Here is a 144,179-nt window from a genome sequence, read left to right as displayed (position 1 = left end):
CAAGGCTTAGAGTGTAGGAGGCTAGAAATCACTTTCTCGAAACACTGGCTAGAGTTATTTGCCATGAAGAATTCACCAGGCAGTCTAGTTAACAGAAAGCAGAGAAGTCCTGATAAAGCTATGCTATGGAAAGCTCATCTTGTTGAAACTGGCTCTTTGGCTCTATGTTTTTAATATTGTTCTAAAATATAAATTTTGCTTTTCAGCCAGACTGTTCTTTCATGCAGTCTTGTGTGACCGCCACTGAGAAGGCAAACCAAACTTATTCTTCCAAGAAGGTCTGAGATGAACAGACTTCTGGTGTAACACACACATCAGTAGTGACCCTTCTTGCTAATGGAAGAACAGAGTTTGGGGGATTTTTAACCACCTATTCCACAATATGAGGCAGGATGTGATCCAACTTCCCATCAGAAAACACTTGGGGAGGTATTTTTAAATGACAGATTTCCAAGCCTTACCTCAAACCTGCTACATCCAAAACTCTAGGGGTGTGACTGGAAACTGTTCGGTTTTTGTTTGTTTGTTTAATCTCTTCAAATCGATTCTGATGCAGCTGGGCCATTATTTGGCAGACTGAGAACATCCAAACTATATAACCCGTCCCAATAATATATTGAAGAATTCTATGATTTAAAAAAAAACGTGCAAGAAGCATGAATACTTTAGTTTTCAGAGACTCAAAAGACAGTATTATTCCTGGGACTACCTCATGAGAACTTGCTTTTATGAGTGAGCATGAATGTTCATGCTGAAAAGCCATTTATCTCAATAAAGTCAAGGAAGTTTTTAGTTTTCACAAAAGAAATCTGGGAGTAAAAAACTACAATGTTGAGTTATTCTTTTCTATGTGTTCTTTGAGCTTTCTATTCAATATTTGTTGATAATCAACTATATGTTAAGCATTCAAATAATGAGATCAAGCCTCCACCCTCAAAGAGAATACGTAGGGCAGATTGAACAGGAAAAGGTAAGCAACACTACAAATAAGAAACTATAATACAGGACAGACATAATCAAATGTAATAAAGAAACACAACAAGAAAATGAAGATTAAAAAATAATGATGAATGCTCATGTAGGGCAATTTTGGTTTCTTCCTAGCAGAGGTGACATATTTTTAAGAAGAAATTATGAATAGGATGTCATTTGCTTTTAAAAAAATCATTCTTAATGGGTACCATTTTCCTTAGAAGAGCCATAAAAAGTAGCTCCTGGACCACTAGGAACTTTAGATAAGCCCCTCCCAGTGCTATGGCCAGCTTCTCCACTCTCCCTGGCCCACCAGCTCCTCATCTACCATCCTACCTGTGAACCTTTTCTAGAAAGAAGAAATGTGCCAAAATTCAGACTTTCTGGCCTTCTTATATACTTCTGATTTTGTGAGGACCTGAAATACTGCTTTGGATAGGAGGAACCACAATAGGCCAGTTTTAGTTACCTAATTTCATGTAATAGAATTTAATAATTATGTATTTATTAACATTTGAGTGTGTCAGGTCATTCTAAATCTATGAATAATTTAACAAAATGGGCCCTGCACATGTACTGTCAGTTGCAGGAATTGCACTAAGTTTGGAAATGTTCCTTCACTTTTTCCAGGGTCTGGACTACCTCTGATGATGTTTATGTTCTTTATCCTTTTGTGAATGGGTTCTTTCTTTTTTTCGTTTTAATACACAAGCCAGGATGTTACAGATTAGTCTCTTAGAGGACTTGTTCTTCTAGATTATGAAACACTTAACATTAAGTTTTATTTTGGATTGCCACTCCAACACAATCAGAGGAAAAGAACTACATGAGAATGTCAAACTCTAACTGGTAATGTTGTTTACCAGACGGTATGTTAAAAATTATGGAACCATTATAGACACACACTGGATTTGAACAATTGAGTAGATGTATGGAAGATGGTGAGAACTAGGTTCCTCACTGTTAGAGTAGAAGGTTGTATACAACCCAGGTGAAGAGAAGGCTAATACGATCCAGGTGGCATAGACGGCCAAGCGTGGTGGCTCCCGTCTGTAATCCCCACAATTTGTGAAGCCGAGGCATGTGGATCACTTGAGCCCAGGAGTTTGAGACCAGCCTGAGAAACATAGGGAAGATCCTGTCTCTATTAAAAAAAAAAAAAAATTAGCCAGGTGTGGTAGCACACATCTGTGGTCCCAGCTACTGAGGAGGCAGAGGTGGGAGAATTGCTTGAGGCTGCAGTGAGCTGTGATTGCACCATTAAATACATATACACACACATATGTGGAAAGGAAGGAAATATGTGTATTAATCCATGAATATACACTTATCTGCACACATACACACACACACACACACACACACGTGTGTGTGTCCAATGAGAGAGCCTAGAAATAAATGATGCCCCAGAAGCAGCAAACACACCTATCCCCCAGATGTTAGTTTTGAATACAATTTTCCAAGAAAAGGAACCAGGGGACTTTTTGGAGAAATGAATGATTTTACAGAAGAAATGAATCATTTAGACGAGCTAAATGAGCATATCAAACCACCTGCAAGTCCCTTATGACATTACGAAAGCAACCTCAATATAGTATAGTAGTTCTCAAATGTTAGCAGGCCTCAGAATCACTTAGAGGGCTTGTGAAAACCACTCTTCTCTCCCCATTTCTGACTAAGTAGGTTTGGAGATGGAATCTGAGAATTTACATTTCTAATGAGCTTCCAAGTGAAGATGACACTGCTTGTTCAGGGATCATACTTTAAGCATTACTGCCTTTCCAGAATCGTAACAAGATATTGTGAATTACTAAAATAAATACCATCTTCCACTTACATGTTTCTGTCCTGCTTCACATGGTCTAAGTTCTTTCAAAAAGCTAGCTAGAAAGCAGATTTAGAAAATAAATGGTGAGAGACAGTGTGAATAGGAAGGATTCAGTGAGGTAGTTTAATATTTCATACTCTCATTTATTTATTTTTTATCCATTCAATCACCTATTTATCCAACATGGGCTATGTTCCAATTGGGGGTTATAGATATATAGTGAAGGGTGCACCTAACTCAGCAAGAGGTGAATAGGAAAGACTTTAGAAAAGAAATTGATTTAAACTGAATTTTAGTTGGCAAGAAAGACAGCCAGACAGATTGGGGGGTGGGGAGGGGGTAGAGTGAACGGGCAAAGGGAGCAGTTTGTGCAAATTCACAAAGCAAGAGAGAACATTGGCATAGCTGAATAACTGCAAGGAATTAACTAGATTAACAAAATATGCCCAGGGCCGTACCAAAACTCAGATCTGAATGAGGATTTCCCTTGTCAACAAATTTGGCTTTTAGGTGGTCCCAATTAACCATCTCTCTTGTCTTCATCTATCTATCTAAATCCTGTTTTTCTTTATGGACTGAATTTAATCTTATCTAATCCAGAGTTCTTTAATAGTGGCTCAACCTAAAGTAATCTGCTGTTTTTGCTGCTGTGTCCAAGAACTAAACAGTTCCCATTTCCTGTCATGACAGGTTAGTTCATGATTGTTTGTGTTCATGTGTTATTTCCCATAATTCTTTGCACCTCCCGATCTCCCATAGTACTCCAGTCCAATGTCTTTAACTTTGGAATAGCCAAAGATATTTGTTAATTTACCCCAATTTATCACTCTTATATTAGAAAACTGATAGAATTTATGCCAATAATGTTGTTTCACATATAAATAAAGGACATCAAATCAATTATACAAGCACAATGACCATACACGCACGATTGTAGGTTTAAATATTGTGACAGTATGTCGTAAATTTTAAGACAGTGTTCATTCTTGCATTTCTGGTTATTATAGCTTTCACATTCCTAAGTATCAAAATACTGAAAACAGTAGACCGAATTCATTTTCATTGAATAGAATTGATTATCTATGTTAAAAAAAAAAAACCCTCAGTTTTAGGAATATGAAAAAGAACAGTCTTAAAATCTACTTGAAAATAAGGAAACTTAAACAACCAATTCTAAAACAGCAGGTATGAAGAATTCTAGGAAATTGAGAAAAAAAATTTAAAGTGGTGAAAATAAGAGAAGTACAAGATATGGTAGGAGGAAAAGACAGGGCCAAAAGAGACTAGCAATTGATTAATATTTAAATAAAATGTGATATATGCATACAATGTGATATATTATTCTGCAATGAAAACTAGCAAAATACTTATACATGCTATAACATAAATGAACCTTTAAAACATCATGCTGAATGAAAGAAGACCATGTATTCAAAGATTCCATTTATATGAAATGCCAGTAATAGGAAAATCTATAGAGACATAAAATAAAATAATGGATGCCTATGCCTAGGGATGAGATGAGGGAAATTGACCATGGTTGAGGCCTAAAGGAAATAGAGTTTCTGATGAGGGAAACTGGGCATGGTTGACACCTAAAGGAAATACAGCTTCTTCCGAGGCTGATAAGACTGTTCTAAAATTGATTGTAGCTGCACAGTTTTGTGAATATACTAAAACCCACTGATTTTTTACACTCTAATGGGTGAAATTCATGATATGTGAATTACATATAATTAAGCCTTTACAAATTAAAAATAAAGAAAATTAGCAAGACAGTTTTGAGCCTTATTTTAAAAGATTATTAATGTTGGATCAAAAACTTTACCCATTAGAGACTGAGCATAAAAAGGACCGTCATCTGCAGATGTAAGTTTTAGAAAGATAATGTTGGTGGCAGTGTGCTACATGAAGTAGAGATGGGTAACAGGACACGATGACTCTAATGAAGACCAATTGAATCAGGACTTGGATGGCTGGGGCAAAAATGTGGTCGTCGCATAATGGGCATTGGGAAGTAAAATTGACAAGACTTTTATTGAATATGGGGTGACAAAGAGAGATTGGTGGGGAGGGAAATTTGAAGAGCCAATTTCATGTGGTAAATGGTGGTTTCTAATAGACCAATATAGGTGATTTGAGGAGAGGAGTGAAAAAAGTAAAAAATTAATAGTCAACTTTTGATAAACTGAGTTTGCAACTTTATAAATATGTTCATGTCAAAATGTCCAAGTGGCTACTGAAACTGTTTCCACGGAGAAGAAAGGTAAAAACCATTAAACACTATGTGGAAAAACCAAGACATTGAAGATTTCCAGAGAGTTCTAATATTTGAGATTGTTACAGGTGAATAAAAGAATTATATTGACAGGCAGGGCACGGTGGCTCATGCCTATAATCCCAGCACTTTTGGAGGCCGAGGTGGGTGGATCGCTTGATGCCAAGAGTTCAAAACCATCCTGGGGAACATGGAAAACCCCATCTCTACAAAAAGATACAAAAATTAGCTAGGCGTGGCGGTATGTGCCTGTGGTCCCAGCTACTCTGGAGGCTGAGGCATGAGAATCACTTGAACCTGGGAGGAAGGGATTGCAGTGAGCTGAGATCACACCACTGCACTCCAGCCTGGGTGACAGAGCAAGACTCTGTCAAAAAAAAAAAAAAAATTTGACAATGAATTTACAATGAATATTTTTAAAAGGAGGAAAATAAAAGCCAAGGGAAGTGGAATTCAAGAGAGAAAGAAAGCTGATCGGCAGCATAGGCAAGAAAAATATTCTGTAAAGCTGCTGGTGAGTTCTTGGAGAGGAAATTCAACAGCGTTCTGTGGATGAGGACAAAACTGCAAGGAGAAATGGAAAAGGGGATGAAGTACAGGTATCGTTTACTGTTTGAGGAACATATGGTTTACACAGAAGCACACAAGGAACAAAGCCAAGGGAACATAGCACTGGAACACAAGAAAGACTACTTAGGGACATGTCAAAATCAGTTTTGATTTATTCCAGCTTTGGAACCCAGGTAAAACAGAACAAGGGCCTCTAAAATTTTTTCAATCATCTCTATCTTTCCTCACTTCACTGCCATGGATATTTTATCTATAAAGTTATCTAAATGACTCTTGTAAAAATTTGCATTATCAACTGTATTGAATTTTCAAAGAAAAAAGTTTTCATAATTAAAATGCATTCTCTTATTATACTAAATGGACTAAATTTAAGCATCAAAGCATTCAATTCATTCAAAAATTTTTACTCTGTGCCTACTATATGCTAAATGTAACACTAGTTGCTGGGACTACGATGAACAAAACCTGAAACCTGACGTGACTGTACATCATGAATTAACAGTCCGCTGCTGGTTATAGGCATTAATCAAATAATCACAAACATAGAATTAGTATGGTATGTATTACTTCTAATATTCCATATTATAATAAATAGTTTGTTTTTATTTATCCCATGTCCCATATTTTATACTTTTTAGTTCTTTACTGTTTTGGGGGAATGGTGGCTTACCTCATTGAATTCTCATACCAGTAAGGTATAACACTGTAATCTCAAATGATTTATCAAGAGAAACACAACCATAAAGTTTTAAAGCCAGGTCTAAAGATCGGTCATCTGTCTTGTAGAATTTCGATATCTACCTATTCACATGTCTTTGAATATTGAAAAAAATTTCTATGTGATTCATGTGAAGCCTTATAGAAAACAAGAAAAATGTGATATATACAGTAGGAAGGAATTTCCTATGTTTTCTTGGCACTGAAATTTTCCTGGAATGGTTTTTGGAAATACATTATTAAAATGCACATTGCTGGTGGAAAGCATTAAAATGATACATCCAGATCCTTAAGGTATAGGTTTTATTTGTAGAATTAAATAAAAAACCTAGAGAGGCAAACAAAACCCTGAAGCTTCCTTTTTTAAAAAAAATGTTTTGATAAGCATTTCTAACCTTTATCAGCATGAGAGCTACAGGTCATAGACATAGTGAGTTGAGGTGATGATAAAAATCAGGGTGATAAGAATAGGCAGTGAATTGCAGAGGTTAGATCAGACTTGAAGAACTCGTGAAGGTGTTGATACTCAGCTCAGCAGAGATGGCTTTAAGTTCCAGGGACAAAGCCCAGTTGCCAAGAGACAAGCTCACACAAGGAAACTTATTAACAAAGCCCAGGAATAATATCTGTATAGCTGGCATCAGACCAGGAAAAGAAATTGAATAATGTACATCAGTATCCAGTACTTCCATGATTTCAGCTGTGATGTCTTTGCAAATAACTTTCCATCTTTGTCTCCAGCCTTCACCTAGCTCTTGATTTCAAGATTCAAACTCCCATCCTCACTAGATGACTTTCTAATCTCAAACTCAACTGGACTCACCATTTTCTCTCTCAAGCCTGTTTCTATCTGAAGTTTCTCAAATTAATTACAACATCTCTCAAGCCATTCAAGCTTGAAGACTTAGAATCCTCTCTGGCTCCTCTTCCTCCCTTCCTGGCTACAGTTAGTGCCAGATCCTCTTGATTCTACCTCCATCTGACTACAAGACACACAACCTCCTTTCCATAAGCATGGTCATTGTCTTGGTTAGGGCCATACTACCTCTTACCCAAATTAATGTGATGAACTCTTAAATGGTTAGCCTCTCCCTTTAGCTTTTCCTCCTAATTCACTTTATCAACTATTTTAAATTTAATATTGATAAAGGATTACATTTATTCATACATCTGAGCAAAACTCTAAGTACCCCTGTTGCATATAAAATAAAGCCCAAACCAGCAGCTTAGCAACCAAGAACATCCATCCTTTGACCGCAATGATTTTTCCAAAATTATCTCCTAACCCCTCTCCAGTTCAAACAATGTTGCTTACTTGCTATTTGCTATGTTAAATCTTGCTTTCTTATGTTACCTTTTTATGGTGTTACTTCTGCTTATAATGTCCTCCATCCAATGAATTTCTCTGTATCAAAACTCTACTCATTTTTAAATTCTGTTCTTATAAAGTCTTCCAAAACATGGAGGTTAAGCCATATTATCCAAATTATTATACCTTCTTTTACGCAAATTCTCATAATGTTTTTTTCCCTTTTTTTAAAATTTTACTTTAAGTTCTAGGGTACATGTGCACAACATGCAGGTTTGTTACATATGTATACATGTGCCATGCTGGTGTGCTGCACCCTTTAACTCGTCATTTACATTAGGTATATCTCCTAATGCTATCCCTCCCCACTGCCCCCACCCCACGACAGGCCCCGGTGTGTGATGTTCCCTTTCCTGTGTCCAAGTGTTCTCATTGTTCAATTCCCACCTATGAGTGAGAACATGAGGTGTTTGGTTTTCTGTCCTTGTGATAGTTTGCTGAGAATGATGGTTTCCAGCTTCATCCATGTCCCTACAAAGGACATGAACTCATCATTTTTTATGGCTGCATAGTATTCCATGGTGTATATGTGCCACATTTTCTTAATCCAGTCTATCATTGATGGACATTTGGGTTGGTTCCAAGTCTTTGCTATTGTGAATAGTGCCACAATAAACATATGTGTGCATGTGTCTTTATAGCAGCATGAATTATAATCCTTTGGGTATATACCCAGTAATGGGATGGCTGGGTCAGATGGTATTTCTAGTTCTAGATCCTTGAGGAATCACCACACTGTCTTCAACAATGATTGAACTAGTTTACAGTCCCACCAACAGTGTAAAAGTGTTCCTATTTCTCCACATCCTCTCCATCACCTGTTGTTTCCTGACTTTTTAATGATTGCCATTCTAACCGGTGTGAGATGGTATCTCATTGTGGTTTTGATTTGCATTTCTCTGATGGCCAGTGGTGATGAGCATTTTTTCATGTGTCTGTTGGCTGCATAAATGTCTTCTTTTGAGAGGTGTCTGTTCATATCCTTTGCCCACTTTTTGATGGAATTGTTTGATTTTTTTTCTTGTAAATTTGTGTGAGTTCTTTGTAGATTCTAGATATTAGCCCTTTGTCAGATGGGTAGATTGTAAAAATTTTCTCCCATTCTGCAGGTTGCCTGTTCACTCTGATGGTGGTTTCTTTTGCAGTGCAGAAGCTGTTTAGTTTAACTAGATCCCATTTGTCAGTTTTGGCTTTTGTTGCCATTGCTTTTGGTGTTTTAGTCATGAAGTCCTTGCCCATGCCTATGTCCTGAATGGTATTGCCTAGGTTTTCTTCTAGGGTTTTTATGGTTTTAGGTCTAACACTTAAGTCTTTAATCCATCTTGAATTAATTTTTGTATAAGGTGTAAGGAAAGGATCCAGTTTCAGCTTTCTACATATGGCTAGCCAGTTTTCCCAGCACCATTTATTAAAAAGGAAATCCTTTCCCCATTTCTTGTTTTTGTCAGGTTTGTCAAAGATCAGATAGTTGTAGATGTGTGGGATTATTTCTGAGGGCTCTGTTCTGTTCCATTGGTCTATATCTCTGTTTTGGTAACAGTACCATGCTGTTTTGCTTACTGTAGCCTTGTAGTGTAGTTTGAAGTCAGGTAGTGTGATGGCTCCAGCTTTGTTCGTTTGGCTTAGGATTGTCTTGGCAATGCGGTCTCTTTTTTGGTTCCATATGAACTTTAAAGTAGTTTTTTCAAATTTTGTGCAGAAAGTCATTGGTAGCTTGATGGGGATGGCATTGAATCTATAAATTACCTTGGGCGGTATGGCCATTTTCACAATATTGATTCTTCCTATCCATGAGCATGGAGTGTTCTTCCATTTGTTTGTGCCCTCTTTTATTTCATTGAGCAGTGGTTTGTAGCTCTCCTTGAAGAGGTCCTTCACATCCCTTGTAAGTTGGATTCCTAGGTATTTTATTCCCTTTGAAGCAATTGTGAATGGGAGTTCACTCATGATTTGGCTCTCTGTTTGTCTGTTATGCTTATTTTTTTAATACAAATGATTTTAGTATGTGTCTGGAGTCCCACCTGAAATTTACTATTCACAAGGGTACAACTGGTTCTTATCAAACTTGGAAAGGTGCGAAGCACCTATTGAAGTGTGCCATGTGAGACAGGGCATTGGTATTCTGAACAACTGAACACTTCACAGATTCAAATACGAAAATTCTGTAGGAGCTACACAGCATGTTCCAGGTCACACAGCTGTGAGAAGGGAGCCTTAATTCCAAGTCTCCTGAATTGTCCCTCACAGCTTTGCCTTACACCAGCTGCCTCAAGTTGACCCACAGGTTTCAGCCCATCCCATGGGTCTCTTTTTACTTTTCAACCAATGAGAAAATGTGTTGTCTCCCAGACTGTGGTGAAAAACACAAATGCACGTTCTTTTTCTGTTTCACATAATGATGTTTTCTGCCCTCTAGGATCTCAATTCCACTGAAAACAACACTACTGCTGTTTTCCTTGGACATCAACATGAAGTTTAGCTGAACTCCTTCTAACCCCTTGGATCTGGGACCTTGGGCTGCAATTCACTTGTGCTTCCCAGTTGCCTCACAAGTACTTTCTGGTTTCAACCCTGTTGGAAATATTGAGACAAGAGTCTCTCTCAGAGGGTAGTGTTTGATCACTTTTACTTTTTTGAGTTAGAGGGAAGCAAAGCCTCTAAAAACAAATAAACAACAGTTAATCAAGTTTTTGATCCTCCTCAAAAGCTTGAACTCAGTTCCAGTTTGAGGCAAAAATTTAGGTCAGTTCTCATTTTATTTATTTGTTTCAAATTTTTCAAGGGAGCCCTTCACCTAGGACGCCCCAGGGCACAAACACAGTAACACACACATAAACACACACACACACAAGCACGCACACATACAATTACCATGCTATTTTCAAATTAATCCACATCTCCATAAAAGCACTGCAAAAAACTAAAAATAGCAACAATAATAACAAAGCAACTCCAAAACAAACATTTTATCAGCTTATCTTGCAGAGGGACTTGCCCCAGTTACTTCTGTAGTATGGCTTAAATGATGATGCTAAAATTTTCCCCTACCCTGAAATATCCATAAAATCATCCTACCCTCTTATGTGAAACCCTTACCACAGGAAATTAAGTTCTTTAAATAAAAACATTAATCTCAAAAAAAAATCCTTTAATGTCTTAGGAGAGGTATCACTAAGCCATTGACACCTCATTGTGAATTAGTTTATATGAGATTAGTGAGTGAGTCACTCTCAAGAACTGGAGGAACTCCCCACAAGTTTAGACACTTGCTCACTATCCCCCAAACCCTTCCTTCTACAACTTTGCCCAATCTACATTTATTAACTGTTGTTTACTTATCAAGAACCCAACCACTGCAACTATCTTGAATTTATTTAACAGTTAAGGCTTAGCTCAAAGTTTACTTCTTTCATAAGTAGCACCAGGATGAAGTGGCTACAAGGTGCCAAGTGTTTTACAGTGCATTGTTCGTTTACTTTTTTTGATGAGTATCCTATGAGAGAAAGAGATGATGGGAGGCTGTGCATTTGTGGGGCAGGGAATATATGGGAAATCTCTGTCCTTTTTGTCAATTTCATTGTGAATCCTAATGTTCTCCAAAAGCTAAGTCTATTTTGAAAAGTCATATATCACATAAATTCCTAGTCCCAGAGAGAACAGCTTATTGAGGTTCTAAAAGATGCAAAAGGTTTGGTCAAGTTATTTATTGCCCTACCTCCCAGAATCTCTCCCTTCTCCCTCTAAGGATGAGACTCCTTCTTATGACTGAATGTAAGAAGATCCACAAATGGTGAAGAAGGGAAATGATGAGATTTTCCTCAACCATCAAGAGAGTAAAGGGCTGTAGGATGATTGATAGGAACTGAAACAAATGGACAGTAATTTTTAAACATTAAAACATGTCAGCAATGTAAGTTGCTACTAGAATCAATAATGGTGGTTGCCATACCTGGGCAGGTCAAACATACTGTTTATTGCCTAAGAGAGGGAGAGAGTTAAAGAGAGATTGAGAGAGGAAGGATACAGAACCAAAAGTCTACACAGGAAATTAAGTGTGTGCTAAACATTAAATACATCTCATGCCGAACTATTGCTTAAAGCCACTTCAGCCATTAATGGGAACCTCGTTGCACAACTCCAAGCTGCCATTTATATAGACTCCTATGTAGATAGTCTGGTTGCTATCACATATAACTCATAGTTTCCTCTCCAGCCATACCATATCCAAACTTTGGAAACACAGCAATAGAAAACTACATGAAACATGAGATGTGGTCTTTCTTCTAACCTATATGAAAATAGATGGTTACCGAAAACAAAACAAAACAAAAAATCACGTTACTCCAAAATATTGACTTTCAAAAATATCCCTAATGCAAACCTGGAAATTGAAGAAGATGATCAGTAAGTGAGACAACCAAGAAATAATGATGATCAAACCAACTTTAAAGAAGCCTCAGCTAGGTGCAGTGGCTCAGGCCTATAATCCCAGCACTTTGGGAGGCTGAAGCAGGTAGATCACGAGGTCAGGAGTTCAAAACCAGCCTGGTCAATATGGTGAAACTCCATCTGTACTAAAAATACAAAAATTAGCCAGGCATGGTGGCACGCACCTGTAGTCCCAGCTACTCAGGAGGCTGAGGCAGAAGAATCCCTTGAACCCAGGAGGCGGAGGTTGCAGTGAGCCAAGATCATGCCACTGCACTCCAGCCTGGGCGACAGAGCAAGACTCTGTCTCAAAAAAAAAAAAAAAAAAAGAAGCCTCTTCCATCTATGGTGTTTGAGAGTCAATCCAAAGTTGGTTCGTCATGAAACTAATGAAGCTTAACCTTTAGGGCCCCTACTTGTGTAACCCCTTTCAAGGTTCCAAAGAGGGATCTAAAAATGAACTCAGAAGTTTATATGTACTTTTTAAAATTTTTCAAAAATAAGATATTTAATCAAAATTGATTTAGTATCACTTTCGTTTCAATTTTTTTTTACCCTTGTAGATAAGGAAGTTTTTCTCATTTATTTTTCTATTGTGTAATATTTAAGACATTCCAAAAATATGTAAAATGTATATTACGAAATACGCTAAATGAAGGGTTTTTTTTTTCACTTTTTTGTTTTAAGTAATGAAATCTACATGCTATAATTAATGCATGTAGGATCAAAGCATTTGACTTTTGGTCTTGTCTTTGCCCCGCTTTTTCCCCCTTTGGGAAACTTAATTAGTGTAAGTTTCAGTTGTTTTTTCTACAATAGCATCCTCAGCCCACTCTACTTCCTGGGAGATGTGAGGTGAAAAACAACAACAACAACAACAATGTAAGCTATCTTTGGCAGGGTAGAATATATATTTTTTTTATCCTATGCATTTTTTCTTCTTTAAACCTACTGGGAAAAGGTGTTTTTGTAAAATAGATATTCTACTCTAAGAAGCAGTCATATTAGCAAGAGAAAATTTATTGGCCTAGTAGATAATCCAATCTTCAGATTCTGAAAGGCTTGTTTCTATTTCCTTGGAGGATCATAAAGACACAATACTGGTCCTATAAAGTAGACTTAGGAAGAGTGATGCCCATGGCCATGACCTCACAATATTCCACCAGATGGAGCCAGAGATTGAGGAGATTACCGTAAAAACAGGCAAAAGAAAGACCACTACTCATCCAAGGATAATCCTATTTGGACTGAAACACAAGCTGGAGTTTAGTGGGAGTTCATGTTTACCAGTAGACTGTTTTACTTCTGGTTATGAATAATATTTGGACATTTTCCCATACATCACAAGGTAGAAATAAAGTCATGTACTACACAGATAATTGGGAAAGCATTTTCTAAACTACAAAGTATTCTACAAATATTGCTATTACTATTGTAATAGTCTGAGGGATAGTACTTAGTAGCACTGTTTCTGAAAAACAACAAACTTACAAAATAATTCTGTCATCATTTATTGGACATAAACCAAAAGAGATGAAGATTCAGAAAAGAATGATATAATTCTTATTTTTATAGAACTCACATTTCATGTGGCCTTATAAAACATGGCCATGTAACCCAAATAAATGAGGGCATGCCAAATGGCTCAGCCGCTTCTTAGGGTCTCATTTATAGAAACACAGAATGCTAGTCAAATGTAATTTAAATCTCCCTTATAGGATTGAGGATATACCTTTTATTGCTGACCAAAGGACTTATGAAAAAAACTCTAGCTTATCTTTTTCCACAATACTCTTAACCCTGAGAAGCTCTGGTGTTTCATTTTCTCAGCATTTCTCAACTCTCTTTGAATTTTCCCCTTGATACTCTTGATACTCATGAATAGCAGAGAGTGTGTGCTATTCATGCTGGGCCACTCTAGAATAGCCATAAATTTGAGTATTTATAAGCAATAACTTGAATCCACTCTTTAATGCATTTAGAAAGAAGCCCATAGCCTCATCTGAGATGTCTAGTTCTTTTCTCTCTAACTGCTTCCTCCACCCCAACCCCGAAATGATAACCACTAGAGAATTTCTAGTAAATACAATTATGATTTTATTAAACTGCTAAAAGGCTGGACTTGTATAATAAAGAACATTCATAAAATGAAACTGCTTTTACTACATTTTTGCCATTCTTCTTAGTGTCAGTACCATAAATGTTACCAATTAGTTCTTTATGAGATATTGATTGCAGATAGAAACTAGATAAGAATTCTGCCATGGAAGATGAAACTTTGAAAAGTTGTTGAACCAAAGGGCTACCAATGGATGATCCACACCTAGACGGAGACGCCCAGTAGATAACCTTTAGTAACTTTAAAGGCTTCTAAAGTGGCTTGGTAATGCTGTCTCCTCAACATTTAACAAAGAACAAAGTCACCATAAGATGTTTTATTAACTTCAAGTTTGGAGCAGGTAATTTCTAGGTTTCCCATCAAAGCTTCTTTTCTATGTCCAGTGAATGGAAAAATCCCTCAAATGGTTAAAGAATTGGCCTGGGATCTGGGTGTAGCTTAAATCATTTAGATTTGAAATGTGAGGATTATAAGGAGGCCAAATTCACCTATGGAGAAAACAAACATGACCTTTTTCTGACCTAAGTTTCTCTAACATGCCCCATGAATAAATGTGAAAGTCACTTCCTTTCTTGGATTGTGTTTTCCATGTTCCTTACTGATCCCTATGGAATATGGACCAAAGCACCTACAGCATCTCCACCACCAGTTTCTCAGCATCTCCTCTCTTTCTCAACAAGAAAGAATTTCAACATCCAAAACAGAATCCCTTTCAAACGGCGATTATCTTTACCTTCCTGTTATCTAGTAGTATGTTTATTGGTTATGAAATAGTGAGTAATAAAAAAGGGATTTTTAAAAATAGAATGAACCCAGATAGCGACAATCTATCCTGAACCGTCTGGCTTTCTCTTGAACAATATAAGTTACCTCAGCAAAATGACTGATACAGTGCTTTTCCTAGACAACTAAAATCATCAGTCTTGCTGTGCTGTGGCCATGGTGTTTTAGGTACCTGTATGGTTCAGGTTAATTTGTAATTGAAAAGCTTATCTGACGTATATACCAATCTTCTCTGTATTTCCTTTATCTCCAGTTCTACTACCTAAATTTCTGAAGTCTAAGATATAGACCAGAAGAAAAAGAAAAACTTAACTGTAGATAAAGATAGAGAAAAAACAAATAAATAAAATAAAGCAGCTAATAATCTCCTTTACGGGACATTAATTTATTTTTTTGTTTGTTTTTTATTTTTGTAGAAAATGAGCACACTTACACTTCTAGAAAGACTCTTTTTCCTTTCCTTTACCTATCTTCACTGTAGGAGAAATTTTTTATCCTCTTTTCAGAATAAAAAAGATATCTTTACCACTAAAAGTAAACTGCTTTTTTAAAAATCGTTTATCATGATTCTGTCATGAGAGTTTTGAACAGTTCAGTGCTTTAAAGGACTTCCCTAGTTTTGTAATAGATCAATGTGGCAAAAACTGAAATGCTTTAAAAAAGCAAAACTTGGATTGGAATAATTTAAAAGCACCATATTCTTTTATATCCTGTAGGAAATAATTTGGCATAAATTAAAACAGGCTGGAAACTGGCTTATGATCTACATTTATTTTGCCATCTTTTTCAAATATTTATATCTAATCTAAGTCTATTAGCTATACATGTATATAATCTCTGTATCTGTGGATTTACATACATCCACGTAGATATACATAAGTATACACATACATATATTTAATTTTAAAATCCTTATAAAAACAAGTTTTCTTTTTTCTAGAAATTTTCCTTGGGTTTGCTCATGACTTTCCAATCCAGAATTATGTAAATAAATTATATCATACAAGGCAATATGTTCAAGGAGTTACTACATTAAGTAAGCAAACGTCATATAAAACCCGCATAAACAGAGTCCCTCATTCAGGTTCCTTTGAAACATGTTTATTCTTGGGAACTCATTCACTCTTCAAACCTTCTTACCTTTAAACTGCTTCCAAGCTCAAAGAGCCCCGGAAAGAATTCATGTGCCTGAAGCTATACCACCCTGAGAGGATCTGCTCCTTAAATTTTACAATTGTCAGGTGGAGAGAGGGGAGTGAGGAGGAAGGGGAGGGCGTTTGGGCTGGACCCAGAGGAGCCCGGCAGCACACCTGCAACAGAGAGGAGTTACAGAGCAGTGCCAATGACTCAGGCCTGCATCAGGCCTTTAAACTCGGGATCTGAAGGCTGTTGCTCATTTTAAAAAATAACAAAACAAAACAAAAACTCTTGGCATAATGTCATTGAGAGAAGGGATGTTAGTCCTCCTGACTGGCTTGTCCTGATGCTTGGGACACTAGAATCTGCTTGCTTTGATTTCCCTTTCAGATTGAGTGAGGCAGGGATTCTCCTTCACTTCTGGTCTCAGGCTGGGGTTCCTCTGGGCCATTACACAGCAGCTGTGCTCCATTCCAAAAACAAGTGTCTTATCTATAATATTATTCCTCCCTTGCTGTTCACAGGTGGGAATGTGAGGCATGGTGAGTTCAGTGGGCCACATCCATGACCATCTCGTATCAGGTTATTTTCACTATAAAGGAAGACATATGTGGAAAGATAAGTCATGTAGAGGAACTTAGTGTTTAGGTTTTCCTGAAAAGATGGCCATCCTAATTTTAATGCATTTGCTGTATACCATGTGACATAATTCAGCTTACAGAGAAAAACCTACATTTTTTTTTCATTGACCAGAGACATGGGTTTCCATCAAAACCAATTTATGGTTCCAAGATATGGAATCAACCTAAGTTCCATCACTGGATAAATGGATAAAGAAAATGTAGTACATACATACAATAGAATACTATTCAGGCATATAAAAGAATCAGATCCTGTCATTTGCAACAATGTGGATGGAACTGGAGGGTATTAAGTGAAATAAGCCAGACACAGAAAGACAAATATTGCATGTTTTCACTCATACATGCAAGCTAAAAGAATAATCTCATGGAGGTAGATAATGGAATGATGGATACCAAGGCTGGGAAGGGTAATAGGAAGTGGGGATTGAATAAAGATGGTTTGGTAAATGGGTACAAAAACAGAATTAGATAGAAGAAATAATATCTAGTATTCAGTAGCACAATAGGGTGACTATAGTTAACTTATTGTATCTTTCAAAATAACTAGAAGTGTGGAATTGAAATGTTCTTAACACAAATAATATATACTCAAGGTAATGGGTATACCAATTACTCTGATTTGATCATTACACACTGTATGCTTTTATTAATATTTCACATGATCCCATAAAAAGATACTATTATATATCAATAATAATTAAAAATAAAAATAATAAAATATACAAGATAATAAAAAAACCTCCAGGGTTCTGGTGACAGCAAGCTTTACGTATTTCAGAAACATGGTTCCAGGAGTCTCCCACTCTCTTTTTATAGTATGATAAATGACCTCTTATCTTGTTGAGGGAAAAACAGCAAATCTTGAGGATTCTCTTCTCCCATGTTTTTATCCACCTACAATAAAGTGACCATATGCCTTACCCAAGATATCTTGGGAAACATGTCTCCAACAGACAGGGATTCAGATTATAGTGAGTATTAATCTTCAAAGATTTGATATACAAGAAATAGCAAATTTGTTTATTTTTTTAAATCAATTAAATAGTTTTTGAGTTTTCCTTTTGTCCAGTTAGTGGAAAATACGTCTTAGCCATTATAGAATAGGGCCATTCCTCTAGCCTAATTTTGCCCAATATTCCCAAAGTCTTATTTGCTATCTGAAATATGAAAGCTAGGACATGTCTCTATCAGTCCATTATAATCAATAATGAAGTCCACCTTCTTATAGTTTCCAAATAAAATAAAAGGCACCTGCTGCTGTGGTTTAAATGATGGTGCGTGCTCCAAAATTTGTATTTTTTGTATTGAAACTTAATCCACATTGCAACCACTTTGAGAGGTGTTGCCTTTGGCTAGTGATTAAGCCATGAGGGCTCCATCCTCATGAATGGGATTAGTACCCTTCTAAAGGTGCCTGAGGTATAGAAGGAAATACTCTCTTGCTCTTCTACCCCTTCAGCCATGTGAGGACACAGCATTCTTCTCCAGAGGATGCAGCAATAAAGCACCATCTGGAAGCCGAGAACAAGCCCTTAAGACACCAACACAACTGTTGCTTGATCTTGCACTTCCCGGACTCTAGAATTATGAGCAATAAATTCCTATTGTTTGTAAATTACCCAGTCTGTGATATTTTGTTATACTAGCACAGACTAAGATACCTGCTAATTGTGAATTTCATAAAAATAATGAATAATTTTTAGTATAAATAATGCTTTAAATATAAATGAACATTTAGTCACAAATAATGCATGGGACATACTTATGCTAAAAAGTAATTCAACATTTACCTGAAATTCAAATTTAATTGGTTGTCATGTATTTTTCTTTGCAAAATATTGCAACACTGTTCCTTGCTCAAGCCTGAAAATCTCTTGATAACTGGCATCTTCAAACTCTGAGTGCTGTTCTGCCCCAAACTCAGGGTTTTTCAAATTCTTGGAGAAACAGCCCATGCTTGGATTCTGCCCTCTTGAGTACAAGAGAAAGCAAAATTTTCTTTGGTCTTAGCTTCTTTACTAGTCACCTTATATCCAGAACACCTTCTGGGAGTGTCTCCTTCTCTCCTTCCCTGATTTCAAGGCTTCTGGAAAACAGAGCTTTGAAAGCCAGGTAGTCTAAAAATAATGTTCACTTTTAAACCTGTCATATAGAGCTTCCCTGAGGCAAATAAATGTTTGAGGATTAGAAGAGATGAAAGGAAAATAAAAAGGGATCAAACCACAAATTAAGCTTTATCTCAATAAAGCTTTCTGACAAATGGTAATTTATAAAGAAATATCCCATCCAATAAAGATGGTCATCTTTCCTTTTCACTTTTCCTTCTAGATTAATAATGTGCCATATTGAAATGTGTTGAAAATTACAATACTCTTGGATAAACTACTGTGGAATCATTGTGCTTTCCATATTTACAGGGTGAGTCTAAGTACTTGCAGGTTGGTTGAACTGGATGGGGGGATTGGTCTTGCTTTGTACAAAGTCAGTAAGTCTTTCCATCTGTGTAGATGAGTCTTCTTTCAGTTGACTTGGAAGGGGGTAAACCAAAGTCTATTTTATTTACATAATAAAACCAGAAGCATACAACAAAACAATCAGCGTCTATCTGTCTTAATTGTGAAGAACAATTGGATTGGGAATTGGAAAATATGAATTGGACAAGTTGGTGTACCTGTGATTGTGTGATCCAGTTATTTAAACCTAAATAAATTCACCAAGCTTATAGAAATATAATAGGGTAGTTTCATATAATGTGGTCAGGCTAATTAATAAGCACTCCAATTACCACTTTTACCAATCTGCAATTTTGAGACTTCAGAAGTCCCCCATATCCCTATCTTAAATAGTGTGATTCATTCATGGATACTCTGATTGCATTTCAATTCTTGAAGGAGAAAGCAGGAAGAAAATAGATGGTCTCACTAGTTGTCGTAGTTCCTGCCAAAATACTTTTGCTAAGAAATCTTTCTTCTTCACAAAAGGCCTGATACGCAGTTGTTTCTAAAGCAGGAACCTGCTCTACTTTCTTCAAATGAATGGGAAAAGGTACAAGATCACTTGGAAAGAGTGAGGGTTAGGGTGGGTTTCCTAGCACCTTGAAACTGCTAGTTAGAAAGCTCAGAATAAGCAAATGCTCGCTTTTTCCCCACCTCCCCATCTCCTACCTCTCTTTTTTTATTTTTTATTTTTGTAAAATAACTATTTATTCTTCATTCCATCAGAGAAACAGGATATCCTAGAACCAGTGGAAATACATACACGGCTCATATAGGTATTTTAAGACTCTGGAATCTAAGGAAACTATGTGTTTTTTAATTAGAACTGATTCAAATGCTTTGACAAGTCTTGAAAGAATAACATATGAGGCATTCCAGGTTTACCCTGCAGTCAAGCTCAGCATTTCCAGCCTTTGAAGTTGCTGATTTACACACATCTGCGATGGGCTCAGCTGGACCCGCCACTTACAGACAACTTTAGAGTTACAGGCCCCAGGTCCACTGCATTTAAAGAGTCTGAGAAAGCAGTACTGTTCTTCTCTGCCTGAGCATTAGAATCACTCGGGAAGCTTTCCAAAAATTCCAGTGCTTATGCTGCACCCCAGACCAATTGTATCAGAATCTCTGAGGGTGGCATCCAGACATTAGTGTTTTTTAAAGCTCCCAGATATGGAGTTAACAATTAGGATAAATGAACTTTAAAGCATTCATGAGTAAGATTCATAAAAGGCAGATCTCTAACGCTTTCTAGGGTGAGAACTACAGAATTTAATGGAGTGACTTACATTAGGGGAGATGACCCCCAACTTCAGAGACCTAAGAGCAAATAGAGTTCTCAAAGGAGGCTACCCCTTAAGCTTCAAAAGGAGAAACATGTTTTCTACTGTTTAACAGTCAAGATGGAGGGGGTAGAGGACAAAGAGTACCGGAAAATCCTAAATTTTCATCCCCATTTTACCACTATCTTCTATGACACCTTGGACTTCAGTTTCCTCACCTGTTTAATATGGGTTGAGTTTTAATCAGTGGCTCTCAATTGCTCATTAAAACTCCGGGGGTATTTTGTAAAGTACTTATGCTCAGGCTGAAACCCAGACTAATTAAATTTGAATATCTCGGGCAGTAATTCAAGATTTAGCTATTTTAACATATTCCTCACGTAGGGCTTCCAGGTAAAATGGAAGACGCCAATGTCTTCGAATTTCAGATAGACAAAAATATTTTTTATTACAAATATATCCCAAATATTTGCATTGGGCATACTTATATTTAAAAAATTATTTGTTGCTCATCTGAAATTTCAGATGAGCAACAGATAATGCTGAAATCGGGCAGCCCTCCCAATGTGATTAAAATATGCAGACAGAATTACTGGTGTCCTTGCTGCTCGTAGGGTGATCTCCAGATTAGCAGCATCAGTTTCACCTGGGAGAAAGGAAAATCCATGGGACCTAATCCACACCAACTGAATCAGAAACTTCAACAAAATCCTCAAGCATTTATGTGCACATAGAACTTTGAAAAGCACTGGCTTAGGTGACCTACCACAAAGTTTGCAGAATCTTCCAACCTTTCTAACCAAAAGCAGCAAATCCAGAGGTTGCTGTACAAATTAAAGAGATCTCCTAAGTTCATGGAAACTTCAGAAATGGTTTCGATTGCATTTACTGCAAGAAAATTGGTTGCTTCTATTTTTCACCCCAACTCTAACATAAAATCCCCTCACTCTTTTGTTGAACGACAAAGGATTTGAGCTTAAATTAGGTCTCTGTTCACACTACTTTGCCTGCCCTTGCCTGTTCTCTCCATAGAGGCAGGGCCTGGACTCTGACCCAAATCTTGCATTAGTCAGGAGAACATGAAGCTGGATTGACTTCATCAGCTTGCCACTAACCCAAAAATTGTGACTCAGACCTGACCTGTCTTTGCAAATATACTCTTTCCTGCAGGGGAAGGACTCCTCACCTTAGCTAATTCACTAGGCCTTCCCTTCATTAACATGAGGATGTCTTGCCATTCAATCAGATATCTAGATATTAATAGGTAGATTAGATAAAGAGACATATTATATATACACATTGTTTTTGTTGATATTAAAATACATGTTTAACTCTTCCAAATTAAAAAGTACAGCATTTCAGAAGGTCGATAAGAATTCTCAAGCCTAAACATTATTACACCCTAAACCATAACTTGTCAAACACCATCAGTCCATTAGCTACCTCCTTTCTGAACTCAAGGCAAATCCAGCTGTAGAAATACATACCAAACATATTGCAATGTTCACACTATACATCACATTTGTCTGAAAATGTGACTACAACATCGATTTTGATTTTCTCAAATATATACCTCTTTTTCTAATATTAAGGGTTTTGATAAAAGGCTAAATATACATCAACACCTCTCCCATATGAACACATATGTATTTAAGGGGCAGTTTAATGTTTATGTTTCTAATGGATTTGCACTGAACTCAAGAAAGCATTGTTTTGCAAGAGACGTTAGCTGTACAAAAGAGTATCTTCTTTTCCGCCTATGAATTTGTTAGCTTAAGGGTAGTTAAGACTCCAATCTAAAAATCATCTGTTTAATTTGCAAGTTAGTACCTTGTATGTTCAAAAGCATTCCAAAAGAATGAAGATGTTTTTTGGGACTCAGAATGTCCTTTAAAATCTCTTATTTTTCATTGGAAAAAAAGTGGAAATTGTTTCCATTGGAAAAAAAATAAATCAAAAGTGTAAAATGACTGAGGGTCTGAGTTAGACTCTGGATCCTCTGGCTCTGGTCACTTTCCTTAGGAAGTCTCCATCAAAGTTTTCAATGGGTAAATGCAATTTTTACCCCACCTATTATGCCAAATCAGAACAATATGCATGCCAGCCTTGCTATAGTAACTGACATTAGCATAGATATGCTAACGTGACTTCACAACTAAAGGACAGAGTCTGGTGCTATTTTACCACCAGCAATTTTCTCCTTAAGATTGGGACCAAGTTGATGACCTAACTTACATTATTTTTCCCTTCAATTTAGTATAGTTGACAGTGAACTCAGTTCTTCCCTCCACATCATGCCTTTGGCCGTGGAGTTCCTGACGGATGTTAGCTGGCTCCAACTTGTCCTCCTTGCTTGCTGAGGTGACAGGACCTCTTTGCACCAGAGGGACTAGAGCCATTTAAGCCAACACCCACACAGGGTGGGACTGATTCTCCCTAGACATAAATCTGCCAGGTTGTCATCAGCTAGATCATCCCCCTACAAGGGCAGAGAAGTAAAAGCAAGCTGAATCATAGATTACTTCACAGCTTATAGCTAATAAAATAACAAACTCAAAAGTTAATGCAATTATTTTCCTGTATTCAAGACCATATACTGAGACAATCAGTTAAAAAGTCCATATATGGCAGGGCATGGTGGCTCATGCCTGTAATCCCAGTACTTTGGGAGGCTGAGGTGGGTGGATCTCGAGGCCAAGAGATCGAGACCATCCTGGCCAAGATGGTGAAACTTCATCTCTACTAAAAATACAAAAATTACCTGGGCATGGTGAGGCGAGCCTGTAGTCCCAGCTACTGGGGAGGAGGCTGAGGCAGGAGAACCGCTTGAATCTGGGAGACGGAGGTTGCAGTGAGCCGAGATTGCACCACTGCACTCTAGCCTGGTGACAAAGCGAGACTCTGTCTCAAAAAAAATAAAATTAAATAAATAAATAAATAAATAAATAAAAGTATATATATATTATATATATATATAGACAGAGAGAGAAAGAAACTCAGGTATTCAAAAATTGTCTAAAGATACTCAAAGTTATTTGCCAAAAAGATGGGATTTAGATTAATGTGTGAATAACATTCTAAATAAAACATTTTTTAAAAAAGCAAATTGTACACTTTAGAAAACCAATAGTATACTTATTGAACTTATACATATTTGTTATACAGAACAGAGCCCTCAGAAATAATGCCACGTATCTACAACTATCTGATCTTTGACAAACCTGACAAAAACAAGAAATGGGGAAAGGATTTCCTATTTAATAAATGGTGCTGGGAAAACTGGCTAGTCATATGTAGAAAGCTGAAACTGGATCCCTTCCTTACACCTTATACAAAAATTAATTCAAGATGGATTAAAGACTTAAGTGTTAGACCTAAAACCATAAAAACCCTAGAAGAAAACCTAGGCAATACCATTCAGGACATAGGCATGGGCAAGGACTTCATGTCTAAAACACCAAAAGCAATGGCAACAAAAGCCGAAATTGACAAATGGGATCTAATTAAACTAAAGAGCTTCTGCACAGCAAGAGAAACTACCATCAGAGTGAACAGGTAACCTACAGAATGGAGAAAATTTTTGCAATCTACTCATCTGACAAAGGGCTAATATCCAGAATCTATGATGAACTTAAACAAATTTACAAGAAAAAAACAAACAATCCCATCAAAAAGTGGGCAAAGGATATGAACAGACACTTCTCAAAAGAAGACATTTATGCAGCCAAAAGACACATGAAAAAATTGTCATCATCACTGGCCATCAGAGAAATGCAAATCAAAACCACAATGAGATACCATGTCACACCAGTTAGAATGGCAATCATTAAAAAGTCAGGAAACAACAGGTGCTGGAGAGGATGTGGAGAAATAGGAACACTTTCACGCTGTTGGTGGGACTGTAAACTCGTTCAACCATTGTGGAAGTCAGTGTGGCGATTGCTCAGGGATCTAGAACTAGAAATACCATTTGACCCAGCCATCCCATTACTGGGTATATACCCAAAGGATTATAATTCATGCTGCTATAAAGACACATGCACACATATGTTTATTGCGGCACTATTCACAATAGCAAAGACTTGGAACCAACCCAAATGTCCAACAGTGATAGACTGGATTAAGAAAATGTGGCACATATACACCATGGAATACTATGCAGCCATAAAAATGATGAGTTCATGTCCTTTGTAGGGACATGGATGAAGCTGGAAACCATCATTCTCAGCAAACTATCGCAAGGACAAAAAACCAAACACCACATGTTCTCACTCATAGGTGGGAATTGAACAATGAGAACACATGGACACAGGAAGGGGAATATCATACACCGGGGCCTGTTGTGGTGTGGGGGAGGGGGAAGGGATAGCATTAGGAGATATACCTAATGTTAAATGAGGAGTTAATGGGTGCAGCACACCAACATGGCACAGGTATACATATGTAACTAACCTGCATGTTGTATACATGTACCCTAAAACCTAAAGTATAATTAAAAAAAAAGAAACATTCCTATTCATAAAATAAATATTAACCTAGAAAAAATAGATATTTGTTATAAAAATATGTTAGATAATATAAACTACCAAAGTTATTTTTGGTAGTTACTTAAAATGAAAACTGAGGCATTCTCAAGTAACACCCAAATTCTTCACCTTTCTTGTACTTTCATCTCCTTCCTTCCTTGTGTTTTCTCAGCGACCAATATGGCCAGTTCAGATAGAAGGATGACTTGACTGGAGGTCAGAAGATATTAATCACACTGTATAAGGAGTATTGTGGGGATAAGAAACAATGTTTCCTCCATAAAAAGACAAGTGGAGCTGAATTGAAAATAGGAAATGTATGGGTGTGGTGGCTCACACCTGTAGTCCCAGCTACTCAGGAGGCTAAGGTGGAAGGATTGCTTGAGCCCAGGAGTTAGAGACTGCAGTGAGCCAAGATCATGCCACTACATTCCAGCCTGGGCCACAGAGGAAGTTCTTGTCTTTAAAAAAAGAAAAAGGAAAGAAAAAAAGAAAGTAGGAAAAATAGCTATCATGCATATGTATCTTTGATGTTGTTGAAGATGCTTTGAATACAAAACCTAAAACTTTACTCATATAAAATATAATTATATTTAAGTTGTCCTGTACAATTTTGTCCAAGCTGTATATGCTTTATGCCAATGAACTCTAATGAGAAGTCATCCCTTGAAATATTAAGGCTGTTCCAGTTACCATTGCTGAGTAACAAATTATCCCAAAGCTTGGGGACTTAAGACATGCTCATGGTTTTGTAGATCATGAATTTGGGATTATCTTAAGTAGGCAACTTTAGCTCAGGGTCTCACATACGGTTGCAGTAGATGTTACCTGGGACTGCAGCCATCTGGAAGCTCCACTAGGTAGGATGTTTGAGAAGGCTCTCTTACCTGGCTGACAGTTGGTCATGACAATTGGCTGAGGTTCAGCTGGGGCTGTTAATAAGAGTGCCTACTATATGTGGCCTCTTTACCTGGTAGTCTTGGGGAGGTCAGGGTTCTTATGTGGTCTCCAAAAGCAAGTATCCTAGTTGCAACACCTTTTATGATCTAGAATTAAAAGTCACTCAGTGTTACCTCTGCTGTATTCTATTGGTTAGCAGTAAATCACAGATTCAAGGGGATAATTAGACATCCTCTCTTGATGGAGGAAAGGCAAGGCTCTGGAAGAATGTGTGGCACTGGAGATGTTATTGCAGCTGTCTTTGGAAATCTGCCATAGATATTCATGGAATTAATTAAAATATACTGGATTTAAATGGAGATAGATAGATTGATTGATTGATGTACATGATTTAAGGTATAGAGTCAGCCCTCCATATCCCTGGTTGTGCATTTGCAGATTCAATCAACAGCAGATCAAAAATATTCAGCAAGAAACATTAATAAAAATAAAACAACAATTAAAAATAGTACAAATAGAAAACAATACAGTATAACTAATCACATAGCATTTACATTGTACTTGTTATCAGAAGTAATCTAGAGACAATTTAAAATATATAGGAGGATATGGGTAAGTTATAGGCAAATGTTACCCCGTTTTATAAAAGGGACTTGAGCATTCATGGATTTTGGTATCTGAGTGGGTCTCAAATATGCATATGATTGTATGGGACTGTATTCACAATGGCAATTGACGATCTGCTGAAAGCAACTCCTCTGGGTTGAGCCTCCACTCAACAAATTACCCCATTCCAAAGACTTGGCATAAGGGAATAGGTGGGAGTTGTTCTCCTTATCGGATCAATCTTATTTAGTAGCATCCCAGCAAAGGCTTAGAGAAGGAAGAAAAAGAATGCAGAAGGAAGAAACGAAGGAGAGGGAAAAAGGAGAAGGGAACGGAACGTATGGCAAGAGAAGGGAGATAAAACATAGAAACCTCTTTCTGCCAGTTCCTGGCCTCCCTGGGATGGGTTACCAGAGCAAACTCAGGACACAACAACTTAATTGAACAGGAACTTGGGTCTCTTTTTGTCATGGCCCATAGGCATGCTATTTGCATGTATACTCTTTCTTCCCTCTGCATATAGATTTACCTGCTGAGACGCAACTCAAAATGAAGAGCTATAAACACAGAGAGGAATCAATGTATTTGTTTTTATCCACTGTCTCTAATGCCCTGATTTTGATATTTTTCCACTTTAGAAGTCATGAAGACTCAGTGTTATGCTGGCTTTTAAAAATACTTTTAGGAGTTAACTTATTTCTCAGAGTTTTGAACAACTTAAATAGTAGAGTTATATCTCCCTTGGAAGTTGGAAAGGATGTACTACTAACATTTTCCTGGCCTTTTTGGAGCATTATCTTTGCTAGATTTCCTATTCTCTAAATTATTTATTCAAACTTCTTAAACCATAAACCAATTAATTTCTATAAAGGTTTAACATTCTCCTAGGCACTTGTGATGAGATTAAAGATTATTAATGGCTTTTCAGAGCCAAGACTCATCTCTTTTTGGATTTTCTAATGCCCTTCATAGCAACATCTTAATATATTTATATTTGCCTGGCATATATTTTTTAATGGGAAGGAAACTGTAAAGTTTATTTTTAACTAACTGGTTGAATGCAAAAAATAGACTTTGCCCTTGGATAGTCCTTGTTTGTAGTGTGGGTATCAGGAGAATGAGGCAAGCCAAGCTGTGAGGAGTCTGTGGGTCATGGCTTTGGCAGCGTGGAACCTGGGACATAGAGTCCCCCTTGATACGGCTGTTCAGCAGACCAACTTTGTTGTAAATATTTAGATAAAAATGGGCTTTAGAGCAGCCACATCTGAAGACCCACAAGGCTGAATGTTACACAGGGTATGTATTCTGCTTTTGGCTTTAACAAATGTCTAAAAGGGAGAAATCCAATTGACTCTTGTTGTTTTAATGTTAATTAATTGCTGTGGTGCCTGTTCATCAAGTGTGAGTGTAGAAACCTGTTAGTTCACTTACCACTGGGGCTGGACTTAGCAGATGGGAAAAATATTATTTTGGCATGTTTTTAATGGCAGCACAATTTATTTTTAACTAGCTCTCTTTGGTGTGTATGAAAGGAGACTACCACCTGTGCTTTGTGGATGAGTGTCAATGATTCGGACAGATTAATTTATGGCTTAGTAGACAACCACAAAAGATTTCTGGGGTAGAACTCACCTTTTGGCCAGCTTGACATGAACTTCAATTTTACTTCATTTTCCCAGGCCTGGAAGATTGTATTTAAGTAATATTATACCAAGTAGAATATAATCTGTACTTTCTCTTAATCATGGAAAGTACAAATAAAGATATAGACTTGTTTCCATACGTCACTCTCTGTGTGTGTGTGTGCGTGTGTGTGTGTGTGTGTGTGTGTGTGTGTGCTGTATAAATCTGACTTACCTAAATTCTGACATTTGTAGCTGCCTTTTCAAATGCTGGAAGCACAGATACATCTTGAATGATGTAAAAGCACATTCGTATTTTTAGCAATAAATCTTTGACTGTAGAATATCATTAAATAAATTGAAAAGCAGACCAATATTAACATCGTGATTTATATGCTACTTGCTGCTAGAGACTTGACATAGAATACTAATTATGAAAATGGTATAGTGCTAGATTTCTTCCTGAATTATTACACACATTATACTTTGCAGGGAGCAGGTTTGACTTAAATGTAAATTACCAGGCCTTTTTTTTTTTTTGCTCTTTCAAAGGGCTATTTGTTGTATTACCCAGTGCTTTTCTGTCCCTCATAGTTGAAATAATTAAGATCATTTGCAGGGCCTGGTTTGCTCATTTTGCTTAGTTACATTGCTGCTATGGTCCATTATGTCTACAGGGGAGCACCATTATTTAATCTGAACATCTGGAATCCATCATGTGTAGTGAAGGACAAGATGTATCCTCATTTTTAAGCCAACTCCATGATAAAATTGATGGATGGGACCAATGTGTACAGGTGAAGAAGATTGATACTTAAGATCTGTATGTTGTGATAGGAAGATCATAAGAGGACTTTTATTCTGCTTCATTTTTTTTTACTTTATTTCATTATATTGTATTTTATTTTATTTATGGCACAGCAATCAGAATCTGATTGAAGATAAACTCATCCTATTTGGATCAGAGCATTAGAAGAAAGAAAGAACTGACACTTCTCAACCTTCTCTAGTTGAAGACTTCTCTTTGCTATAACTACTTGAAGAGTTCAGCAGAAAAATTTTACTGAAGAATCCCTGATCCTCCTTTAAGTAGCTGTAGAGAATATTCACTAAGTGTAATGGGACACGTCTCTCTCATGCCCACTTCTTTTCTCTTATCCCTGCAAGAAAATGAAGTTTTGTTGGAGTCAGAGGTTTATTTTAGTTTATTTTAATCAGAAACGTGTATGAAATCCAAAGCACATGATCTTCATTTTTAATAACGTAAACCATCCCCATGTTTATGTGCTTTCTCTGGTCCTCAACCTTTTTTTTTCTTTTTAATTTTAAGAACATCTGTCCCCACTGCAACTTCACTTTCATCAGGAAATCTAATTACAGAGATAGAAAAGAGTATAGTAGGTGAAGCAAAAGACAGCAGCTCCACCTCTTAATACTGAATACTTAGATGACTGCCAGATGAATAGCTGGATCCTTTTGTGGCTAACTAACTCACCTGGTGTAGAGAAAGACAGTTGATAGATCAAAAAAGTATACAGATAACAGAGAGCAAGTGATATGGATATGAAAGACATTAGGGAGCATACAAATGCAGTTTGGCCAGGATTTATTTCTAGTTATGGACTGATGAGGAGACATGGGGAAAAATTGTCAAATTAAAAAAAATCTTTTTGGCAAATTTAAACTTTGCCTCTATCCTTTTTCTCTTAATCTGCTACCCAGATATGCACTTCAAATAGGAATGTGGGCCTACTGGGGCATGAAATAGTTGAGAGCTATTCAACAATGAGGAGAATGAGAGAAATCTATTTAGAAGGACATTTTAGAATTTAAGCCAGTTGAACCTTAATAGTCACAGATAATTTAACATGACCCCTAAACCATTAGGGGGGTTTTTACTACAAGGACTTGGCTCTGTATTAACAATGTCATCCTTCTTAGAAATTGATAACTATAGAAGTTATCCTATGTGGAGTAAGATAAGAATGACTGCTCTTCATGTTTACAAGAGATTAGAGTGGATAAGAACCAGGTGAAACAGGAATCCCAAGGGATCTCCTTCCTTCTCAGAGTCATAGCCATTCCAGGGAATCTGCACATTTTCTGGCTTTCCCATTTCTATCAGATGGTTACTTAGGAACAAATGAAAATCAGCAAAAGTGCCATGATAATTATCACAAATTCGTATGAAATAATGAGGCAGTTGAATGCATTTTTTCTGTCTTATCTCTGTTTGTCAATGAGCTAAACAGTGTGTTCAGGTCCCTCTGAATACTTGGAGGAGCAAGATTCTTTAGCCTTGTCTCACTGATTCCCAAAGTTTATCTAAGTCTTTCCAGAGGAGGACCTCTATTGTCAACACTTGATAGCCAAACCCTTCCTTTGTTTTTTTCCTTCTATACACTACTTGTTAATCAACTTGCACAAAACCAATTTCTGGTTCAACTTTGTCCTGAGCTGCTAACTGGCTATGACTTTATTTTACAGGTGCAGTAACTTTGTTAGCTGTTATTTTGAGGAGCTCCAGCCATGGGCTCATTTGATAGATTTAATTGCCAACATCTTGAACAAACCCCTTGATTTTAAAATTTTAATTTAGCATGTTTAACATGAAAGAGGATTGCCGAATAAGTGTCCCATTTGATTTACTCTATAAGTAATACAGCTGTTTGTCTTTATTTGAAAAATAAAGGTAGACACTTAGAAATGAAAGATGAAAGCTTGGAATGTGACCTGTAAGTCCAGAAATCACAGACCAGAAAGCAAGAAAGGAACATGAACAGCACATGTCAAGTATCCAGGAATTTCTAAGTATAATGCAGAACTTGGGGCATGAGAAATAATCTCTCTCTCTCTGTGCGTGTGTGTGTGTGTGTTTTCTTTATCTGAGCATGTTTTTTTATATACTGCCTTTTCTGGTAACTTCATTAGGTCTGTATAATTATAGTTTGCTTCAACCTTAGTCTGCATCAGTATTCATTATTATCTATTTGGTGCATTGTAGCAGCATAAATATAACTAAATTACTAGGGTCAAACCATAATGGGAGCTGTTGTGATGGTAATTAGAGCAGAAATATAGTCCTTTTTTGGTAAAACTTGCAGAATTGTAGCATGAGGTGTGTTCTTATAGGGTACAATTAAAGCCAGGTTGTGGGTTCAAGGTGGTAAAATGATGGATAATGAAGGTACACCATTAATCACAGTTCCAAAAGATGCTCTGTATCAATTCTTTTCTCTCTGAAAGGTAGCTCAGAGGTTGATGCTAAGACAAAAACCAACAGAGGGCTTAGAGGTAAGATGCCAACTTCCGTGCCTTCACTAATTGTCACTAGAAAGCTGAAACTGTATCGAACTCTTTAAAAGGAAAAAAAGAAACTAGTAGAAAGCATCTCAGTGTGGTTATTGAAATCATTAAATTTGAACTTAGTGGAGCAATGCTTTAATTCTATGTGTCTTTGCCATGTTGGACTGAGTCTCTCACATAACATCTTTAGAATTTAGAATGTGCTATAACTTGGAGCGGAATCACCCTTATTGTCTTTACACACAGCCCATAATCCTGAAAAGCAGAAACAGAATTCCACTCTTAACCCCCTCAGTTTGCAGAATGTCTAAGTGTAGTGACTCTAGACTCAATGTGAGGTATGTGGAAATGCTTCAGAAGAGAACAAGGCCTCGGCTGGGCGCAGTGGCTCACGCCTGTAATCCCAGCACTTTGGGAGGCTGAGGCGGGCGGATCATGAGGTCAGGAGATCAAGACCAGCTTGGCCAACATGGTGAAACCCCATCTCTACTAAAAATACAAAAAAAATTACCTGGGCATGGTGGTGCATGTCTGTAGTCCCAGCTACTCGGGAGGCTGGGGCAGGAGAATTGCTTGAACCCAGGAAGCAGAGGCTACATACAGTGAGCTGAGATCGTGCCACTGCACTCCAGCCTGGGCAACAGAGCAGGACTCCGTCTCAAAAACAAAACCTAAAACAAACAAAAAAAGAGAACAAGGCCTCAAAATTAACAAATATCTGCTGATTAACTTTTTTCACTAGCAGCAAAAAAATTGGAATAATTCTCAACCAGTGAAATATCTCATTAAAAACCCAATTAAAAAGTCTGTGTACCCAAAATGTAAGAAAGGCTTGCTCTTTAAGCACACAATTGAAGCCTTTGATGTCTACCTAGGATTGCTCATTTGATCTCATTTGATGTACTCCTGGAAACTTAGTAAGTATGTAGGCATGCGGCATGTTCAAGGTCGTAGGCAACCTTTTCCAAACTAAGTTCTTTGCCCTTCATGGCTTTGTGGAATTTAAAAAATCAATTATATTTTATACTCTGAAATAAAAGTTTCCAATTTGGAAAGATGTTTAAAGTCAACGGTTGTTTCTCCAATAACTAACACAGAGCTTGGCATACAGTAGGCACCTTATAAATTTCTCTTTGAGAGAATGAATAAATGCCTGGGTAAAGCTAATTGATACAAAAGGGCTCAATAAACTTGTGAATATTAAATGAAAAAATGGAAAAACAATTGGCCTCTAATAACCACACAGAAAACTGAGTACATGTTTTCTGCTCTTTCTGATTTTCCAAAACACACAGTTAAGAAGTTTCTCATGTAGCCTGACACATAAAGGTTTAGATGGTGAGTTATTTATTGGATATACTATTCATTATATAATCATTTGTGTATCTTTTGACATTAATTGTTCAACTTTGTATGATTTCATAATCAGTTATAGATTATTTGAGCCCTCCTTTTTTAAGGCTACTTTCAAATTGTATAGTTAATTTTATAGTTTTTTATAAAGCTACTCAAGTGATTCATTATTATAGATAACTTTGATTATACGTTCAAATTTTAAAAACTGATTAATAAGCCAACATTATGGCAGATTGAATAATTTCTTAGCAAATATATGCTTTTTTTTCCTTATGCCCATGCTTGACTTTCAGCTCAGCTGTTGGTCCATGGATGTTCGTAGATGTGACTTAAACAGATGCTTGAATTGTGCTATACATTTAGGCTTGCTCTCCCGCTCTGTCTTCTGCCATGAGAAGCCACTGACCGGGATAAGGAAGATGAGAAATAGTCATGGCAGATCTATACCCAGCCTATAGCTCTGAGCAAAACTCTGAGTCAAACTCGGCCTGCAATTTGCAGACTCCCTGCTGGCCTGAAAAAATTCGTGTTCATTGTGGAAAGCCAATTTTCATTGTGGAAAGCCAATGAAAAGAAAATTCGTGTTCATTGTGGAAAGCCACTAAGTTTGTCTGTTTTGTTATGTAGCATTGTTGAGAAAATAGTAGACTGATACAACTGTTTATGAATTAACACCATTTTGCTTTTAGGCACATCTTCTTTATGTAGGTACCGTAACATAGGTTCCCTTGATCTTTGCCATAATCTCATAAATCAGACACTATCATATCCCCATTTTATACATTTGAAATCTGAGGCCTCAAGAGGTGAAGAGAATTCCTAGACAAGACTTGACACCAACTTGTACATCTCCAAATCCCATGTTACACGCTGCTTCATCCATTTAAATGTAGCTTAGTTAGCCTGCCTCTCTGGTACCTAGTAAGTCCTCAATAAACACTAATTTGCTTACCTTTCCTTCTTCTTTCTTAAATTGTATGTATCAAGTTAAATGGAAATGTTTGATTAAAATAAGCTAACCAAGGCCTTGTGTAGAATAGAAGGAGGTATTGTGCATGTTTTCTCCTGATAAGATGCTTCTAATATAGGAATGGATGCAAAAATAAACTAGTATAACAATAAGAAGCTACCTGTCACATATTTAACAAATAGATTGAGATAGTAATTAAAGCATTGTCTCAATACAGACATAATTGAAAAGCTGAGTACTTCAGTTAATAGTCACTTTAGAAGGTGAGAAAAAAAGAGATCTATGCAGTAATAAACAAAGTAGACTTAATTCATTAGTACTATTCAATCTCTCCTTAAACTGAAGATTAAGAGCTGATTGTAAGTATTTTATAGTCAGCATACTTATACTGTAATAGTACTACAGAAACAGTCTCTCCAAATGCATATTTAAAGTTGTGTAGCTCCTCCTTACATGCATATTTGAAGTCAAATTATGATTTTTGGAAAAGAAGATCTATCCCTAAAAGACATTTCTCATTCACTATGACTGTCTGGAATACCCTCCCCTTCCTTGTATGCTTGGTACAGTAAATTCCTTTATATTTAACTTAAGGACCACCTCTTTTCCTATGCCTTTTCTGATCTTCCCATATAGATGGTCTTTCTCTCTCCTACACTTCAGTAACAAAAATGGCAAAATTTTAATAGATTTTGACATTGTTTTATTTATGTCATCTTCCTATCTTCTTCCTCTACTCAGCTCTTTGAAGGCAGGTGTTTTGACCTTCCTTGTTAGCAAATTTAGTGTTTGACATACAGTAGGCACTGCCAAAACATAGAATAAATAAATAGACACAGTTAAGTCTTAAGAACTCAGTCTTTAGGAAGAGAGAAAAACAGAAATGTAATCATTTATAAAGAGAATTGAGAGAACTAATTCTTGTTGCCAAGAGGCCAGGACTCAATTAGGCTATTGAATTATGATCAGTGGGGAAGAGAACTGAAAACAGAAAAAGAAAGAGAGGTTCAATGTGTTCAATGGAAAGACAAGAAAGGATAATAGAGATAGAATATTTTCTTTTAAGTAGTTGAAATATTTCTTTTCTTTCCTTGAATCCTTGAGGCACTCTGTCAGCTGGCATTAAATATTTATCAGAGAATTTTTTATGCACATAAATAGGCTACATGTATGACTAATGTAATGGTGGCCTTACATAATCAAGTTAATAAAATTAAATGTATTCACTTAAAAAATCAATTCAGAACATTTTCTTCATTCCATCAACTTCAATGCTTATGTTCTTCCCCATTGTCCCATTGCCTTCTGCTGTGAGGGAGAGGGCGAAAATGAAATGATTATTGCAAGCCTAGGCTCTCACAAGATAAATATAATTCGGACATTACTTCAGCTTACTACTGGAAATGAACCCTGGACAAAATTCCCTTTTATCTCCCTCTCATCCACCAGACATACTAAACATAAAACTTTAGAGTAATGATAACACATTCTGAACTAAATTTAAGTGTTTTGAGTCTCAAAATAACCGACTTTGGGTCTTACACAAGCTACTGATTCCAAGTATGTAACTGACATATGAAATGAGAGTTACACAGTGACACCAGTTGTTTCCAAAGGCTTAGTACACTTGCTGCAGTCTTGCGATGCAGTTTAGAATGAGGTGAGAGGAACTGAACATTGAGCTCTTTCTCTTAGTAGCTGTGTCCCAACATCTTCCTGCTAAAATAAATGGGGCTAATAAAAGCCATCTTAAATGGAGCTAATAAAACTTATCTATACAATTGAGGTACTAAATGAGAAAATGTAGATACTGGAGGCAATGAAAGCCTTCGATAAATATTAATGTCATCTATCTATCTATCTATCTATCATCTATATCTTCCATCTACCTATCAATCATCTATGTATCTATCTGAGATTTTGGAGTGGTAACCAACATTAATTCCCTTGACTGAGTAAATTCACTTGACTGAGGCTTTCAATGTGCCTTCTGTGAAGAAATTACAGTAAAGCAGTATAGAATCTTAAGTTGGATATTCCGGGTTTGAACATGGGTTTTGTGACCTTACCCAAATGTATTTAATTTTGCTGGCCTTAACTTTTTTTAAGATGAAAGTAATAATAGTTTTTACCTCTTTAAATTATTATGAGGATTACATGATCTAATACCTGTTGCAGCACTTAGAATAATAATTGACAAATAGCGAAGAGTAATAAATATTAGTTATTATTTCCACAGTTCTATAAAGAGTAACTCAGTTTTGACTTTCATTTTATCTCTTTTTTTCAGATGAAAAGGGAAAAAAGAAACTGCGTATAAATAGTACTAGAGTAAGTTAAAAAGAACTATCTTATAATGTGCTTAAAATTATGGAAAGTTTCTGAATTCTAGCCTGAAATTTAAGAACAGTTCTAAGTAATTCCTTAAATTTGTTAAGTCTTTTCAATCTTTGGGTTTTCAGATAAGACAACCAAAGGACTGACTGCAGTAAATAGAGCTTTTGAAGGCATTATCATTCTATTAACAATAAAGCTGAGAGGATAGATTTGTTTTATGATTTTCACATGATATTACTTGTCGGTGACCTGAGCTGAATTTGAACTGGCATTCTTGAAAAGAAAGATTCCCTTTACAAATCCTTTAACCTCTAATGCAGTCATTTTAATTCACAACAGGCTAGAACCTTGCATAATTGTTCTCAGCTCAATACAATCTTTAACAGCTTTTGATTTACATATTGGGCAGCTGTTTTGAATAAGAAGTTGTCCATCATGGATCCTTTTGTCATCTGTCCAAGGAATGTATTTATAAATGGTTCCAATTAGAGTAATGAAGGTTTCATGTGAAAACAATGATCAATAGCCAACCTTAAAAACAATATAAGTCAAAGACAGATGTAAACTGTGACCAGGCATAACAAAGTCAAGTTATCTATGGGGAATGTATACCATCGCTCCTGGAAAACAAATAGAAATTTTCAAGTCTTTGACTATTGGACAGATGTTGATTCCATGACACAGAAGCATTTAGATTCTGTGTTAAATAAATCATTGACCCACATATGACTGAGACTATGCAGATTAATGAGAACAACCGTGGCCAGGGAAAAGGCAGCTCAGTGAAGCCAGCTAGATCAGATCCTCACTGTGATTATGGACTGCACCCCATCAGCCTTCAGGAACAGATGTCTGTTGCTATAAGAAGGAGCCACGTTGATAGTGAAGTTTCTGTACAAACACGTTTCAGACTATGTCAGACACATCTGGTCAAGGGCTTTGTAATAGCTTTATTTATTTCTTGCCTGAACTGGAACGTCAGAAGCATGCACTCCACATTAAGCCAAGAGTTCCCTTTGTTCCACACGGCTGCCACAGCTGGAACCTTTTGTTGGATGACACAGCCAGATCTTCTGTAGAGACCATTATATTCTTTGGCGTATTTCAGTGAGTTTGCATCTTTTAATCCACCTCAGCAAGCAGTGGGGAGTTCATAAGGGCCATGCACAGAGCCTTCTCTTAAAACTGTACAGGAACACCAGCTGGGATTGCAAAATTGATAGCATCAAGGTGGCCTGCTACCAAGTTGGCCTTAGTGAGATGTGCTCTCTGCCATAGCCCTGTTTGCTTAGATCATTTAGGAAAAAAACATCAAAACAGAAGTAACTTCTCATTCTTGTGTGTTGAGGTTGCTCATAGGTTACTCTCTCCAGCCAAAAAGAAAAAAAGCCAAAGAAATTTTGTCATAGACTATAAGATCTGTGTATGATGAACAGTTTCATGAGGGTTACTATAGAAACATCTAGCCTACAAAAGTAGAAGGGACCAGTTAAAATGAAGTTCTGCCTAGATTTCTAATATAACTAAAGCTGTTTTTTTCCCTCTCCCCCTCTCTTCTGTCTCTCTCTTTTTTTCTCTCTTTAACCACATCAATTGACAGCCCAATTTCCACATATAAAATAGGAGTCATAAGTTAAAAGAAGGTGGGGGCTGAAAAACAAAAGTAGATATTCAGAAATGTGCACCTAGAAAAGTCTTTCAGACACATTGAGTTGATTTTGTTTGGCCTGATTATCAGAAGTTCAGTGCCGTTTTTAGTTTTCGGGAACACAGTCTCAAACATGAGAGTAGCTCTACTCCAGCCCCGGGGCACCCGCCCTCACTTTGCCTTTGCCACATCCTTCCTACCAACTGGCCCCCAACTCAGAATAAAAGCTGGTCTAGCCTTTCCAATTGGCAAGCCAATGACATTCACCTGCATTTCTCTTGCTAGTGATCCTCTTAACTAATGCTTAAGCTCCAATTTCTTGCCATAGTGCTTATCACAGATTGTACTCCTAAGACTGACCTCCAGATTTATCTCCTGAAGCATCCCCATCAAGAGTGTCTGATGGGGGCCAGACGCAGTGGCTCATGCCTGTAATCCCAGCACTTTGAGAGGCCAAGGCAGGCAGATCACGAGGTCAGGAGATCTAGACCACCATCCTGGCCAACATGATGAAACTCCATCTCTACTAAAAATACAAAAATTAGCTGGGCATCATGGTGCATGCCTGTAATTCCAGCTACTCGGGAGGCTGAGGCAGGAGAATCGCTTGAACCAGGAGGTTGGAGGTTGCAGTGACCTGAGATCACGCCACTGCACTCCAGCCTGGCAACACAATGAGACTTCATCTCAACAACAACAACAAAAAAAATAGTGTCTGATGGGAAGAAATTCTCCTCCAGGGTCTACTCCATCCCGAAGACATTTCTGAAATGATTGAGAAAGCCCTCAAGCATAACTTGTCATTGATGTTGCTAGGGCATTCTATTAGGAAGCAGATGCAGAAAGAGCTGTATGTAGTTAGGGGCATGCACATGTGTCTTTGCTCAATATAGGGGGTTGTATACAGTTGTTCTCCCCACACAGCATACAGGAAGTTTAAAATTAAGCTATACTTTACTTACATGGATAAAAGTCTTGATTTTTAGTTTTAACTAAGTATTTGCTGTTTTCTGTTCAAAAAGAATGCTGGGGGTTCATGTCAGTGACAGAGTGAAAAGCTAGAGCAGTAGCATCAAGATATAAACCAAGGCTCATTGTCTCTCTTTTCATATATATTACTTTTTAATAAATCTATGTTTTTCTAATTACAGAAGTAGTATAAGCTCTTTAAAAATTTAGCAAAATAATAGATGAGCACAGAACAGAGAAAGTTAAAGAAATGAATTTTATGCAAGTAAACATTATTATTTTCTTATATTTTCTTCCCATCTTTATATATATATAATTTTTAGCAAAAATAGTAACACACTACATATGCTATTTGTAACATGCTCTTATACTTACAAGTAAAGCAAAAAAATATATAATATGTCAGTTTAGTATACGTAAATCATATGTAAATGAAATGCCATAATAAAAATACATCACACATAATTTAAATATAATATGTACATGAATAAGTTAAGTTATAATATGTACATGAATAAGTTAATATGTACATGAATATATAAGAACACATCTAAGTAACACTTTTTTTACAAAAAATTTTTTATAGCTACACAACATTACACTATGTGTATCATAAATATTTTTACAATTTTTCTGTTTAACTTTTAAGCCATTTCCAAATTTTTACTATTAAGAAATAGAAAGTACAATTTAGACTAAATGTTTTAAAAATATTCATGATTAGTTATTTGAGATTAAATACTAGAAGTTGAAATTTTGACAACTTTTAGGACAATTATAGAACTTTTAATGATTGTTGTCCAAATTCAGCAAGGCTTCTAATAGAATATACCTACAGGATATCAAGGAGGTACAAGAAAAGATACAAATTTTTTAGAGGCAATACTAAAGTATACTGTCTAGGGATGCACTGTTTGAGTGCTAAAACCATAAAGAAATGCAAGGAAGTGGTTAATATAAAAGTTAGCAGAGCAGGCCAGGCGCAGTGGCTCACGCCTATAATCCCAACATTTTGGGAGGCCGAGGTGGACGGATCACTTGAGGTCAGGAGTTCGAGACCAGCCTGGCCAACATGCTGAAACCCCGATTCTACTAAAAATACAAAAAATTAGCTGGGCTTGGTAGCACATGCCTGTAGTCCCACCTACTTTGGAGGCTGAGGCAGGAGAATAACTTGAACCTGGGAGGCAGAGGTTGCAGTGAGCCAAGATTGTGCCACTGCACTCCAGCCTGGGAGACAGAGTGAGACCATCTCTAAAAAATCAAAAGTTAGCAGAGAAATGAGTATTTGAGGATGGGACACATGGAGAAGACTTCTGAGGTGAAGGGCAATGTTCTATCTTTTTACCGAGGTGAGGAATGCAAGGCTATTCACCTTCTAACAATTTGTTAATTTATTTGTTTGGGTGGCTTTTTTACATTTTATTTTATAATGCAAAATCTAAAAGTAAAAATCTAGATTTGATTCCAATTCAGCTACTGGGTATAATTAATTACAAGAGTAAATTCTGACAATCCTGTGAACCTCAGTTTTTTTTTCAAGTGTCAAATTAGACTATGCATCTTTGCATGTCTGCATCTAAATTGATTATGTTATGATATTCTATTATTTTAAGGCAAGTCACTCAGGGACAGGGGATCCCACAAGACTGTGAATACCAGGAGGTATCATTCATTAATTGGCACCATTAATTGGATCATTGGGGGCCATGTTAAAGGCTGCCTATCACAGAAATATCACAGGTTTTGGAGTCAAGTATTCGTGATTTTTATATCCTGTTCCACTATTTCCTAGCTATTTTACCTTAAGCAGACAAAATAATCTTGTTGTGTCTCAGTTTTCTCATTTATAAAATTGGGATAATATTTACCTCTTTGGAACGAATCCTACCAAATATATCTCATTTCTCTTTTTTAACAGAAGTAGCAGTCTATGTCTAGAGCTAGTGTATTTTTATTTCAACAAAGTATTCGGTGATAAATTCCTTGACATCCTTGAGGTCAAGATGAAAAATGGAAGATTTGGGATTGTCCAAGGGAACAGGGCCCTCAAGAAAGAAGGCTTCTGATGCTATTGCAAAACAATATATTCCTGTCTGTTTCAAATTCAACAAATTTATAACCTTCTTGAATAAAAGCATTAAGTAATGAAAGTATTAAGTTTATGCCTGACACAAAACTAGAAGAATAGCTAATCCTTTGGAGGACACATTCAAGATTCAAAATCATATTAACAGATATGAATGATGTGCTCAGCTAAGTAAGACATTAACTAATAAAGACAAAGTTACAGTACTCTGTTTAAGGTCAATGATACATTTACAAAAATACAGAATTGAGAAGGCCTTCTGTCATGGCTCAGATTTGTAAGATAGTTTAGCATTTCCACAATTTATCTTTACCTTTATTAGCTTGGAATTGACAATGCTAGGATCTCAGGTTAGTACTTTTTGTATCCAAAATCCATGTTCTGCCTATATCTACTATAGCTATTCCCTCTGTCTGCCTTCTATGCTATTCAAACATGTCACCTCATATCTCTAAATATGCTTTCAGTTACAAAAGCCACCAACCAAATAAGGCCATTTAAACTTAAATTAATTAAAATTAAATTAAAAATTTAGTCCTTCAGACATGCTAGGCAGATCTCAAATAATCAACAGCAAAATGTGGCTAGTGGCTACTATATTATTGGATGGTACAGAAACAGAACATCATCATTGTAGACAGTTCTAGACAGCAGTGATATAGAGCAGGGCTTTTCAATGGGCCAGTTCTACCCTACAGGGGGCATTTTTTGGAATCTAGTGGGGTACTGTCAGTTTTCACAATAATTTCATAAGAAAATAATACATAATAAAAATTGTTCTACTTTCTCATAATTTTTTATTATCTTGTAAAATATTTAAACAGACAAAAGTCCTATTTGGAGTTATCTGAGTCTAGAACTGAACTGTTAAATATACAATGCAAATAGTTTTAATATATACTATCTTTTATTGGAATGTTCCTATCATGTGAATTCAGGTACTCTGTGACTTGGCTTAGTCTGTTCAGTGTTTAGAAAAATCACATCATGAACAGAAACACCACTTATGGTGTTTGAGTAGCAAATAAAAGTCTACTTGTATCTCTCATTGAACACAGCCAAGAACTCTGAGGAGCATACATGGAATTGAGAACTTTGAAGGATAATTAGTAGCAGGCAGATTAGAAAAGAATACTAGAATTTAAAATGCCACCAAACTAGAGATGAATTTATCATTTTTCCCTTCTAATCTTCCTACTGCTTAGCCATACAAGAGCAAAGTAAACTCAAAGAAAGGAGGAAATAATAAAGAAAATAACAAAATTAGTAAAATTGAAAACTAACAAACAATCCAAAAACAGAAAAAAAAAATCAAACCAAAGAGTTGTCTGTTTGAAAAAAAAAATAAGATGGCTAAATTTCTAAGAAAAATGACAGAAACAGAGGGGGAAGATATAAATTACCAATACCAAGAATAAAAGAGAAAATACATTACAAATACCCACAGGCTTTAAAAAGATGAAGAACTACTGCAAACAACTCTGTATACGTACATTTGAAACTCAGATGAAATGGACCAATTCCTCAAAATCACTAATGTTCAAAACTCATTCAAACTGAAATAGATAGCCTATTAAGCCCTAAACTGTTAAGGAATTGTAATCTATTGTTTAAAATCCCCACAAGTAAGTCTCCAGGTCCAATAGTGTCACTGGCAAATCCTACAAACATTTTGGAAAAAATGACACCAATTCTATTCCAGGAAACAGAAGAGGAAAAACACTTCTCAGTATTAGCCAGCATTACTGCAACACCAAAAGCAGACAAAGACAATTTAAGAAAAGAAACCTACATACCAATATCTCTTATGAAGATAGAAAAAAAAAACCCAACAAAATATTAGAAAATCCAAACCCATCAACATATAAGTGAACAATGATAGTAAAGGAATAATGAACCACAGCCAAATGGTATTTGTTCCAGAAATGCAATGAGGTCCAATATTCAAAACTCTATCAGTGGGCTGGGCACAGTGGCTCATGCCTGTAATCCCAGCACTTTGGGAGGTCAAGGCAGGTGGATCACCTGAGGTCAGGAGTCCAAGAGCAGTCTGGACAACATGGTGAAACCCATCTCTACTAAAAATACAAAAATTAGCTGGGTGTGGTGGCAGGTGCCTGTAATCTCAGCTACTTAGGAGGCTGAGGCAGGAGAATTGCTTGAATCCGGGAGGCAGAGGATGCAGTGAGCAGAGATTGCACCATTGAACTCCAGCCTGGGTGACAGAGTGAGACTCCATCTAAAAAAAAAAAAACAAAAAACACACAATTCTCACGATGTAGCCAACCACATTAACAATAAAAACAAGAATGATCTCTTTAACCCTTATGCCACTGCATAAGGGTTTTCTTCACTATGCTATCTATACCTGATTTATTCTTTAAAAAACACAATTCAGAAATCATTCCCTCTTCACTGTGTCTGCTTCCACCCTGACACTAAGTAGGACAGGTTCTCTAACTCTTTCTAATAACTAAAACCATTGGTTAAAAATCCAGATAAATCTCCACTACAGGATGTTTTCTATGAAATTGCAATTATCCTTTTAATTGTCTATTTTCTGCCTTAGGCAAAAGATTTTTATTTTTTTTCTTTAGGACACTCATTTCTAAATTGGAGTTCAGTGGTGTGATCATAGCTCACTACAGCCTCTACCTCCCAGGAGCAAGGGATCCTCTTGCCTCAGCCTCCTAAGTAGCTGGGATCACAAGCACATGCCACCACACCTGGCTAATTTTATTTTTTGTAGAAACAGAGCCTTGCTTTATTGCCCAGACTGGTCTTGACTTGAAGAAAGAAGAAAGTAAGCCAAGCATGGCAGCACATGCCTATAATCCCAGCATTTTGGGAGGCTGAGGCAGGAAAATTGCTTGAGGCCAGGAATTCAAGACCAGCCTGGGCAACAAAGCGAGGCCCTGTTGCTAAAAAAATAAAGTAATAGCTTGGTGTAGTGGCATGTACCTTATGGTCCCAGCTACTTGGGAGCCTGAGGCAAGAGGATTGCTTGAGCCTGGGAGATTGAGGCTGTGATCATGATCACACCACTGCACTCCAGCATGGGTGACAAAGCAAGACCCTGCCTCACACACACACAAAAAAAGTATGGCAAAGGTACTTTACTCCAGAAAAATGAGAAAAGGGGTGCTCACAAAATTAAGTAATTGTTCTACAGAAAGCGATTCCTCCAGTAAAAATAACATCAGCCTTCATTTTTCTTTAGGATTTGGGTTATAGGATTGGTAATTCAGCGTGAAGTTCACGGATGCCTGTAAGTAAACTGGAATCTGAATATACAAAGTTAAGTCAATGTTTCACTCTTAATTAATGAAAGGTGATCCCTAATTTGGGGGAATATTATATCAGTCAAGATGAGGAGTGCCTTCTTTTGCATAAAGACAGCAGAGAAAGATCCAAGAGCCAGAGTGGATCTCAAGTTTTATAAACACCCTGGTAATGAGACTGCTAGTTTGTTCATTTGATCCTAGGTTATGTGAAGAGCATGTCTGGCAAGAATGAATGCAATCTTTCAACTTTTTGCCACAGTGAACAGGTTCTTATTAGTACACTCAGCTTCATTTTTCTTCTTATATCTAAAACATATTCAGGGGGAAACTGATATATTAGGTAAGCCTACATAAACGATCAAAGTTTTGCAGACAGAAATGTCTGGGGATAGACTGGTTAAAAAATTGATGCAGCTGATCAAAAAAGGAAGTGGTTTTTAAATTCAATGTGGGATTATAGCTCCAGCTTAGCAGAGAAAAGAAAGTGCTTAAAGGAAATAAATAATGATACTTTCATGTTAGGGAAAAATGGACAATGACCACTCAAACACTAAACAGTCTGAAGCAGACAGAGGATATGAATTTTCTCTTAATGGATATTTAATTAGGAGTGAACAAAATGGTTCTGAGGATTTCCTCTAGGTCTAGATTTCTAATGGGAGATGGAAATTTAAAATACTTTGATCTCTACATCTGAACATTTTCACTGTTCTTTATTACTGCTTATTTCTTAATTAAATACCTATGTACTACCACTTTGGGTCGGCCTTTCAAATCCTCCCAGCCCTTTTCCCTTTCCTTCCCTTAGTAGATTGAGTGCTTTAAGAGTTCCAATCTCCCCTCACTTTCTGTAGCCTCCTTACTACCACTTGCCTATGTGTCATGTGACTGTTCCATTATTTTCCCTGAAGTGCTGGAGTCTATTTTTTCCACATCTTAATACTGAGTCTAGCCATGAGATGTTTTGGTCAAAAAGGATGTTAGCAAATGTGACGCTTGCAGAGGATCACAAATCAGCATATGAGCTTCTGGTTCCTCTCTTGCTCTTACATCAGTGTTATGAGAATATGCCTGAGCTAGTCTCCTGGAGAATGAGAGCTATGGAACAGGCTGGGACACCCACTTCACTCCGGCTGAGTACATACTAGATCAGTCAACAGCTAGCCAACACCCAGACATATAAGCCAGCAAGTCAAGATCAGCAGAGCCACCTAACCAACCTGCAGGCGGTTAGGCCTTTTAGAAGGAATCTCATATAATTTAGCATTGTTTTCTCCCTTTCTCCATGATGAGACATCTTCTTTATTGGAGAGCTTGTTTGGTATCAGTGTAAACAATTTACCTGGTCAGCCAAATGGCAGCTTCACTCTTTCCTCTATTGGCACCTGCTGTGATACCGTTTCTCACACCTGGCCTTTGGCCATACGCTTCTATTCATGGTGCTTTTTGCCAAGGTGTCTTCAACTTTGAGAAATCTTGCATATCTTCATATTATGTCTGTATCCACAAAACTCAGATTATTTAGGTCTTCTGGCATGCATGTTATGACATGGGGAGCATTGACATCCTTTTCCACACTTCTCTGAAATATCAGGAGACCAGAGAGTGAGAGAAGGAAGAGTCTACCTGTACCTGTCTTGCTTGTTTTTGCTCTATAGATTATGCTGACATGGAGAACATTTCTATGAATCACTGTCATCTAGACACTAAAACCTAGTCTTGACCTGGGAGCAAGAAACAGGTCTCTTCTGCCCCTGTAAAGCCCTCATTCCTGTCCAGACTTTCTGTTCTTCAGGCCATACCCCAAGATTCAGTCAGAAAGCAGTCTCCCTAATTCCTTCTTAAGAACTCACCCATGCTGAAGGTCTCTCCCTCCTCTCTGAAATTCCCTCTCACCCCCATCAAATGAAACTTTATTTTCCATTCAGGGAATCCACAGGTCGTTTATCAATTGTCTTATGCAATATTGCTTAAGTCATAGTCTCTATGCTAAGTTGCCTTTAGGTCTTGTTTTTGAAGTTGTAAAATATCTGGCTTGTGCTAATCAATAGCCTAGATTTTTCAGACTATTGTCCCTGACATGAGTTTCAGGAGGTTGTTTCAGCATTCAAAACAAGAATTTGACATTTTCTTCTCTTTGTTTCATCTCTTTTATGTATGGTATGTTTCTGGTGAAACATTCAGGTGGAGCATAAGGGGAAGATTATATATCAGGAAAATAGGGTTTATTATTTTTTATTAATATCTAGCAGTTTTATCCTGACACTGTTAACAAAATATGAAGTACATATATATTAAGTAGCTTGATTTAGCCATTCCACAATACATGCATATTTCAAAACAACACATTGCATATAATAAATATATATAATACTTGTCAATTAAAAATATTCTTTAAACTAAAAGATAATGGCTTAGATGAGATGGCCCAGAAGAGTTTACACAGTGAGAATAAATAAAGATTAAAGGCAAAATCCTGGAGAGCATTAACATTAAAGGGACAGAAAAAGAAAAAAGAGGAATCTGTGAGGGAAGTAACAAGAAAGAGACAAAGAATGAAAAAAGAAAACCAGAAGAGGCTGGGTGCAGTGGCTCATGCCTGTAATCCCAGCACCTTGGAAGGCTGAGGGGGGTGGATCACTTGGGTCACAAGTTCGAGACCAGCCTGGCCAATATGGTGAAACCTCATCTCTACTAAAAATACAAAAATTAGCCAGATGTAGTGGCAGCCACCTGTAATTCCAGCTACTGGGGTGGCTGAGGCAGGAGAATTGCTTAAACCCAGAGGCAGAGGTTGCAGTGAGCCAAGATGGCGCCAATGAGATTGTGCCTGGGTGACAGAGCAAGATCCCATCTCAAAAAAAGAAAAGAAAAAAGAAGAAAGGCAGGAAGGAAGAGAGAGACAGAAAGAAAGAAAGAAAGAAAGAAAGAAAGAAAGAAAGAAAGAAAGAAAGAAAGAGAGAGAGAGAGAGAGAGAAAGAAAGAAAGAAAGAAAGAAAGAAAGAAAGAAAGAAAGAAAGAAAGAAAGAAAGAAGGAAGAAAGAAAGATGGAAAGAAAGAAAACCAGAATAGTCTGGTGACATAGGAATCAGGAAAAGAAGAGAAGTTTAAGAATGAAGGAATGGATCTATTATGTTAAATTGGAATACAAGGTTGTGTAATAATAAAGAATTCTGTCTGAAACCAAGAATTTCTGAGTTGACATACTGACAGTCTTAAAACATCCCTCAACTTCTTGAAATCTTGCTTATCTCATCTACAAGATATGCATAAAATAGTATTAAATATTTTTGGTCGAGTTGTGAAACAATGAGATACTGCCCAATGACAAATTACAAAATAAGCTATGATTTAAAGATCACGCTATACTACCTTCATGAAATCAATTGGTAATATTTTCTGTATGCTAAGGAATAGTTTTAAAAACTGGAAGAAGAGCCAGCTGACTTAAGGTCTTTGGGGAAAAACAAACTTTAACAACTTTTATTTCACTTATTTGCATTTTCAGTATTTCAGCTGCATCTTTACTCAAATGTTTTGCTTCCTAGTTGGGTAATAAGTATTGTGCTTACACGTCGGAGAGGATGCAAGAACGAGTAAATTCAATTTTAAACAATAACTAGTAGGAATTTATAAACAAAAAATACTAAAACCATAAGAAATATTAGCTCCATTAAGGGAACCACCTCATACAAATCTGGCTCTTAAAGTCTAAAAACACAGCAGTTAAAACCCTATATTTCACAAAAAGTTCATCAATTTCTCCCTCTTCCCTAGCTAGTCTGAAAATGGGTTTGATTTCTAGGAAGAGAATGTTTAAGCAATGCTACAAAAGTTCTGAGTTATTTTAATTTTTGTTGAAGCAAATCTAGGTAGAAATCCTGAATTTAGAGATACTATTCATAGGTTGACAAACACCCTAGCCAAGGCAACATACTGAATTAGTTACAAGGTAGGTGAAATAAATTTGATGACAAGAAAATTTAAACGTGCTGGAAACATTGACAATTCATGAACTATAGCTACTGATAACTCCACTTAGGATACCCTAACCAGATGTAATCGAAGAGCTGAGATAACCATCAATATCCAGCCTTTAAACTCAGGTTTAAAAGGAGAACGAACAGCATCCAGATGAGTTCCTGCCATACTACTTCTGTGAAAATCAAAGATCCAAATAGAGGTTTTCATGTTAAATACAATGCACTCATCAGAGATCTGGCAGGAAGGAGACTACTGCAGTCTCTCCTACATCTGGGCATGCATGAGACATAGCTGTTAATTAAAGCAGTTTTTGTCCTTCAGTCATTCTATGTTTTTCTTGACTTATGCCAGAACCTTGGCTGGATGGGATATTTTTCAAGTGTGGTGACTCAATCCTTTATTCTTGTGGAATCTGAATCTTAGATTACCATGGTTTTCCATTGACTAGCGCTATTTGCAAAGGAAGTACTAACATACTACCAGAAAACTCTCTGGGTTTCAAGCATACTCCTTCTTGCCCACAATATGTAATGTCAACCTGAATTCTACCTTGTAATGGACTTCAACCACTCTACTCAGAAGAGTAATTCGCTTTTCTGCCTGTTGGTTCAGTGACACAAGAAGTCCAAGGTGGTGGTGGGGAGAGGAGACTGTTAATTCATTAGAACCCATGACCATATGCCTGGAGGAAGCATTGTCTTCGTGGCCACTGGGACTTCCAAACATCTGAGTCCAAAGTTGATAAGAGACAGGAAGCAAAAGTTATTTATGTGCATTTTATATATAATATTGAAAGGAGTCACTTCTACCTCAAAGACTTGATTTTTAACTATAAAAAGGAGAGATCCTGTGGTGACCAACACTTTTTGAGGGCTACCCCTGCATAGTGTTGAAAGATAGCTGTCCACTTCTGGCTGGTGCCAGCATGCCATGCCCATTCATCCACAAACCAAGCCTGAGCTTTTTTCTCATCTGCTAATGGTCATATGAGCTTCCCTTGACTTAATATATGTGGAAAGAGGGAGGGGCAACATAGCAAGAGGAGAGGTAAAATGGAGCTATCTACTTCATGCCATTCTAGTTATACTTTCCAAGCCTACTCAGTCACGATCTCACAAATATGATTCTTCTTTTATAATGAAGTGCAGCTGTGCACATCTAATTTTACAGTTCAGTGAATCAAATAATTCTCAGTTCATGACAGGTAATTCAGGCTGCATAATCACTTGATGTTCCATAATCAGGGATTCAGTCTGTCGGCGCCCAATAACAAGCTAGAAGTTTCTTTTCAACTGAAGAATATTTGTTACCTGAAGATGAGATGGCCTTACTCTAAAGCCCCAAAAATGTATAGTGTGATTCTCCTGTTGGTGCTTGCCAGGGGGGTCATGAACCATCTCTTCTGGCCACAGACATCTAAGTTCTAGTGGGTCCTATGGATCATAAGGCCCAAGTAGCTGAGTAGCTTAGATGAGAGCCAGAACTTGATCAGTAGTGGATTTTTTTTCTTCAACTTTTAAGTTCTGGGGTACATGTGCAGGATGTGCAGATTTGGGCTTGTTGCATAGGTAAACATGTGCCATGGTAGTTTGCTGCACAGATCAACCCATCACCTAGGTATTAAACCCAGCCTCCATTAGCTATTCTTCCTGATGCTCTCCCTCCCCCTGTACCCCCTACAGCAGATTTTATTCTTTAAACCTCCTGAAGGAGTATTTTGCAGGCCTCTCAAGGGTAGAGTGAGAGAGTAGAAGGTTAAGGGACCAAACATCACAGTTTTCAAGGGACTATCCTGGAGTTGCCACTGAAAATCTCATGTCCCAGGAAACCCCTCAGTCTTTCTTAGGCATATAATCTTGTTGGCTGCCCTAGGAAAAGAGCAAGTTGCACATAACAAATCTTCATCAACACTCCCATCTACCTGAGGTCTTAGATTTCTTTAGGATGCCAAGGATGTTATAGCATTTCAACCTCATTTTGTTCGAACTACAGGTGGCTGACTTATCAGAATGTGAGTTATATTTATAAGTTTTCAAGTCAATAAATTTAATTTCAAATTCTAGGTGAAAGTACTCATGTCAATACTTTATCTTACTCAAGGCTTTCTTTCTTTTTTTTCCTAGCCTAATACCCTTAGATTTCATTGTCATAGATATATATACCCAGATCCTGGCCAGTACAGATTGGTGAAATTCTGTAACTCCTTTGGCACCTAGACTGCTCTATCTGCAGATCAGGACTGGTGTTTCATGCGTCTGAGCTATGTTGGCATCTAAATCTCATGGTGGCACTGAAGGTGATAAAGCATGATGGAAGTGTGTATTGAAAACAACTGATATACTCTTATGAGAAATTGCCCCATATGTCCAAGTCTTGCACTCAACATAAGTCTTTTATGCAGAGGATGAGTGGATTTCTCAGAAGAGAAAAAAGGGTTTCCTTAGCCAACAGGACAGAGTGAGTGGAAATTAAGGAAATCATATATTTGGCCCAAATAAATCAACTTCTCGTATACCAGTGAACCAGTCTTTCTTCTCCAGAGGCCTAATTTTAGTGTAAGAAATTTGGTAGCTTTAACATGTGAAAGATAAGATAAGGGTTGCAGAGTAGCAAGAAGGGTTGCAGAGTAGCAAGACCTAATCTCAGGATAAGTCTTCAGACATATTTGCTCCACAATTGCAGGAGATGATGAATTCTTTTATAGCTGCCATCAAGGCTTTCTGATTGTTCACCAACATTCTCAGTTGTACATTCATGTATTTCAATTTCCTCTTCTCTTTGTGCCGTCTAGGACCATAAAAAGAAGCCAGGTGACCTATAATCTCCATCATCACTATAGTTGTCATAGTAAGTGCTTCAGTCACTTGAGGTCTCAACACTTTGCCTCCACCTGCACTTTATTTCACCTGACCACCAGCAACCATCTGAGAAATTGTGATGCTACTAACCAAGATGTGAACAAACAGAATGCACAAATGATAAATTGGTCAAATATATGTAACCAATGGAGAGCATGGATTCAGTTAGATATGATTTATGGGCAAAAGCAATGAGAAGTTTACTGGCAGAATGTAATGTAAATGCAATAATCCTTAAAGGAAACTTTTATAATGTAAGCTCAAGAGCCTCAACGTTAGAACTTAGGTTTTCAGGTCTTTTCTGAGTATGCACACAGTCCTGTGCATACACATAGACTTCTGTATGTGGTTGTCCTTCAGGATTCCCAGGAACATATCAGAGCTTTTCAAAATTATGAATTGAGGCAAAAATCCAGCAGCCAATTTGAAAAATTATTTATAGATATTATCTTATTTTTAAGTTATGAAATCAAGACTATTTACAGTTTTAGATTATTTACAGTCATACAATCAAATGCATGAAAAATAAATAAAGAATAAAAGCATTCTAAGTTTTGACTGTGGCAGAGGAAGAAGGAGATGTAGGAAGGGAAGAAAGCCAATGTAGCAACGTGAGAAGACAGAGAAAATAGTGAAGGATACCATTTTAAATAAAAGAATATTAAAATAAACACTGCTAGCATGTTCCTAAATTTACCATTGATATAAGTGACTGAAACTAAGTCAACGATCACATTTCACTGTATCTTAAATATGACACTCTTAAAAAAAAGTAAGTATAAATGTAGAAAGTAAAGTGCAAAAATATAGATAAATGCAAAAAAATTATTTTAAAAAGAAAAACAACAACAACAACAACAAATAACACTGCAGTTCCAACGTTAGTACTGGATGATTGGAACTCAATCCAAACCTGTTTAATAAGACCAAAAGGCTCAAATTATAATGGAAAGGATATAAACACCTATACAGTGGAAATATCCTTCATGATATTTTTAATGCATTAAATAACATTGTATTCAAATACACTAAACTAAAATCTAGAAATGAAGGGAGAAATTGACAGAAACAAAAATTATAGATGGAAACTTGATTTGTCTGCTAATGGGAAATAAGTAGAGAAAACAAGTAAATCATAGATAAGATCTGAATATGGATAAAGTCGATTCATTAAAGACACATAAAAGTTTATACCCTGAACTATCAAACTAGCAATGCACATAAAGAAAAGATAAAAAAGAAGTTATATATTTATGAAAGGGGGACTAAATTTGGTATTACTCTCCAGTCATAAGATTATTTGCCTAGGAAACATAGAAAAATAAATGAAAAACTATTTTTAAATATAAAAAAATCATTAGCATTTTTAGAATAATTTACAGATTAATGTTAAAAGAACAGCCAGGAAAATATTCACAGAAAAAACATACCATTTACAATAGAAAGAAGAATAATAAGAAAGGTGACATAACTAGAAATGATTACTAGATATCTATTAAAGCTATCAAAATAAAACTTTAAAATTTAAAATTCTTCTAGTCTATATTCTTTGTTATGTGTGTCCATTGAAGTCTCTGCTCAGTTATCTTAATGGTCGTTTAATGATTGGACAGAGATTTCCTTAACTACCTGAAACTAATGTCTTCCACAGTCTTTGTTGAGGGGTTTTGTGTGTGTGTTGGGTATACTTTCTACATTCAAGAAGTTACAACTCTACCTTAGCCTTCACTTCCTGTTTACACAGAGCCTCAAGGTTAGAACTTAGGTTTTCAGGTCTTTTCTGAGCATGCACAGAGTCCTGTGCATACACATAGACTTCTGTATGTGGTTGTCCTTCAGGATTCCCAGGAATGTATCAGAGCTTTTCAAAGCTCCCTGTGAGTGTACTATTTCCCTACTTCCCCTTTTAAGGTTTCTTTGCCTATTGTTTTCTCAGTCTACCATCCATTGCCTCAGGCAGCTGTGGTGTTATACAGTTGTCTCTGATTGTTTCAACAAACAATCCTGGGGAAAAGGCTATTCACATTAGGCAAGTTCCAAGTCACAGTCAAATAAAGATATCCTTGCAAGTAGTGTATTCCAGTGAGTCACTAGACAGGTCAAATAACAATAATCCTCGAGGAATGCAATTTTAAAGGAATTCCAAATCCATTCTGTCCCGACCAGTGGCTTCCAGGATGCAATGTTAGTTTTTATGATGATTAGGATGTGGGAATAGTGCTACAGTACTGCAAAACTGCTTATTTGTACCAATATTCAGCCATTGTTCTTGAATAAATATCCCTGGAGTTTCTGCAAGCATTGATTGATTTCTATAGTTTTGAAAATTTTAATTCTAATAATTTTTACTAGTGCTCTCATTGCTTTTATGGAGGAGAGAATTTTAGAGGTCCTTACTCTACCATTTTTTGATGCCACCTCAGATCACATATTGTGGACCAAGAGTCTGAATTCATGGATTTATCAAAATGTTCCTAAGTGGACACCTCAGGAATTCAACATATGATATTGAAGTTTTCCAAGGGTTGATCAAATATCTTGAGCTAATCAATTAGAAACATCACATAGATGATTATATGAAGTTTCCTGAGTATTGTATATAATCTTTCAATGAGAACAAATAGCCCTGAAGTTTGAGAAAATAGCTCAGTTGGTCATTTATATTGCCATGTGACAGATCAACACAAATCTTAGCGAAAAGACAACAAATATTATATTATTTCTCATGAACTTTGTGGGTAAGAAATTTGGAAAGGACTTTTGTTTTGAATCATGGTTATGGTCAGATGGTAGTTATGGCTGGAACATTCAAATTTGGGGGACTAAAGTACCTGGCAGTTGCCTGGGCATCTCACTTTCTTTGTATTAGTCTCGTGCCCTTACCATGTGCTCTTTGTATGTGAGATAGTTTGGGCTTCCTCACAACATGGCACCCTCATGGCTATAGAATGATTTCTGTAGCCTCTGAAAGCTTCAAGAATGAGTATTCCAGCAAATAAGACAAGTGACATTATCTTTTATTATCTAGCCTCAAAAATCATACAGTATTATATATATTACATTTTATTGATTACAAATGGTTCATAAGTCCACTCAGTTTCATGCGGAAAGAAATAGGTTCTACTCCAGGATGGAACAAAGGCAAGGTTCTAGAAGAGCATGCATGGATGGAGATAATGTTGTAGCCAATTGTGGAAAATACAACCTGGCACTCAATTATAAATTTCATCTGCAATCACTGGGAACTTTGAGAATTGATAAATATAATTTAGTACTCAGTAAATGACTCATGAGTGTCTTTAACACTTTGTAAAAATCAATAGTTGATGATATCCATAAACTTCTTTATAGATAATTGATGTCTTGAGTAATTGACCTTCAGTTTCCCTTTAGACTGAATGTAATTGGTTTCAGTTTTCATTATAAGTTAATTATTTGCCACTGAGATGAGGTAGAATTTGCCAAACCAGTTTCACTTTTTGACTCATCACTAAGTATGTTTTATCCCATTGCTATGTTGACTTCTATTAATATAAGCCCACAAGTTGAAACATTGCTTCCAACTCAATTGCTTAGTTTAAAAGGCAGAAATTATTTTGGTAAGACATGACAAGGATGATGAAATGCTTTGTGTATCATTCTTCTTTATAAGACACCATGATTCTGACAACTTTCATTCCTCATTTAGTATTGAAACATTGCCATCTTTATTAAACTTGTTGTCAGGTATATCTACTGAGGACCAATTTGCTATGTATGTCTCATCTACAAATTGTCCGTGGAGTGAGGCATTTGTAGCTGAGATGGGGATTTGATATTCAGGTTGAATCAAACCTCATTACCATGACTATTAGCATTTCTAACAAGGCAGTATAAAGTCTCTGGAAATAGTGGCAATTTTGCAAATGTTTGGCTCTTAAGTGTTTAATGTCATTATTTTTACGTTTTATTCTAAAATGTGATAACACTACAAAAGAGAATAAATGTAAATGTAGAGTATACTGCATAATCACAAAGCAAATACACATTTAGCCACTACCAAAGATGAGAAATTAAATCTTGCCAGAAATTCTGAACTCTTGCTCCATATTTATTCCTCCTCCGTGACATACCCTTTTCCTCATCCCTTTAAATAACCACTATACTAGTTTTTATGATAATTGCTTTCATGGATTATTAAATATATTTTAGCAATTTGGTATACAACTATAAAAAGTATTAATTTTGCCTATTTTTAACTTTAACTGGAGGAGCAATGAATCTAATACTTTGCAACTTGATTTTCTTCTCTCACAGTTATAAAGTGCACTCAAGTTGTTTATTGATTCTGATTTTCAAGTACTTAAAATAGTTTGTAGCATGCAATAGGTGTGTAAAGATGCTAATTTTCACATTTCCTTATTTTCAGTGTTTTCAAATCCTTAAACAAATCCCAGTCTGTTTATATTTGGACCCAAGAGGACTTCACTTTGCATTAACAACCCCAAAATTTACATTTGGATTCATTTGATTTTTATTATAAGCCAAATCAGCTTATTCCCATATTCACTTTTACAAAATTTTTTATAGAGACTGAGCTGCCTTTTCAAACTTTTATTTGCGTAGATATAAAGCCAAATAGAAAAACTTTCTTAGATGAAAATCTGGAATTAAAACAAATTCCAGAAAAATCACATGGGCAATATTTAATGTGTGCTGGCACTATTGTAAGCATTTTATATGTGCTGACTTATTTAGCACTCATCACAGCCCTATTATTACTTACTTCAGTGTTATAGATGAGTTTAAAGAACCAAAGCTAGGTTTGACAACTTGCCCAACATCAAACTGCTAGAGGCAAAGTTGCGATTTAAACCCTGATGCTCTGTCCCAACATCCTATGCTCTTAACCAGTACATTAAACCTCTTAGATATGCGCTCACCTTCAGTGGAAGCTTTTACTGAATACAGATGGGTCTAAGGTCCTTTTGTTCCTAATCAATTATTTCCATGGCTTTATGTAGGTCAGTTAGGGCAGCAAGGAAGGCTTTTCCATGAGATAGAAGGTATCAATAAGCTGGCTGGAAAAACAAGGATCACATTGCTAACCCACATCAGGAGAGCTGGTGTGCCTTGGCTCTCCCATGGCTTGTTTAGAGCCAGCAGAATCATCTCCATGAAACTAACACATGAACCTTCAAAATGAACCAAATTTCACAAAGCTAAGAGGGAAACTCCATACAATTTTGTTAGCAAGACTCCTTAAGCACATTCACTATTTGTTTCTTGTCCCCTTGCTGTTTCTGGGTTCAGAATCCTTCTAGAGCCCGTAAGTTCTTGCTGTCATTCGCGCTTATTTTCATCCAATCAGAGGCTGACATAGAGTTTCCAACCTTAGCCGGACACTATTCTTGATCAACTTGTGCTAAAATCTAGTGTCCTTGGGCTAACCCAAGGACAACCCCGAGGCCCTTAGCTTTATTGTCTCTAAAATGAGACATATGGGCCAGGCGGGGTGGCTCATGCCTGTAATTCCAGCACTTTGGGAGGCCGAGCCAGATGGATCGCTTGAGCTCAGGAGTTTGAGCCCAGCCTGGGTAACATGGAGAAGCCCTGTCTCTACCAAAAATACAAAAAATTAACCTGGCATGGTGGCATTTGCCTGTGGTCCCAGCTGCTTGGGAGGCTGAGGTGGAAGGATAACTTGAGACCATGAGGCAGTGGAGGGTGCAGTGAGCCAAGATTGCATCACTGCACTCCAGCGTGGGTGACAGAGGGATACGGCATCTTAAAAATCAATAGATAAATACATAAATAAGATGAGATATTTGAACAAAATGACCCACAAGGTTTTGGCAGTTTCACAACGCCGTGCTTCCTTTCCCAGCACTTGCAGTGTGGTCTCCTGGGTGTCGTTATAATGTATCACCTCAGTTAGATAATATCAGAAGAGCTTTATTGTCAGATTTCACACAGAAAAGACCAGATATGGTTTGTGTTACTTCATGTTGGATGAAGCCATAATAATTGAATATTAGAGAAGGAACCTATTAGAGATGGATTGTGTCTAATTCACTTATTTGGATAACTATTCTATTGGCGTTTGTTAGCAAAAAAAAGCCACAGGCTGGCCTAACTAGCTATAATTTTATAACCCTTGTTTTAAAAGATTAAGTGGTTGTTTTGGGCTTAGTATAGGCAGGCTGCTCTAATAACATAAAACGAATTTTGTTTATCATCTGAATCCTTGGTTATTGATTGGAGAATATTTATTCTCTTAGATTTGTTATTCACAGAATTTTGCCAAATATTACCAAGGAGGTGACATTCAGGAATATAATTTCCTAATATGTAGCATCACCATGCTTCATCTTAATTTCATATTTTATAAAAGAATAAAACAAGTGATCCAGTACATTTTGGAAAATTAAAGATGTAAAAAAGTAAAACAATTGAATTTAATTAATTCAACTTAATTCAATTAACTCAATTTAATTTATTCAACTTGTTAGGCAACCAAGGGTTTTTTTTAACATTAATTTTACTAAATAAAATGTCAGACCTAAATAACATAATTTAATTGGTTGTTTTCTGAAAAATGAGTTTATTTTTTTCTCCAAAATAGACTATTTCCATATACTCTTCAACAATATTATGGGTTGTTTTCAAGCTGTTCATGTCCACTATTTGACTTATACAAGGAAAACAAGACTTGCTGATGGGAGAATAAAATTAAAATATGTATAAAACTTCTCAATGTAAAGGATATAATACAAACAGATTATGAGCATTTTATATGGGAAGAATAGAAAAAAAATGAAACAAATTGATCTGTTTAATAAATGAAGTGTGGACTTAGAGGGAATTAAATTAAAATGTTTTTCAACTCCTTTAAACCTGCAAGTCTAACAATTAATATACTATTTTACAACATTAAAATTTTTAAAGATTTAAAAAATGCTAGTTTATTTTCAAAAATATTTTGCTGCATTCTGACTGCCATAGAAATCAATGAAGAGTTAGTATTTGTTGATTTCAAATATAAATTCATTTTCTCAATTTCGTTTTCTTCTAAATCCAGAACCCTGGAGTGTAGTCAGACCCCTTTCTTCAGTTCTATCTGCCTCAAGAGTCTCTCATAGACGTGGCCACTTTATGAGTTAAAGGGCATTTTTTTCCACTCAGTATTATTTGATGCAAAAATGCAGAAAGATCAATTAGAGGTTCTTCTTTGAGAACTCAGGAGACAGCAAACAGGGCATCCTTTTCATGAACTGCTAACAGTAGACAGGCTTTTAGAAAAAGTAATTTTAAATTAATGGGAGCAAGTCTTTGATGCAGTTAAAACTTCAAAGACATGCCAAGTTTTTATTTGTAATAATAATAATAATAAAAAAAAAAGGAGTTACAGTAAGAGGAGGTTGCACATTAAAGCTTACAAAATCTCCCTAAAGGGCTTGGTGTGACAGGAGTGTGGGCAGGGGTTTCCACTTCTTTCTCTCTCTCTCACTCCCCCTCTTTAACTCCCTTTCTCTTTCTCTTGTTTTCCCTCCCTTATTCCCACCTTGCTTCCTCCCTTCCTTCCTTCCTTCTGTCTTATCATCACTTCTCCCTTTTATACTTCTTGTGGTTACATCCAACTTAGTTAATAACCACTAACAAACCAACAGTGCCAACTCTCCAATCTCACAAGTTTAAAAAACCAAAACTGGCTCTCACTTGGGAAAGATAAAATTACCCTGATAATTTGTAAAAAATCTTTTTAAGGGCCAGACGTGGTGGCTCATGCCAGTAATCCCAGTATTTTGGGAGACAAAAGTGGAAAGATAAGTTGAGGCCAGGATTTCAGGACCTGCCTAGGCAACATAGTGATGCCTCAGGTCTACCAAAAATAAAAAAATGAATTAACTGAGCATGGTGGCACACATCTGTAGTTCCAGCTACTCTGGAGGCTGAGATGGGAGGATTGCATGAGCCTGGGAGGTTGAGGCTGCAGTGAGCTCTGACTGAGACACTACACTCCAGCCTGAGTGACAGAGTGAGACTGTCTCAAAAATATATGTATATATTTAGTTTAAATGAAGAAGGAGTCATTCATTGATTTGGACAATTCCTTTTACTTGGCAAGACTGGGATGCCACATAATATATCTGAACTAATTAAGAACAATAAGTCACTTTCAAACAGAAGAAAGGAAGAGGGAAAAAATGCCAGTGAGGTACAAGAAGCTTTAGCTAATGAGGGGTGCTCCACTTCATTTCTGTTGATGCCTCATGCTAGGAACTGTGAACAGCTGTTGTATAGATTTAGGAGTAATCAGAGTAGGCCAAGCACAGTCATATGGCAAACAGTAGGCCTAGTATTCCTCTAAGCAGTTTTTTTTTAAATCTTTGACTCTACTCATGGAAGCTAATACCTAAGCAATGTGCAACAGAGCTGAAAGAAACAATTCTAGGATAATCAGTTCCTACAGAAATAAAATATTCTACATTGTTAATTAAAGTCAATGTAACTGTGTAAATTATATATATGTGTGTTTGCCCACGAGATCAGCAGCTCAGCTCACCTCCTAAAGAACAGATAATTACTTGCCAGCTGCATTACCGATTCCCCAATGCCCAAGCATGCCACCAGGGACCTGAGGATTGTTCTGCCCCATCTGCTACCCTGTCAGTGAAAGTGCACCACCAGGAAGCCTCACAACAGGCCCAAAACACTTGTTTCTAGCACCAAAGCACATCTTCTGGAGGCCTGGGGATTGCCCCACCATATCTACCTCAGCTGACATCTATGTACTCCTCCAACAAGCCTGAGGACAAGCCTACCCACCTGCCACCACCACCACTGTGGGTACCCACCATAAGTGCCACCTGGGGTACTGGGGCTGGCCTGCCTAGCCCATTACAGCCACTGCTAACATCAGTGCCTGTTGCCTGGGCACCCACCACCATTACTGCCTTTGCCCACATAATGCACCTTGCCCAGGGGTGCAAGGACACACCCAGCAGCCTGGCCCACCACTCTTGGTGAGCCACCTGGAGGTTCCAAAATTGAACCCGCTAATACCCGCATCTGTATATGCTGCCCAGGAGCTTGCAGACAGGCACTCTCAGCCTTCCACTGCCACCACTGGGCCTAGAGGACTGGCCCACCTGTTATCTTTGTCCCCAGCAAAGCCTTGCCACAGCCTTTACTAATAACCACTCCCTAAGTCACTGAGGAAAATACAGACACTACTGTTGCTGTTTACAGCTGAAGAAATCACACAGAGATACACTACTGCATGTATCCAGAATCAAAGCTAAAGTGCCCCACTGAACAAATACCTTGGATATAATCTCAAGAAAAAGTCTTCCCTTACAAAAATGAATCCAAAAACTTGAAAGAAGTGACAGTTGCACAATATGTGCAGATATCAATGTGAGGACACAAGAAACATGAAACAGAAATATGACATCGCTAAAGGAAAACATTAATTCTCCAGCAACAAATGTCAATTAAAATTATGAAATGCCTGAAAAAGAATTTAAAATAATGACAATAAAGAAGCATAGTGAGATACAAGAAGACACAGATGAGCAATACAAAGAAATTAGAAAAACAACTGATGGTATAAGTGAGGAATTCACCATAGACAGATATATCATACAAAACAAACAAACAACAGAAATTCCAGAACTGAAGAATTCAATCAATGAAATAAAAAATACAACCAAGAGCCTTAATGATAGACTATCTCAAGCAGAAGGGAAGAAAATAGAACTGGAAGACAGAGCCTTTTAAAATAACAGGCAGACAAACAAAGAAAAAAAGACTAAAAAGAAATGAAGAAAATATCCATGACCTATGAGACACCATAAAGCAACCAAATATTTGAATCAGAAAAAAACCATATGATCATCTCAATAGACACAGAAAAAGCATTTGATAAAATTCAATATTCCTTCATAATAAAAACTCTCAACAAACTAAGCATAAAAGGAACATACCTCAATATAATAAAGGCCACATATGATAGGCCCAGAGTTAAGATTATACTGAGTGAGGAAAAGCTAGAAGCCTTTTCTCTAAGAGCTGGAACAAGACAACTTTGCCCACTTTTGCTACTTATATCCTACATAGAAGATCCAGCCAAAGTAATTAGGAAAAGAAAGAAAGACAAAAGACATCCAAATTGCAAAACGGAAAGTCAAATTGTTCCTATTTGCAGATGATATTAAATTATGTTTAGAAAAACCTAAAGACTCCATTAAAAAAGTCTTAGATCTGATAAATAAATTCAGTAAAGTTGCAGAATACAAAATCAATATACAAAAATAAGTTGTATTTCTGTACCTCAATAATGAGCCACTGGAGAACTAAATCAAGAAGGTAATTCCATTTACAATAGTTACCCCAAAATATAAAATACCTAGAAATAAATTTAATCAAGAAGGTGAATGATCTCAACAAGGGAATCTACAAAACACTGATGAAAGAAATTAAAGAGGAAACAAAGAAATGGAAAGACTTCCTTTGCTCATGGATTGGAAAAATTAATATGCTTAAAATGAGCATATTATCCAAAGCAATACATAGATTAACTGCAATTCTTAGCAAAATACCAATGACATTTTTCACAGAAATAAAAAAAAATTCTGAAATTGTATGGAACAATACAGGAAAAAAAAAAAGATCCTAAGCATCCGAAGGAATCCTGAGCCAAAAGAGCAAAGTTGGAGGAACAGTTTAAAATATATTGCAAGGCTATATTAACAGCATGATATTGGTAGAAAACAGATACATAGACTAAGGGAACAAGTAAAGAACTCAAGAATATATCTACGTATTTATAGCCTAGTGATTTAAAACCAAAGCACCAAGAACATACATTGGAGAAAGGATACCCTCTTCAATAAATGCTGTTGGGAAACCTGGATATCCATCTGCAGAGGAATGAAACTAAAGCCCTAACTCCTGACATATACAAAAAAAAAAAAAAAAAAAAAACTTCAAAAATGGATTCAAGACTTAAATGTAAGACCTGAAATTATGCAATTACTAGAAGAAAACACAGGGGAAGGCCTCCCAACCATCAGTATAAGCAAGTATTTTATGGCAAAAATCTCAAAAATCACAGACAACAAAACTGAAAATAGACAAATGGAATAATATCAAACTAAAAACCTGCACAATAAAGGAAACAAAAAGTGAAGAGACAAAATATTTAATGGAAGAAAACACTTGCAAACTATTCATCCAACAAGGGACTAATAACCAGAAGATACAAAGAACTCAACCCACTCAACAGCTAACTGAATAAATAGCAAATAGTCTTATTAAAAAGTGTGCAAATGCTTTGAATAGACTTTTCAACAAAGAAGATATACAAATAGGCAACAGGAATATGAAAAATGATCAACATAACTAAACATCAGTGAAATGCAAATCAAAACCACATTGAGATGTTACCTTACCCACTTAGAAAAGCCTTTATCAAAAAGACAAAAAAAGGGACAACTGTTAGAAAGGATGCAGAGAACAGGGAACTATTATACACTGTTGGTGGGAATGTAAATTATTATAGCCACTATGGAAAACAGTGTGAAGATTTCTCAAAAAAACTAAAAACTGAACTATCATATGATCCATCAATTTCATTACTATGTATCCAAAGGAAATAAGTCAGTATATCAAAGGGATACCTGCACCCTCATGTTTATTGCAGCACCACTCACAATAGCAAAGTTATGGAATCAACCTAAGTGTCCATCAATGGATGAACGGATAAAGAAAATATTGTATAGATATACAATGAAATACTATTCAGCCATAAAAAGAATTAAATTCTGTCATGTGCAGCAACATGGATGGAATTGGACATTAAGTGAAATAAGCCAGGCATAGAAAGACAATTTATTTATTTATTTATTTATTTTTGTTGAGACAGAGTCTCACTCTCTCACCCAGGCTGGAGTTAAGTGGCCCCATCTCAGCTCACTACAACCTCTGCTTCCTAGGCTCAAGTGATTCTCATGCCTCAGTCCCCATGAATAGGTGGGACTACAGGCAAGGGCCATCTCGCCCAGCCAATTTTTTTTGTATTTTTAGTAGAGACAAGGTCTCACCATGTTGCCCAGGCTGGTCTCGAACTTCTGAGCTCAGGCTATCCACTCATCTCGGCCTCCCAAAGTGCTGGAATTACAGGTGTGACCCACCGCACTTGGCCAGAAAGACAAATTTATCACATCTCACTCATATTTAGGTGCTAAAAAAGTTAATCTTATGTAGGTAGAGAGTAGAATGATAGTAACCAGGAGCTGAAAAGGGTGTGTGGGTGGGGGGGATGAAAAGAGGTTGGGTAATGGGTACAAACGTATAGTTAGAAGGAATAAGTTTTAATGTGCAATAGCAGAGTAGGGTTACTCTAGTTAGCAACAATCTACTGTGTATTACAAAATAGTTAGAATAAAAGATATGAAATATTTTCAACATATAGAAATAAAAAAACTCTTGTAATAAATATTCTAAATACCCTGACTTGATTGTTACACATTCTACACATGTAATAAAATATCACATGTACCCTGTATTAGTTTGTTCTCACACTGTTGATAAAGACATACCTGAGAGTGGGCAATTTACAAAAGAAAAAAGTTTAATGGACTTACAGTTCCACATGGCTGGGGAGGCCTCACAATCACGGTGGAAGGTGAAAGGCATGTCTTACATGGATGGCAGCAGGCCAAAAGAGAGAGAGAGCTTGTGCGGGGGAACTCCTCTTTATAAAATCTTGTGAGACTTATTCACTATTGCGAGAACAGCATGAGAAAGATCCGCCCCTATGATTCAATTACCTCCCATTGAGTCCTTCCCATGACATATGGGAATTGTAGGAGTTACAATTCAAGATGAGATTTAAGTGAGGACGCAGCCAAACCATATCATATCCCATATATACCAATGTTATGTATCAATAAAAATATATATATTAAATTTGCTAACTGAATCAAAGACTTGATCCCATTAACTTTCAACTCTCTCATAACAGCCTACCATCAGCATCCCATTGCCATGAACTATTATTCATAATATTATTATTTATTAATATCAATCATAACATTATTACATAATTTATTTTTGAAATTTAAATCTAGAGTTTCTGCTGAGGTCCACTGTTATCATTTGAGACACTTTTTTAAAATTTGAAATGTATGATGGAGACCAATTCCCCTTGTTTGCTTCAGAATAATTTTTGCAACAAGGCATTCTAAATTCAAGAACTGCCATAATTTCTGTAGTTCTACATAGTGCATTATAGTTTCTTTAACTTAGTTTGTCATTAAAAGTATCCAAAATTCTGCTATAAAAGTTACAAGTGGAATTTTCAGCAATGTAGTTTCATAGCTTTGCTGACAATTCTTTGATTAAAATTAGAATATAAGCTCCATGAGAGCTGGAATTTTGTCTGCTGTATTTGCTGCTCCATCACCAGCACTAAAAGAATGCCAGACACACAGTAAGACATCAATGAATATTTTTTCCAATAGAAATATCATAAACTAAATGATATTCTTCACCTGGGCATAAATAAACTACTAGATATCACAAAATATTGATAAACTGGAACTTTGCTTTTATTTATATGTCTACAAGTATTTGTCGATGGTCCCAATTGAGGGTGCATTTGTGAACAAAACAGGTTCACTCTTCGCCCTCATGGAATTTACAGTCTTTCAAGGGCGACAGAACTGAATCCAAATACTTCATAAAGGAAAGCATAATTGCAAACTTCAATAGCAATTCTGTAATATGGATGGACAGAAGGAAGGAAGGGAGGGAGGGAGGGAAGAAAGAAGGAAGGAAGGAGGGAAGGGAGAGGGAGGGAATGAGGGGGAAGGGAAGGAGAGGGGAGGGGAGAGGAAAAGAGTAGAGGGGAGGGGAGAGGAAAAGAGTAGAGGGGAGGGGAGGGGAGGGGAAGAGAGGAGGGGAGAGGAGGGGAAGAGAGGAGAGGAGAGGAGGGGAGAGGAGAGGAGAGGAAAGAAGAGAGGAGAGGAGAGGAGAGGAGACGAGGAGGGAAGAAGAGAAAACCTAATTTCAAATATGGATTCAGAAAATGCCACACTCAAGGAATTGAAGCTGACATTGAGATCTGAAGAGAAAGTCAGTGTTAACTAGGTAAAGAGAGGAAGAAAAAAATTTTACACAGAGGGAACAGCCTGAGCCAAATCCAAGGTCAGTAGCTAACAAAGCTATTTCAAGAAACATAAGAAAGCTTGTAAGTGTGGAATCTATAGTGCAGGATAAAGGTCAACTCCTAAATGCTGGATGATAATGTGTGTTGTTATTTGGGCTGGAAACAAGTCATCTGATTTAATTCTGCTGGAATTCTGGCAATGGTAAATTAGCTCATTTTTCACCACAGCAGCAGCAAGCTATTCCAGTGGCCACAACTGGGTGTTTGATGCATAGGAGGTCCCACCAAAGACCTTGACAGTAATTCATTAATAAAAAGCTCTGCCCGGTGGAAGAAGTGTTAATTGTCTAAGATAGTGGGTTCTCAAATATAGACTTCATCATAATTACCTGAAAGATGTGTTAAAGAATATTGCCCACTTGCTGGAATTTCTGCCTCAAGATGTTTGTATTTCTGACAAGTTCTCAAGTGATGTGGATGCTGCTGGTTTACAGACCACTCTGAAAACTGCCAGTATAGAAAAACCAAACTAGATCCCTGTGTGTTTTGGACAAGAGAAACAGGTCATTGGGAATCAACAGGATAATGTAGCTAACAATTTAGAAGAACACAGATCCTATGAAAGCAAAACCTAGGCAGCAGGGGTCTTTTACTCCAGTCTCTATATCTAGCAATATGAGAAATTTGTTTTTTCCCTTGCAATATGTCAGCATTATGTATTTTTCTACATTCCTTATTCATTGTTTTTTTGTTAAATGGTTATCACCAAGATGAGACTCTGATGTGCAGTGACTGATATTTTAAGGAGTCACCTTTCCTTTAGGTTCTGAGTCTTTCATTAGAGCATGATCTCTTCTAAGTTATGGCAAATATGAAAGGACAGACTATAATAATGTTCACCAAAAAAGTAAACAAATAAAAACAAATAGCAAAATATTATTTTAAAGGTAAGGTAAGATAACCAATAGATATTACTAGGCATTTTGTTAAGTACTTAATACACATGATCTCATTTAATCAGCCCAACTGCGTGATTAAGTAGGTATTCTTGTTATTTCACAGTTGAGAACATGGATGCTCAACTTGGCAAGTGCTTACCTAATCAAGAAGTGTCTGAATCATAACTTTTCTCTAAAAAAGTAGTTACTCACCTTCTATTCATTCCATATATGAAATCACATGTGCGTACTTAGTGCAATGTAGTGGTTTAAAGCTGAAGCTTTGAAGTCAGACTCTATGTTCAACCCTAGCCTCACCACGAACTATGTATACCTCATAGGGTACATGTAGTTTAAACAAGCATATATTTTCCAAGCACCTTGAACAGTTCCCAGGACTCAAGAACTTTTACCCAAATGAATGCTTAAGTAAATAAAGTAAACATAAAAAAGGTTTCGCATGACACACAGTTTGTCCTTATTAAACATAATAGAAAAAGAGCACCAATATCTCATATGCTTTCATATATTTAAATATATGGCCTTAATTGTATTAATTATATGCCAGTCTAAGTTAAAGAACATCATTTTTGTGCTTTCAAAATGTAATTATAGCAGGTGACATCTGGCGTGACAGCATGAGGAATTCTGTAGCCCTACTCGTCAGGGAGACAGATTAAAATTACAAAAACCAGTAACGACCACCATTTAAAGTTTCTAGAAATAGTCCTGAAGGCATACAGGAATCAAATAAACATTTAGTCCAGAAAATCTACTAAAAATTGACAAGAGCAGTGAGAGTCTATGGTATTTGAACCAAGACTCACTCCTTCCCTACCTCCTGCTAGTTCAACAAGATAGAAATTGCACTCTAGCCTTGGCCAGCCAAAGAAACAGAGCTTCCTCCCTCCATCCTCTAGATGCTAGTCAGAGGACTATCTTCCTGAGAAAGGCAGGATGTTAGCATTTCTCATCCTTCCCCCAGATACCTGTTGATACTACTACAGCAGCTGAGAGGTGAGAGTTTCCATCTTTTGCCCAGCCCCTACATAGGATGTGCCTCTACTTTAGGCAAATGCCACCAAGAAGACTTGGACCCCTATCAGCCTTGTTCTCTGGTGGTTTTGTTTGTTTGTTTGTTTGCTTTTGCTATGGAGTCCGGCTCTGTTGCTCAGGCTGGAGTACAATGGCGCGATCTCGGCTCTCTGCAACCCCCGCCTCCCGGATTCAAGCGATTCTCCTGCCTCAGCCTCCCAAGTAGCTGAGATTAACAGGCACGCACCACTACGCCCAGCTAATGTTTTGTATCTTTAGGAGAGACGGAGTTTCACCATGTTGGCCCAGCTGTTCTCAAACTCCTGACCTCGTGATCTGCCCGCCCCGGACTCCCAAAGTGCTGCTCTCTAGCTTTTAAGGCAAAGATTTCCTGCTGGGAAATACAAGTCAAGAAGACCTGAGGCTACTTCCGCCCCCCCAACCAAGGATTCAACTCACAAAGTGGGATTGTAATGTAGAGAGACTGAGCCATTGTTCCTTTCCCAGCTCTAGAAATTTGGCTCTAGAAATATCCCAGCTCTAGAAATATTTTACCCTTAGAATGAGAAATACGCCATAAAACAGAAAGCTCTAAATCTCTTCCCAAAGAAACTGCAATGGAGTGTGGAAAAGTTCCAGGCTAAGAAAGCTCTTAAACGCAAGAAAGTTTGTGGTAAATAGCAACTGGGAAGAGATTGGTAGATTTAATGGAGGTATAGGCTAAAGTATAGACTGGCTAGTTTCCCAGAGAGATCTAGAGAAAGAGACAGTTGAAATGAACCTTTTGGGGGTCAGAAAACACCTGAAAAACTAACCTCAGGAATTATTCTTTCAAAAGAACTTAAATAAGATTGGCTAAGTCCCTGGAGCAATTTATGTTCCCAAAGCTTTGTTAAAACTAGAGAGCAATCACCTGTAAGTTAGTGGAGCTAAACATCCTGGGTTAATCTAGAAAAAAGACAGTCAAAGAGCCCAACCAATCCACTGTCACCCCAGGGTGACTATGGGCATGCCCAATACTGCCCCTCCTGAGGATTAACATTGGAGGCTTCACACAGTTGGCAAGCTGGAGAAGGATGAAATCGATTTCACTAAAATAATCTAGCCAGTTACTAAACAAATAAACAAATAGCAATAACAAGCCCTGGAGTGGAGAATTAGCCCTGTGAGTTGCATAATATATTATCTAAAATTTCCAATTTTCATTAAAAATTATGAGATGTGCAAAGAAATAAGAAATTATGACCCATATACTGGAAAGAAAAGCAGGCAACAGAAACTGCCTATAAGAGCAAATAGATTGTAACAGATTTCACAATGAACTCAAAATATTCATTTATAAATACTTTCAAATACCTAAAATAAGCCATAATTATAGAAATAAAGATATAATGAAAATGTTGCATCAAATAAAAAATAACATGAAATAGATGGAAATTATTTTAAAAGAACCAAATCAAAATCTGGCATTGAAAAAATATAATCAATAAAATTAAGAAAATTAATAGAGGAAATCAGTAACAGATTTAAAGTGGCTGAAGAAAGAATGAGCAAACCTGAGACTAGATTAGTGAAGATTATGTTATTCAAAGGACAAAGAAAAAACAGAAAAACGAACAGAATATCAGAGAAGTGTGAGACACCATTATGTGCATCAACATGCATATTATGGGAGTACCAAGGGGAGAGGAGAGAAGAAAGAGCAGAAAAATATTTAATAATGGCTGAAAAGTTCCAAAATGTATTGAAATATCAATCAACACATCTGGGAAGCTCAGTGAGCTTCAGGTTGGATGTACATCAAGAGATCCTTAAAGAAATGCATCATAGGAGAAATGCTGAAAGCCAAAGACAAAAATGAAATATTAAAAGTAATAAGAGGGAAACGGCTGGTCACTTACAAGGGAACTCAAAATAACATTAACAATTTACTTCTCATTAGAAACAATGGAGACCAGAAAACAGTGGAATAATTGTAATCAAATGGTTCAGAGGGGAAAAACATGTCAACAAAGAATCCTACATCTAGCAACGCTATTTTTTAAATGGAAGTGAAATAGAGACAGTCCCATTTAAAACAACCAAGCAAACAACAAAAACAACAGCAACAAAAACACAAAACCAGACCCAACCAAACCAAACGTAAGAGAATTTGTTGCTAGCAGACCCAACTTAAAAAAAGTGCTAATAAAGCATAATGTTAAACTAATAAAGCATAATGTTAAAGATGACTCTCAAGGCCCTTGTGTAAATCAAAATAAAGCTTGTGAAAGCATTTTAGAAGTTGAGTAATTCATGATATTAACATAAGCTGCAATTATGTTTTATCATACAATTTGTTTTGTTTTGTTTTGTTTTGTTTTGAGGTGGGCTCTCGCTATGTTGCCCCAGGCTGGTCTTGAACTCCTGGGCTCAAGCAATTCTCCTGCCTCAGCCTCCCTCATAGCTGGGACTACAGGTGTTTTATCATACAATGTTTCATTTAATGCATTAACCAACAAAAATATTTTTCCAAAGTCTAAGCTTCTTAATAGTAATCTTTAGTGACCTAAACAGGGTCATGTGTTTATGGCAGAACTGGATTGTAACTCCTCACTCTGAGCCCAGTGCTCATTCCACTTCACTTGACCAAGTTTCAGTAATGTCTGCACAAGATATATATACAAGGAAAATAAAGAGACAGGAAACATGGATTATTTATTTAATGATCTTTCCTAAATGATGCAAAGAGAGTGAGGATTTAATATAAAGGGTAAATGTCACCATCTTTTTACCCCTAAAGAGTCAGTTTTCTAAAGCTCAGGATTCTAGATGAGTATGGAATGGAAAAGATAGATAGAATGTACAATACTGGTCCCAGTACAATGGAAAATATTCACAGCAACTTATATACAGAAACATTGATTGATTCAATCAGCAAATATCAATTTGATTGGCTTTGTTGTGATTGATGGTTAGGAATATAGCCGTGACTATTTACACATATGGCCCTTGCAAAATGAGGCAGGGAGATAGACTATTAACAAATGTACATCATATCAGAGTTTCATAAATGCTATGTAAAAACAAATAAGTCAGAAATGAGAAAGGGGAGTTTAGGGACAATTTGTTTTATTGTGACATCTGACATCTGAGCAAATACTTGAAAGAGGTTAGTGGGTGAGCCATTCAGGTATCTGGAGAGTTTTCCAGCAGAAGGAAGACACAATACAAGGCCCTGAAGCTGAAGTGTGGCTGGCATGTTCAAACAAAAGCAAAGAGACATATCCAGGGCCCAGATGTTGAAGAATTTGCAACCATTGTGAGGAATTGGGCTTTTATTCCAGAAACCCAATGAGAGATGGGAAAACATTGGAGAATTTTGTGCAAGCCAGTGACATTATGTGATATAACATAATGTGATATAAACATAAACAGTGTCACTCTGATCGATGTGTTGAGAAAAGACTTGAGCTACCAAAGGCAAATGCTTGGGACACCAATTTGTGATGCTGATTATGCATCGGAATGTTTATATTCCAGCGTAGAGGACCAAGCTTGAGATATGAACAGCAATCAATTGTTAAGAGACTGAGTGAAAGAATATGGAACAAGGGCTTAAAGAGTAAGATGTTTACTTCTGAGAGGTGATTACCATGTTCTTATTGTAACTCTATGATGTGTTTCCAATAGATGAATAAAAAAGCACAACAATGAATATTAAAATGAAATTATTCAATTGCTGGTACATCTATTATACTGCTTTTTAGCTTCTGAAAAACACTGATAAAACTATCTAATCAAGTATCAGTAAATAATTTGGAATGAAATGTACAAATTGATTAGGTGACAAGAATCATCATGTAAAGTTGAATAGATCAGCCTTATTCTACTTCTTTTTGGGTTTCTCAAGCTGGATGTAATATGAAATTGTTGCCACCATCTTATCTGCAACTATTCATAAATCATTTTGATGACAATAATCTGTAAGTTTGAGCCCAGATATAAGCCATGAATCATTCAGCTGAAGGAGAATTATAGTTGGAATACTACCTCTATAGGCTAAAAATTAAAGAGCAGGGGAGAAATAAATGAAATATAGAACCATGTACCTAGACATACTTTTAATCACTCCCAGTTCTCCTCAACCTCATCCCCAAAGACAGGAAAATATATGAAAAAAGCTATTCTCTGTAAAATTCAGAATTCTGTTTAACCCTCAAGCAGGAGTTCCTCCCCTAGCCAGCACAGTTGGGAATGCACTGAGTCTCCTACGTGAAGCCTGACCATCTCTGAGTCTCACCCAAGGCCTACGGCAAGTACTGCCTTTGTGCCACTACTCATTATTCAGGGCCCAAAGGCTCTTTAGTCAGCAGGTGATGAATCCTGCTAGAACTGGGTTTTTCCCTTCAAAGTAGTGGGTTCTTTCCTGACTCAGGGTGTGTCTAGAAATGTCATCAGCAGCTAGGGCCTGAAATGGGGGCTCAGGAATCTGCCTGATGCCTGATCCTTTTGTGGCTGAACTAGTATCCAAGTTGCAAGACAAAGCCCTCTTTAATCTCCCCTCTCCTCTCCTCTCCTCAGGCAGAAGGAAGGAGTTTCTCCCAGAACTGAGCTGTACCACCTGAGGTTGGGGGAGGGGTGGCACAAGCACTCTTTTGGTCACACTGGGTGGAATTTCACTGGATCACCTGCCCCCCAAGTCCACTGATTCCAAGCCCAGTAAAGCACCAGCACTTGCCCAGGAATTGTAGATCTTGTGGCCTAGCCTGCGTTTCAATTTTGTTTAGGACCCCAGAGCACTTTAGCCTGCAGGGGGTGGGCTTACCAGAATTTAGATTCTGATTACTGGGATAGATGATTACCCTCTGGGTAGAGCTTGTCTAAATGTTTCCTTCATGGGCGCTGGCTGAGTTCTGCCTAGTGTTGCTTTCTACTGTGACAGGGCAGCACTGAGTTCTAATGCAAAGCCCACAATCCCTTTGTGCTCCCTTCCCCAAGCACATAGATGCTCTCCCCATGCCATGTGGCCTCTGCGAGGGGATGGGGTGGGGTGATGTCAGCAATTCAAGACTGTGTTTCCTACCCGCTGTAGTGCTTCTTTCAGTAATATGAAGTTAACATCAGGTACTGTGATCACTCACCTAATTTTTGGTTCTCATGAAGGTCCTTTTTCTTGTGTGGTTAGTTGTTCAATTTGGTGTTCCTTTGGGGAGGATAATCAGTGGAGTCTTCTGTTTGGTCATCTTGCTCCACTTTCTCTCCAAAAGTATTCTAAAATTAAATAGTGGTGATCATTGCACGTATATATGAATATGCTAAAAAGTTACTGAATTATGCACTTTAAAGAGTAAAATTTGTGGTATGTGATTATTTATTTAATTTTAGATTCAGAGTCATGCTCTGTCACCCAGGCTGAAATGCAGTGTTGTGATTTTTGGCTCACTGCAGCCTTGAACTCCTGGACTCAAGAAATCCTCTCATCTTAGCCTCCGAAGTAACTCAGATCTCCATGCCCAGCTAATTATTTTATTGTTATTATTTTTATTTATTTATTATTTTTTTTAAGAGATACGGTCTTGCTATGTTTGAGGTCAGTCTCAAACTCCTGGCCTCAAGCAATCCTCCCTGTCTCAACCTCCTGAACAGCTGGGTTTTGATATGTGATTGTATCTCAATAAAGTTGTCATTAAAAAAAAAGCAACAAAAAATGAAAGAATGGTAAGCAAAGAATTTAATAAATGTAGATGAATAGAGCAAACACTGTAAAAAGTAGTAAGAAAGATGGCAAATCTGGGAATATAAAACAAAACTAAAATATTAAGCAACAATAACATGTAATGCTTGAAAGGTCGGGGGAGTTAAGTATTCATAAACAGCTTTGATTTATTTGGAGGATGGTTGAGATAGTTCTTAATTTTGCACAGTTTTTCAATTTAATAAGTTATAATTTTAAAGATAACTTCTAAAATAGTACAAATAAAGTATGTATTTCTCAGGCCAATAGCAGATAAATATGTACAAGTCAATACATTGTTTTAAAGGCAGAAAAAGACTAAAAATAAAAAAGCAGGGTAAAATGAAAACATATATTAAGATGGTAGACATGAATGTGCATATATTAGATATCATATTTGATAGCAATGTTTTTCTTATAAACAGCACCAAAAGAATGAGACTATCAGATTTTATTTATGAATTAAGTCCAAAAGATAAAATTTAATAGGTGAAAAAAAGTTTTTATGTGTGAATATATGAGTTTTTGTATAAGAAGGCCTGCAGTAATTTAACTTCTCATGTCCATACCATTGCTCAGTTGGTTGTGCCCTCTCACATGGACTCTGGCTTGGCCCTGTGACTTACTCTGGCAAATGGAATATTACCAAATGGTATTCAAGCAGAAATATAAAAAAATTTTTTTAGGCATTTGAGCTTGTTCTCTTGCTCCTCTTTTTTTTTTTTTTTTTCTTTTGAGGTGGAGTCTCACTTTGTCGCCCAGGCTAGAGTGCAGTGGCACGATCTCAGCTCACTGCAAGCTCCTCCTCCCGGGTTCACGCCGTTCTCCTGCCTCAGCCTCCCGAGTAGTTGGGACTACAGGCGCCCGCCACCACGCCCGGCTAATTTTTTTGTATTTTTAGTAGAGACGGGGTTTCACCATGTTAGCCAGGATGGTCTCGATCTCCTGACCTCATGATCCGCCCGCCTCGGCCTCCCAAAGTGCTGGGATTACAGGCGTGAGCCACCACGCCCGGCCCTTGCTCCTCTTTTAAATCCTAAAATGGTCATATTTTTGTGGGGAAGATCTACTAAAGAATAATAATCCATAGACAGTAGAGGTAAACCTTCTTAAGAAACGATTCTCCACCCAGATACAATTTTAACAACTATACTATGTGAAAAAAAGCTATCCTAAACCATTTAGCTACCGGCTAATTCACCAGATGACCAGAGGTACATAAAAGAGCCCCAGAGAGATCCATGGAGTTGGCCCAGACCAGAACTGCTTAGAATTATGAACTATTTAAAAAGGTATTTTTAAGTAATTAAGTTTTGTGGTGGTATTTTACACAGCAAAAATTATACACAGGTACACTCAGTACTTCCCGTGCTCATTCATTTTTATTCCCATCTAGTTTCTTAATTTAGCACATTTTTTCAATGCTTCCTTACTGCGTACCTGACATTTTTTAATGAGGTGTTAAATGTGAAAGAGATTAAAACAACCCCACAAAGTCTGGAGGGGTACATATATGCCTACATAAAATACAGCATAATGATTGCTGTAAGAGGTTTACAAATTGAACAGTATTCCATATGCTCATGTGGGACAGATACCTACACCTCCTGGGTGGCATAAATAACCTTTCAGGCAAAAGTTGAAAGACATCTTTTTACCAGGAAACTATTGGTGGTGGGACACCAGTATGAGGTTGAGTGTGCATACAAGGCAAAGGGAGCAATGTAATCAAGGTCAGAAAACTAAAGAAAGGAAGGCTTGCATCATGAACTTCACATAGTTTAGTGCTGTTGTGACAGCTTGTCCAATAAATGGAATGGCAAGACTTGAGTTTGGTGGTAGCTACATTATACAAAAACCTTGCTTATCCCTCAAAGGATCTAAATTTGACATTGAGACATGTTAAAGATCGTTGAAGCATTTTGAGAAGTGGCGAAATATGGACAGAGTCACATATTAGGTGGGGGTACTTGGCAGTAATGGGTGTTGGCTCCAGAACAGACATAGAAAGACAAGAATAGAAACTGCTGCCCTAGTCCAACAGGCCTCGTGACTTTGGATTTGGAAGAGAGGATGCCAACATTTGAAAAACCTGGTCATTAAGGCCTTGCAGGAAACATGCAGTAAAGGTAGAAAGGGGTAAAGATGCGAGAGTCTGAGGGTAGCAGCAAGATAGACTGGGTTATATATCCTGGGGATTAGTGAGAAAGAAAAGAAAGTGAAGTCAGGAGAAACTGGGCTGGAAGACAGGATCTGAAGCACAACAATTTCAGAGGTGGGAGCCTTGGGAGGGAGAGAAGAAGAGAGAGAATAGGTGTCCTCTGTAAGAGCATGAAGACCTTGAGTTTGAAAGAAAATGAAAGTAATGATCATTGATGTTATGAACAATATACAAAAGTCCATTGAGTTCTATTGTTGATGTCACTGGTGTTAAGAAATAATTTTCAATAAAGATTAAAGCATGACTCATATGAATTAGAAGAAATATTTATCAAGATACTGTCAAACACATTTTAAAAATGAAGAAACCATCAAGATGGTAAGATCAGTTCAAAGAGAATTTACAAATCTGGATAGATATAAGCAATATAATAAAGGATTGTTAAAATAAGTTTGTTAGATTAGGTACAAGGCTGGCTAATGCTCCACAGGGTAACATACCATAATCTTTAGAGTTTCTTTTCTACTAAATAAAATGCTTTTGTGTCTCTACCACTCACAGATCAAGTTATCGTATAACTTCACAAAGACTGTAGCCTTAATTTTAGAATATAGCAACATCCACCAATGGCACATTCTTTTAAAAGGTCAAATAATCCTTATGAGAAAATGAAGCCATTCTCTTAGCCTTATTTATAGGTTTGGAGGGTTTTTTCATTAACAATAAAATGGAAAAATCTATTTTACATTATACCCTTATTTTTACTATCAAATGAAATATATCCAGAACCCAACCAAATCTAACCACTTCCACTGTTATCACCATGTTCCAAACTATTACCATCCCTCACTTGGAGCACTACAGCTATCCCTTAACAGGCCTCCTGACTTCTCCTCTCCCCTAATCCCCAACCACAACCTATCTCAATATAGCACCCAGAGAAATCCTATTTAAGTCATGTTTTGTCATTCCTCTATTTAAAACTCTCCAAAGATTGCCTATAGCACTCAGTAAAATTCAGTTTTTCTAGTGACTCTTAAGGGCCCACCTTGCCTGACCCTCTTTTCCTCTCTAACCTCAGTACACCCCTTTCTTAGATTACTCCAGTCATCCTGGCCTCTCAGCTGTTCCCACAGCACATCAGACAGGACCCCTCAGTATGATTTTGGACTTACATTTCACAATGGCAAGGACATGTTTTTGTTTCTCAGTGCTGTATTCCAAGTTTCTAGCCCTGTGCTGCCTGATAAGATATCCACTAAAAACATATAGCAATTGAGCACTTGAAATGTGCCTAGCTTGAATTAGGATATGTTATAAGTATAAAGCATATAACCAAATTTTAAAGACTTAGTAAGAAAAAAAGGAGGTAAAATATCACATATATTGAAATGATGATAGTTTGAACATATTGGGTTAACTAATTGTTAAAATTATTTTCTGCTCTTTCTCTTTTACTTGTAATGTGACTACTAGAAAGTTTGAAATGACATATGCAACTTGCATTATATTTCTACTGAACAGTGCCTCTGGATCAAGAGCTTGGCACATGATACCTAGTCAGCCAATAATTGATAAAAGAAAGAATGATAAGAATAGACAGGAGACAGAACTGCACAGTGATTAAGAGAGTTGGCGTGTCTTAAATTATTTGTAAGTTATTTACCTTGTGTTTCTGGTTGCTCATCTATAAAATGGATTAATAATTTCAAAAAAATGATATGGCTACTAAAGTGAGGCATCTATATGAAATGCCTAGGACCATAACTGACATATAGTTCATACTCAATTATCTTAACTATTATTGTTATTATTATTACTATCATTATAGAGATGACAGAATATGCCCACTCCCCTACTTTCTTGTCCTAATGTATAACAGATTATTTTGACATTAGATCCATTAAAAATAACTTTTAAAGAGTTATGGTTTTAATAGAGCTTAAAGGTCAAAAAAGACTTCTATAAAATTTATTCGTATTTGTTTTTAATCTTTTGAGAAGTGACCACATTGTTGAGCCATTACTAGGGTCTGCCTAGTAATGAAATGCTTCAGCACCTAATAAGAGAAGCTTCACAGTATGGGAGAAAGGAACATGAGGCTTTGGACTCCTAAGATGGGTATTGAAGTTCCACTTTAACAATATTAGTGTAGCTACATTAGGAGGTAACCCAAACTTTTCCAGTTTTGGTTTCTTTATAAACTAAAAATGGTAGTGGGGAGTATGACAAAACTATCATAAAATTGATTGCTATGACTGAATGACAAAGTCATTACCTCAAAGAAGGTGGACATTCCATATTGTGTTAGTTGGTTTTCTGCTATTTTAACAAAATGCCACAAACTATATAATTTACAAAGAACAGAAGTTTGTTTGGCTCACGGTTCTGAAGGCTGGGAAGTTCAAGAGCATGGTGCTGGCATCTGGTAGCATCATCTCATGTCAGAAGGCAGAGTGAACACAAGAGACAGGGAGACAAAATGAGGGCCAAAGTCCTGCAATAGCTAACCTACTCCTGCAATAAGAGAATTAATCCGTTCATGAGGGCAGAACTCTCGTGGACAAATCACCTCTTAAATGACCCACTTCTTAATATTGTTATAACGACATTTTTAGTTGTAAACACATGAAGTTTGGGGGACATATTCAAACCATGGCATAAATGCCAAGGCCTGACTTAATATTAATTGCTACGTCACTAAATCTTTTTCTTAAGGGTTCAAGAAATGTCAAAGGTCTTTAGGAAGTTGAAACAGCAATGGGATCAATGAAATCCTCTGTTCCCATGGTCTAGATTGTCTATGGAGAGTCTCAAGGTATTCAGGGGATGAATTTAGTTTTTACATGGCCTAAAGATGATTCATTTGTACCTTAAGAACAATTTTCTCCCTTTATTTAGTTATGAGGCCCTAGGCTTTTCTCTGCTGTCATATTTGGCCACTGCTATGCCTCATTTCATGATGACCACCCACACTTTTTCCAACAAGTTTCTTGATTTTATGACAAATTAAATTATTATGGAACTTGGTTCAAACCCCAAAGCAAGACATTACTTCTGAATAGTGAGAGACTTCTCAGAAATGAAGTCTCTAATTTGAAGAGAACTGGTCAAGAAGCAAGGTGCCAAGTGATTCTTTTCATACACACAATCCTGACTTCCCACTTCTTATGCCCAACCAGAATCTCACAATTTCAGCAACAGGAAACAAAGTGTTGCTATTCACAATCTGTGGCAGTACATCAACAGATGGGGAAAAAGGCTTGCGTTTTGAAAAGCAGCTTTTATTCATTCACATAATCTGAAATGCCCCTGGCCATGATCACCATCATCTTTGATGTGGCTTCTGCATATTGTCTGTGCAACACACTGCCTTCCAAGAGAACGGGGACGCCTACATGAGAGCAGCATGGTAAGGCTTGAAAGAAATACTTAACTATTGAACACAATGTCTTAAAACAGAAGCTCTGCGGATTTCCCCCTGTTGATACAAAATGATTCTTCTCAAGAGCTCACAGAAACTTCTTCTCAGATTCACTACACAGGTCCTGAAGGGAAGCACATTCTTTTTGCTCGTTGTGGCATATCTTGGCAGAGTTCCATTTAAAATCTCAAGGAAACTTGACACAAGCAATGGTTTAATAAATGCATTCAAGGTTAGGGAAAATATTTTCCAGCATTACTGTTGATCTCTTGGTTTACTACGGAGAAATTAGGAATCACTAACTTCATAAAATGGTTAAAAGTTCTTTGTGGATGCTCATAAAATAGTTCCTCTGTTGCCCTTCAATTCTTACATTCCTAGAGCTCCGGTTAAAATGGAAGAATGGAAAGGTAAACTAATAATGTCTCTCTCTCTCTCTTTTTCTCTTTCTGCTTTTCTTTTTCTTAATCTCTCAAACGAATAGATATGCAACACATACACAAATACATCTGTGTATAGCTGTATTTTTTTAAAAAAGGATCTTAAGACTCTTCCAAAAATATCAAACAGATACAAAAAAGTGGATCTTGTATTAATCTAAAACTCTAGAGATTTTACCTCTAATTTATGTATGTAAAAGTACACAGCCACAAATTTTATTTATCGTGCAGCATTAATTTTTTGAGATACATACAGTTTGCCAAACTCATGAACTTTCTCCTTTCTCCTCCCCCTCTTTTATTCTCGTGAACTCTCTATCTTTGCAACCTGTACTTTTCATATTTCCCATTAAAGAATTACCCCAACCACTTCCACTAAAGTCAAGACTATCCAGAAGTACAACCTAAGTAAACAAATCCTGGGCTTCTCTTTCCCTTCCTGCTATTCCATTCTACTGTAATACAGAAGCTCAATGACTTCAAACCCCTTCACTCAACAGAAAATTCTTATCTAGCTTCCCTGAAAATAAAATCACTCATCCCTTAAATTTGAACACAACTTTTTCTTCTGCTTAAAAATTGTTTTCAGTGAGGTTAATTAGTTATGTCTTAGGAGAAAAACAGTTTTATGTTAGTCTTTCCTACTAAAACATAAAACAAGAAGATATTTTTGTGATTCTTTGAAGATTATCTGCACCTATAACAGATAAAGGCCTAAACACTTAATGATAAACTAGCATAGATATTCTTATGTAACTCTTCCCACACCTTAAAGAGTTGTTTTATTCTACTTGTCAAGGATATGCCAACTGCTGTAACAAAAAAAATAGCAAATTTCTAACAATGTATAATGGTTGGTCTCAAGTGGAAATGTATTTATATTTCCCAAACAGTTCATCCTGATTAATGGACAGCTTTGCTCCAAGTGGTGTTTCAGGGACTCAAGTACTTTTTATCTTATTCTTCCAACATCTTCAACTCCTGCCAATGAAAAATGAAATAACTTTAGGAAATCACACATAGAAGATTTTTATAGAACGTCTTCAAAGAAGAGAAGATCATATTCCATTGGCTTGAACTCAGTCACAGAACCACATTAAGAATAAGTAATTCAGGAAATGTGGTCTAGCTGTAAGACTAAGAAATCAAGACATGCTTAAAGACTAGCTAGCCAGTCTATAGCAAACTAACACACACTCTGTTTAGAAAAATTATTGTAACCATTCTTTAAGAGTCAGTTTGTGGCCAGCCATGGTGGCTTATGCCTGTAATCCCAGCACTTTGGGAGGCCAAGGCAGGTGGATCACCTGAGGTCAGGAGTTCGAGACCAGCCTGGCCAACATGGTGAAACCCCATCTCTACTAAAAATACAAAAATTAACTGGGCGTGGTGGTGGGCACCTGTAATCCCAGCTACTTGGGAGGCTGAGGCAGAAGAATCACTTGAACCCGAGAGGTGGAGGTTGCAGTGAGCCAAGATCGCACCATTGCACTCTAGCGTGGGTGACAGAGGGAAACTCCATTCAAACAAACAAACAAAAAAGTCAGTTTGCTAGGAACTAATCTTCTTTGCTTTTCTTCATCAGAGAATATCTTTCTTTCTCTTTTATTCCTAAAGGATATTTACAATGGATATAGAATTTATAGTAGACAGGTTCTTTCAATACTTGACTAATATGCTATGCCTTTCCTGTGTCCATGATATTGAATTAGAAATTACCTATTATTTGATTGTTATTTGATTGCTGTTTCCCTATAAATAATGTGCTGTTGTTCTCTGGCTGCTTTTGGGATTTTTTTTGTCTTTAGTTTTCAGAGGTTTCAATTATGATGTATTCTGGCTGTGACTTCTTTGGGTTTATCCTATTTAGGGTTCCCTCAGACTCTTGAATCTGTAAGCTTTTGTCTTTCACAAATTTGTGAAGTTTTCAGACATCATTTCTTTAAATTCCTTTCTAGTCTCACTCTTTTTGTTCTGTCACTCTGATAATACAGATGCTAATGCTTTTGTTTTTGTCCCATAAAAGCCCTTGAAATTTTGTTCATTGTTTTCTAGGCTATTTTCTGTGTAGGCTATTTTCTGTTGTTCAGTTTGGCTAAATTCTGTTGATCTGTCCTCAAGTTTACTGATTCTACCCTCTGTCTACTTCACTCTACAGTTGAAAACCTACAGTGGGTTTTTATTGCAATTATTTTATATATCAATTCTAAAATTATATTTGGTTACTCTATTTATAACTTTTTTCTTTGCTGAGATTTTTCTAATTTCATATTTGCTTCAAGAGAATTTGTAATTGCTTGTTAAAATACTTTTATGATGGTTGCTTTAAAGTATTTGTCAGGAAATTCCAACCTCTAAAGCATCTCTATTCATTATTTGATCTCATTCTAGTTGTGGTTTTCCTGGTTCTTGGTAGAATGAGTGATTTTCTATTGTATCCTAAACATTTTGGATACTATAAGACTCTGGATGCTATTTAATTCTCTTTTTAAGCAGAGAGCACACCTATTGCAATGTACTCTGAGGACCAAGAGGGTGGTGTGGGTTGGAGTGAAGCCTAGGAAGTTGAGTTTCTAAACAGGTTCCCAAGTGATTGTGATGCTGCCCAGCTAAGGATTGTCCTTTGAGAATCACTGGGGAAAAAAGAAAATAATTGAATTAGATTGAAGGAAACCTGGATTTCCATGTTGAGAGCTTTATTTCCCACTGGGCCTTGTCAAAACCATGCCAGGAAAAGTGAGGCACAGGCTTTCTTTACTGACCACAAGTGGGGGTTCTGGGGTATTTTACTTTCCTCCTGGGCCTTGCTGATCCTGGGGAAGGGAGAAGTGGAAGGCTCATTCATGCTCACTTGTTGGAAGGTGGGATAAGCTTAGCTTCTGGCTGGCAGTTTCTGACACCAGGGGAAGGAAAAGGAGGAAATGGAGTACAGACTAGCCTCACCTCTCACCATCCCATCATGCTTCATTGATAACAAGTGTGGGAGCCCCACCATTGTTTGGCATTGCCATCTCAACTCATGGCTTCTAGAGTCACTGAGGCATGGAGGGAAAACAATGGAGGACCCAGATGCTCTCAAACCTTCTTCACTTAAGACCTTCTTAAAGATCTACAACATTGTAGCAGATCTGTCTAGGATTCAAGTTTTGTTTCTCTGTTGTCAACTCGTATACCATCAGTTAAGCTTTGCTTTCTAATATGTTTTATGGCAAGGAAAATGGGTGACATGTCATCAGTTCACACAAGTATGGAAATCTTAATGGCATAATCTAATAGCAGGGAGCAGTCTAGGAATTCACCCCATGTGACGGTTAATTTTACATGTCAACCTGACTAAGCTATGGTGCCCAGGTGTTTGGTCAAACACCAATCTAGATGTTGCTGTGAAAGCATTTCCTTGAATGTGATTAACATTTAAATAATTAGAACCTGAATCAGGCAAACTACCTTCTGCAATGAGTGGGCCTTACCCAATCATTTGAAGGCCTCATGAGCAAAAGAAAGAGATCCTTTGGAGGCAGAAGAAAACTGGCCTGCAGACTGCCAGACTGCCTTCAGACTTGAGCCAAAACTGCAACTCTCCAGGATTTCTAGACTTTCCATCTGTGCAAACTTTATAATAAATCTCTCTCTCTCTCTCTCTCTGTCTATATATATATAAATATATATACACACACACATATATACCTATATGTATATATTTATGTGTGTATATAAACCAAGAAATGTAAAAAATAACAAATTTTATTGATTAGATATCTGCTATACTCACTCTGACAGAAGCTTTAGCTGCTTTATTGAAATTTCAAGATTATCTTATAAGATAAATATTAATATTCCCACTTTTAAAATAAGTAAACTGAGTTACAAAGAGATTTAGCAGCTTCCTGATAAGGCACTAGGATTTGATTTAAATTCAAATTTGCTGACTCTAATGTCTTTTAACAACCACCACACATCAACTTATTGAAATTCATAACAACACTAAAGTTATATCATTTTTTCTATCAGCCTTCAATACCTAAGTTTTTTTAAAAAAAAATCACACACCCTTTGATTTTATCATTTTGTATGTCTTTCTCTCTTCCTTCAATATTTGCCTCCTCTTTGTCACCTGGATTTCAATACCCAAGTCCTGAACATGGGGCACCTTTTTCTCCCAGACTCAGTTCCATGTAATGTAGATGCACAGATGAGCTATACATGGTCTGTGCCCCAGAGAATAAATCTTTATGGATGTTTCTCCCATCGTACATTTCTTTTTCATTTTTCTGACTGTAACTTGAGTAACAAGATACACTGGGGACTTTGTCACTATTGATGAAATACAGGATAAAAATAATTGTCACTATAGGCTTATCTTCTTCTCTAATCATTTATGGAGCCCATTATGGATGCTACTTAGCATTGCCAATTAACCAACAAATACTTGAGTTTATTCTTTGTCCTTTCCTGTTTCTGCAGCCAGGAATATATAATTCTATAAGATACACTAACTTGTGGCGGCATTTACAGACTTTTAGGGAGACACAATTAACATATATAAAGCAATTAGAGAGCAGCATAATCAAGAATATATGTAAATGACAAATTGTTTGGAGAAGTGAGTTTACAGATAACTTGAATAACTGTAAAAGAAGTCATTCCAGACCTAGAGCCAATAAAATTAGGAAATTGAAAAAAGGATGCATGAGATCCATTTTGTGCATTGTTTAGGTCGGTGTTTCTTAAACTTTACTGGGCATTAGTACAACCCGAAGGACCTGTTAAAACATAGATTACTGGCTGGGCATGGTGGCTCACGCCTGTAATCCCAGCACTTTGGGAGGCCAAGGCAGGCAGATCACAAGATCAGGAGTTTGAGACAAGGCTGGCCAGCATGGTGAAACCCCGTCTCTACTAAAAAAAATACAAAAATTAGCCCAGCATGGTGGCAGGAGAATTGCTTGAACCTGGGAGGCGGATGTTGCAGTGGGCCGAGATCACGCCACTGCCCTCCAGCCTGGGTGACAGAGCAAGACTCAGTCTCAAAAAAAAGAAAAAGAAAAGAAAAGAAAAAATAGATTACTGAACCTCAGCCTCAGAATTTCTGATTCAGTAGGTCTGGAGTGAAGCCTGAGAGTTTGCATTTCCAATGGCCACTGATGCTACTGGTCTGAGGGCCACATTTTATGTACCATTGGTCCCTCTAGGTCTTTCACAGTAAGTGTCTGTGTCTGTTAGCACCTTACACATTTCAGAAATCAACTTATAAACCCGCTGTTGCATTTTCTTCTGACTTTTCTTTTACCTTCCTGAATTTCATTGTCCTACCTGCAGTAAATAGATCCTAATAAACTCTAGGCTATGCTACTTCAAAGAAAAATGTGGTGGTAGAGCAGAAAACTGACTGCTTGGATGAAACCAACATTGGATGTTCGGTTTGAAAATAATTCAATCTTTGATACTTTCATATACGAATCCAACATCAAAGTGAACTCCCAGGTTCTGTCAGATTTCTTCTTTCTAGTAAGAGATGAAATGTTTGTCTGCTGTCATTCCTTAACACAATAATTAGACAGTGTGACAATACAGTTTTCCTAGTGTTTGTAATCCTTGATCACATATTGTAATCATAAATATAGGCCACAGACTGAATGACTTAATTACAACCTTGATGGTAGACTGATAGAGAAAAACCTCACACTATCCTCAGGGTAAAAAAGGGAAGCTTTTGAACATATTTTAGAATCAAACTATGGCAAATATTTAGAAATGTAGTGCTGATACTCAATCTAACATAATGATTTTAACATGCCCTGACATACTTAACTTTTATGCCTTTATGCATGTTCCACTTAGCACATATTTTCAATTCATCCACATCATGCCAAATTCTCCAACTTTTTTCAAAGCCCCCATTATGTTTGCTCAATCCATTGACCTATCACTTCCTTTGTTGACACCCATTTATTTATTAAACACATTCGACACAGTAGCCTCTATGCTAGATGGAAAAGATATAAAGGTGAATGGAACATAAGAGAAGCACCTGATGGTTAGGAAAATATGCTCGTAAACATATAAACACAATAAAGTATTAGAGGGTTATCATAGAAGTATAATGGCTCAGTTTGACTAAAAAAAATCGACCTTGTTTTAATGTTATTCTCTGAAATATCATGTGAGCAGATTCTGTCTTTTTCTGCTAATGCAATTAGTTCCGCATATTCAAAATAAATCTTTTCTCAATGTTATAACAATCATTGACTTGTGTGTTCAACATTTAACTTATGTAAAGCCAACATATTTAGACCACTCCTCCCATTGTAGTGACAGCATAGAAAAAAAAAGCATTAAATTCCTTACCCCGACATTTCAATAGTTAAAAATACAAATCCTCTGAACTTATCTTATGTATTAGTTTTGAGCCATGAAAATAATCAACATTAGATGTGGGAGACAGAAGTTAGATAGCGGTCAGACATTTCCTTAGGATCCTCCCCTCTTCCACCATCCTCCAGCCCCAACCCCCACCAAAAAAAGCCTAGGGGTTTTGCCAGTGTCCTGGTAGGCTGAGATTAAGACTTTGTAGGACCCAAAGGCCAGCAATACCTGGCTACATTGCTGGACATTGTGTATAAAAATATATATAGTGCGTGTGTATATATATACATACTATGTAGTGTGGGTGTGTATATATACAAATATAGTATATAATTTATGTATATATATACACACAAATACAGTTACATAATAAACTGTATTAGAATATATATAAACTGTACTAGTATATATAAACTGTATTATTACATTTATATATAATGTTTATATATATACCTAAACTGCATTAGTAATTACACAAAAATTTTAAACCGTGCAATTCTTTTTCTACTAATTATTGTGCAGTAGTAGAAATATCATGAGAGAATAACACTTTCAGATATTGTTAAGTACCACAGTGACATTTGTAGACACTTCTCTGGTCTCTAGGATATGTCAACAAGACAGCCAGTACATGTTTAATGGAGAGCAGTGGCTGGAACAGATTCATTACGCTTGGCCTTGGTCCCCCTCCATCTCCTAGAATGGAAACATGTGTCAACACCAATAGATCACATAATCATTTAATTATTAATCTGAACTCCAGCTTTCTCTTTTATAAAGGTCTATAGTTCAAATGCATGTGTTTAGTGATTCCTCTAAAATTCTATGGATTCTCAATTTCATAGGTACTTTCACTCTTAGACAGATAGTATATTTGAGCTGATAATTTGACTAGTTAATAGGTAACTTTGAAGTTTTTCTTTTGCACTGACAGTTCCCCTCGCAGTTTTAAAAGCTATATCTAATAAACCTTATTTTATTCTGAAATAAAAAATTGATTTCCAGAGAATATAATAAATGGAGAGTAAAGAAGTCCTCAGAGCAATTAAAATGCATGTTCTCAAAAACATCTACCTTAATCCTCATGAAATCATGCAAAAGTGCCCCACTCAGTGCACACCTAGCATCTTAGAAGGAATAAATTGAAAATGAATTATTTTATGAAAGCAATTGAATTTTATGGTTTTATGTTCATAATTTTACTTTGTTTCAAATGTTTTGCTTTCGTATTCAAGTGAGTATGAACTGGGATTAGTCCAGCATAAAGAAGAATGTTGAAAACCAAATGGTTCCTTATTACATTTCTACCATGAAGAAATGCAAAAGATAGAAGGAACTACTGGAAGAGCAGGAAGGAATGGTCACTAATTGGGAAAGAGGAAACAGTGTAATTATAAAACATGACTTAATCTTTAGAAAATGCTGCCAGGTAAAATCATATAGTATAGCAGAAAACAATCACACGTCTCAAATGCCCCAGTTTATAAGTTTATCACTTGGATATTTTGTTTTGTGTTGCATCCTTGAGCCTAGACATGCACCTAGGAAGCTCACTCTCACCAATAATATTCAACCAGCAACATTGCTCTGTTTTTTAACTCAAATGACTAAACTTTTCCATACACAGAAGGTGCATGAAAAGACAAAGCTGAATCTCAGCTTTGCTATATTCTTACTTTGTGATCCCAGGCTGCAGTCTTGAGTAGAGCTTAATGAGTAGCTACTGTTTAGTGACCTCTACTACATGTCAGACTATACATATATATGCATGTATTATAACTAATACTTACAAGTAATCGTATAGTCCTAGAAAAAGACTATAATCTTATCTTATATATAGCCAACAATCAGTAAATGGCTAAATTAGATTTGAAATGACATCTTGTTTTTTCCTTTCTTTCTTTTTTTTTGAGACAGAGTCTCACTGTGTTGCCCAGGCTGGAGTGCAGTAGCATGATCTCAGCTTACTGCTTCCTTGAACTCCCAGGCTCAAGCAATCCTCCCAGTTCAGCCTCCTAAGTTGCTGGGTCTACAGGCATATGCTACTATGCCCAGCTAATTAAAAAAAAAAATGTAGAGACAGGGTCTTACTATGTTGCCCAGGCTGGTCTTGAACTCCTGGGCTGTAGTGATACTCCCACCTCAGCCTCCCAAAGTGCTAGGATTACAGGTGTAAGCCACCTGGCCAAAATGATGTCTTTCAGTTTCAAATCCCATGTCCTATCTCTGTCCCGCATCCACCATGCTCCTCCCCTATCTGTAAACCCAAACTCTTAAAGAAATGGTCTTAGTCACAGTCTCACCACTGATTAGCAAGGTTCTTCATTTCTTTATAGAGGTCTTTCTTTTCTCCACAAACTTTATTTTTTATACACCTATGACTCAGAGTAGCAAAGCCCCTTTTGTGCTTCTGTTCCTTAGAATAAAAGTGCTGGAGAAATTAAAACCATAGCACTGAATCATTATGAGTAGTAATGAAAGAAATAGGGATGATCTTATCAATCACTCTTCAAAGGTATAATGTGAATGTCTAATTACATAAACGATAAAATACATAGCACTGCACTACCTTTTCATACTTATTTTTGTCTTTTTGAAACTTCAGGAGATATAGGACACAGAATAAAATGAAGGATAACAAAAGATTAAAAAATAGATGAGAAAAAAAGAATTACATGGTATACCAGATCTTACTCAATTTTAGATTATTGGGAGAGAAAATTTACCGGTTGCATAAATTGGTGAACTAGGAATGAAACAAGACACAACTTTATTGGGTCTTGACACAATTTTAATTCCAGGAGTGAAACTTTTGACCTGATCATTTCCCTTATTTTAACTCCCTAATGTAAAATGGGTCAAATGAAAACTTCCTTTTCTTATTCATGGAAATAACATGATATCTGGATTATAACATTATAACATGAAATAAAAATGGCCATAAATGTTTCATGCATAATTTTAATAAAGTGAGGTAAAAACAAGAAGTCTGTAGCCTCAGAGTTCTCTGTGTGATCTGACTTGATTTTACCATTTACCTCCTGCTACATGGTTCTGGGTTTGTCTTTTTATTTTTTTTTTTCTCTACTAGATTTTTATTAGTAATGCTAAAAATAAAAACATTAAATTTATGCAATGATCTGATGGGCAGAAAACTTTGGAACTCCAGTTTAATCACTTAAATGGCTTTGTTGTCATGAAAGAAGCCAGTAACTTCTTATCTACTTAATACTTCCTTTTATGATGTTCCGTGACAAAAATTGTCTGCAGGATTTTGGGTTTATAAAAGGAAAAGGACCCCACCCTACCTCTCCAATCTCATTTTTTGCTCCACCAGCATCTTTTGCTGCAGGCAAATTGGACCACTTGAGTTTCATCCAAGGTGCTGTGTTCTCAGTTATCCTGGTGCACCACGTGTCTTATCATCTCTGTTCCCCATCACTTCTACTCAATCTTCTCCTTTTACCTCCTGCTACATGGTTCTGGGTTTGTCATCTGACCCAGTTATCCCTAGCACTTTGACTGAGCCCGTTACATTTTACTTGTTTCTGTTCCAGTAGGACACTAAGAAAAACCTCTTTTATAACACCATATGATTCAGCAATGTCACTTCTCGGTATTTTCCCAAAAGAATTGAAATCAGAATCCTGAAGGGATATCAGCACTCTCATGTTCATTGCAGTACCATTCACAATAGCCAAGATGTGGAAACAACCTAACTGTCCATCAACACATGAATGGAAAAAGAAACTGTGGTATAGACATGCCATGGAATACTTATTCAACCTTGAAAGAGGAGGAAATTCTGTAATATGTGACAACATGGATGAGCCTTGAGGACATTATGCTAAGTGAAAAGGCAATCACAGAAAGACAAATATGCTTTCATTTCATTTATATGAGGTATCCTAAATAGTCAAGTTCTTAGAAGCAGAGAGTAGAATGGTGATTGCCAGGGATTAGGAGGAGGGAGAAATGGGGAGTTACTAATCAACAGGCATAAGGTTTCAGTTAAGCAAGTTGAATCAGCTCTAAGATCTGCTGTACAACATTGTACCTAGAGTCAATATGTGTCATACACTTAAGACTGGGTTAAGAGGATACATTTCAAGTTAAGTGTTCTTACCACAATAAAACAAAACAAAACAAAAGCACTTACAATGACTTTGTCTGCCCCCTCACAAGACAGCCAGCTCCTTGATAGCAAAGACAATGTCATATCTGCTCCTGTACGCTCAACCTTTGCAATGGGCTCAACACGTAGTAAATCCTCAAAGATCTTTGCTTCATAAGTAGAGACACTGCAAATAATTTAAGCTTACAATTGTGCTGTGCTTTATTAATAAAAATGGGGCTTCTGACCTATTGTTCAGTAAAATTTAGATATCTTTTATTATTTTTTTCCCAAGTATATTTATTGATTTTAAAGGCACTCTATTTCTGGCAAATAGTCACATGCTAATAGAGGAGAATCAAAACTTTCCCAATATTAAAAAAGTGATCATGTTATAAAAGAAAATAAAAATTCACCTTAAATAAATTTTATTTAAATTTCATATTTATCTCAAAAGATTAAAAAAATAAAGCAGAGATGTGTTCTGCCCACAGTTAGAAAGCGAGTTTAGCGTAAATATTGAAATTCCTGCCTTCCCAACGCTATGTCACAATCAGGCCCCATTCACCCCGTGGTCCCAGTTTCCACATGCGTCTCAGAAAGAGTTTCACTATCTCCATATCCATTCCTCAGCTGTAGCTTGGAGGAGCCCCATGGGGTATTATTATTTCAGCCAGTAAAAGCTAGATTGACTCTAAGCTTGAATCATGCTGAGACTTTGCTTAGGCTGCCAAGTTCAAGCACGGTTCCTCTTGCAAGAAGAGTTTTACAGTTGTGTGGCCGAGGCCACTGAGTCATTTCCTCCCCCTGCTATGGGCACTACTTCAAACAAGACCTCACCTCACCCTTTCCCAATGGAGAGGAATCACAGGACCTTCTAAATGAAAGACTGCTGAGCCTTGAATGGCATTGTTAATGTTCCTCACAGACTTACCCTATCAGAATTATAACTTAAAGGGAGAAATGCCCAAAGGGCTTGGTCCTGCTCATTTAATTGGTCCTATGCTCCCTTTAGAGGCTTATCCTAGAACATTTAATTAGGCTAAAGAGCGCATTCCCTCTGTAGAATGGAGAGTGGGAAAGTGTCCAGTATTTGAAGGGGAGGATAGCTGGTTGTCAAAGGTAAGCCCATTTCTAGCTACTCATGCTTGATAATTTTTTTTTTTTTCAATTGAGACAGAGTCTTGCTCTGTCATCCAGGCTGGAGTTCAGTGGCACCATCTTGGCTCAATGCAACTTTTGCCTCCTGGGTTCAATTGATTCTCCTGCCTCAGCCTCCCGAGTAGCTGGGACTTCAGGCTTTCTTATTCCTGCTTATTTAGGATTGGGATGTAGATGACCTCTCTAATGTCATAGTGAGGTAGGCAATTTTAAATCTTATCATCCCATTGTCCAGGCACATGGCTCATGACTGTAATTCCAGCACTTTGGGAGGCTGAGGTGGGAGGATCACTTGAGCCAGGGGAGGTCGAGGCCCTCTCTCAAAAAAAGAAATCTTATTACCCCAGAACAATTATATTCCTGGAAATTAACCAAATCAATTTAAATATGGCAACAAAAGGTTATTTTAAATAAAAGAAGCTCCCCTTGCTTGAAAAGCTGGCTCTACTATTAAAAAAGAAATTAACAGGGTGGAGCATGGTGGCTCACGTTTGTAATCCCAGCACTTTGGGAGGCAAAGGCGAGTGGATTGCCTGAGGTTAGGAGTTCGAAACTAGCCTGGCCAACATGGTGAAACCCTGTCTCTACTACTAAAAATACAAAAAACCTTAGCTGGGCATGGTGACATGTGCCTGTAATCCCAGCTACTCTGGAGGTTGACACAGGAGAAACACTTGAACTCTGGAGGCAGAGGCTGCAGTGAGGAAAGATTGTGCCCCTGAACTCCAGCCTGGGTGACAGAGGGAGACTCCATCTCTAATAATAATAATAATAATTATTATTATTATTATTATAACAATAATAATAATTATTATTATAACAACAATAATAATAATAATAATTATTATTATTATTATAACAGAATGGCGCTCAATATTCAGAAACAAATTTAAATTGGTGTAAATATGTATGTGTTATTGAATATTTGTGGAAAAAAAATTAAAGCCACTTCACATTCAACTTGAGTATTGATTAACCTACATTTAGAAAAGGCTAAGAGAGAAAAAGAAGTTTACTTTTGCTTTGTTTTATTTTGTTTTCCTTTTTTTTTTGAGTCACAGCCTTGCTCTGTCACCCAGGCAGGAGTGTAGTGGCACAATCACGGCTCACTGCAGCCTCCACCTCCTGGGATCAAGCGATTCTCCTGCCTCAGCCTCCCGAGTAGCTGGGATTACAGGCGCCCAACACCACGCCTGGCTAATTTTTGTATTTTTAGTAGAGATGGGGTTTCACCATGTTGGTCAGTTTGGTCTTGAACTCCTGACCTCGTGATCCACCCGCCTCGACCTCCCAAAGTGTTGGGATTACAAGCGTGAGCCACTGCACCTGGCCTGATTCCTTAGTAATATCTTTAATCAAAGCTCTGAGTACTTGATTGAAGCCAAACCTGCAAAGCCATGGCGTTGAGTTCCTCCAGTTCTGGCTCTATTCACACTTCATCTCAATCTTTGCAATGTAGCTGGGGTAGGACATCTCAGAAAATGAGCTTGAGGAAGACCAAATCAAAATATCTTTGACATAGATGATTATCTCCTGATCTGAAGATGACGGAAGATGTGACTCATCAGGGGCTGGAACACTGTGAGGATTTACGTGGGCAAAATGGCATCAGAAGCAGCAAGGATGAGCTGAATTTGACTTGGCAATGCTCTTTTCTCTTCCTCGCTTTTCTGAGTTCCTAGAAATTCATTTCTTGTAAACATCAAACACTCAGACTGTTACAACAATCAGGGCACCTATAAAGCTTTGGTTTCAAAGGAGATAGATGAGTGTCTGCTAAACAATGTTACATTGCAAGTTTTATGGATAACTTCCCTTTAGATTTGGATGGGGGCTTGAAGACAGTTTGTGCTTTCAAAGGATTCCAGTCTCAACATAAGATCACACTCATGATCTTAACATAATTAGATATAGTTATTTTGCTACTACTCAGTAAGTCCCACAGTAGACCATGTGCTGGAATGACATGCAAACTCCTCAGTGGGTGAGCCAGAAGTCTTCCTAGGCAGAAAAGTATCATAGTTTGGCACAATTTGCCAAAGTAAAGTCTTCCACTCAAAATAGACTCCTCCCAATCCTGGCCTTGCAGCCAGGCACCTTAAATGTAATCACTTTCTGTATGTTACTCTACATATAGAGTGGCAGGGTCAGGGTCATGTGGAATGCAGTTGTGGGCATATGCAGATACAGATAAACAGCTAAGTTCCCAAGATAGCTGTAAATGTGCTTATTTTCCTAGAGTCAATTATCAGCAGGACATACAGATAGAACTCAAATATCAAAACCATAGGCAGTCAAAATATACCTCAAGGTAAGAGAAGGGATGAGGCTTAGACTTGGCTTGTTCCTTGTCTAGACTGGAAATGGAGAAATCTCTCAATAGAAGTGTGGGCTAATTATCTGTATTAGGAAAGGCCTCAGACTAAAAACTTAACTGAGTTGGTTGTGACCGTCTCCCTATCCAGTACTCGTCAGGTCACTGATCGAACAAACCATTTGATTTTGATGCGAGGTAGCACATGGCAAAGGATAACTAAGTCTTTTTTAAATTGCTTTCCAAATGATATCCTTTAAAACACATTCCAGTAGTCTAGAATTGAAACTGAAATCTCCCAGGACTTCCCTCCCTTCCTTGTCAGAGGCAGTAGGTGGATAAATAGACATACTCCACTCTTCTTACAGGTCTTTGGAAAGATCAGAAGAATGAGCATTCTTCAGAGTTGACTGGCTTTATATACACATACAGCTGTTTCTTTATCCAATGGGTCAAGCAGTAAACCAAAACACCATGGAATCAGTGGTTCATAGGAACTACAAAGGTAGCCATAAAAGCATATGCTGAAGAAATAGAGGCATATATATTTGTTGCATGAATAAATGGATTTTGCTAATATCATTAGGCAGCCATTTGAGTCACTGAAGGCAGACCTGCCAGGCCAGGGCCAGCATTTCTGTCATTGCCTTTACTAACATGGCAAAGCCAAAGTCCTTTTTTTTCTTTTTTTTTCAGACAGGGTCTCACTCTGTCTTTCAGGATGGAGTACAGTAGTGCAAACACAGCTGACGGCAGCCTCAACCTCCCAGATTTGAGCGATCATTTTACCTCAACCCTCAGAATAGCTGGGACCACAGGTGCATGCCACCATGTCTGGCTAACTAAAAAAAAAAAATGTTGTGGAGATGAGGTCTCATCATGTAGCCAGGCCGGTGTCAATCTCCTGGACTCAAAGTCTTAAATGAAAGAGAAGACAGTGAGTCATGGGTCCAGAGGAATAAATAACGGGAGATCAACAAGGAAGTTTACTGTAATTCACAGGTGGCAAAGACTAATTCAGAACATATTCTACAAATGGAATGTATGTACTGAACAGACTGACTGATATATATATAAATATTTTAATAGATTTTTAGCTAATTGATTTTTGATAAAATTCAGCCAAACCATATGATTCTGCCAATATTCAACTATGTCAATGAATCAATTTGGGGTAATTTCATAGGACATAATTCTAGAATGTAAGACGGGATCCCTCTTTGTTGCTTAATGAACTGTTTTAGGGTAGCATTTCACAGAAGAAAAGTGTATGTACTTAATAGAAATATATTAGTAATCTGTACTTAATAAAAATACTTTACAAAGAATAATGAGGAAACTTCAGTGTAGGAAGCTGGGTAAGGGTTGGGTGAACTTCACTCAGCACCTCTACTGATATTTCCCTTAGGAGGAACAGCTCTGCTTGTTCAGGACATCATGGCCAACTCACAGTCCCCTGACCCAGGACCAATTTGAGGCCATCACTTCCTGCCTTGTTCTGGTTTACCTGGTGATATCACACACTATCTGGCAGCGAAGAACTTCATGTGCTCTGCTAGAACCAATATCTTCCCATGACAAAGATGTTTCTGCTGGGTGTGTATTCTCTTTCCCCATTCTTTTGAGATAAACAAGAGCCACCTACCTCTTCCCTTAAGTTGTACACTCTAGATTTTGTACTATTACATGGTTAGTTAGGACATGGCTGTCTTCACACAATTCTCTCTCTTCCTCCCTCTCTCTCTGGAAGTGATTATTGTTGCATTGGGATACATTTACTCAGCAAAGATTTATAGAGAAAAGAAAAAAAAAGTATAGGCCAAATGTTCAAGGCCACAGAGTTGGACTAATAAGAGAGCCAGAGCTGTGTTCACATTCCTGGGTCCTTCATCAGGCTTTTTCCATTCTTTCAATCTCAGACATCCTTCAATGTGGTGCTCATTTTATATCCCATACTCATCTCAGGTCAAATCTCCTAGATAGGCAATCAAACCTAGTGACTGATTTGTCTACTTCATGTTTTAGTAATGACTTTGAGCCCAAACTGAACACTTTAAATTTTACTTTCCTCTCTATTGTATTGTCCTTTTGTTCTTTCTTATTTTTTTTTCTTTTTGGTGCATTTTGGTCTGTGCATGCATTTTAAGAACACTTGAGGCATTCCTATGTAGGTAGCAGAGGATTTCACCAATGATTCTGTTCCATCTCCCATCCCTATACTCACATTTCACCATTGTGTTTTAGAACCCAGAGAACTTCTCTTTTCCATGTCTTGATATTGTTTTAATTTTTTTATTTGTTCATTCTTCTTGATCAACTGGTGTGCTAGGGAAAGCTTGCATAGGATTTCAAGAGTTAATTGTGCACGTGCCTTCTTAACTTGAATGGAAGCTTGACATTAGCCACAGTAGAAGTGTTTGTAGAATGGAAATCAACAAATACTACAAATCAGGGGATTTGGGGTATTTTGAAAGGCAATTGTTAACTCTTTCATTTACTATCCTACTCCTCTTTCTGCTCCACCATAAAAAATCAAGCCATCTTGTTCCAGCCAACTATTTTTTTCCTTTGTGGGGCCTCACCATTGCTAAATGTTTAGAATGAGGCTGTATTTTACAACACCTCCAACAATGTAAATATTCTTCAGTTGACCTGATGCCTCAGCCAGGAGATCCCTCTATTCCCAAAATCAGAGTAAGACAGATATACTTGAGTTATCTCTCCCAGGCTCACATCTGCTAATACTTCAAGGAAAAGAGCTAACAGAGACTGCCTGTATTTGCCATCTGCATTTTTCTTTTATTACTGTGAAGGATGATGCCATGGTAGAACCTTCAATTTTAACTAACTCACCAGATAAATACAGCCACTTGAGTGATCTCCTGTGAAACCAACAGAAGAACCACCCCATAATCTACATAATCTTGATAAGTAATAATTTCTTGTTTTAATGCATCAAGTTTGGGGGTGGTTTGTTATATATCAGTGGATAACAGAAAAGAGCATCTTTCTGTTCTACAGATTTGCAACTGAATTACAAACCACTCCTTAACTTCTTACCTTGGCTTTGGGAACCTCACCTTTTCTAAGGAGCTCGTCTTTAGGAAGGTTCAGTTACAGAAAAAGAGGGGGAGTAAAAAACCTAGGACAGGGCCCACAACATGCAATTGAGAGAAATCCAATGCAGGAGAGCCATTTGAGTAAACAGGAAGGCTTTAAAAAAATAAACACACACAACTGCAGGTGGCCACCAGTCCCCTGAGTGAAATTCTTAATTTCCAAAGACAAGAGCAGGCTCCAGAGATCAGACTAAAAAGAATACATTCTTTTGCCCTTTTTTGCTATTGGGTCACTATAGTTGTTAATAAAATTTTCTCTTCATATTTAGTGCCCGTCCTGAGTGTGCTGGAATACATATAACTAGGGAGTGCTGTATGCCTTCAAACAACTATCTTACAATATCTTCAAAGCTAAGCCTGAAAATGAGGTAAAACCCCAAACAAAAGACTTGATGGTGGAAGCAGAAGATATCTCCAGAGATCATTTAAAAAGGCTAACAACCGTGACAATTATCTCCTGGATGTCCATTTGTTCACATCTTACTTCATGCACATGATAGTCAGATTGTGCACACTTGACAGATCATTCCAGAAGAGGCCACCTTGCCAACAAAGAGTCCCTCGGGAATATTCAGCCCTTAAATCTTCACTGGGATAGGAATGCCTCAAGATTTAGCATTAGTCATTCTCAACCATGTATTTGAAGAGGACTACTTATTCTGACAGCATGCTCTAATTGAAGACACTGAAGTTGAATTAAAAATATAAAGGGCCAACAATTCCCTTTGGGTACTTAACAAGTCCTAAATGGTAGAAAAGTAACCAACAGAGAATTTATAATTCTGTTCATATGTTACTCTCTGGGGGATTATACATTATTAAAACTTATTGAAAGGGAAGCCTTGTGTTTTTCCTTCTTCACTTAGCCTGTTTTCTCTTTGCACTTCTCTCAGTGAGCCTATAAAGTGAGCCTGAGCAGGTTCCCATTAGCTGTGGTCAGTTTTAATTTCTGGTTCTCATGTGCAAAGCTGATGTGTGTAGGTTCCCAATCCTGGAAGGAAAATGCCACGAAACCATTTCTGGCATTGCTTAATTAAAACAAAAAATGCAGCCTGCAATTTACACAGCAAAATTTAAGACAATCCGTTACCTCATGTGAACAAATTTCTTCACTACATAATTCCATAATTCTTTGCCCTCAAAGACCATTTGCCCATCTCCTCTAAAAATTTTCACATGAGAAGAAAGGTGATGAAATAAGACATTTTCCCCTCTATTCCAGTGAAATTTGAAGTGTGGCCTCTCTAAACTTATTTGGTAAAAACAGAAAAAGTAAATTCCTCAGTATTCAGACACCATAGTCCACAACTTCCATTTTGAGCCAACAGCTAACCACCATATGCATCATAAATTGAGAAACTGTGGTACTAAGCCCCCACCTTGCTGGCCAGTACTGCATTGAGAAGAGGCCAAGATCAAATCTTCTAGCTTTTATCTAAATTTAGTCCTACTTCTTTCAGCTTCAAGAAACAGAAGCTTCACTCAATCTGGCTTTCAAAATGGTGAGAAAAGAAGTGGACTCACATAATTGAAGAGGCTTGAGGTAAATCAGAGTTTCATGTATGGCTGAATTCATCAAGAAAATCTCCTTCTCTATTCCTTGAAATGATTTTCTTGAGGGTTTGCTTTGTTCTCACAGAAGGCTCTTCTTGTGTAGTGGAAAAGATAAGGAAAAGTACCAGCTTACATTTCATATACTAAGGAATCCCAACAGAAAGAAAGTACCTCTTATTTAATTATTCCAGGGAAAGGCCTAGGTCTCCATAATTAGTCACTGAAGCCAGAAGATGGAATAATCTGATGTGCCAGATTTTGGTTTTTATTTTGGTTCAGGTTTCCCCAGAAGTAGACCTTGAGCTAAGGATTCCAGTGAAAACAGTTTATTGGAAATTGCAAGGAACACAGGTGGGTGACAGGGAAGTCAGCCGATTTAAGCAGTACTGTTAAATCAGATACCAGTGAAATATTATAGTTTAACTTTGCAGTAATAGCCTCTGGCTAAACCAATACCTAATAATTACCCTTGCCAAGAAGTGAGAGATTCGGGGTACTTACATTGCTATACCCATCAGATATTAGGTAAGGCCTACCTCCAGACGGATTCCCCATCCCCCAGTCACTTTCCACCTGCCTTGTGCATGAGAAAAGAAGGTTTCGTCAACATGAAGGCAGATGTCCAGCAAGCATGCTTTTGCTAGCTGATGGAGGCTAAAATTTTACACATGGAAATGGAAGGGGTATTTGAAGAGATATGGGCAGAGCACCAACAGTCTGCGATAGATCCTATCCTCATTCATCATTGAAGGGATGCAGGGTTTGGTGCAATAGCCATACCCAAGCCACATCTAATGAGAGTAGAGCAGGGATAGCGTTTACAAAAGAAAACTAGAGTTCTGTCTTCAAGAATAAAGAGGAAATGTTCTTTGACAGGTAAATCCAAGAGATGTTCTCTTGATTAACTGAAACATGAATAGTGCTTTCTCAGTGTAAACCTGGCAATACAGAGACTGGTGCCACACTGTAAATGGAGATTAAGAAATAGAAACTGAGCTTGATCTTGCTAAGGTTATGGATTATCCCTAGCACTTGAGCTGGGATCTTTGAAGTGTACTCAATGCCTTCAAGAGCAAGAAGATGGAGATGAGTACACTCTTATGTCTTCATTCTACTAATAATTCTTAGTCAAGAAAGTACAACTACTCAGCATTGGGGACTAGGAATAATTTTCTAAGATACAGCAAATGTAATTGGTGCTTTCTGGAATAAAATAATTAAAAGACAGTTATGGCAAAGGTATAAAGACTCTACCTATAAATGTCTATGGAAGGAACTCTCTTAGCCAAAAAAATAAGTGGCTATCAGACGATTTTTAATCCCTTTATTTTGCTTTGGCTGTAATCATTGTTACTTGGTGATGAGCATATTGTTTGGCCGTTTATTCTTTTTTAGAAAAAAAAAAATACGTATTGTCAATAGCTCTTCCAAATGAAAATCACTGCCCAAGGAGCACTGTATAAGCAGCAGTAAGACATTTGCAACCAAGCAAGCATTAACGAAGTCTTGGGTAATTTCTACTGTGGTGAGCAGAATAATGCCAAACCTGCTAGATGTCTGGATTTCTGGCTGCCTAATAAATCTTTCCTTTGTGTAGCCTGTGAATGTTGGCTCATGATCTTCTTACATCAGACTGGCTCTAAAGGGGCTCACTAAAATTGTCCCCAACATCTCCACATGGTAATCTCAAATAAATCAGAGCAGGACTTTTTCATCATTTTTAATAGAGGAAATTATTTAGCAATGCTCATACAATGTACAACAATTTTACTGTTGTGTTTGTTTATGTGATACACAGATTTGTTTGGTTTGCTTTTGTCTTTGATGCTTAAAAAAATTAGAGGGGATTTTATGTTTCTAGATTCCTGGAATCTGTTGGAAACACAAAGAGGATGTTCTCCCAGCATTATAGTCTCAACTAAATTTTACTTCTCAGTCTCTGACAACTCACTTTCTAACTCGAAGTCTCAGTTAAGTTCTACATAAGCACCTCCATCTTTTCATACTTATCCCCGACTAGCTAATTTTTTAAAGTAAGTGGAACTTACTTTATTTCTTCTTCCTTTTTACAGAGAAGGAAAACAGGTAAACTGTATTCTTTTTTTTTTTCCTTTTTTTAGGTCTCCTTTGATTTATTTAATCAGCATTGTATTGTTTTCAGCATATACGTTTGGTATATGTTTTGTCAGACTTACACATACATTATTCTCTTTTAAAGCAATTACAAGTGGCGTTGGATTCTTAATTTCAGTGTCCAACATGCTCATTGTTAGTTGGTGTTGATTTCTTTTTAAATGCTTGGTGAAGTTCCCTAGTGAAACCATGTGAGCCTGGAGATTTCTTTGTCTGTGCCTGTTAATGTTTTTGGGTTGCTGGCTTCTCCAGCACCCAGCACCCTGCCTGAGATTCATGAGGCCAAAGAAAACACAGAAGACTCACTACCATGCGCTTCCTTGGACCTCAAGCTCCCTAGCTAGCCTCCCTTCTTCTCTATAACTTTCAGAGTCACCTTAAGTTTTATGTATATATATGTCCAAGGTTTTTATTTGTACTTAGTGGGAAGAATAGGGAAAAATATGTCTACTCCATCTTCTCAAAAGTAGAAGTCCCCAGATTATAGAACCTTTTGATTCTAAATTTATTTGAGAAGCTATTTAAACACATACACACATTTATAGACATCAGATATTTGTTTTCTAAATCTGTGCCAATGTGTTATGTGTTCCTGGGGCTAGTACTAGGGCCTGTGAGACAGTGCTACTCATCATGCGGTCCAGGATTCAGTACCAATAGTGGTTACTGCTCTGTAATCAATTTAAAATTCGAGAATGTACTTTTAATCTTCTTTGTTCATGGGTGTGTTACAAATAGTTTGTATGCTAGCACTCATCTCCTGACCACAATTACAGTAGCATGATATTTTTAAGAAAACATTCAGTAGTAGATAGGTCAAAGAAAGTTAAAAAGCTTTCTATACTGGTGGACTCCACAAAGACGATGTGTCAACATCGTCTTTGTGTAACTCACAGGTGAAGCTCTTTTGAAATGTTTCTTTTTTTTTAATATTATAATTATTATACTTTAAGTTTTAGGGTACATGTGCACAACGTGCAGGTTTGTTACATATGGATACATGTGCCATGTTGGTGTGCTGCACCCATTAACTCGTAATTTAGCATTAGGTTTATCTCCTAATGCTATCCCTCCCCCATCCCCCCATCCCACAACAGTCCCCGATGTGTGATGTTCCCCTTCCTGTGTCCATGTGTTCTCATTGTTCAATTCCCACCTATGAGTGAGAACATGCGGTGTTTGGTTTTTTGTCCTTGCAATAGTTTGCTGAGAATGATGGAGGTAAACCGTATTCTATATACTTTCATTTTAAAGCCCACACATACTTTGAGACTGGAGTAAAACTGTGGAGTGAATCAATGGCCCATGCACTATTTCTTGGGAAAAATTCATCCACAAAACACAACTTCTTTTGTGATAATGACCTGAGATGTTTGAAGTGGGGAAAGATGCATTGCAAATATTCGCATACGTATGACTGCAGATGTCTGCCATGATGAAAGAAAAGGGGAAACAAAGGAGAAGTGACTCAATGGTAATCTTGATGAATTGTATACTTAGACTCTTTCTCCAGGGAGCAATTCTCTTCAAGGAAAAACTCAAGACTTTTAGCAGAAACTTTTGGTTTGTTGCTCATGACCATCTCCAAAGACCAAACACTTGCCTTCTACTTCTAGTGATTCACCTTACACAGTGACAAACCACTATACATACATTTGACATTTTTATTTTTGTGGCCTTGGAGATGATCAGAATGGGTTAAAGACTTAGCAGAGCCATAAATCCAAAGGTATGTGTCTAATTACACTCAATACAGAATCCTTAAAATGTAGAGCCTGTTGTTCTTCAACCAGAGAGCTGCTTCTCCCTTAGGCAGTGTAATCTTGAATAAGTAAAATGTATTAGACTTCAATGGTAGGTACCCCAGGGCAAGCCGACAGGAAAATGTCTGAATCCAAAAAGATGCCTCACAGCAGCCAGTTCTAGGCAAAGAAAAAAGGAAGAGGAAAAAACACTCTTTAAGCCATTCCAAACTTGGCTTGGGGAGAACATGGAAAGGGGGAAAGAAAATGTTTGGGTGTTTTTCTTCTTTTTCATGTGTTTTGTCTTGTTGGCATCTTATTGCCAGAAGATATTGGAGAGCCAACAATGTGCAATGTGGAACGTTAAAAATAAATCCTGTCTTGGAGCAATCCAAGATGCTTACCATGGAAATGAGGCTTTCCCAGTGTTCCAGCAGTGAACGAATCTGAAATCAGGGTTCCCTAGTGCCTATGTTACATATTAGAGTGATGAGAAAAAGAGCAGAGCAGGGAGAGACTACTATGATGGCAGAGAACGGGTCAACAAAATGACCAGAATGATGGGTGAGAGTCTGATGTCTAGACAGCATTCTAGTCATCAGTATGGTCAAGAATGGACTCCAGGGAGAGAAGAGCACATCTTTGAGATCCATAAATAAAGATACTTGCTTTTTGAAAAAAGTAATAGTGCAAGGTTCAAGCAATCTGGTTTTTAGTGGGTAGTTTCCTTTATGGTAATTCTTGTTCTATAATCATGAGTCTTTACTCAAGCCTTTACTCAAACAATGATAAATCTCTTTTGCAATATTTATCTTTCTTTCTGTTGAGAAGTTGAAGGTTTAAGTAATGAGATGATATACAGTTAGACCACTGAGCCTCTTGTTCTTTTTTCAAAAGTTAAGTATGACAGAACTCACTCACTGTACTATTCCCAACATACTCTCAAGGCAAAAAGAAAAATAAAGAAGCAAGGAAGAAAAAAAAAGAAATCTTAGCATTAGAAGCCAAAAAGAAATGAATATAAATGCCAATATATACAGGCAACAACTTTTCAAAATACATGGTGTGATTGGCTTTGATCTAGCATCCTCATGGATGGAAGTAATTAATGGAGACAATGATAAGTGTCTTTATCTGTTTGGGCTGCTGTAGCAAAATAGCATAACCTAGTAAGATTATAAACAACATAAATTTGTTTCTTACAGTTCTGGAAGCTTAGAAGTCCATGACTGGGGTCCCAGCATGCTTGGATTCAGGTGAGGGCTCTCCTTTCCCTTTCAAATTGCCAACTTCTAGCTGTGTCCTCACATGGTGGAAGGGGTTAGCTAGCTCTCTGGGGCCTCTTTTATAAGGGCACTGATCCCATTCAAGAGTACTTCACTCTCAAGACCTAATTAGCTCTCCATGGCCCCATCTTCTAGTGCCACTGCATTGGTGATTAGGTTCCCATATATAAATTAGGAGGGGACACAAACATTAAGACCATAGCAACGGGGATTGAATGAGAAAGAGGAACAGAGAGTAAATGGGGATAGTAAATCTGTAGATATAATAATCCTAATAGAATCCTTGTAAATTCAACTCTTTGGAAAAACTACCCAGAAAATAGCTGTGTTGCAAAAGTAAAATCTTGGAAAGTCCATGAGATAGTCAAATCAAAGTTGAGTCAAATCAAAGTTGAGTCAAATCCATTAAAGGGCAGCTGAAATTCAGTGAGAGAGCATTGTGACATTTCCCCCACCTGAATACCATTCCCCATTCTCTAGTGTTGTGGGGCTGCAGCAGTGGCAGCTGCAGAGAAAGTGGCCTATGCTGCTTGTTAGCTTATTTATGCCAGGGTATTAATACAAACCTTGTCCCTAAAATACTGTGGTTGTGGATTTTGGTCTGTCTTGTGGTTCCCTGAGAGAATGGTACAGAGACTGACAATTGTTTCATCACCATTCCACCCCTCCAACTTGGGATGGAGTCGCTACTCAGACTTTGGAAGTGGCTGTGAAAAGATTTAAACACATACATATCCCATGTGCACTTGGAAAAGGGATATCAGATGGGATAAGCAATAGACAAAAACTCCAGGTCTGGGAAGGAGGAGGCAGAAGAAGGTTAATGAGAAAATGAGGGTTCCAAGAGCCATCACATATGCTAGAGAAGACAGAGTGAAACACAAAATGCCCAGTACCCAAAACATGCTCAGAACAGATGTGAGAGGACTCTAGGCTTCCACCTCTGGCTGATCTGTAGGCACCATGCAAGTAGGAGGTAAAGACTAGGGCAGAGTCATAGGCAGCCTTGAAGAAAATCATTTTGGCCAAGCATGGTGGCTCACACCTGTAATCCAAGCACTTTCGGAGGCCAACACACGAGGATTGCTTGAGCCCAGAAGTTTGAGCCCTTCCTGCGCAACACAGCAAGACCCCATTTCTACACAAAACAAAACAAATATGATGGGTGTGCTGGTGCATGCCTGTGAGCCTTGATCACACCACTACACTCCAGTCTGGGCAACAGAGTGAGACCCTGTCAAAAAAAACAAAAAAGAAGAGAAAGAAAGAAAGAAAAAGAAAGAAAGAAAGAAAGAAAGAAAGAAAGAAAGAAAGAAAGAAAGAAAGAAAGAAAGAAAGAAAGAAAGGGAAAGAAAGAAAAGTTTAAGAACATTTCTGATTTCTGTTAGGTCACTGGCTGACTACTGAGATAACAAAGCAGAAACTTTAGTGACCACAAATGACAAGAAATACAGTCTTTCTTTGTGAAAATAGTTTGCAAAAGTAACTGAATAAATGGATATCTATAGCCATAAAATATCAACAACAGTGAACTCTGGGGAGGGAGAGAATCTGATCCCCTAAGTTACCAAACTATAGTAGGGTATCACGTCACACTCTCTAGGATGTTATATTAGTCTGTTCTCATGCTGGTAATAAAGACATACCCAAGACTGGGCAATTTATAAAGAAAAACAGGCTTCATGGACTCACTTTCACATGGCTGGGGAGGCATCACAATCATGGCAGAAGGTGAAGGAGGAGCAAAGTCACATCTTACATGGTGGCAGGCAAGAGAGCTTGTGCAGGGGCAACTCCTCTTTATAAAACCATCAGATCTCATGAAACTTATTTACTATCACAATAATAGCACAGAAAATACCCATGATTCAATTACTTCACGCTCCCATGTGTCACAATGTATATATGTATATGCATGTGTATATATATATATACATATACATATATACACACACACACACAATGGAAAATTATTCAGTCACAAAAAATATTGATATGTACTACCATATGGATATACTATGAAAACCTTATGTTAACTAAAAGAAACCAAACACAAAAGGTCATGCATTGTATGATTTGATGTAATATGAGATATCCAAATAGGTAAATGCACACAGACAGAAAACAGATCGGTGGTTGCTAGAGGCTTGGGGAAAAGAATAGGGAATAACGGTTTATTGGATACGTGGTTTTCTTTTCAGATGATGAAAATATTTAGGAGACAGACAGAGATGATGGTTGTCCAACATTGTCTATGTACTAATAGCCACTGACTTGTTCACTTCAAAATGGTTGATTTTATGCTATTTGAATTTCACCTCAATGAAAAGGAAAAGGAGAAGGAAAAATTTGGCTTCAGTGAAGAGGGAAATAGAAATATTTTAATGGGGTTATCAGTGCTTGGAGTAGGTTGTTTCCTTCTTAATTACTAATTGAGGAGTGATTTCAACATGATGCAATACTGTTGGACAGTATTCAGAAGCAAGGGAAAGCAAACAAACAAGGCAGAGAGGAAACAGTCTACAAAGTATGGATGTAGAATGACAACTGGAAGTGGGGGTTGTTCCCACCTGATGGGACTTATTTCGTCTTTGAAGTAAGACGAATGAATGTCAAGTTCAGAGAGAAGAAATAAAAAAAATTGAAATGGCTCCAGTAGAGAAGGAAAGAGAGAGCTGCATATGAGTCAAACAAGGGCTGAAGGCTCAAATGAGTTTCAAGGACAATCATTTAGAGTTGCACGTGCCATGTTTTTGTGTGTTTGAGCATGGGTAGCATGATTATCAGAAACAATCAGCTGCAGTCAGGCTGTGCTGTCAGTTAGTCATTCCTTTATGTCCAGGACTGTGAACATAAAGAAAACACATGGCCAAACATGGTGACTCATGCCTGTAATCCCTGCATTTTCGGAGGTTGAAGGAGGATCCCTTGAGCCCAAGAATTTGAGACCAGCCTGGGCCAAATAGTGAGACATTTTCTCTCCAACATTTTTTCTTTTTTTTTTAATTAGCTGGCATGATGGCCTACACTTGTAGTCCCAGCTATTCAGGATGCTAAGGTGGGATGATTGCTTGAGCCCAAGAGTTTCAGCCTGCAAGAGAGCCAAGATTGCACCACTGCATCCCAACAATTGGTGACAAAGCAAGATCCTGTCAAAAAAAAAAAAAAAAAAAAAAGCTGTCCAAGCTGATCTAGCCTTATGGTTTTATTACATGGGTGGTGTCATGGACATGAATGAATCAGTGAGGCAGGAGGTTGAAGATAGAATGGGAGAATATGGTCATTAGAGTGGGACATTTTAATTCAATAGTTCATAAATGGAGCAGGCTCTGTTGATGGTGGGCTCAAGCATGAGAGTGTGTGGCTCAGGAGGGGTGGAGGTGAGTTTCTGAAAATGAGGTCATAGACAGAGGCCAGGTGGTTTTATGAACTATACATGTGGATATTGATGTTGCCAACATTGATGGTAAAACTTGGGGTGAAGAAGACAATGTACTCATTCTTCAGTGAAAGAGGGAAAGGGACAATAGGAATAAGAAGGGTGCAGCAATGATCAAGCTGGGTGGTCTGTGGTATAGTCCTGGTCTGGATGTGGTATTGGTAAGTGGGGAAGATGACCAGTCTATCTCTATCTCTTGGGAAGAGAGCCATTTTTTAACTGGAGAGGGTGGGACCATAGGAGAAACAATCTAACTTACAAGGCTTCTGAAGCAAATATGCATCAATCTGAACAAAGGTGATCAACCTGGAAATAAGAAAGAAGAAGGGAAGAGTGTGTCCCTACTGTTACCTGAGCAGTCATAATTGTGGGTATGGGAAGAATCTGCAAATTAGAAATGTGTGCTCTAATGAGGGGCAAAGATGTTTCCCAAGGTTTACCTAGGTTTGCACTAAAGTCTCCAACTCTATTCATATCTTTTTGCTCTTATTCTAGAATGCCCAAGAAATCCTATGCAGACTAATCCGGTTTTCTAGAAACCTAGGGGAACACATTTAGTAGCAAGGTGGATATTGTGGGTTTAGATTTGGATGCACTGGAAACGTATATTTCTATTTTAACTAAATAAACTTATATTCTCATTTGTCAATTGGCTTATCCCAATCCTGGCTACTATATATAAAATCCAGTGATGTTCTGAATGTCTTTGTGCATATGATATTTGATTTTATACATATGTGTATGGGTACATATATTTATATACGTATATATGTACATTTATATATGTGTGTATATATAAATATACACATATACATATATATTAAATCAAATATCATATGCACAATGACATTCAGGAAATCATTGGATATTTTGGATACATATATTGGTATAAAACAGAGTATCGATAAGTGGATATTTGAAATCTTAGATGATTATGTGGAAAATTTAGTTCATGTTCAACTCTTCCTTACCACATACCCAGAAGCCTCTGTATTTTACTTCTTCCCAAGACTGAAAGCTGAAAAATACCATGTGAATATTGACTCAACTCATCTACAGCATGTTTGCTTGGAGGTAGTCATGCACCAAGTTAATAATATGCACTTTGAAGGGTCTGTAATTATGTAGTTTCATAGAACACAGTAATGGAGCTGATTTAACTGCCTACTGTGCAAATATGCATGAATACAATTTTAACCACCTAATATTTACTTATAATGTAATAGCTTCTTGAGAGGTTGTGGGTGGGGGCCAAGAGGTAGAATGTGGGAGCAATTTTACCAATGGGTATTTGAAGTAAATGGAGAAAATAACACCTCTTGAATTATTTATTAGAGAATTGAGGAAAATCTGGAAAAACTCTAGGTCATTATTTTACCATGTTGTTAGGTTTGATCTAAAAGCTTCAATTCTGTATATATCATATTTCTAGTATTTAATTTTAATATGATCTTATCAATTATTCAGATACCTGTCATGATACCAAACTTGTGAGTATGCGTCATTATTCACAAAAATTATTGCTGAACCACAAAAATATTGATGAACAACCAGAAACCAAGTGAAGTGGACTTGACAAATTTGGACCAAGACCATATTTGAGAGGACAAATTTGTCTGCCTACGCATGAAAATTAAACACAGAGCATGGAGATTTCCTTGACATTTGGAACAGGAAACATGACATGTTGTAGAACCAAGCAAAGGTCACACACCCAGGAAGTTCATAAACATTAGTAGTTAATTATTAATGGCTAATGAAGTATCCTTAACATATTATATTTTATTATGTCCAACTCAAATTTGCAGTTTCCCATGATTCAAAAGTCTAAAAAAGACATTACTGATGGTGCCTGATATGGTTTGGCTGTGTCCCCACCAAAATCTCATCGTGAATTATGGCTCCCATAATTCCTACATGTTGTAGGAGGGACCTGGTAGTAGGTAATTGAACCATGGGGGCAGTTTCCCCCATACTGTTCTTGTGATAGTGAATAAGTCTCACAAAATCTGATGGTTTTATAAGGGGCTTCCCTTTTCACATGGCTATTTTCTCTCTTGTCTGCCATGTAAAACATGCCTTTCACCTTCCACAATGATTGTGAAGCCTCCCCAGCCATGTGGAACTGTGAGTTCATCAAACCCCTTTTTGTTCACAAATTACACAGTCTCAGGTGTGTCTTTATCAGCACTGTGAGAACAGACTAATACAAGAAATTGGTACTGGTAGAGTGGTGTGATGCTGTAAAGATACTGGAAAATGTGGAAGCGACTTTGGAACTGGGTAACAGGCAGAAGTTGGAACAGTTTGGAGGGCTCAGAAGAAGACAGAAAAATGTATGAAAGTTTGGAACTTCCTAGAGACTTGGTGAATGGCTTTGACCAAAATGCTGATAATGATGGACAATGATATCCAGGCTGAGTTTGTCTCAGATGGAGTTGAGGAATTTGTTGGAAACTGGAGTAAAAGTGACACTTGCTGTATTTTAGCAAAAAGACTGGTGGCATTTTGCCCCTGCCCTAAAGATTTCTGGAACTTTGAACTTGAAAGAGATGATTTAGGGTATCTGGCAGAAGAAATTTCTAAGCAGCAAAGCATTCAAGAGGTGATTTGGGTGCTGTGAAAAGCATTCAGTTTTAAAAGGGAAACGGTATGAAAGTTTGAAAAATGTGCAGCCTGATGATGCAATAGAAAAGAAAAACCCATTTTCTGAGGAGAAATTCAAGCCCCTGAAGAAATTTGCGTAAGTAACAAGGAGCCAAATGTTAATCACCAAGACAATGGGGAAAATGTCTCCACGGCATGTCAGATACCTTTGAGGTAGCCCCTCCCATCATAGGCCCAGAGGCCTAGAAGGAAAAAATGGTTCTGTGGGCCAGGCCCAGTGATCCCCTGCTGTGTGCAGCCTAGGGACTTGGTGCCCTGCATCCCAGACACTCTAGCCATGGCTAAAAGTGGCCAAGGTAGCTCAGGCTGTGCCTTCAGAGGCTGCAAACTCCAAGCCTTGGCAGCTTCCATGTGATGTTGAGCCTGTGGGTGCACAGAAGTCAAGAGAACCTCTGCTAGGGCAGTGTAAAAGGGAAATGTGCGGTTGAAGCCCCCACAGAGTCCCCACTGGGGCACTGCTGGTGGAGCTGTGAGAAGAGGGCCATGGTTCTCTAGACCCCCGAAAGGTAGATCCACTGACAGCTTGCATCATGCACCTAGAAAACACTCAGATGCTCAATGCTGGCCCATGAAAGTAGCTGGGAGGGAGGATGTACCCTGCAAAGCCACTGAAGTGGAGCTGTCCAACACCATGGGAACCTACCTCTTGCAGAAGCTGACCCAGATGTGAGACATGGAGTCAAAGGAGATCATTTTGGAGCTTTAAGATTTGACTACCCCACTGGATTTCGGACTTGCATGAGGCCAGTAGCCCCTTTGTTTTGGTGAATTTCTCCCATTTGGAACAGCTGTATTTACCCAATTCCTGTACTTTTACTGTATATAGGAAGTATATTTAAGGTAGGATATTTGCCTTGTCTTAGATGAGACTTTGGACTGTAGACTTTTGAGTTAATGCTGAAATGAGTTAAGACTTTCAGGGACTATTGGGAAGGTATGATTGGTTTTGAAATGTGAGGACATCAGATTTGGGAGGGGCCAGGGGCAGAATGATATGGTTTGGCTGTGTCCCCACCCAAATCTCATCTTGAATAGTAGCTCCCACAATTCCCACATGTTGTGGGAGGGACCCACTGGGAGGTAATTGAATCATGTTTGTGGTTTCCCCCATACTGTTCTCATAATACTGAATAAGTCTCATGGGATCTGATGGTTTCATAACGGGTTTCCCCTTTTGCTTGGTTCTCATTTTTTCTCTTGTCTGCCCCCATGTATGACTTGGCTTTCACCTTCCACAATGATTGTGAGGCCTCCCCAGCCATGTGGAACTGTGAGTCTATTAAACCTCTTTTTGTTTACAAATTACCCAGTCTTGGGTATGTCTTTATCAGCAGCATGAGAACAGATTAATACAGTGCCATTTAGAAGTATAATGTTTTCTACTCTGTATTTTTATTTCAATGTTATCAGAAAATAAATTACAAATTATTTATAAATTCCACCATTTAATTTTTTTGTTTTCATTATATAAAGTATGTGGAGGAAGTATTGTGTTCTGTCTATCCAATATCAGCATCCAAAAGAAACCATATTAAGAATTTGATAGCTAATCATACAGATAATTTCCTATGTCTTCAAACACACACATGTGTATGCATGCCTACACACACACACACACACAAACACATTACTTTTGTGAATTAGGTATTTGTTTGTTTCTCCTGAACAGTATACCATGAGTCTATTTCCAGGACACAACATATAGATAATTTATATTAATGGCTGAATAGAGTTTCACAATTTGATCAGTGGTGTGCTGACAAATTTGCTGTGTTTGGATTCCCCAAGACCACCTCCAGGTTTGGTAATTTGCTTGGAGGACTTACAGGACTCAGAATACAATTGTGTTCAGTGCTATGATTTATTACAGCAAAATTATACAAAGAAAAATCAGCAAAGGGAAAAGGTGCATGGGATAAAGTCTGGAGGAAACCAGGAGCAAACTTCCAAAATCCTCTCCCAGTACAGTCATGCAGGACACACCTAATTCTTCCAACAGGGAATTCTGACAACACATATGAAATATTGCATAGGCATGAAGCTCATTAGAGACTCACTTCCTAAGGTTTTTATTGGGAAATGATCAATAGCCACCCTCTGCCTAGCATGTATCAAGGTTCCTCTGCCCAGCCTTAATCAATGTCTTTTAAGGAAAGTAGATGTTCCCCATAATCCCCAGTTTGCACAGCATAGGCACAATGAGGACTTAAAAGTTAGGGAATGGTGAGAACCCTCCCTAAATCCAGCAATCCAGACAGTAATCAAGGACCAACTCTGTAAGCAGGTCATTCTAAAGATAGTAGTCCTGCTATGTTAATTCTTTTCCGCATACTTGATCTATGGATTAAAAAGAGAAGAAAAACTAATTTGGAAGGTTTGCTCATTTTCATGGTATAAATAATTCTACCATGGCCAATTTCAACCTATCAATGTGATGACACCCAGTGGAGAGTTGAAAATGATTCAACAGTTGGCTCTTCACAAGCCAGTGCAAACTGTCTCCAGTACACCACTGAATCATAATTATTTATAATATACTTCTTAAGAGTGTAAAAGTGTGTGCCTCCACACTGGGAGATGTGTGTGTGTGTGCGTATGTGTGTGTGTGTATAGCCAACTGAAGTTAAAGTCAAAAGAGAAAATGAGTTAGAAACTTTCGGTGTTACAGGTAACCCTTCAGTCTCCATGACTGTCTTTCAACTGAACAAGCTGAATAAAAGCTGTTCTTTTCATAACATCTCACAAATAGTAAAATTTTAGAGCCACAAGGGACCTTTAATTCACACCTAACATTTCAAAAGTAAACAACCTAAGAGCCAGAGAATATATGTGACTTTCCAAGACCCCCTACTAACTATGGTCAAAATAGCAGAAATTAAAGTCTAGCTTCCTTGAGAGCTCAACTATCATCCTCAATAATTACAAAATAAAATCTCAAAATAAAATTTAAAGATATATAATAATTTATGAATTCTAGGTTTAAAGACTTTGATAATTTAATGTAATTTCTCAATCCCACTAGAACTGAAGGTGGATGCAAAAATTAAAAGCTGCAAAGGGAAAGTGGGCGTGAAAACAAATGAACACCTTCCTCATATTTTTCAGTAAGAAATTAAAATACGCAGTTTAAAAAAGACAAACAAGAAGTATATATGATTTCATATGTGTAAAGGCAATCCTAGAGAAAACTCAGAACAGGAAGTATTGAGGTGAGCTGAAGACAGAAGGAAAGAGCATTTTAACATTTCATTTTATAATGTTTTGTATGATTTTATATTTATGCATATATTTTCTTTTTCAAACAGATTTGACATATTTTTTAAAGAGAGTGAAAAGACTAGGGATCCATATATTAACAGTAGATATACCTGGTTTTAGGTAATTGGTGATTAAGGTAATTTTCTTCTTTTTTGCATTTCCCGATTTTTCTACATGAACATGTTTTTTTCATGAAGTATAAAGTTTGTTTTAAATTATTATTACTATTAATTCATTCTGAAAGAGTGAAGGGAAAGGAGACATTTATTGTCATCTATAAGCTAAAAATGTTAGTCTAAGCTCAGACTCCTTTTACATTACAGCCCAAGTTTCCGTATCAAAAACATATAGTCACAATTAAAGGAAATGGGAATATTCTCTCCAGTGTTATTACAGATAGGTAGCAGATATCTGATTAGCAGAGTTATTTGAAATTTAATCTGGAATTATAAAGTCTTTCTCTCCAACTTCTCAGTTTACAGTCCTTCTAATGCACTCTCTTATGTAAGCACACAAAGTTTTGGGAGCAGATAATGATTTTTTGGCACACAAACAGCAAATATTAACACAATAGGTTAGTACATAATCATATAATATGCATATATATCATAGCAAGAGAGAAAAAATATTTTAAGAGATGAAATAATCTATAATCTACTCAGCAGGTTATAAAGCAACTGGTTTTTGAGCTAGAAGTCTCATACAAGTTTTTTAATATATTAAAATATAGGGATTAATGAACAGTAGCTTTCACCTCTTACATAAAGGGTTTCAATTATGTTCTGGTGGGTCACCTTACTAATAACTTAATTTTTCTTCATTATTAGAAATATTTTAATAAAACTTATCTTAAGCATCTATTTTGTAAAATGACCTAATTGGAAACACTTATCAAACCTTTATAAATAGTTCAAAGAAAAAATTCAAAGAACATTAAAGATAAAATATTATCAGAAAAAGAGGAGGTAGAGAAGCTGAAAAAGATCATCTGTATCTTCTATATGTCTTTGGGTAAATTTCTAGTGAACAAGATTTGTTTTAGAAAATTTATTTTTTCAGAGATATAATAAATCAATTTGTAAGTTTATTTTTCTTGCAGCCCTGTGTTTTGTGGCTTTCTGGGTTATTAAATGTAGACAAGTCCTAGGTTACCATGTCACTGACAAGTAATCCTCCCTGGTTTTCTTTGCATCAATTGCTTTGTCTTAAAATTTATCTGGGTAGGTTTTGATGACTCTGAGTATTAACAATAACAACAACACTGTCCTCTGAAAAATTAGAAAGGCTGTTTGCATTAGTTCAGATTTCTCATTTCAGAAAAAAGAATATATTCCTGGGTATTATACAGTTTCTGACCCATGAACAGCATCGTTATTAGGGGAAACTGGAAGATGGCAGAATTATGGGCACTGGAAGTGTTGAAAACATGAGACAAATTCCAAATGAGTATACTTTAAAATGATGCCTGAAATAATTTAAATTATCCAACCTTTCAATTATTCACTCATATGTATGTTGAAAACTTGCATAATGCTCACTATGTACCAGGCACCCCTGAAGGTTCTAGTAGCACTGCAGTAAATAAACAAAATTTCTGGACTCAAGGAGCTTACATTCTTGTACATACTTTAAAAGACCAAAATCCAACCTGGAGTCACTACAAAAAACTGTGCTAAAATATACTGATGAGGATCTGAGGTTCTTCTTAGCTTCTGTTGGGAGGCTGGATTTGATCCCAGTATTTTCAGGTCATGAGCATGCAATTCTACTACTGTAAATAGATGAACTCCATGAAACCACAAAACCACCAACACGTAGATTTCTCCCACTTCTGTGACCTACCAGTAGGGCCAAATCTGATATTCACCCCACCCAAGCTGTGGCTGAATTTACTCTTGGATTCCAGGGAGGGGAAGGGCTGGTTTTCAACAGAGACAGGGCTCTAAGAATGTGTCCTTTCCCCAGTCCTCTGCCCACTCCCTTCCTTCTTCCCTCTCTGCACTTCATGCTAAAATCCCTGAATACCTCAGGCCCAGGAAGAGCCCTTTGTAAAAGGAATATCCCAGAAAAGTTTAATTAGAATGGTAAAAGTTATGGAGACACTGAGTGTAAAGAAGAAAAATCCTAACGATTTGAAACCTGCAACTTATGCACATATTTGCAGGGTAAACTATGGGAGAAAAAAACGCTTATAGTCTACAATTTTCTGAGTGCCAGGACAAGGGTCCATCAGTAGAGTTTACAAGGAGATAGATTGTGATTTTATGTAGGATTTTCTAAACGCTGGAGTCCCCTAAATTATAAAATGACCTGCCTTACATATTTGGATGTGTACAAAATGCTCAGTAGTCTGGTTGGATGTTATAAAACAAATTCCTGTATTAAGTTAGTCATACCAATGAATTAGTATTCATTGAATGAATTCTAAGAGATGAATTCTAAGAGATCCTGTCTGACATCCAAAGCTTCTGAGCCTCCATTCCCTTACCCATATGGTGATATCATGGGTCAGGGATACATTTTTTTTCCATGTAGACCCTATGGCCAGGGTTGTAGTATATAACCCTTTATAATAATTATATAATAATCGTATATAATAATTCTAGATATTATAATGTCAAAAAGTACATTTTGTGTAGATCACATAACACAGCTAGTAGGACCTTGGGCAGTATGCACTAATCAACTCGATTAGTAATTATTTCTTCAAACATTTAAATATTCCCATAATTTCAAGAAAATAAAATTTATACATGGACTTAAATATGTACAGGTCAGGTGTTGCCACCAAAATGAGGTTTTGTTTGTTGTTGTTGTTTTTCAAACACTACTCACACACAAAAAGTGGCCAAATTATGGGCATTGGTAGGTGGTTGTGAGATTTAAGTCACTTAAACTCTGGAGAGTGACATAGTAGGTGCTCTGTTACTGACCATTCACTGTCCTGTTTTTCACCGGGGTGGACCTCAGGTAAATCTTAAGATTTATCCTTGTGACATGGAGACTCAGCTTGAAACCACAGCTTTGTTAGTAGCTTTATGTTGTAAAGAATGTGTTAAACAGCAGCTAATTTTCTGATTTGGATACAGATGTACAGCACATACAATGTGCAGAGGTCACTGTTGGCACACACAGGCCACAGATGCCAATTCACAGCAACTCTTTTGACAGAAATGTTCTCAACCAAACAGAAGCTACCTTGACTAGGAGGCCAGCCTCCACCCCCATCCCGGGGGCTAGCCCACAGCTAACAATTCATGCAAAGGGTACAAAACTTGAGCCTCTTGCTTCAAATTGATACCATCTCTGTAGTGCTATTCAAGCTTCAAGACTACCCGTGGGATCAGGAGGAGAACCTGGACCCATCCATTTTTGCTTAATGTCTTTCCTGCCTTCTGCTTTTCTTACAGCTTTATAGCATTCACCAGAGAGCACTCCCTCAGTAAATCATGCGCACCTAATTCCAGTCTCAAGCTCTGTTCCTAGGGACTCTGACCTAAGACAAAAGTCAGTGTGATTTGTTTATGTTCTGTTCATACCCACACCGGTTTAATTGTAGAGATCCTTAAGCATTCACCTGTTGCACTAATATAGCATAATTCAATGAAAAGATGCTGGGCTCTGCAATCAGTTCAAATCTCTTAGCTACCCAGTGAATTATGGTACTCAATGTCCCCATTAAGGATAATGGTCTATGCACTGCAGGAGTGTTATAAATGGAAATAAAGTGCCTTAAAATAACTATCAAAGAATACACATAATAAGTGAAAATTCTATTCCTCCATAAGGATCACTGCTAGATTTTGGCACTCTGTAGGTTTGCAAATCATCATATTCTTTCCTGTCTACTGATGGAACATAGACGTGAAGTTTAATAAGGGGAGAACCACAACAGCATTTCTTAAAGATGCTTCCTCATAATTACATTGCCTCTGTTTGGGATGGAAGTATCTTCTCAATCTTGTGCTTGGAGCCATTTGCCCATGAGTCTGAACCTTCCAGCCTATAAATGTTCTATGGAATATATAAGAACTCTGGTGATTTTCTACTTTTATCTTAAAACCTTTGCCATGTACCTGAAAAGTGTTCTGTTCATTATAAAGGGAGGCTGACACACGCAGCCACACCACCTAAGGAGGGACACAGAAGCAGCTGTGTTTATTTGAGCTTTGCTCTGCCAGGTCTTAGAATCTCAGCTGGAAGAGCCTTAAGACAGAACTAACAACACTCACATGGCCTTATGTCAACTATACTCCATGGGAACCTCTTTCCCATTTGTCCTTCTTAATAGAAAAAGAAAGAAATTTCAAGAAAAATAATTTCTTATAAAACCTACAAGAACTGAGGAAAGAGATGCAATCACTATTATTTATTACTCATCTTTATTTTCAAATCAGTCCTGCAAAATATGTTATTAATCCCATTTTATTGATGAGTAAACAGGCACAGAGAGCTTTAGTAATGTTTTCAAACCATATACTAGTAAGTTGAAGAATTACTGTTTGGACCCCTAACTGTCTGACTCAAATGTCACACTGTTTATATATATTGTCCACACATATTTGCAAGATATTGGGTAAATCCCCAAAGCTAGGCATTGGATATCTTTCTATTCTGCTGGTTAGCTCGAATCAGGTCACGGAAGTAGAACCTCTGGAGCATGTGAGAAAGGTAAGAAAACATTCAAATTATATTCATAATAAGTTTCAGATTTTATGAAGCATTAACACTATGTAAATTATAATGAATACATTTAATCAGCTAGGTTTGAGTTTACCTGAATAAAATGATCCATTAGAAGTAGATGATTGGTAGATCAATAGATACATAAGATAACACCATTCAGAAACCAACTGGATACTCCCAGATTTTACCAGCTGCACAACCATAGTAATAATCAACTATCCAGCTTATGAAAAGCAACATCTTGGCATAGAATAAAGGCTGAAATTTTTACCATGAAACAAAGACTCTGAATTTTAAGGACTCTATATAGAAATAATTTCTTTTTATGGAGTTTAAGAGGTCAAGCAATCTCCAAGAAACTTGAAATGCAAACAACACTATTTGTAGCTTTGCAGGACTGAGCAATTTGTTAAAATGTAAAAAGATTCCTACCTACCTTGGGACACTTGATTCCTAACTGTTGTGTCATCTGCCTCCTTTAATTTTCATATTTGGTGAAAAGAAAAAACATAAACTTTCAAAATCCAAATCCCATACCTCTAACATCAAATAAATATCCATGAAGTCATCTTCTAACACGTCAGTTTGGGGGAAAATTAGGGTGGGGAAATATGCCTGCTGTCATTATATTTATTTCATTAAAATTTCATGGAATTTCACTAAATGAAGGTTTGAATGGATGAGAAGCACCCAGAGAATACACTGAAGCAGCAGGATTTCTAATCAGCTTTGGAAGATGAAACAGTACCTTATGAAATATAAAAAGACAGTATTAAACAGACAAGACATCTACCTTTGGGTATTGTTAATATTGCATATATTTGACTAAATTGGAAATAAATATGTAAGCCTTTTTCTTTGCACTATTTTATATATTTTGTGCCTTTCTTGATTTTTAATGTTTATTTTTGAATCTTACACCTATGAGCCACTTCTTAAATATTTCCTTCTTCCATATTTCATTGCTCTTGGCTTCTTTCCTTTCCTCTCTCTCTCTGAGGATTTTATGGGTTTACACCACAGTCTCTGCTACTTAGGAAGTGTTGGATAAGTACTTGTTTGATTGATTTATTGCTGACCAGTTTTACCTACTCTCCTGTCACCTCTGTTTTATCACCCCAGCATTTTCTTTGGGGAAGAAGTGTCAAATAATTGAATCAAAGCCAGCAGTCAAGTCAGGTCAAGAAAGGTGCATTGGAGCAAGAGGATGCTCATGTCACCAGCACTGCTGGGCAGGAAAGACCAAGGAAAGCAAATGGCTCAACTTGAGAAAGCTCATCTGAAAGAGTTAAGATAATGAGAGAATGCATTCTTTCTGTAAAAGATTTAAAAGCTCATGTAAAGTCAAATGTAACAATACTTATTAGAGACGGTGGCAAATACTTTATGACTCAATAAGGCAAATCTCCTCAGTAGCAGAGTTCAGAAATATTACATTTTTTTTCCAAATTTGTCGGTAGAAAAAAACAAAACAACTAAATCTAACTTTGATTCTCACGTCTTCTTCCCTCTCTGTGATTAAGACGGAAGGTTGTAAACTCAGCTGCAATTGTAAATAATTAATGCTAAACATTTAAGTGCTACTGCAGCACAAAACTGCTCCAGTAATGGGGTTGGCTTCATAATTGCAGAAATTCTAACTTTTACAAATTTTAGGCATAGTTTATTTCAGAATGAAATACTAGAAACTGAATATTACAGAGATAAACATGTTTAGCATTGAGATAAAAATTCAACAACAAAGATTTTATGAAAGTAATATATTTATTTAATCTATACAATATTTCTTTGCAATAGTAATTACATTAATGGAGAATTTTAGAAAAGCAATTTATTGGAGCTACCGTATTTCAAGACTTCATCATAGACTATTTTATCCTAACACAATCTATGTTACACAGCAGAAAACTGAGACTCAGGCAAGCTAAGTGTTATACCCAAAAGTCTGTGGATGTTATACTAGACCTGGCTCTCACAGGCTGGAGAAAGACATCTCTACATGTGGGTTGCTACCTTTAGTTCAGCAACTTCCAGTTTGCAACTTAAAATTAGTCATGGTGGATTCAGAAACACTACATAGAAATTGGCAAATTCTTCAAATTAAGGACTATTTCTGCTTGAGAACTGGTTGTTAAACATTTATCAGCTCACCACTGCATATAGGTCACAGTCAGCAGAGTCGGGATATGAAGCGAATTTTTCTGGTTTTAATCCTGAGCTTTCATACAACTTCTCAGCCACTCAAATACATTTTTCATGTGCAATAGAGTTGTGTATTTTCAATAAAATAAAAGCATCGTTATTAAATGGCGATAAATAACTTTCCAGATCAAGAAATGTGGTAACTGTACGCTCCAGCAAGTACAGAATAAACCCTATAAATGATAAGATCTATAGTTATTCTACTTTAAAATTGTAAACTTAAAATAATTACATTATAACTTTAAAATAATTTAATTGGAGAAAATCAAAACCTAAATACATTTTTAGATAATACTATGTAAAAGCAGAGGGCAGTGTCAAACACACTAGTACTCTGAACACAAGAGAGATTAAAGGAAATATTTGTTTTCAACAGAAAAGCAGGTGGCAGTGAAGAAAAGATGTGAAATCCAGAATGACAGCATGAGAGGGTCTACTGTGCAAAATGATCAGACAAAGCAAAAAAAAAAATCATAAAGATATTAGGAAACTTTCAGGGAGTTTTACCTCATACTAAGACATAAAGAAATACCCTATCAGCTTTATGTCTATAATATGCATAGTCTTAAGTTACCTGGAGTTGATTATTAGTATCATTCCTAGTGAATATTCAAGGATATTTAAAACGAATTTATCCACCACCAGAAGCTGCCTCTTTTTTTCATTAATAAATCAGGAAAGATGAGAGAGATCTGCAGATTGGTTAGGAAGACTTTGATAATAATTTGGTCTTGTGTTTCTCTTTTCATTTCATCATCTTCATATGAGCAAAGATGAATTCAGCTTCAAATATTTGGAAAACAGAGCAAAAATAATTCCTGCCTATGAGGAATTGCTATAGGACCTGTCTTGTTATAAAAATATTCCAAGTGATAATAGAGTCAGAATCCACAAAATCTAGATACTAAAGCTTAAATATGAAATAGTAATTAGCCACAAGATCATGCCAATAGCCAAGGGTTACACTTTCAGTCCTTCACATTTGGGTTATCTGATGTTTCGTGCATTCATAATTGCAGAGATTCTTATTAAAAATCCAGGATCGGCCGGGTGCGGTGGCTCACGCCAGCACTTTGGGAGGCCAAAGCGGGCGGATCACGAGGTCAAGAGATCAAGACCATCCCGGCCAACATGGTGAAACCCCGTCTCTACAAAAAATACAAAAATTAGTTGGGCATGGTGGCATGCACCCACGTGGCAGGAGAATCGCTTCAACCTGGGAGGCGGAGGTTGCAGTGAGCCGTGATCACGCCATTGCACTCCAGCCTGGTGACATAGTGAGACTCTGCCTCAAAAAAAAAAAAAAAAAAAAAAATCCTGGATAACTCTAGGCAGAGGGAATATGAAGAAAAGGCTGATAATGAATTGCTAGTAGACATGACTCAATATGATTTATGATCTTGAAATCTGTAGTGAACCAACAGTTGAATTTGTGTTGTGTATCTGAAAGGTCTTTACCGAGGGGCACTGAACAAATCTACCATATGCCAAAAAATTATGTCTGGACCAAATTTTTGAGGCCAAGTCTCTGGGAAAATGAGCAGGAAGGAAGCTTTGGATTGACTACAACAAACTTCTTTGTCCTTCAAGAGCCGAGAACATGAAAAGTAAGATCAAAGAGTAAACATGGGAAAATACAGACTTTCTCCCAATTTCTTGGCACATTCCCTTTGTTATCTCACAAGGCACAAGCTAATACAGCCAACAGTATCAAGCCAAAAGCCAATGACTGCCTTTACAATGCATGGAGCAACAGGATGGTAAAAATGAATGAGTGAATAGTATCAATGAGCTCCTAAAAGAAACAACAGCCAGTTTACTAAATTTCAATGTTCCCTTCAAAACAGTCATTTACTGTGTTAGCCCATTCTAATGATGCTATGAAGAAATACCCAAGACTTGGCAATTTATAAAGAAAAAAAAAGAGGTTTAATTGACTCATAGTTACACATGGCTGGGGAGGCCTCAGAAAACTTACAATCATGACGGAAGGCACCTCTTCACAGGGCAGCAGGAGAGAGAATGAGTGCCAGAAGGTAAATGCCAGGTGCTTATAAAACCATCAGATCTCATGAGACTCACTCATTATCACAAGAACAGCATGGGGAAAACCATCTCCATAATTCAATTACCTCAACCTGGTCCTGCCCTTGACACATGGGGATGATTATAAGTCAAGATAAGATTTGGGTGGGGATACAGAGTCAAACCATATCACTCCACCTCTGTCCCCTTCCAAATCTCATGTCCTCACATTTCAAAACACAATCATGTCCTTCAAACAGACCCCAAAGTCTTAACTCATTCAAGCGTTTACCCAAAAGTCCAAGTCCAAAACCTCAACTGAGACAAGGCAAGTCCTTTCTACCTATGAGCCTGTAAAATCAAAAGCAAGTTAGTTACTTCCTAGATACAATGGGGATACAGACATTGGGTAAATACAGCCACTCCTAATGGGAGAAATTGGCCAAAACAAAGGGGCTACAGGCCCCATGAAAGTCCGAAAATCAACAGGGCAGTCATTAAATCTTAAAGTTCCAAAAAGATCTCCTTTGACTCCATGTCTCACAGCCAGGTCACACTGATGCAAGAAGGGGGCTCCTGTGGTTTTGGGCAGCTCCACCCACGTGGCCTTGCAGGGTATATGCCCCACCCACCCGCCCACAGCTGCAGTCATGGGCTGGCATTGAGTACCTGTGGCTTTTCAAGGCGCATGATGCAAGCTGTTGGTAGATCTACCATTCTGCAGTTTGGATGATGGTGGCCCTCTTCTCACAGCTCCACTAGGCAGTGCCCCAGTAGGGACTCTGTTTGGGGGGCTCGGACCTCACATTTCTCTTCTACCCTGCCCTAGGAGAGGTTTTCCATGAGGGTTCCACCCATGTGACAAACTTCTGCCTGGACATCCAGGCATTTCCATACATCCTCTGAAATCTAGACAAAGTTTCCCAAACCTCAACTGTCTTATGCACACCCAAAGGACCAACATCACATGGAAGCTGCCAAGGTTGGGGAATTGCACCCTCTGAAGCAATGGCCTGAGTTGTATGTTGGCCCTTTTTAGCCATAGCTGGAGCAGCTGGGACGTAGGGCACCAAGTCCCTAGGCTGCACACAGCAGGGGGGCCCTGGGTAAGGCCAAGAAAATGATTTTTTCCTCCTAGACCTCTGAACCTGTGCTGGGAGGGGCTACTTTGAAGGTCTCTGACATGCCCTGGAGACATTTTCCCCATTGTCTTGGTGATTAACATTCTCCTCCTCATTACCTATGCAAATTTCTGCATCAGGCTTGAATTACTCTCCAAAAAATGGATTTTTCTTTTGACCCCATCACCAGGCTGTAAACTTTTTAAACTTTTATGCTCTACTTCCTTTTGAATGCTTTGCCACTAGAATTTCTTCTACCAGGCCAGGAGTGGTGGTTCATGCCTGTAATCCTAGTACTTTGGGAGGCTGAGGCAGATGGATCACCTGAAGTCAGGAGTTCAAGACCAGCCTGGCCAACATTGGTGAAACCCTGTCTCTACTAAAAATACAAAAATTAGCCGGGTGTGGTGGTGCACATCTGTATTCCCAACTACTTGGGAACTGAGGCAGGAGAATTACTTGAACCTGGGAGATAGAAGTTGCCATTAGCCAAGATTGCACCACTGCACTCCAGCCTGGGCCAAAGAGCAAGACTCCATCTCAAAAAATAAAATAAAATAAAATAAACAGAAATAAAACAGATTTTTTTTCCACCAAATACCATAAATCATCTCTCTCAAGTTCAAAGTTCCACACATCTCTAGGGCAGGGGCAGAATGCCACCAGTCTCTTTGTTAAAGCATAGCAAGAGTAACCTTTATTCCAGTTCCCAACAAGTTCCTCATCTCCATTTGAGACCACCTCAGCCTGGACTTCATTGTCCATATCAATATCAGCATTTTGGTCAAAATCATTCAACAAATCTCTAGGAAGTTTCAAACTTTCCCACATCTTCCTGTCTTCTGAGCCCTCCAAGTCTCCAGAAAGTTCCAAACTTTCCCACATTTTCCTGTTTTCTTCTAAGCCCTCCAAACTGTTCCAACTTCTCACTGTTACTTAATTCCAAAGTTGCCTCCACATTTTCAGCTATCCATATAATAGCACCCACTCCTGGGACCAATTTACTGTATGAGTCTGTCATCATGCTGCTGTGAAGGAATACTCAAGACTGGATAATTTATAAAGAAAAGAGGCTTCATTGACTCAAAGTTCCACATGGCTGGGGAGGCCTCAGAAAACTTACGATCATGGAGGAAGACATCTCTTCACAGGGTAGCAAAAGAGAGAATGAGTGCCAACAGGGGAAATGCCAGATGCTTATGAAATCATCAAATTTCATGAGACTAACTCATTGTCATGAGAACAGCATGGGGGAAACCATGATTCAATTACCTACACCTGGTCTTGCCCTTGACACGTGGGGATTATTACAATTCAAGGTGAAATTTGGGTAGGGACATAGAGCCAAACCATATCACTGGCTATGCTTTGCTTTTCTTTTTCTTGGCCCCAAAAGAATATGCCAAAAATATTTTAATGTTGATTCAGATCTTTCAGGAGTGGGTATGGGGGATCATTAGCTTACAAAGTACCCTGGGAGATTCCTAGACGAGAAGTTATCAGAAATATGGCCAGAACTTCTCAGTTGACCTCAAGAAAGAACAGGAAGCTTCTAAAACATAACCGGCTTACCTCAAGTTATATTTTTCAAAGCAGGTGTAGGATCATACCTGCTTGTCAAGCATCATAAAAAGTGCGAAGAATTCAAAATCTGAGTCAGTGTCTGCTGAATTCCCAAATAAAATATTCTGTTCTCCAAACAGTGGAGTCCTGCTAAGTTTATCCTTAGAGGGACCTAATAGGAAGGTAATTATTGGCAGCTTATTCCTCAAACCCTAACCTCAGCATACTCTCGTGAGGTCCATTTTCTAGGATTGTTCATCCGTTTGCCTAAAAGCAATTAAATGTGACTCAAATTAAACAATTTTAAGACCAAAAGAAAATATTCTAAAACAGATCTAACCCCACTTCCTCTCATGCCAGGAACTAAGTGATGCAGAAATATGAAAAAGAAGTCATGTTTTGAGGAAAACTCCCACATTATCTGAGGCAAGGGTGCAGATTACAAAGACACACAGGTTAGCACCAGCAGGTGGAGCTGGTTAGAAAGTAGTAGGAAAGAGTATACATTCTCAAAAGATCTAGAATAGTAATAAATTCTGAGGGGTTAAGGGAAAATGGAGGAGTGAGAAGAACATTCAAAGATATTTATTTAGGGTGATTTTTCTTTTAATCCTGTGAAAGAAGTACTCTTATCTTAAGGGACTTTGGGTTAAACCTTCAGTAATCTGTGAGGACTTGGGGACTTAGAATAAAACGTGAGCACAGTATTTGATCAAGGAGAGGCAAGAGCTGACAAAAAAAAATCAGACTATTAAAAATAGACAAGGAAGAGCGGAGTAGATAAGTAGTAAAGTATGTTATGAAGATGCCTGATATTGCCTTCCTTCACCCTTTTTCTTTCTTTGGATGTGTTTGTGGGGGAGACCCTTTGGGATGTGAGTAAAATACTATATAGCGCTAAACTGAGAGGAGGTGGAGAGTAAGGCCAGAGGCATACAGCTGTAAAAAATTAAGTGCCCCAGAATAAATGTTTATGCTATTCATTTTGTAATTACAATAGTAACAAATATACTTTGAAAAACTTAGAAGTTGCAGTAAAATAAAATATAAACAAGAAAATAAAATTTCCTTTTTTAATTATTACCCAGAAATAATCACTCTTTCCACCAGTATTTTCAATGTGTTTCTGTTTATTCTACATTCCATACCTTGATACTCTTAAGTGCTGTTTTGTTACTTGACTTTGTATGAAGAAAATTTGACTTCGTGAAGGTATTTTCACATCTTTAGATAATGTCCCAGAATGTAATTTTTAATGTTGCATATTATTTTGTCAACTAATATGACTAATTTAACAAAACACTGTCCTATTGTGATATTGAATTTTAGTTTGTCCTTATGAGTACCTGTATCTTTAAACTATGTATTAGGGCAAATTTATGAGAAGAAAATCGTGCAAACATTTGATGTTCATTACCAAATCATACTCCCTAATGGTAATATGTTTCCATTTCAGTGTCCACATCAGCATTTAACATTACTATTTTTTAAAATATCAGTTACTCTGATAGGTAAAAAAGTTTAAAAGACCCCAAATTTATTCAATTTCCTTTTCATTTCCACCAAAATTATTTCAATTAATGTGTGAATGAATTCTGCTGGGAAGGTTAATTTTGATATTTATCAAAGTATTCTTTAAAATGTGTTATCAAAAGTCAGTATCTTATTTTGAAAAAAAGTCTCCATTAACTTTGTTAATCTATCTACAGCCAGTAAGCATTATTCAAAAGATTTTCTTTTTTCATAGAGAAGAAATACTTTCGTTTCGAAAACTTTGTAATAATCACTGAAGCCATGCTTAACTATTACCATACTAAACAGAGAGAATAACAGATTCCAAAACTCCTGAGAATCCACAAACTATAGTTTATTTTCAATTACCTCCACATTTCATCAAACCCTCCAGGCTTACTATAAATACCTACATAGAGGATTGACTGTGTCAACCCAAAGCTAAATACCAGCCAGTCTGACCTTTTTACTAAACTGACTAAAATGATTGGATCAACAGTTATTTCTTTTTGCTAAACATACTCCCTAATTTTAATTAAATTCTCCATCATTATGGCTAACTTTGATTCCTGACAATATCCTGTCAGGAATGCCAAATAGAATCCTGTCTAGAATTTTGACAGGGAGTGTATATACATGACTGTATCTAGAAAAATCTCTCTCTATCACTCTCTCTTCCTCCCTTTCACCACAAATATTATTTCTTCATATTCTGAAAACTCTATATCCCCTTAGGGAACTGTGTCTTTCTCATGTAATAACTAGACATTACTCATAGGTTTAACCTGCTTTTTCCTGTTTCTGTACAATAAATATTATCTAATGAAAACAACATAAAGACTTGTTTTTTGGATTGGTGGGAGGGAAAAAAAGAGAAAGTCTGTCAGTTCATCTTGTATGAGGAAATGGCAGCTTTTTCTCAGATGAACTGCAAAATAATAACAATGCATTCATGGAGGGTTTTCCCATTTGCCAAGTACATTCACATACAGCTTAATGCCTCATTCTTAAAAATGGACCCTGGGGAAGGTGTGCATGGGAAAATCATGAGAGATGGGTATTACTGTACTCAATTCCATGTCATTCCAAGGAAACTGTGATTCCATCCCATTCCTCCTTTACTTTAACAATTTGCAATCCCCAGCAGCGGCTGGGCAGTAGCTCCCCACTGGCTTACCTGCCCCTTCCCACATAACCCCCCGAAGCACTTCTGTATATTTACCGTCCCTCAGAGGTCCAATTCTCTCTATTTTATTGAAAAGGAACTGGGGTTCTATGAATGTGAGAATTCCCCAACATTGCATTTCTAAAAACAGGAGAGTATTAGAATTAAGTTGTACCTTCTGAGCCCAGTGCTTTTCCTACTATGTCATATGTCCATAAAATCCAACTATCAGATTTCCATTAGCATTGCTTGAGTATTTCAGAACTACATTTATTTTTAAATGTAGATCCTCTATGAGAACTGTTAAGGTATAAGAATTATGCTTAGACCATAATGCAATAAATAATATTGATAATCAATGGCACTTGCCAGGCTATAACACAAGGTCAGTACTAACAAATTCTCACTGACTTATAACTTCTACATGTTAAACTATGGTATAACTATTTCAAAATATCTCATTTCTATAGTGATAGAAACTTGGTATTGCAGTATTTTAAAATAAATAAATATTTCACATGATTAGTGTAAAATATGTGCATTCTACATTCATATTCCCTTTGTTTATACTAATGCATAGCACGTGGAAGAATTATCCACTAGCAAAATGATTATTTAATTAGAATATATGGTCTCAAATATTCTATGTAATTGAAAGTTTCTATAAAATGCTTTTATCATAAAATGTACCAAGAGACAGTGTTTTTCTTTTTGTTTATTTTTTTTTTTTTTTTGAGACGGAATCTCGCTCTGTCGCCCAGCCTGTGTGCAGTGGCACAATCTCCGCTCACTGCAAGCTCTGCCTCCCAGGTTCATGCCATTCTCCTGCCTCAGCCTCCCAAGTAGCTGGGACTACAGGTGCCCGCCACCACACCCGGCTAATTTTTTGTATTTCTTAGTAGAGACAGGGTTTCACCATGTTAGCCAGGATGGTCTCGATCTCTTGACCTCGTGATCCTCCTGCCTTGGCCTCCCAAAGTGCTGGGATTACAGGTGTGAGCCACCATGCCCGGCCCTGAGACAGGGTTTTTCTATATAAATTGTCTAACTGAAATCTCTAGAACAATGACAAAGAAAGAATGAAAGGAAAAACTATTATCTGGCACAATCTTCAAGCATTTGGACAAAAAAAAAATCATGAAATAAAGATTAAAGTAATAATTTGCATACATTCCTAACTGTGTTAAATGTGCACATCGTTACAATGCATCTGAAAATCATTGTCTGACTTATAATGGATAATAAAGAAGTACACACCCTGAGTACTCCAAAATCTTTTGAAGAATACAAAAAATGCCATATCTTACAAATACACATTCTCAATACTATCTATTGCCTGCTTTTAGTAGAATGAGGCTCTGAATGGTAACTATAAATCACTATAGTGATAATTATTAATATCACTTTAATTAATATTAAAGTGATATTATTTAATATTGTGATATGCAAAGCAAGAAATACAAACCCTTCTTGTCATCTTGCTCCTCCTTTCTTCATGCACCCACCTGAACTATTCTCCTTTCTATATTCACTACCTTAGTTAGTGGTTTTGCAAATTATAAGTGAGAGTTGCAGTGTTTTGCTCAGTCAAAATTTATTTTCCATTCTCTTAGAAACAGGACTCCAACTTTTCCCTAGACAGTTCCTTCTCTCCTTCATGGGGTTCTCTCAGAGAATGATGTCCCTGGCCACAGTGGTGAGTTCAGATCTAAGCGGGTGGCCTAATTAAACTTTTGAAGGAAGGAGTACAAAGGTCTCTCCTTCCTGCTAGACTTGTTGCTGTGAAGATGCTGGGCTGGAGTCACTGTCTGCCTTGATACCATCACATAGAGCCTGAGAATAATTCCAGCATAAAGGAAAAGAAAGCCAAGAGGTGAGGAGAGCTCAGAAAATGGTGGCATGTTTTGGATGCCTAGATCCCAGCCACATTCTACCCCTGGAATTTTTAGTTATGAGCCAATACACTCTTTTTTATTATTTTTATTCCTCCTAACACACTATATTTTTCTTCTGAGTTGTATTTTCTGTCATTCTCACATCATCAACCAAGAGAGTCTTAATATAACTTCTCAAAGGCCTCTGCTAGAAATAGCAACTCTGCCTTGATTTCCCCTTTTATCTTGTGTCTTTTCCCCACCAGTGTTCACTGGATGATCAATTTCTGTCTGTTCTCTTTCCAAGATTCCTCTCAGATCAGCCTCCTTCCTCCCATTATTCCTATCACCAGCAGTTGTTGGTGTTTTTTAAATCCAGGCTTTCCTCATCTCCTACCTGAACTATGGTGATTACTTTCCAATCGGGTTTCTATTGTCTAATTCATCCTTCACTATGCTAATAGTGGCATCTACATAACCTGCAAAACAGAGAAACTCACTTCTCTTCTCAAAATTTAGCTGTGGCTCTCCACTGCAAAAATAATTAATAATAATAATAATAATAATAAAACAAAACACAATAATGAGCAACAATAAAACAGAATATTTAGCTTGGTATTTAAAGCTTTATCTTTCCCCTTCTTTTCCTGTCTTGCAGGATTTTCCTCATCCACGGACTCTGCTCAGGCCTCATGCCCCTGCTCACTATTCCTTGGCCATCGTATTAAGTTCCATATCTCTGTGAGGTTGCAGAACCAGTTACGTCTGCCAGGAAAGAGTTTTGTGTCTTTCTCCACCTGCCTAACCTCTACTTCAAGATACGACTCAAATTTTTCTATGAGAGTTCTATTTTTACTGTGCCAGCTAAAATTATTATTCACCTCCTTTATATATAACACCACTATAAAAACAAGTACCATATTATAATTTGTGTTACCTTTCCACTCAATAGATATTAAATTCCTTGAGAGCACAGACTAGACCTTACACATCATTTTCACCTTTCATTAAAAAGAACTATGCTTTGTGAATATATTAGCATAATCACTACCACCTGAAAGCTTGTATAGATGAATACATCTGTATCTAAAGAAACAGCAAAGACCAAAAATAAAATGGCCCGTGAAAGTATGGATACATTTTCCTGGGATTAGATAAGGCAGTTGAGAAAATTGCCTTGTTTTAATAATTCAGGTTAAAAATGAATGTGTCTAGACTGCTTCCACACCACTCCAATTAAAGTGGAGATGTGCTCATTGTCCCAATATTAGATGTAGACAACTTGAGAAGAGAGTTCAAGAGCCAAAGTGAGACCAGAATAATAGACCATCTCATCACCAGATAGGGCTCCCCTAACTGTGCATATGATAATGATATTGTAAAAGAGGAATCGATCGCATTGTATTTTCTCTTTGCACGAGTTTTACCTCAACTTATCCTTTTCATCACTGACATCTACCGCTTTACCTCATTATTTCTCAGTAACCCTCTAAGAAGCTCCTACTTTGCCTGGATATGGAAAACTTCTGCTGTGCCTTAAGTACATCTCTGTGAGCCTGCCTCCTCACCCTGCACCTAGAGAGATGAAAGATTATGAAACAGTGAGGGTTCCTCTCTCCAGAAGAAGAAATCAGAACAATCTCATATCAGAAAATGGACCAGAATCAGCAGAAAAACAGCCTGATGGTTAACCATGCTTTGTGGTCTGTGACTCAACTGAACTATCTGAACTTAACTTTAATGATCTCAAAGGTCAACACAGCTTCTGACAACCACAGTCTGAGGTTCAGCAATTGGCCAGCACCAAGCTTCTCTACAACCAGCCAATCCAGAACTGACAAGTCAATAATGCGTTTGAGTCAACCAATCTCTTTTCCTTGTGGAGTCTTCAGGCCTTGAAAGTCATACACTTACTTTGGTGGAGGAGATGGTATTCTGGGAGACTATTTTCCTGTGGATATACCCATTTACAAGTTAGTTTGCAATTCTCTCGTAGTTGTTCTCTGATACTTAGTTGGAAGGCTCATCCCTAAGAGCCTCATTCTTGTATATTGAATAAGTTTACCATGCTCTGGTCAGTCATAACTCAGGTTAACACTCTAAGTCTTTATTCTCTTTTTATCATGTGGTTATTGTCCGAATATTTCCAAGTTGTCAAAGCTATTTCAATTAGTTGTCAAAGCTACTTCAATCTGACCAAATACACCAAGCCAACTCTCCAAATTATACAGATAACTCAGAACTTTGAGACAGATGTTCAGTTAGTTCATTTCAGAACATACACGAAAGCCCTGTCAGCAACCTGAGCTGAGCAGAGCGTGCGTAGACACTTGGGGAGCAGGATGAAGCATTTCATAGTCAAGTGGCTGAAATTATTGGCAGCACTTACAATTCAAACATGGCTGAAATTTTAAACAAACATCCCAGGCCCCATCTCTCTATCTACTCTATTATGAGTCCTTTTATTTATTTCAGCAAGTTAGAACAAGACAGCTGGAACAATATGCCAGCAGCATTTCCTCCAGCATTTAACCACATTGAAAGAGAAAACACCTTTAGAAACATTGGAGGTGTCACCTTAATTTTTTTTTGATTAAGCTCTTATTTTAAACTGTCAAAATGTGTCACATTATTAACAAGTCTTTATTCAAAAAATACTTTGGTGCATATTTGGGAATACAAAGAGTCACCATTTTACAGGGGATCTATTATTTTAATATACTTTCCTCTATGTCACATGATATGAAATAAATGATAAAAGTATAATATGTAGACATCTGAATTACAGGTTTAATATCTACATTTTAAAAGTGGCAAGTTTGAGAAACAAAACTACAACTCTAACAGCCTTTCATTGGCTTTATAGACCTGAATTACTAGTGTTTCTAATATATTAGTTATTAAAGAACTATGAGATCATGAAATATTAATCATTTACAGTGGGCCAATGGAAAGGTGCTAATTAATACCATCTTAGAAAATTATTATTATTACTAAAAACAATACTGAAAATGAATGAAATTAAATACATATAAAGTATAGTTCTAGTAACTGACTTATTATTCATTATGTGATGCCCATAGCAATTTTAAGCTGGTAAAAGTTTGTTTTTGTTGTCTTTTTTTATATGGCAGATTTAGGATCATAATAAAAATAATAAGTCTCCCTACTTAACATCATTTTAATTATTTATACATTGTATATACCTGTACAATAGTCTCTAGTTTTGCTTTATCAACCAATTTTAAGTGCTGCTTTTAAAAAGCTTTGAAAACATTTTTAGAGTAAATAGGCTATTCCTCTCTTTCTTATCAAGGAAAACATTCAATGTCAGATAATAGGGGAAGAAAGAAAATTACTCTTTCAAATCCTGCAAAATATAAATTACGCAACTTTTCCTTGGTTATAGATAAAAAATAATATATTTCTTCAGTGAAAAAGGAAAATATTGAGTCAGATATCTTTTTTGAAGAGTAACAGAATAAAAAATTGAAAATTTTATTCCAGTTATAGTATTTATCCATTTTTAAAACAAATGTGGTTTATAGCACATAAAAAAATAGAGACTGCCTAAATCAAAGCAAACAGAGATTGTTTATTCTATCCCCTTGCTTTAATGGTTAAGGAAACAGAGCGAATGATGCATTGGAGAATGCATAGGGCCAGAGCATAGGTTCCCTGATGGAAATTACTTTTTAATAGTAAACCTTCAATCATAATTGTTAAAGTTTAATCTACTTTGAAACCAACAGCATTCAAGAGATGCTAACACCACGAAAATTTTAAGCAGAATTCGGTTTTGAGCAATTCACAAAGTTGTAGTTAAAGGAGCATTTAAAAAAAAAAGTTGTCTGCTAATTTTGTTTCATAACAACATTTTTCCAAATTCTAAGATTCACTTTTGCTATTTTTTCTAAATATTTTTCTTTTATAATTTCTACACTTTGTTGGTATTTAATAGATAATATTTAAAACGTTTTATAACAACCTAGATGGCAGTACAGAAACAGGAAGAGAAAAATAGTGTTGGTTCAGAATGTTTCTCTGCTATTTGGGAGGCCATTTAACATAAAAGATAAATTCTCTCTCCCAAGCAAATGTCTTAGAAAAGGGTTACATCAATGAGAGTAGGAAGGCTCTAGACCAGCACTATTCAGTAGAAATATAATATGAGCCATTTGTGTAATTTTAAATGTTCTAATAGTCACATTAAGAAAAGGAGCAAGAAACAAATGAGATTAAATTCAAGAGTATATTTTATTTAAAACAACGTATCCAATATATTATTATTTCATGAAGTATTCAGCATAAAAATGTTACATATAAATTTTACATTATTTCCTCATATTAAGTCTTTGAACTCCAATGTGCATTTTATATTGACAGTAAATTTCAACTCACGCCAGCCTCCTTTCAGGTTTTCAATAGGCGACTGTGGCTAGTGGCTACTGTTGCTCTAGATTATTTTTTCTGGTCAACGATGAACTTGTCAGGACTTTACTAGCATGTTAGAGCTGGTCAAGACCCCTGTGCTACTACCACAGGTCACTGGCATCACATCGACCAACCTTCCACCATTGATCCCAGAGGGAAATGAGGAAGAACCTTTGCCTCTTTATTTGCATCAACAAGCTATTATGTAAAAATTAAGGGCAGAAACCCCAAACTAGAAAAATCGAGGTGCTTATATGAAACAGATTTAGGATGAAGTTCCTTTACCTGGCCCCAGCTGGAGAATCTGGCCTGAGAGCCTTTTCTTAGTGCTAGCTCTGAAATTCCATCTACCCCCTATGTTTATGTCTCTCCCTGTTGGACTGTTCCATCAGCTTTATATCCTCAGTCCCCAACACATAGCTGCAGCCTAGCAGGTGACTGTAAGTGTCTGTTACACTGATCTAAGCTAATAAGAACCTCTAAATATGAGGGAAGGAAGAAGAACTTGGTGTCTTGTCAAGTAAGATGAAATTCATTCTGTAGACAAATTGAACTTACACTATCTACAATTAATTGACAGGGACACTGGATGTTTAAGAAAGTCTTCCATAGTGTACCCACCTCACTATGCTAGAAGTTTTCTTCAGCCTCTTGCTATAATCTTACTCAGAAAGATTTGAAAATAAAGCTTACCTCCTAAGGAATTCAAATTTACTTTAAAGCATTCTTTTTATTATCACAACTGTGCCTTCAAAGTGATATCTCATAGGTGATGAGAAAATGTCACAAATTATTTTTAATTAATATATCAATGCTACATTATTCAATGGAGAAACTCAAGGCACGAATGCAATTTTTCAATAAGAGCTGAACCTGTAGCTTCATGTCTTCATCTGATGCACATATGGAGACAGAAGAAAATCTATTTAAGTATCAGTATGTTTGTCATTGGCATGTCTGTCTTGGAGTCATCATTGAAGCATTTTCAGAGTGCAGAGGTAACTGAAAGAAGTACTTACAAATAAAAGCCAAACAATGTTAGGTTAGGCAAGTTACTTAAGCCTCTTAAACCTCCACTTCCTTATCTGTAAACATAGGAAAAGAATAATGCCTAACTCATAATGGGCTATTGTGGAGGCTTAGATAAGGCATAGATTTGTGTTTAGCAAGAGGACAGGCACTAGGTAAAGTCTTAAGAAATGGTAGCTATTCATATAAACACATTTGATTTCTCAAAAATGAGGTAAAAGGTAGAGGAGGATAATAGTAGATAATTTATCTGTTCTTTGCTAAAGCTGGAAAAAGTGTGAATCATGCTAATGACTGTTTATTTTACCAGAATAAACACAATTTCAGACATATCATGACTCTAAAAGGAGGTGATGATTCTACTTCCTGCCAAGTCATTGGGTATAGATGACTTAGTGGCCCATATTCTTTGAAACACCCTTATTTAATGTCCAAGATATCTCTGGTTTTTTTCTGTCTGGAGACATCCGTGCTCACAGAGGGAGAGGGCAACACCCCGTGGTTAGAGATCAGAATGTAGAGTCAGACTCAAGGACAAATATTCCAGTCTTGCCACATACTCTTGAATCACCTTCAAAACATCATTTGGATCTAGAGACTGCAAAACCTTTCCATCTTTCAAGCACTTTAGAACCTTCAAAGTTGCTCAAAGGCTTGGAAACCCAATGAGATATTATTGGAAGAACTATGTAAATGTATGCATGCTTTTATCCGATAATACTCTAATGACTACAATAATGACTTCACTGTAATAAGCAATTGGGTGGAAAGGTTAGGCAAATAATAGAAAACTTGGAGAGTAATGTGACTTTTATCTCAATGGAAAAGGAACCTAATCTAAAACTGCTCACTGAATTGGATCTGGCCTGTACCCTTTGTATCTGTTTCAACAAATGGGTAAAGTACAATCACAACCCATCGAATTTGTTCTCTTAAGTAAGTCTTAAGAGGCTCCGCCTTCTTAAGTATATCATTAGTTTTCTTAGCAAGTCCTTTTCTTACATAGAATGCAATCGTAATCTGCAAGTTAATTCAAGACAAGGTATTACATTCCTTAAATTATTGGAAAGTATACATTTTTAAATACATTGAGTGGCTGACTCAAACATGTCTATAACTACTGATGGCAAAGAACATGGTCTCTTTATCAGGAATGTCTAAGTTATTGACATTGGAGTCACACAACCTGGTGCTAAATTATCAATCTGCCTCTTAAACTCTCATGTAACTAACGTTAAGTCCTTTAAATGAACTGAGCTTCAGTTTCCATATATGTGAACTGTATGTAGCTAACTTTTCCTTCTCTATATGCCACATAGTATTGTTAGAAGAGGGAAATGAGAAATTGTTATGCAGCCTAAAGATAAATAACAATAATATTCCTTTTTTTTTTACAATTTTATTTTTCAAATTTTATCGTAGTATGACGTATAGTATTTGGGTAGATGAACAAAAGATTCATATAAAATGTTAATTTCTACATATTTCAAAAATGGAGTTTAATGAGGCCATTCAAAAATAATATTTCCTTTTTTGGCCAGGCACTGTGGCTCATGCCTGTAATTCTAACACATTTGGAGGCTGAGGCAGGAGGATCTCTTGAGCTCAGGAGTTCAAGACCAGCCTTGGCAACATAGCCAGACCTTGACTCTACATTTTTTTTTAAATTAGCCGGGCATGGTGGTGTGAATCTATAGTTCTAGCTACTCAGGTGTTTGAGGTGGGAGAATCACTTAAGCCCAGGAAGTCGAGGCTGCAGTAAGCAGTGGTCATCCCATTGCACTCCAGCCTGGGCAACAGAGTGAGATCCTGTCTCAAAAAAAAAAAAAGAATACCTTTTTTCATGTTTTATAATTTTTTTCCAAATCACTTTTATGCATGGTCTCAATTTTCTCCTCATGACCCAGTGAAAGTAGGTAGTACAAGCACTGTTTTCATTCTCAGATGTTCCAACTGAGGTAAAGAAAGCAACTTAATCAACTTAACATAGATTTCCATGAAACAATGACAACAACGAAATCAGCCTTGCAAGAAATTTCCACTCTAACACTCATTTTCTGCCACCATAATTTTTCCAGGGTCAGATGCTTAAGGCAATGTTCTAAGTTCATAATTAAGTTTAGTTGCATGCACAATTTGGGTAGTTAAGTAATTACATGATTTGCACATGCAAATACTGCAATCATTGGCACATAAAAATAACGTCCTTTAAACATCTGGGCCTGATGGAGGACAAATGGTCAGGAAAATCAGAATTTCTGTGGTTCCCCAAAGGGATCACTATAAACAGGAAACACTACAATCTGTTCTCAGACATTTAGAAAATCCACTCACTTTAACCTAGAGAAAAGAAGCAACATGGAGGCATTCTAACTTCGACTTCTCCTCTCCAAAACTATCCAGGTACCGAATAAGCTATTTGTAACCATGAAATGTCTGAACACTAATCAGAACATTTGAGTGTAAAATACAGTCCTACCACTGAAGAGGTTGAAAAGTTTTGAACAAATCACTTAATCCCTGAGTCTCCTAATATTAATCTCTAAAATAGGAATAATAACAATATCAACACTATAGGATTGAAAAGAGAAATAAATGAGATAAATTTCGTGAAAGTTTTCTGTAAATGCTGAAATCCTGTACAAATAAGATAAATTTTTATTAGGTTGGATATGTATATGAGGCTATCAAACATCCAAAGATCCCAATAGACACAAAATGGTTTTGTTTGATTATTATTATTATTATTATTTGGTTGAAAAACTAGCTATCTCTAAGAGAGCTAAGTACTTTTAGTACATTTCCTCTCTCACCCTGAAAAGAAGTATAACATGAAAGGGAAATGAACTTTCTTTTATATCCAGAGGTGATGTGGCCTCTGTTAGTCCTGTATCTAGTTTGTGAACCAATAATTGAAGGTGGATGACAAAGAAATTGGCAAGAATTTCCAAGGAGGGCAAAAATTCACGTCTGTAATGTTAGAAACTAGGCCCGCTGATAAAAACAGGGGGCAAAACATTTTTTATTATTACAATAAATTCATGAGTTTTGTGACCTTGCTACAGTTTTTAAGGGGTACGAAAAATGTTTCACATCTGAGGCTGAAAATACAGCCCTGACTGAAAATGTAGCCAGATAAATGTATGTGAGACATTGTGCAGAATGGTCTAAAACTAAAATTCCAAGGCATCAGAAAATGTTTTCATTAGAGAGCTTGTGTCATTTCCTTGTGGGAGATTGACAGACATATTTGTAAATTTTGATATGATGAACCTGTAAGAAGGTTAAAAAAGGAATTGTGGGTCATGTTAAAAGATTTCCCAAGAGATGTAATTCTAGAGTTGTCCTACTCCATTCTTTCTCACACAGGAAAAAAAAAAAAAACACATTGATAAAAATGTGTGTCCTCTCCTTCCCAAAGCCCTCTTTCTAACTCAGATAACAGTATGGTTCCACGGAAAAGCAATGGCTTTGGAGACACGGAGATGTTGTTATACTCTAATCTCATCATTGGCTGGGTGCATGGATCTGGCAAGATAATAATACTTAAACTCAGGCATTTTCATTTGAAAATATCTAAAACATTCTCAAATTCTAAGTAAACTGCAAGGGAGATTAGGCACAGCTTCATCAGGATTCCAACATCACCAGGACCCAGTTTCTAGCTCTCAGATACATCCGTATGGCTACATATGGTAGGTGGCAAGATGACAGGAGTAGTTCCAGCCTGTGATTCCCAACTAAAGGCCAAGAGAAAGGGCAATCGTGTCTGTGGCAGAACTTTCCATACACACGTATTTGATTCTGATTGGCTCAAAGGTATTCACAGTGGCCAGGCATCTGGGGACTCTGCGTCTGTCAGAACACACGTGCTGAATTTTGGACGAGGCAGGAATTCTGTGTACACTTTTTTTCCAGAATTTCAGGAAATAGACTGATGGCAGAAAAAACAGATACCCTCTACAGAGGTTTAGGGATAACCTATGTAGGGACATGGTGGTGAATACGAGGGCTTCATTGATAACTTTTTCAATGTCTACAGTTCCAACATTTTAGATACAAAGTGAAGATATCACTTTCTTATTTTATTTCTTATTCACAGATAAAATCTTCATCCGTCAAATTTTGCTCCCCATAGGTGGCCTTCAGACACTTCTTCCACAAGGAAATTGGGCAGCTTCCTGAAATGAACAACCCGTAAAGCCATGGGAATTATGGATCAGCTCCCAGACCTTCCGCTTCATGACTGCAAGCCTTTGTGAAAGTTTCTGACCTCTTTATGCTTCAGGAATCTTAGCAATGAAACAAGGATAATGGCACTTGCTGTGACGATCATGGTAAGGAGTGGAGATAAAGATTAAAAGATCCTACAACAGCGTCTACTACAGAGCAGATGCTCAATAAATGATTCTGATTATGTAGCTAGGTCAAGGTCTTGAGATCTATTTCTTGGGGCTTCCTGTCCCACTATCACCATCATATCCCATCCAAATGTCAACATTCAAAATGACCTTCATCTTTCACAATTTTGAAGAAGTTGGTGGTCTAAAAAGATCTAGAGGCACAGCATAACAGTTTGTAGATCCTTTGAAGGGGCACTGCTGTGCGAAGAAGGGTTTCCATCATAGGACAAATGTCTGTTACTCTCAGTACTAAAAATTTTTCTAAAGTACTGAAACTCACTTAAGAAATTCAGAGAAATAACCAAATTAGAGTGCTTTATGAAAGGAAGGCTCTGTCGGGAAGTTGGCTCACTAAAAACTAGCTGTTTCTTATTTATCAGCAAATGACCAGCTGCAACAGGTCAGCCTAAAAACCCTTGCTATTTGACCTCATCAGCAAGCACCCCGCAATAGGTCACCATTGCTTAATTAGACAAGGGAGTGTTCAAATGTAATCTCTTTGCACTCAGCAGGCCGTGGGTCAAATAGAATCTGACTAACCTGCAGCTTGTGTTTACACAGCTTCCAACAGTTCAAAAAGCCAAGGGAAGATCAGAAGCTTATCTTCCAGCCAACTGGGGTGGGTTGGTGGGGGTTGGTGGAATTTGACAGAAGCTTGTAATCAGCCACATTGGAGGATGAGGGGAAGGCCTGTCATCTGTTTTGAAACGTGTTACGACAAGATGTTACATTTCTGGAAACCTGGGTGCAGAAAAAGGTGGGCAGATTCCATTCTAGTGGTTTAATTAAGAAGGAAAGTAAAGATCTAACGTTAAGTCCAGCCCTGTTGTCTGGACCTCCTCTCTCGGGAAGCAGGGGTAGTGGCAGGGGAGGCTGGGGGAGAGGACAAGGGCACTGGGATGTGCCGGCCAGCGCGTGGCAGCTGTTCATGGTGAATCCTATTCTAGCTCATGGCCATGTGTTCCAGCCCTTTTGGAAAATTACCTCCAAATAACAGATCACGAAAGAGCAACTCCAACAAGCCCTATAATTTAGTCCCCAGAGGAAATTCTTCATTCATCAAGTGTACAGGAGGCTAAATTAGTTCTATACCCAAGTGGGCCCTGGTTGGCAATTTTATGTGAGGGTAAACCCTACCTTGGGGAGGAGTCCAGCCAGAAGGGCTGGTGGCCAAGTGCTGCCTGGTGTCCAGCTGTGTCAGACCACATATTGCACCACAGATTGGGGAGAGTTCCTGGGGAATATCTCTGGGACTCAGTCCCTGTCACTTTTTTTTTTTTTTTCCAGATGCACTTTTCTGAGAGTTTGTGCGGATTGAGTGAATCTGCTTCATTTCAGCCCGAAGTTGCTGGAGGGTCCTTCGTCAGGAGACAGTATATATAGACTTGCCAGAAGTGCAATAATTATTCAGTCTCTTTCTCAGTATTAAGCCAATGTACAAAATAATTACACATCTGCTTCTATAGTATGCACAGATGTTGCTGTTGTTGTCATTGATTTGTTCATTTGTTTTTGTTCATCTTCCATGAATCTATTCACAGCCGGGAAGCCAACTCCACTGTTGGTGGACATTAAAACCTAAACAAAACAAAAATTCCTTAGAAGACAGTTAAAGGACGGGTACGTTTAAGAGTATGTCTCTTTTTCCCTCAGTCAAATCTTTATTTTTGTAAACTTTGTTTTATCTTAATTGAGAGGTAGTTGAATTCCTCAGGTGTACCAAACATTTCAAGGTCTATAAATAAGCCAGTTTTCTTCATGCGTAATCAACATGTTGCCTAGAACAAGATACTTTTTTAACATTCCCTACATTTTAAGAAAAGTGATGTTGCTAAACTTGGGTTACATTCTGAAGCTAAAAATCTTGTTCCTCTTCTTAGAAAACTTATTCACTGTCTCCATCTAGGAATCTGGATAAAACTACATGCTTCTCCTCTTTGCTATCTTTTTAGTAATCTGAAAAAAAAAACCAGCCTCATTTGTATTTATGAGACTTCTTTTTACTTAAGATTTTATGAGCAGCCACTCTCTGTAAATCAGAAGTTTGCTTTGTGAATTCACTGAAATGCCACAGGCAGGGCATGTTTGGAAAGAAGATTTGTTAATTTGTGGAGAAAACGATCCTGTAGAAATAGAATAAAGATACTTTCATGAATAGTAGAACAAGAATTCAAAATTAAAATTAAAATACTACATTATATATTTTATATATGTATATATAAAACTAAGTTCAAATAAGACTATGCAAATAGAGTTGATTGAATTGCACAGTTTTGTCAACTTGTTTATTTTCTGTTTTCTATTTCCACGTGCCCAAAGAGACTGACACAAGCATTACATCTCTAAATTTGTATTCATTGAATGTACAAAAGAAGACAGCCATTAAAAGTACAGAAGTCCCTCTTCTGCAAAAAACAAAACAAAACAAAATTCTAAGGAAATTCTTTCAAAATGATGAAATGCATTTACTGTTAATTGGGTAGACTAATAGAAGTGGTTATATATATAATATATATTTATTTATTTTAGATATATATATATACTTTGAATATACTTTCACTTAAAGTGTTTATGTCAAATGAAGCATTTCTTTGATCAAAGACAAACCTGCCTGCTTAATTTCCAATTTTTTCCCCCTTAGAATTGAGTGGGCAAGAAAAGCATTCAGAACTTACTAGAAAACATGCATGGTCAGAGTAGAAGAGGGAATAAACATGAATTCATTGCTTATTCACCTGGGTGCTATGAGTTTAGTATACATTTGACTGTTTGCCTTTTTTTTTTTTTTTTTTTGAGACAGAGTCTCGCTCTGTCGCCAGGCTGGAGTGCAGTGGCGCTATCTCAGCTCACTGCAACCTCTGCCTTCCAGGTTCAAGCAATTCTCCTGCCTCAGCCTCCCAAGCAGCTGGGACTACAGGCATGCGCCATCATGCCCAGCTAATTTTTTGTGTTTTTAGTAGAGGTGGGGTTTCATCATGTTGGCCAGGATGGTCTTGATCTCTTGACCTCGTGATCCACCCGCCTCTGCCTCCCAAAGTGCTGGGATTACAGGCATAAGCCACCACGCCCAGCCAAAAATTTGCCATTTAATAGCAAGCAGAGGCAGGGGTGCTGGTTAAGTTTGTGGGACAAGCCAAGAAGGTTGGAGGCTTGCCCAGCTCACAATCATTTAAACTCAGACTAAAAGACTAGAACATAACTTGTTAGTGATCTTGACTCATATTTGTAGAGACTGTAAGTCCCAGGCAGATAGGGCCAGGGTTACTATAGAAACACAGATACTGAGCATGTCTAATGGAGAGTGAAAGTTCGGATTAAACCAAAGTCTTCATCCTCCTCTAACCTGTGCATCACCCTTCCTCAAGTTAGACATTTGGCACTGCACAAATTCGTTGCACATTTTTAATTTTTTGGCATGAGGTCTCCTCTAAGAAAAAGCTCACCAGGTTGTGATGAAGAGATGGAAGATGTTGAAGCATGATGTCTTCAAACTACTCAGAGAAACTTGTGGATGTGAAAGCAAGTCAAAACTATATCAATACAATTGCTACTTCTGTTTTTATTAATTCACAGATAATTACGTGGGGCGTGTTATAGACCCAGGCACTCTTGTATTTGCTGGCACTGTGCTAGAGAATAAGACAGAACACTCGGGGTGTTCCTTCAAGTGGGTTGGAGTTTGCAAGGGTTGTGAGGAATAGACAGTAAACAAAAAAATGACAAACCAACAGGATAAAATCATTTAATAGTATGCACTATTAGGAACAGAGTGTTGGGCCAGAAAGTGACTTGATGACTGCTATGGATGGGTGGTCATAGAAGGCCTCTCTTGGGAGGCAACGTTTAAGCTGAGACCTAAATGATAAGAAGCTGTGAGCCATGGGAACGGCTGGGGAAAGACGACTGGTGAAGAAAATAGTAAGTGCAAAGGCTTAAAGGCAGGAATGTGCTGGGTATATTCTGGGAATAAAAAGCATGCCAGTGTGGGTTCATGCCTAGTAAGAAAGGAGAAATGGCACCACGTGAAGTGAGGGAGAGAGGCAAGGGCAGGATTTTGCACAGCCTTGTCAGCTTAAGTAAAGGCTTTGATTCAAGTTCAATGGTGAAGAACTGGAAGGTTTTTATTTGGGAAATACATGATGTGATTTAGAATATTACAAAATCACTCAGGTTTCTTTTCCAGAATGTGCTGAAGGAGCATGTGGTGAAATAGAAGAGGAGGCTCTTACAGTGATATAGGCAAGTAAAGGTGGCAACTTGTACAGGAAACTTGGCGGTGGAAATAAGTCAATGTATGCAGGATATATTTTATTTCACTAACAAAGTTGACTATTGATTACATAAAATGTCATACATGAGCAGATGAGTGGAAGGGGCATTCAAAGTTTTATGGTTTAAGGAGGACTGCTTTGGTTCTTTTCTACCTAATCTATTCTGCCAATTTTACCAACTGACAGTAGAAAAGTTACCAAATTGCACTCATGGAGCTTTTCTCTTGGTGTTTACCGGTTTGTATTTCTACAGGATTTCACATCACATAACATATTTCAAATAAGAATGGTATATTCTTCTTAGGATAAAAACAGACATGATTTGTGTGGCTGTTTTAAATTTTCAAATAAAAGATTGGCAGTTGTCACAAGACACAAGGAAATTCATCTCCCCATACATTCCTTTAAATGACATTATGTTGAGCAGGAAGGAAACCACAATGCCACTCCCTCTGTCCATAACTTGTGAAAAATGGAAAATGGTCTTCACATAGAGTTGATGAGCATTGAGCAGAGGGGGCATGACATAGGAACCAGTTATGTGACATAAATTTATAAATGTATCCAAGAGAACCAGTTATGGATCCATGGTCTTGAGAGATCTTGAGCCTCACAGACTTTGTGGATGAGAAGGTGCTCTGCCACCCTGTAAAACTACGTGTTTCCAAATGCTTTATTGGTTGCCTGGCCATGTGGCAAACTCTCTAGAACAACGTTGTCTAGTAGAAACATAAGGTGAACTACATATGTAAATCTGCATTTTCTAGTAGTCATTAAAATTTTTTTAAAAAGTAAAAATAATTTCAATAATATATTGAACCCAGTCTGTACACAATACAATTATTTCAACATGGAATCAATATGCAAATTTATAATGAAATATTTTACATTATGTTTTCATGCTAAATCTTGGAAATGTGGTATGTACTTACAGCACATGGAAGTTAGACTAATAGTATTTCAAGTGCTCAATATTCACATGTGGCTAATGGCTACTGCATTAGACATCACAAATGTATAGTGCAAGTGTGTGTGTGTGTGTGTGTGTATGCACACTAAGATAGCATGTCCTCGAATAACATCATGTTGTTCAATGTCATTTTGTTATAACATTGATGAGTGAAAAAAATGATTTCCAGGTGGGGCCACTATCTCTGTGGCATTTGCACACTCTCCCTGTGTCTTCGTGGATTTGCTCCAGCTCCTCTGGTTTCTTCCCACAGCTCAAAGATGTGCAAATTAGGTGAATTGGTGTGTCTAAATGGTCCCAGTCTATGTGAGTATGGGTGTGTGAGTGAATGCTGCAATGGAATGGCATCCTGCTCGGGGCTGCTTTCTACCTTAGGCTCTGGCCACCCATGACCCTGAACTACAAAATATAGGTAAATAATTATTTTACTTGTTTTTATTAATCTTTCTTACATGTATATACAGCTAACATGTATTTCAATGTTTAATATTAGAAGTGTTTTGGGACATCATTTAGATGTTTGGTAATGTTTTTGTGACCAGAAATATGCCATAGGAAGTTAACTCTTGTTTATATCAATTAGCCTGTGGTAAAATTGTTTTCATTATAATTTCTTTTACTACAAGTGGAAGTTTGCAAACACCTGTCAAGGATGTTAAGTGAAGACTTACTGTGTATGTGTGTCTGTTGTGTTAGCAATAATTTGCTCTCAAATGTTCAAAAAGAAAATAATGGGGCCGGGCAAGGTGGCTCACACCTATAATCCCAGCACTTTGGGAGGCCAAGGCGGACGGATCATGAGGTCAAGAGATCAACACCATCCTGGC

General features: G+C 37.2%; 1 long non-coding RNA gene across 1 annotated transcript, besides 1 other annotated feature; it reads left to right on the top strand.

The window, feature by feature from the left end:
• The first annotated feature begins 31,843 nt into the window (after positions 1-31,843).
• LINC01428 (long intergenic non-protein coding RNA 1428) lies at positions 31,844-139,579 on the top strand. Its single transcript, NR_110609.1, has 8 exons — positions 31,844-31,918; positions 36,197-36,237; positions 44,170-44,217; positions 97,479-97,561; positions 102,653-102,703; positions 137,847-138,045; positions 138,673-138,868; positions 139,399-139,579. It is a non-coding gene; the product is annotated as a long intergenic non-protein coding RNA 1428 (long non-coding RNA).
• Positions 103,080-103,300: a silencer, noted in NCBI's record as "fragment chr20:7163393-7163613 (GRCh37/hg19 assembly coordinates)". NCBI's record gives its function as "represses an EF-1alpha promoter that drives an FKBP-Casp9 reporter gene in an ReSE screen in HepG2 liver carcinoma cells {active_cell/tissue: HepG2}" and the evidence as "EXISTENCE:reporter gene assay evidence [ECO:0000049][PMID:32094911]".
• Positions 139,580-144,179: the final 4,600 nt, after the last annotated feature.

Source organism: Homo sapiens, chromosome 20 (genome assembly GCF_000001405.40).
Source record: "Homo sapiens chromosome 20, GRCh38.p14 Primary Assembly".
NCBI lineage: Eukaryota > Metazoa > Chordata > Mammalia > Primates > Hominidae > Homo > Homo sapiens.
This window is presented reverse-complemented; position numbering and strand designations above follow the sequence as displayed.